Source organism: Marmota monax, unplaced genomic scaffold (assembly GCF_021218885.2).
Source record: "Marmota monax isolate L192 unplaced genomic scaffold, Marmota_monax_Labrador192_F-V1.1 WCK01_AAM20220418_F8-fsc00039, whole genome shotgun sequence".
Taxonomy (NCBI): Eukaryota; Metazoa; Chordata; class Mammalia; order Rodentia; family Sciuridae; genus Marmota; species Marmota monax.
In genome coordinates, this window is record NW_026693602.1 from 1,541,844 (window position 1) to 1,686,022 (window position 144,179).

The window sequence follows — 144,179 nt, forward strand, 5'->3', positions numbered from 1 at the left end:
AACAAGCAGAGTGCAGGTCTTTGAACTACAAGACCAGTGTTCTCCCAGTACCTCACATTTGGACCCCACGGTCATAACCAGAGGCAACACACCTTCCTGTGGGCAGCTGTAACAACTTCCTTTACCTACTGTGCTAGTTAGCTTTCTGTCCCTGTGACAAAATACCTGAGATAAGCAACATAGGTTATGATTTAGATCTGGCATGTTCCCAAATGGCTCTTGTGTTAAAGGTTTCATCTCCAGTGCAGCAATGTTCAGAGGTAGGGCTCTGGGAAATTGATTGGTTCATAAGGGCTCTGATCATATCTGTGGATTAATCCATGATTAGATTCATCATAATTTTATGGCATTATTGGGAGGTGGTGGGGGCTAGTTGGAAGAAGTAGGTCACTAGAGGCATATCCCTGGTGCCTCTCTCTCCCCTGGACCTCTTTCTCTCTCTCTGCTTTCTGACTGACATGCTGACGTGAGGTAAACAGCTCTCCTCCGTCATTCCCTTCCACCATAATGTTCTGCCTCACCTCATTCCCAAAGCAGTGGAGCCAGCTGGCTGTGCACTAAAGCCTCTGAAAGCATGAGCCAAAGTAAATTTTTCCTCTTCTAAGTTGTTTTCCTTGGGATATTTGTCACAGCAACAAAAAGTTGACTAACACAATGCATAAGGAGGAATGATTTATTTTGGCTCAGGGATTCAGAGGTCTTCGTCCATGGTCACTTGGCACTGTTACATTTAGGCCTGTGGAAACACACTACGTGTTGAAAGAAACCTGCTTTGTGCAGTCAGGAAGCAAAGACAGAGGGGGTAGGAACCCAGCATCACCTTCAAGGATACAACTCCAATGACCTAATACCTTTCACTAGGTCTTACCCCCTAAAAGTTCCACCACCTCCAAGAGCACCACAGGCTGGTGACCAAGGTTTTAGCACTTGATCTTTGAGGGATAGCTAAAATTCAAACCAGAACATTCAACCCCTAGCCACCAAAGGCTCATATTCACCTCACAATGGAAAATTCATTCAGTCCATTACCAAGAACCCCCGAAAATTGTAATTGTTCTAGAATTGCTGAAAAGTCCAAGACCAGGGTCTTCTCTGAGACTCAGGGTAAATTCTTGGCAATAAACTCCTGTAAGAATTTAAAAACAAGTTATATACTTCCAAGATATCATAGCATTGGGTAAACATTCCCATTCTAAAGCAAAAGAATAGGAAAATAGCAAGAACAAAACGAAACTGAAACCCAGTGAGCCAAACATTAAATCTTCTAGCTCTCTGTCCAGCATCTGGGACACCTGGTGGAATGATGTGAGCCTTGGTTTACGCAGCTCTGCCCTTTGGACCTTGGAAGCTGCAGCACACACAGCCTCTCTGTTGAGCTGGCTCTGCTTATGGCCTGCAGCTCCCCTTGGCAGATATTTCAAGTTCCTGGCATCTCTAATTTCCTGGGGTCTTTACTGCAGCATCAGCTCCACTGTCATAATTTTGCTTATCACCCTATCAAGGGCTTCCTGTAGGGAATTCAACCCTGCCTCAAACTGCAAAAACCAGTTACCCAAGCTTTCCTTTGACATCTCAGTGGAACTTCCACCACCACACAACTCTCGAGATCTGCATGCCTGCAAAATCAGCATCAGAGGGAAATTGCTCTGTCTTCCACCAGCTTCTGCAGTGGCCAGACTTACTTGTACCATGGCTGCAGCAGCCTCTGAGCATCTAGAAAGCTAAACACAGAGATGAATTCCAAACACTTCCTTCATTGGTTCTCCCTGCGTGAGCTGGGTATCATGGGTTCTCTTTTCAAACAAAGTCTTTGAGCTGTGATGAGTCGGATCTTGCTAATTCCTGATCTGCCCCCAGTCATCTTTCCTACCATCCTGGTTCAATGTATTTAGCTTCTTTTGAATTGCACTAATCTCTTTAGCAACCATACCTTCCTTGGCCATAAGTTTACACAAGTTCTTCTTATGTCCAAACTGCAAGTTTTCTAATTTTTCCACTATTCCTCTTTGCTCCTGATACATACAGTAAATTCAGCTAAAAGCAACCAACAATACCCATATCACTGCCTAAATGCTGTGCTACCTTGAAATCTCCCCTGACAGATAAATTAGTCCATTACATTTTTTTTTTTTTTGGTACCAGGGATTGAACCCAGAGGTGCTTAACCACTGAGCCTCAGCCCCAGCCCTTTTTTATTTTTTATTTTGAAACCTGGTATCACTAAGTTGTTGCTGAGGCTGGCTTTGAACTTGCAAACCTCCTGCCTAAGACTCCTGAAGTGCTGGAACTACCAGCATGTGCCACACTCAGCAGTCCATCACTTTTAAACTCAGTCTCACACAACACACAGTTGTCTTAGGGAATGGACAACATGGTTCTACCTAAAGATTGTCGTCTTCAGCCCAGTTCTGAGTAGAGTTCCCGTTTCCATCTGAGACCTCATGAGCACAGCTTTTACTGCTCTCATTCCTCTCAGCATTCTGATGTTCTGCATTCTCACCACAATCACCCATTAAGCTATTTACAGCATTCTAGGACTTCTCTTGCTTGCTTCTCTAATTTTTTCCAAAGTTCCTCCCACAAAACTAATTCCAGATGCTTCTGAAACACATCATCCCGTATAGTCATTTTAATGACTCACTTCTCAGTACAAATTTTCTGTGTTAGTCAGCTTATCATTATTGTGACAAATTACCTGAGAAAAGCAACTTAAAAGAAGGAAAAATTTATTTGAGCTCATGGTTTCGGGGGTTTCAATCCATGGTCACTTAGCCCTGTTTCCTTGGGTCCTGAGATGAGGTAGTACATTATAGTGGAGGGCATGTCACAGATGAAACTCATCACCTCATTGTCAACAAGGAGCAAAGAGAGGAAGAGGAAGGGACTGTGATTCCAATATTCAGTCAAGGGCACACCCCCCATGACCTAACTCCCTCCAACTAAACCCCAGCTCCTAAAACTTCCACCATTTCCAATAGTCCCATAGCTGGGTACCAAGCCTTCAACATATGAGCTTTTAAGGGACATTTAAGATCCAAACCATAACACTGAACAAATAAATTTTAGCATATTTCCTCGGTTTAGAATTCAGTTTCTTAAAATTTTGCTTTGATTGCAAAGTATGTAAGAAATCTAATTCAAACAGACGCACCGTTGTAAATGATAGCTGTTTTTAAAATAGCTTTTCTTGCAACTTCAGAAAAACACCAATTAAACAAGGATAACAGGAAAATCACTTTCTAATAACTGCACAAAAAAGAGTTAACCTGGCAACACAAACTATTGCATCGACAGTCTCTGATACGTTAAGTACAGAATTCAATTCCATGTGCCTGTTATTTTTATGGCAGAGTTTAAGTAGCGCATGTGTGTGTGTGTGAGTGTGTGTGTGTGTGTGTGTGTGTGTTTCTAGCATCCATTAAAAACATATTAGTTCATGAGGTAATTAAACTGGCAAAGAAAAATATGCACTGATTGTACTTTGTCTGAAACTGCAGAATCAAAAGTCTCATTAGGCAGGAACATCATTTGGCCATGTTAAACATCCAGAGGAATAATAAACATCCCTGGCAATGGCGCCTCAGACCTCAGATTCCAAGGACGGGTAACCATGCCAGACATAAAACATGGAGACACCTTAGACTGTGTCACAATACAGAGAAACAGGAACCAAGCTGTTACCCAAGGATTACTACTCATTGATTTAGCTATTTTAAGATTTAAAAAAATATATATTCCAAAATCAGATTATTTTGTTAGAATTGATCTACCAAATTTTCACCATTTTTTCCTAATGCTCCTGTGGGCTTTTTTAATAGAACATTCTCTAGTTCTGCCAAGTCTGAAAATGGTATCCATTTCTTTCTCAGACTACAGTTTGCAAACTTAGCTTGCAAATGCAAATAACTAACTACGTAATTAACCAAACACACCTTAATTTACAGCATCTGACATTTTTAGGCACATTTGTGAAAGAAACAGTATTGAATGCTATAAATGTCTTTATAACAAATAAACTAATAAAAATGTTACTCAAGATAATGTGCGCACTATGAAAACTCACAGAAGATTTAAGATATGCTTAAAGCATCTACCCAAAACTTGCTTTTACAGTCACTATAAATGAATAATAAACAGGTTACTTCACTAAAAATAAACTCATTCAACTATAACCACAGAGAGCAGCTGGGAAGGAATGCTCAGCTCTCACTACACCTGTTTTGTATTATTAAAATTCACATTTTGCAAACAAAACTAAAGCAATCTAGACTTCTTAAAATGCTTAATTGTTTGAACTACTATACAATTTTGTCTCATAACTCAAAAGTATAACATTTTAAACTTAAAAACCTGAATTTTAATCTCCATCTCATGATGGTTGTATGTGCTCAAATGAAATGAATAGTCAAAAGCTTAATAAACTTTACATGCTGCTGCATATTCAAATCTGTTTACAAGACTTCTGTTGCAAGAAGTCCCCAAGTGAGTAAACAAAATCTTCAAAATACAAGCTGTGTTCCTCTACCTATTATATAGAAAATAAGGTCAAATCTAGAAAGATCTATACACAAAATAACAGATAATTATGTAAAACAGGATAACTGAATATAAACTATGGAAAATTTTGATCTTAAAAAATCTTATTAGACACCTATATGTGTTGGGCCCCAGGGGAACACATAAAATTTTAAAGCCAATTCTTGCCCAAGCAAGACAACAACAGACGTTAGATTGCCTAGATGCCTAGACACCAGGAACTTCCTGGGTATCATTCCATTTCTCACTCTGCGTGTTCTGTCCTGGAACCTTCTTCCTGCCTGTGGTCTTTCTTTTTCTTTTAGTTGTGTCTTCCCCTCCAATTATCCATCTCTGTTTTCCTTTTCCTCTCTTTTTGTTCCCCTAAAATGTGCTAATTTTTCCCACACATCCTCCACAATAGAATGATAAAGCTCTGAGCAGACAGAGGTCCAAGTAGATGGCTTATATACTCCATTGAAGACGAATCCATGTGCCACACCCCTGTGGAGCCCATTCTGGCTGACTGGATACCTGCTTGGCTTCTTTGCTACCCCTACTATGGAATCAGTACACACAGCTCTATGCAAATGGTCATTTCTGATGATTCCTATTTAAAATAAAATTGAACATGTATGAAGTTCCTTTCTCCCTGTACCGTGTTACAACATACACCCGAGTGTGCTAAATACTACCTTAATTCCTTAAAAAAGAACCATCCTCCAAAAACTCTCATATCTTGGAAAGAAAAAGTTACACTGTGAAACAATATTGTGTCCTTCAGATATGAAAACCACAACTGAATGTAAAGCATACACTTTATGTTAACTCAATAGAGACTGATACGTAATCTCTCTCCTTTTGTTTCTTTCACCCAGAGGCTTAATTAATATGTGCTATCTGTGTAACCCTGTAAGTAGTTGAAATTCGAGCCCCTTCAAATTCTCAAAAGACAGAACAAACATATCCATCAATCTTGGAAACCCTCCAAATTCCCAGTGTCACTTGATTTTAATGACTCAAAATTAATTTCTTTCCTAAACCAAGTTTGTTTGTTTGTTTGTTTTAGGTTTTGGTCTTTTTGTTTATTTTTTTGTTTTGTTTTATGTTTTTTTTTTTCTAGTGCTGGAAATTGAACCCAGAGAAGCTCTTCCACTGAGCAACATGCAGCCCTTTTAAAAAGTTTTAAATTTTGAGATAGGTTTTCACTATGTTGCCCAGGCTGGCCTCAAATTCACAATCCTCTAGCCTCAGCCTCCCAAGTAATTGGGATTACAGACATGCACCATAGCACCTGGCCTAAGACAAGTTTTCAAAGTAACTCCAGAGCACCCACACCTATCCTTTATGGAGGTGGGGAAGATGTCTGCTTGTGCTTGCCCCTCTTCCCAAAAGGAGCCCTATCTATGGATCTTAAGGAAGCTGCCTTCACCATGCCCAATATTCTTATCCCTGCACCAGAAGAAGGAATGTACACACATACCCACATGCAAATTTAATCCCATTTGATCATCCTACTACTCTTAGCATCTTCTTTGGAAAAATACTTTTGTCATGGCAATTATAAATTAATTTTAACACATGATTAAATGAGTTCCCTTTGGAAACCTTAGTAGAAAAATGTTTGATAAACCTTGTTCAAGTTTACTGAATGTATTGTAAGTGCTCTTGAAATAAATTCACCATTCGAATTAATCAGAGTTCTCCAGAGAAACAGAACAAAGAGATTTCATTCATTTTAAAAGATGGAGGCTGAGAAGTCCCATGATCTACTGTCTGCCAGCTAGAGATGCAGGAAAGCTGGTGTATAACTCAGTCTGAGTCTGAAACCCTGAGAACTAGCAGCCCCAAAGGCAGGGCAAGATTGATGTCCCAGCTCAAGCAATCAGGCAGGAAGGGAAAGAGGTGACTTCCTCCTTCCTCCACCCTTTTTTTCTATTCATTCCTTCCACAGAGGGTATGATATCCACCTCCATCAGGGAGAAAATCTATCAATTCAACGGCTGACTTCATTCCATGCAGAAAGACACTCATAGCCACACCCACAAGTACTGTTTATTGAATCTGGGTACCCATGGTGAAGTCAACACAGAAAATTAACCATCGTGTGGTTTTTAAAATATTCTGAACATCATGGTTAAAATTTCTTTGCAGTTACTCCAGATGACATTTCAAAGTCAACAGATCAACTACCACAGCAACATTCTAGGACACCTCCTCACCATTATCCCTGGAATAATTTATATGGAAAAATTACACTTGCTTTTAGTCCAACTCAGTGAGAACACATATATCTATAACCTGAGAATTGTCAATGTCAACTTGGAATTGCTTAATAATTTGATTCTGTATAAGGAAATCATGGTAAAAATAAATGTGACTACAAGCCATACTAATGATAATTCTTATTGTCATTATTTCTGGAATGAGCCTAATAATAAATGATAAATTGCTCTCATATATGAAGGCTTCAGAGTTGATTTCCTACCTGACCACTGAAACAGGAATTTATAACAAGCATAGGCTTGACTCTACAGATAAACAAATCAGCCAATTATTAGGTAGAATTCAAATTAGATTTTTTTTCTCCTTCAATTTGCCTGGCAAAAGTTTTCCTACCATGTTAGAATTCTTTATATAACTATTTCAGAATATTGTCACATGCACAGTTTTTGCATTTATATTTGCATGTGAATTTTCTTTTGGGTATATATTTATGAATTATCGATAGTCAGTTTTGCTAACTATGTGAAATAAACTGGGAAAATTTCCCATTAAAAAAAAAAAAGAATATTGTCACATGCCCAGCCAGGGATCAGGGAAAGCTCGAGCTGCCACTTGGGAAAGTCTGGAGAAAGGGGCAGATTGAACACCCAAACAAAAAGGATTAGTCTCAAACCTTAAAATCTAATGGAGTTTTCTCCATCAAGTTCAGACTTGCTGGGGACCCATGACCCCTTTTTTCTTTTTTATGTTGTCCTTTCAGAATGAAAAATATCTACTCTATGCCTTTCCACCATTACATTTTGGAAAAAGGTAACTTGTCTGGTTCCGCAGGTGCAGAGCTGGAAAGAAATTTGGCCCAGAGTGAATCATAGTCTAAGTCTTATCCACCATAGATTTAAGTGATTTAGGGAAGATATTTCACACTTAGAGTTGATTTTGCATCTGTTTAAGACTTGGGGTGAATGTATACTGCATGTGAAGAGGATGACTTTTGAGGAGCCAGTGCAAGAGTGTCATAGATTAAATTCTGTATCCCCAAAATTCATCTATTGAATGAAGTCCTGATCCCGAGTTTTTCAGAATGTGACCTTACTGATAAAAAGAGTCTTTATAGAGGGAGTCAAGCTAACATGGTATCACCAATGTAGGCCCTAAATCAACATGAGTGATGTCCTTAGGAAAAGGAGAAATTTGGCCACAGAGATGCACATGGTGGGAAGACAAAGTGAAGAGGCAGAGAGAAGAGACCACCATCTACAAACCAGGGAGACAGCCCTCAGAAGGAACCAGCCCTGCTAAGACCTTGACTTTGGACTTCAAGCCTCCAGAACTGTGAGACAATAAATTTCTATTGTTTAACCATCCAGTCTTGGCATTGTTACAGGAAGTTGTAAGCTAACACCACATCATTTAAAAATGACAATTCAAGCAAAGCACAGTGGCACACATCTGTAATCCCAGCAGCTCTGGAGGCTGAGGCAGGAGGACCGTGAGTTCAAAGCCAGTCTCAGCAAAAGTGAGGCCCTAAACAACTCAGTGAAACCCTGTCTCTAAATAATATATGAAATGGGGCTGGGAATGTGGCTCAGTGTTCAAGTGTCTCTGAGTTCAATTCCCAGTACCCCACCTCAAAAAAAAAAAAAAAAAAAAAATGACAGTTTAATACTAAAATGTTGGTATTTTCCAGCTCTATTGAGATATAATTGACAAAATCATATATACTTAAGATGAACAACATGATGTTTTGATGTACAGACTGTGGGAGACCAACCTTACATGTGACTGAGTCATACTCCCCGGCTGGGTGCTGAGGCGCTCAATCACAGAAATGTGGCAGAGCTTTCCCCAGCCTTCTTGGGTTTGAGGTTCAGTGCATGGGTGTGTCTTGCTACAGCCCCATGGGTGAAGCTACACTCACCTGTTCTTTGTAATATAGCCCCTTGCCCTGTTTAGGATAGAATATTCCATGGAAGTGCCTTGTGTGTGTCCCCTTCTCTTACTGTGCCTTTGGGTGTGGCCTGCCCAGGTGTCAGTCAACCTGCTGACAGTGGACATCATGGAGGTACTCAGCCCCCTGAAACCTGACCCCTTGCCTCATTTGAATAGCTTCTCCTCAATAAAAGGGGTCAGTGTGTGCTCTCGCTCTCTCTTCATTCAGACCCTTAAGGTCAGAGAAGCCATCACAGAGACCCCAAAGAAAAAGGTATTTGTGTCTCTTGTGTGGTTATTTTGCACAGCCCAGTCAGCCCAGTTTACCTGGAGTGACCCCTGAGCCTTTTAGTCTTGAGAATAGAAACCCGGCAACAGACATTATAAAGTGATCATCACAGTCAAACTAATTACCACTCCCATCATCTCACTTAGCTAACATGTGTGGTGAAAATATTTAAAATCTATTTTCTTAGCAAATTTACAGTATACAAGATTATTAACAACATGCTGTACATTAGATCTCCAGAACTTATTCATCCTGCATAACTGACTCTTTGTATCCTTTAACTAACATCTTCCAAAAATATGCTAATACTTAAACCATAACATTTATGTGATATTTAAACATCTATTCAACAGCTATCAATCATATTTTTCAGTAAGATATTGCAGAAATTTTCATTTTCTTAGAAAACATATTTAATGAAGGTAGAATCATATACTCATGTTTTCCTAATTCATATTATGCACTTTTATTTTTTATCAAAAATGGAAAAAAATCAAAGTAGAATACTCTGAATGGATATGCAAAACAAAAAATAATTGAGAAGATATTGTACTTTTCTATTTGACAAATATACAAACAAGTCATTTTCAGAATTTAGTTGAACTCAATTTCAGAGCTAAAGTCATGACTGGAATATGCAACGAGTCCAATAAAAATAATTCTTAATCAGATAAAATTTTTACACAAGAAAATAGAACCTAACAGCCAGGTTTCCATTTGAGTGACTCAAATCGGATTCATGGAAACTTCAAATACCAAGCAAAATTGTGTCATTTAAAAGTCATTCTGAGTTCCGATTCAACTAAGAGTTCTCCAAAAATACAATGACAATTACACAAAATATCACTATTCATCACAAGAGTTTTTACTGCCAATACTTGTAACAATATTACAAGAAATAAACATTGTTCCTACACTTACAATAAGTAGAACAAAGCATTTCAGGTGGGTTAAAAAAACTCTCAACCTATTAATTTTGATTCTGGCTTACATTTGTTCCTAGTGCCTCTCTTTGAAATAATAAAAAAAAAGTTACTTCTTTTATATGTTGTATGATTTAAAGTAAGATGATCAATTATCATGTCATAAATTAGTTCTGAAGAATCCCTTTCATTCTCCCAAGGTCTTATTGCAACCAGGAATGAGGGAGCTTGAATCGACTCTTTGTATTGGTGCAGAGCAGCAAAAAAAATCTTCTCCATCTGCCTTCCACCCACTTCCCTGTTCTTGCTGCCTGTCATTTTCCCTGAGCAGTAAGAGCCTGAAGAGATGCTCTGGAAATCAGGGATCAGGCACCCAACAGCCTCAAGGATGACTCTCTCTTCCCGATGCCAGTTGATCTCTCAGAAGGACAGGCAAAGCATTGATTTCCCTTCTCCCTCTCCTTTTCCACACCACCTAGTCCCAAAACACTCTGACAGCATCGGTGTACCTTGATTAAACCACTTCTTTAAAGGGAACAGTTACAATTTCATTGGGAAATTTTTAGGTACATACTGTGTAGTTACTCTCATCTTCTGTTTGCCCCATTGGATGGAGCCTGCCCTTAATAATGTCCTGTCACATACACAGGCACAGAGAACAAGGGTGTCATCCTGCAGTGCATGGAGAACCTGGTCTAGATCTACACAAAGACACGGCCCTGGGATACAGTGAGTGAAGTGCAGCTGTAGCCATTGCATTCTTCAGACTGGGAGAAACTAATCAGAAACAGGAGCCCCCTTGGTTATGTGTGTAATGGGGACAAAGCAGATAGGCTGTGTGACTTGGCTACCTTCCCTGCATGCTGCAGTCCTGACAATAACCTACACAGCTCATAGATGCCATTGTAAGGTTTCACTTTGTTTTGTGTTTTACTCATATCCTCCCTGGAGCACATTCTTCAATGTTTAAGAGTCCATGGGGGGGGGGGGGGCAAGGCCAATTACAGCAAAGCCTCCAAGTGTAGCTTAAGCCAATTCAAGGTGATCATCCTCTGATAATCAGGGTATAAGAACTTAGCCTTCCTCCAGCTGGTAGAGAAAAAAATGACTTCAGCGATGATCAGGTTGATTAGCTGGTCGTGGCTGCTTTCGCTTGGGGAAGTAAGAATTGCTGTTGTAGGTGTCCTCATTCCTGAGGCAGGAACGGAACGTTTCCCACCTGTTCTGTCACTTTCCAGAAAGCTGAATATGACTTTGCTAAAAATGGATCATCACTCTGCCAAAGCACATGCAGAATATTTGGACACATAGTCTCTTTTTTATTACCTCCTGAATGTCATTTATTCTGTGAACTTCAGGGCAAAGCCAATTATTTAAGAAATGGGACAAAACAGAAAGTCCCCCTGGAGTGTCAAGGGCATGGAGGAGTCCTTCCCTGTAGGTTACACTTTTAGTGATAGTGGGATTAATTTTCAAGGTAAAATTTTTCTACTTATCCCCTGTAAATCTCAATTTAGTACTTATCAATTTTCTACTTATCTCCTGTAAATCTCAATTTTCCATCTATAATTATAATAGTAACTTACATTTATTGAGTGCTGACTGTATGCCAGGCATTATTCAAAGTCTTTTATGTGTAGTAATCCATTCAATTCTTATAACAGCTACATAGAGTGTAGCTCTATTATTGCATATAAATTACGAATAAGACTCATAACCACCTTGCAGGGATTTTTCAAGGATCACTTGATGTAGAGCTTATGAAAACCCTGGGCACAGAGCATAGTTTATAGTTCTTTTCCTTCCTGCTTTCTGTTACACTTGTAATGCAGCTCAGGCTTAAAAGATAAATTTGGGGTGGTGAGATTTAGAAGGGCAATATGGATAAATAAACTGCTCCATGGAAAGAAGAGATCGATAATATAAATTTTGGCTAAAATCAAATTTGCATTCTCTAACCAGAGCTGACAGCAATCTTAAAGAACTGGCATATTCTAAGGATGAAAGGAAGTTAAGCTTCACCTGCATCAATCCCTTCACTTAGCACCTAGACTGCATGATGTCAGTGACTATTTATTATGCTCTTGCATCTATCTGTTCATTCAGTCAACACATATTTATTACATTCCTGCTACATGTATGCTACATGCCAGTCATTAGCATAAGTTCTGGGCATTAATGGTGAGCATTGCATATTCTCTTCTCTCAGAAAAAAACTCAAGACCAGCCCAGAAGTTTTCAGACCAGTGAATGAATGGATATGAAGTTAAACAGAAATTTAGTAACATGCCTCAGGGACCACATGGAAAAGTCTTCCTGAAGAAGTGGGACTTAACTGGAACATAGGAGGAAAACCAGAAGGGTGCACCAATATGGACCAGAGAAGAGGGTATCATAGTGTTTTGCTACATGTAGGTTAATAACCCGAGAAAGAGTTTTGTTGGTGTGTCTCAGATAGAAACCAGATGGGAGTGTCCTCAGAGGCAAGTGAATAAATGGATACATTATGGGGGTGGGGGAACCTTTGAAGACATTAGATGGTGATGAAGGGGAGAGGGAATTATGCCGGAAAAGGCAAACCAGAAGACCAAAATATAAATATAGCAATTTAGTCTTAGCTGCTACCTCAAATTTTGTCTTTAATGGAAACAGTACATGAAGAAGCTGCTGCCCCAAAGTGAGTGGTGCTGGTTTCAAAAACAAAAACTACACTTACACAGGAAAATTCACTTGGCAAAATTTAATATATGCAGACTAACAAGTGTTCTTTTGTAAAAACTCATCCTTGGGCAAAGCAGTAGCTTTATGAAATAGCAATGCCTCTTTCCTTTGTAATAGAATTTTATCTGTATTTCAATTAAAAATATTTTAAAATAATATTTTCTGCACACACTGAACTAGGTTAAACATACATTATTTCAAATATACTAGCTCTTAAAATTCTGTTATGTGAACAAATTTGTGTGCTAAAGAAATGTACTAGCATTCTACTTTAGTGGATTATATAGAGCACAGCATTTCACTGGATGATTAAATTTAATATTTAAGAGAAAATTAACTCTTTCAAGGTACTAGCACATTATTCTTACTTGGAGAATTGGCAGCAGCTGCTGCTGCTACTACTATTAAAGCTACTAAAGTGAATAAAACAGGCATCTGCAACATTGTTTTAAAAAGGAATAAAATTTAGGGGGGATTTGTATTCCTCTTGAAACCATTTTTATCAGTACAATTTTGTATGCCTCCATTTTTACTGTGACCAAAAAGTAGCCCTGGTTCATATTAATTGCATGAGAAAATACATTACCTAATATTTTTTTTGTAAAGGAAAAGAGTGTTCTGCACAGTGACCAGACTCTTCTAATACTTAAAAAATTAAGATGAATCTGTACCTAACAAGACACCCACAGAGGGTCTGAGAGTCCGATTATGGGTGTTAAATGGATTGATTCATAGAGATGAATGCAAGTGTCTGTGGTATTTTCTCTGCTACTGTTTCTCTTGATATCTTCCCTTCTGGCTACTGTATATTTTTTTATACAAAGAAAGGAATTAGGAAACAATACGTCTAATAAACTCACAGTCTCTGTTGATCAGAGATGGAAGCCACATGCTGAAAAAAAATGGACAAAAATTGACCTGTACACTGGATTGCTTTATGTGAGACCCACTGATTAGAAACAGATTACAAGCTATTCAAGTTTGCCAGCCTGAAGGTTGTTCCCTTTTCCCAAAAGCTGAGTAGGAAAAAAAAAAATGGCAGGGTTGTTTTGGAAGCAGGGAATCACAAAATCTGGAATAAACTGCTTCATCGGACAGCTAGAAAATCCTATTTGCAAAATAGCTCCCGCCAGCTTTTTTGAGGTCCAAAGTGAGACTCAATTTTGGCAAGAAAATGCACTCCTGTCAGCGATAAGGAAGAGGAATGGTGTCTCTCCGCTCTTTCAGAAACACCATTCCCGAATGAATGGACCACGCCACAAGAGCGGTGTCTCCCACGCGTAGGACTGACCCGGCTACAGTCTCTCTCGGTTTCTCTCCGACCCCTGAGGGACAATCCCTTTGTGGCACTCACTGAAGAGAGTATCCGGACCAGCTGGTCCGACGCAGGCAGTCTGGGGCTGCACCCTGGCCGGTCACCCTTCTCTGCGCGAAGGTCTGTAAGGTAGCGGGTAAAGCCACCCGGAGCGGAGGACAGAGCGCCTGCACCCTCTCTAGGTCTCCCGCGCTGGGGAATATCTGGGCGGTCCCTGGCGCCAGCAGAGGAGAGACTTGGGACCCGGGCTGAGCAGGAGGTGGACAGATCCCCTTCCCCAGCTACTACCTGCCGCAGCCAAAAGGCAGCCGCTGGCTCTTGCTGGATTCGCGCGTCCGCACCTGACCTGACGGCAGCCACCGCCTCCGCCTCCTGCACCTGCGGCTAAGTGGAACCCCTCTTTGGATAGGGCACCCTCCAGGCATCCAAAAGCCAGGGTCTCATCTCTGGCTATGGCTGGAGATTCTCGGACCCCCTCTGGGACGCCCCCACAGCTTGTCGTGGCGCTCTCTTGCCTGCTCCTGAGTTGTGGAGCGCTGCAGAGACAGGCATCCCCTCCGGACAACGAGACGCAACCGGTGTTCTACCTGCCTGCCTGGGGAGCACTTAATGGGAGCAACCAGGAGGGCCCCAGTGTCCTGATTGCCAACCCCGGGCTCCGGGTGCCCCTGGGCCGCTCGCTTTGGCTCGATCCACACCGAGACCTGGAGATCCAGGTGCAGCCGGGAGATCGGTGCGAGGTAATAGTGCTGGACGTCCTGCCACCGTTCCAAGGCTCGCTCTCTCCTCGCCGCTTCCCCTGTGCTTTTGGGGCTCGCCAGGTCCAGTACACTCACTTCGGCTCGCGCAGCCCCAGACGCGCCCGGGTGCGGCTGCAGCTGCACTACGACGCCGGTACTTACGCGCTGGTGCTGCCCTTCACGCTGGCTGTGGACGTGGTCTTCTCCCAGCTGGAGCTGGTGACGCGCAACAGGCCTTTGACGGTGTTCAAACTGCGGGGCTGGAGTCAGACCATTGACAGGAGAGTGCTGGACTTTGCCTCCCCCAAGTCTGGAGTCCCGGCCACCCGCAGGTGCCGGCTCACCCCGCTTCCTCACGAGGGTGACCCATTGCCCAGGTACGGGCGCTTGGTGGATGCCACCGGAGATCCGCTCCCCAGGGGCAAGCCGATAGACTGTGAGGCGTTCGTCCTGGCTGGAGTGCGCTACCAGCACACCCCCACCACCTCCTGGCCCAATCGGGACTATGTGCCCATGATGGTGGAGCTGCTAGGACGAGAGGGCCCAGGTGCTGGCTCAGCGGATGTGCTGATCCGTGAGCACTTTCATCTTCTAGTGAGGATCCGGAAGGGAGCGGAGAACACGGCGCCCAGGCCCAGCTTAGCGGCCCTGATGATGGTGGAAGTTGATCAGTTGGTGCTAACAGCCCTGACACCGGATGCCCTGGCAGCAGAGGACATTGAGTCAGACCCTGATGACCTGGTCTTCCACATTCTCAATGCCCCCACAGCCCCACCAGGGCACCCAAACCAGCAGGGCTACGTGGTCAGCACTGACGACCCCCTGGGCCTTCCAGTCTCCTTCTTCACTCAGCAGGAGCTGAGGGAGCTGAAAATCGCCTACCAGCCCTCTACAGAGAGCTCTGACCGGGAGCGCATCTTCCAGCTGGAGCTGGAGGTGGTGGATGAAGATGGCGCTACCTCAGACCCTTTTGGCTTCATCGTGGTAGTGAAGCCCATCAATGCCCTGGCCCCAGTGACTAGCTATAACAGGGGATTGCTGCTTTTTGAAGGTCAGTCAAAGTCCCTGTCCAGTAACCACAACCTTCAGATTAGTGATAGAGATAACCTGGAAGAGGTGAAATTGACTGCAGTCAGAGGCTTGAGACATGGACAGCTGGTGATACTTGGGGCACCTGCAGGATACAAGTATTTCACACCGGTGGACCTGGCAATGGGGCGAGTGGTGTACCAGCATGATGGCAGCAACACCTACAGTGACAACATAATCTTCCGGATGGAGGATGGGCACCACCAGGTGGAATTCCTCTTCCCCCTCACCATCTTACCTGTGGATGATGAGCCCCCAGTGGTCAGTGCCAACACAGGACTCTCACTGACCAAACAGCAGGTGGTCCAAATCTCCCCCTTTGTCCTAAGTGCCAAGGATATTGATTCTGAAGATTCAACCATCCGCTTTGTGCTGCACGACCATCCCCTGGAGGGAGAAGAGGAAGAGAGAGAATGGGATCTAGCCTCTGGTTCCTCAAGTCAGTACCTTGGGGAGATGTTGCTGCAGCAGGCTGAACCACCTCTGACCCCTCTAGACGACTGGTACTATGTGGAAGAAGAAGGACTTTATGAGAAGGTTGTGACTGAGTGGCTGCAGAAAGACATAACAGAAGGGAAGCTCTTCTTCCGCCATCTTGGACCACACAGCCCTCAATCTGCAATGGTACGGCTGCCTTTCCATGTGCAGGATGACCACGACCCACCCAATCTATCCAAGCAGCACTTCTTCACCATAAATGCCCTGCCAATGGATATGCTAAGTCCAGAGCTATATCCAGGAACTACCTTGAAAATGACTGTACACGAATACCAGCTCACACACTTTCAGAAGAAATTCCTCCAATACATTGACCAGAACTTAGATGATCAGAAACTTTGGTACACCTTACTTACACCCCCAACTGATACAGATAGCAACCACCACGTCCAGACTGGAGAAATTGTGCTTGCTGATTCACCAGACATTCCCATCATGCACTTCACCCAGGCCCAGGTAAATCACCACAAGATTGCTTACCGGCCCCCACAGGAGAAGCTGGGTACTGCACCTCGAGTTGTGCAGTTTACCTACCAGGTAGAAGATGCTGCAGGCAATAGTGTACCAGGCACATTCACATTGTTCCTGCAGCCTTTGGACAACCAGCCTCCAGAAGTCATCAACAGAGGCTTTGTTATCTTAGAGGGAGAGAGCTTTATCCTCAGCAGTAATGAGCTGGATATTATAGATCCTGACACAGACATTGACCAAATTGTCTTCACACTAGTCTGCAGTCCCCAACATGGACATTTGCAGTATTGTAAAAAACATATGGTCCCAGGGGAATCTTTCATGAGAGCTGATATCATTAATGGGAGTGTCTCTTACCAGCATAGCAAAGACTCGAGTACCAGTGATATCTTCCATCTGGAGGTAAGTGACGGGGTACACAGCATACCCATCACTGTCCAGATTTCTGTACATCCCACTGTTAACAAAAGTCCCAGGATCTCAATCCCAGGTAGTCCATTTTTGGATATTTCCATAGATGTACTGGAGAATAGTGCCACAGAAATCACCACAGGTGTTATTCATGTCAGAAAAGACATGAACAACTCAATGCTGTCTTTCATTGTGGAGAATGGTCCCAAATTGGGCATTATTCTGGTGAATGGTTTGCCCACAGAACAATTCACTCTAGAGAACCTCATCAGTGGGGCAGTAGCCTATGTCCACACTGGAGGTGAAGTTGGTTTCCGTAAGCAGCTTGATGTCTTCAGCCTCCTCCTCTCCAAGGATTCTTATCACTCATTAGTGGGGGACAGCATAGTTGAGAGGGTGCAGGTTCAAGTGACTGTGCTTCCAGTGGACAATGTGGCCCCCAAGATCTTGGTGGGGGAGTCCTTCATTGCCTATGAAGGTGGGAAGGTCCCCTTAACTTTGCAACATCTCAAGATTGCAGATGTGGACACACCCCATGATAAAATCCTGTGCATAATAACTGGTCAGCCAGCCTCTGGCTACCTGGAAAACATTGCACCAGCTCCTGGTTCAGATGTGTCACGGGTTGGTAGCCCCATCAGTGCCTTCTCCATCAGGGATGTCCAAGTGGGGCATATCAATTATGTACAGAGTATCCACAAGGGGGTCGAGCCACAAGCAGACAAATTAACCTTGTATTGCTCTGATGGCATCAACTTCTCCCCAAAAGTCTTCCTCCCTGTGATCATCTTACCCACCAATGATGAGCAGCCTGAACTTTTTACCCAAGAGTTTGTGGTATTAGAGGGGATGAGCTTAGTCATAGACACCCTACTGCTCAATGGAGCAGATGCTGACCTACCACCAAACAAGCTCCACTTTCAACTCACAGCCCTCCCTCGGCATGGACAAATCATACAGCAGCTGGCCACAGGTAACCAGCCTGTCTACAGCTTCACATTACAGGAGATCCAGGAGGCCTCCACCATTGTGTATGAGCATGATGACTCAGAGACCACCGAGGACAGTTTTGAGGTCTGGCTGAGTGATGGCAAGCATACCACCCATAAGAAGGTCCCCATTGTGGTGATCCTGGTGAATGATGAAACCCCACAGCTGACCATCAACAGGGGTCTGGGAGTGGAGCCTGGACACTCTAAGGTCATCACAAAGCAGGTCCTCAAGGCCACAGATCTTGACTCAGATGATAAGAGCCTCAGTTTTGTCCTCCATTCTGGACCACGACAAGGACTTCTGCAACGACTAAGAAGGCCCAAAGGAGAAGTGAGGAACAACCTCACTCTGGGGATGAACTTTACCCAGGATGAAATTAACAGAGGCCTCATCTGTTATACTCACACCAGCCAAGAAGAGGTTGTTGACCTTTTCAAGTTTGATGTGACTGATGGGGTTAACCTTCTGATAGACCGCTACTTCTATGTCACCATTGGCAGCTTAAACAGGGTCTTCCCTGAGGTGGTCAGCAAAGGAGTCACTTTACGGGAAGGTGGCAGAGTGACTCTTACCACTGAAGTGCTTAACACCAGTGACATCCACAGCCCTGATGAACAACTTCACTTTAGCATTACCGTGGCTCCTAGCCTGGGTCACTTGGAAAGCTCTAACCATCCTGGGGAACCCATTGTCTCTTTTACTCAGTTACAATTGACTGACAACAAAATATCTTATGTCCACGCTTCCACTGATGGGATAAAGACAGATAGTTTTGAGTTGAGAGTGACTGATGGACGCAACCCTGTGTTCAGAACCTTCAGGATCTTCATCAAGGATATGGACAGTAAGAAACCTATCTTGACCATCTATAAACTAACACTCCATAGAGGAGACAGGAAGCTGATCACCCCGTTTGAGTTAACAGTGGAAGACGAAGATACCCCAGATGATCTTCTTCTCTTTACCATCATCCAGGTCCCCACCCACGGCAGGGTTTTGTATAATGGTAGCCATCCTGTGACCACTTTTACCAAGAGAGACCTGAACGAGAATCTGATTAGCTACTGGCATGATGGCAGTGTAAACCCTGAAGACAGTTTCTCCTTGACTGTGACGGATGGCACTCACACTGATTTCTGTGTCTTTCCAGACACTGCCCTGGAGACACACAAACCCCAGGTAATGAGGATTCAGATAAGCTCCGGCAACAGCAGCCTCCCCCAGATTGCCATTAACAGGGGAGCCCCAGCCTTGAAACGCCTTCACACTGGGCACATGGGCTTCCTCCTTACCAGCAAGTCTCTAAAGGCGGAAGATCAGGACAGTCCCCACAGACTCCTGAAATATAAAGTGACCAGAGGACCAAAGAATGGCTTCCTCATCAATACTGGCCTTGGACACAAGAGCACTCGTGTGTTTACACAAGGTTAGTCACATTCTTCCCTGATTCTTCTGTCTGTCTCCTTCGGTGCATCAGATCTCTCAGCACTGTGTAAAACTGTTCTGACCTCAGCTCATTTGCAGTAAGACTTTGGTTCTAATAAAACACAGTGGGATGCAAAATTATTCTGAAAAAAAAGGCAACAAAGCTTGTAATTATACCTTAAAATTATGAAACACAGGAGAAGGCATTAGCTTCCGAAATATTGTAAGATAAAGCTGCATTCATTTCAATAATATCAGAATGGTTTTGAATGTTAAGAAGACATATTGAGAAATCCTTTGCATCATTTATTAGTAAGTTCAGATTTTTTTGTCTGCTATCTGGAGTTTGGATATAAATCATCATACTGCATTTTTAGTGTACTAAATGTAATTTCTGCCTCTTAAAAACAAAGAATAGAATCAAGTCCCTCTGCTTTTCTAGGTGATGTGACACCTGGTGTCTTTTGGATATTCTTTGTGTTGTCCTACATCTTCTTTAGGTACCCCTGTGCATAAAGATGCATAAAATTTCCCAAGTATAATGCATTTAAGCCTGGATTCAGTATCAGTAAATTTATGGAAGGTGTTTAAAACACAATTTGGTTACATTTGCAGAATTGCTTCTAAAGCAAATGAAATCATGTATGGTTCCCTAAGAATCGTTCTCATAAATAAATTCCCCCTAATAAAATATGAATAATTGGAGCTGTGGTTTTGGCTCAGGGGTAGAGCGCTCAACTAGCATGTGTGAGGCACTGGGTTTGATCCTTAGAACCACATAAAAATAAAAATAAATAAAAATAAAGGTATTGTATCCAACTACAACTAAAAAATTTTTTCTAAATATCAATAGTTACCAATATGAAAAAATACAACTACTGATCCAAGGAATATGTTTTTTAAAAATTCAAGAAAATCAATAATATGAAAAAAAACACGATTTTATTCTCATTTTCTGTTTTCTTTGAATATAACTGTTACTCTTATTTCAATTCATTTTGACAAATAGTTAATGCGTATCCACCATGATGCCAAGCTCTATATTCATGCTGAAAACTTAAAACCCAACAGACCTGACTTTCCATTGAGCCAGGATGCTATAAAGCATGCCAACTATAATGTCCTCCTTTTTGACATTATGCCAAAGATCATACACATAGTAGGTCTTTAAAAATTCTAAAGCTTTGTTTTTGTCATTGTAACTTTAAGAAACAGATTCATGTTCATTTCATTGTTACTTCAAATTTTATTTATTGTAATATTTATTTCCATACCCTGCTGAAACACTGAAGTTGTTAAAATCCCCATTTTCTGTTGTGCTAGTGTGACTTAGTGTGATGTTTGCTCTGTCTTCAAGCTGACATTAATGAGATGCATGTCTACTACATCTTGAACGAGGGCAGCAAGGCAGCAGAGGACATCTTCTACTTCTCTGTTGAAGACAATGGTAAGTCAACAGTATAACCTTAAAAGAGACCCATCATGAATTTGAAATCAAGGCAAGGTTAAAAAAAAAAAAAAAACTATGTCTTTTATATAGGCAAAACAGCCAACAATGTCATACCTCATATCAACAAAGGAATTCTTTTGGTTTTATTTGTGGTCTTGTGCTCAATGCTTCTTGAAAAATCAATGTTTCAGAGGAGAAAGCAATGAGGAATTTGATGAAGGAAATGTGAAGAATGTTTCCTGGTAGCTGTCCTGAATTATGTGTGACATCCTAAAGGCAACTGAATCCTATCTTCAGGGGACTCTGAGAAACAGCTACTGGTTTCTATCATTTTGAAATAAATTAGAAAATCTACCTTTAGATTTCATTCAGATTTCAGCTGCAGGAATGAATCTTAGGGTTCCCTGACCTTAGAATCGTAATCTTGGGTGGGATAAAAAATGTGTTTATTGGCATAGAGGAGAATATGCAAAAAAGCTGCCTGTTTCTGCTGTACTGTGTCTGTCCACTGTATCTTGAAAGTCACATAATGGGTAGCAACTGGTTAACAAAAAGTTCTTTCTTTCAACAGCTAAGGATAGGATAATTATGTGGTCAGAAGAAAAATCATTTTTCAGTATGACAGGATAACAGCAGAAATTATGTCCATGTGCTGCTCACCACTCAATAACCTCTTTCAGTATAAATCATTACCCAGTCCCTGCCAGCAAGTAACAAGTGTTTTCTGCCTAAATCATGTAATCAGTCAAGAACTGATTTATTGCAAATAACCCTATGTGAGAAGCCAGATGGTATGCTGCATTTGAATCCTAACTTGCTCTATGCGACCTTGAATGAGTTACTTTGACCTCTTTGTCATTCATTCCCCATCTATAAAATGATGGTCTTCATGCCTAATTCAAGGGGTTCACTAAGAGGATCAAGTGAGATAATTTTATTAATGGCACAAAGCAGGAAACCCTGATCTCCCTCTCCATCTTCTCACTTAAACTTGAAAACAAATCTTTCTTCCCTTCCCCAATTTCTCAAGAATCAGAGTTCTAAAATGATGAATTTATGCATTTAAAATTGAGTCAAAAGGAAATAAGAATATTTTATAGTGAATATTTTCCTTTCTGTTTTTGAGGATGACACCTTCAAAAATTCTGACGCTGCTTTGTGTGCAGTGCCAAGAGCAAGAATGATCTGTGATGATATTGTATGTGAGTTGTGTACATTTTTTTAGTGTTTTCTAGGAGGCTGATTGTGTGTGTGTTTGTGTGTGTAAAGTGACTTTTAATCCCTACGATATTGTGATGTGAATTGGAATCTTATTTTCACATAAAGGCACTGAGGTTGAATAACTTGTCTGAAGTCATACAGGTAATAAGCAAATGAGCTGGAATCAAATCCAGGTATTGCCAGTTCCAAAGCTGGGACTCTTCATTATTAATGCTACAATACCACTGCTTCAGGAATCTGAAATCTTGGAAAGTCAGAGAACATGTCAAAGGTGGCACTTTCTAACCCAACAAAGAAGCACTTGATAAATAAAAATGATAATAATGATCAAGAACAGACTCAAAAATATTTGAGGATCCATCTGTTAATAGTTGGTCTTAAAACCAAATTAAATTTGCACAACCATGAGTTAATTAAATATGTGTGCATTCATTTATTTGGGGGATTTTAAAATTTCCTCTTAATGCTATGCACTAAGATCCATGTCTTAAAACAGCTTCCACCAACTGATGAAAAACTCCCTTTAAACATTTTTTATCTGATATTTTCAAGTGTTTATGAATTCATCTCTTAACAGTAGCCAACTTAACCTTTTTATTCCTTTTAAGATATCCCCACTTTTAGATGATGATTCCCTAAATGGAATGTTTCATGAAAATTACAATTTGACCTATTAAAATTTTCTTTCCTGAAAGTACATAGCAGTAACAGAAGGTACATCCCAGTCATTTAAGCTATTTTAGCTGGACAGACTTCTAGGGATGAATTTTTCACAATTAGATGGAAGTAGAATGTGGTGGTATTATTGTTGTTGTTTTCAGTACCAATATTCAAACTCTGAAGAGGTTATGAACTTTCTTCACGCCTATCCATCAGGCTTATGTCTCGGGTGAGCTCAGGGATCCTACAGGTGAGGGTCCTGGCAAGATGATCCTAGAGCTGCAATTTTACCAAAACCCCAAGCTTGATACTCCAAAGGCTTCCAGTTCATGGGTCCTGAAGCCAGGCAGCCTGCATTCAAATCCCAGCTTCACCCCCACAGTAGTGGCTTAGCTTTGAGAAAATGTCTGTGCTTAGTGGTCTGTGAACTGGAATCCTAAGCTTTCCGTGGAATTATCAGAGGGTTCTGTTAGTTTCCCATTGCTGAAGTATAACAAGTATCACAAATGCAGAGGCTTAAAACAAAATCTGGCGTCTTTCTGTTCTGGAGACTGGAAAAGCAAAATGGTTCTCGCTGTACTAAAACCAAGGTTTGGGTGAGGCTGCATTTCTTTGTGGAGGAGCCTTTCCTTGCCCTTTCCAGCCTCTGGAGGCTGCACCCTCCCCTATCCCCAGGGCCAGCTTGCTCATGCTGCATGACTCTGGCACCCACTGACTGTCTCTTTCACTTCTCTGTAGACCTGTGATTCCATTGGGCCCGCTCTGATAATCCAGAATAATTCCCCATCTTGAAATCTTTGAATCACGTCTACAAAGTCCTTCTTGGTATGTAAGGTGACATTCACAGATTCCAGGGATTATGATGTGGATATTTTTAGGGGCACATTATTCTGCCTACCACAAGTGCTAACAGAATCAACACACACAAGACACTTAGAAGAGTGTCCAGAACACAGCAATCACTCAATAAATACCATCTTAAGCATTTTCAGCTGGGTTATATGAGGCTAGCATGAATCAGTTGCTCAATGAACTTGTGCTCTCTCCTTTCCTCTCACATGCTGTGAACATAACTATCCTCATTTGGAGAGTTTAGCAATTTAAATGGAAGATTTTGCCAATGTGACTGATTTATTTGTAGGTTCCATCAATTTGTGCAGTGTTAAGTAATCCAGACTCAGGCTATTCCAATGTAAACTCTCAGTCTTCTTTTTAACTTTGGAGGCAGATTTCATTACATTCAAGGTTACCATAAAAGCCACACGCAGAACGGGGAATACATTTTAGATTTCTAAAGCTCTGAACTGTGCCAATTAAATCTACTGTCAGGTTCGTTAATCTTCCTCTCTCTAGGTCATCATGCTCAAAGATTCATAGATTTGAATTGAAATTTTGCCTATCTCTACTATACCTACACCAAATGGGTCTTTTCCACTTACCATATAATATTATCTTAAACCTGTACAGCACTTAATATTTCTATAAAGTGTTTTACAGTGTTCCATTAGTTTTATCCCATTTGATCTCTTACTACAACCTCCAAGATAGGGATAGGAGTTATTATCTCAAATTTTAAGATTAAGAAATTAAAATGATAGACATGAAGGAATGACCTAAAGGGACAAAGTAATTCTTTTTAATAAGCCTCAGTGAATAGTTAAATACAAGTAAGATAATATTAATTTTTGATGTACTACAGATATTTAACTTTCTTTGTAAGACTTGAAACAGATTTTTTAAAAATTTTCTCTTACATTATTCAGTCTCTAAAGCCAATTCAATTAATGCTATGCATTTTGATATTTGAATCTCACCTGATACTTGCCTCATGGTCCATATGAATATCAATTTTCTGTTCAGGAGAAAAGTATGAAAATACAATAATAAGACCCAAAGAAGTGTTAGGACTGACCATAAATCCAGTGAGTATGCCCATATAGTTAAGTGTCACACTTATTTAGAATTTTTAACTCTCTAGAACACATCTGGGAATTCAAAGGCAAGACAGAAATATCTCTCAGTAATCAAATTATCAGATCCATGGCCTAACATTTTCACACTTGACCCAAAGAAGCCCTACCTTGGAGTCTGTCTACTATTATTTTCCTGATAGTTTTAATTTTAAATTAAAAACAGTGGTAGAAAAGCATTTAAGTTATACCAGCCAGATTATGTGTATGTATGAATATGTAACAAATCCCATTGTTATGTGCAACTATAATGCACCAATTTTAAAATGTGGGGAAAGATTAAAAAGGAAAAGAAAAAGTATATAAGTTAAAAACAAAGAGAATTCTGGAGATGAATAGAAATGAGCAGATACAGCTTTAAAGAAGAATGAAATGGTGGCATTTACGGGTCAATGGATGGAGATGGAGAATATTGTGCTAAGTAAGCCAATCCCAAAAAACCAAAGGCCAAATATTTTCTCTGATAAATGGATGCTGATCCATAGTGGGGGGAGGGGCGAGGGAAGAATGGAGGAACTCTACTCTGGATTGGGCAGAAGAAAAGGAGGGGAGGGGAGAGGGCGTGGGGAGAGAGTGGAATGAGATGGACATCATTGCCCCATGTACCGGTAGGATTGCACAAATGGTGTGACTCCACATCATGTACAAGTGCAATCAGAGAAACGAAAAGATGTGCCCCACTTGTGTAAAAAATGAAATTAAATTTAAAAAAAAAGAAATGAGCAGATAAAAAATTAAAATGCATTAGAATCCAAGAGACAGTGTAATTAGTGGTGGGACAAAGTGCTCACATGTATTTCCCTAGCTCCTTTTAACAGGGGGGAAGGTGTAACTTTATTAAGATTCTAAAACATTCTTTGGGCCTTTGAAGATGATATCATAGTAAATCCGTGTGTGCAAATGTGGAAAGAGGTTTTCAGAATGTTACTAAATGAAGAAAACCATGTAGAAAGCATTGTGTAAAGGTGTAAGGAGATTACATGAAAGTGTATATATATATATATATATATATATATATATATATGCATAGAAAAAGGTCTATAGCATCTATATAACAAGATAGTAAAATTGACTTATAATGTCAATGATGGCTTATAAGTTGTTTGTATTACTTTTTAAAAAATTCTTGTGTAAATGCTTTACAATAGCCACTCTTATTATTAGAAAAAAGCAATTTCCGTTTAAGAAAAAAGGAGGGCTCAAATACTTCATAACCAACTTGGTTCAATAATATTGATTACTATGACTAACCACATTCTCCTGACTTGTATGAACCTCAGAAATGTCTCCCATTAATGATGTAATGGATTCCTTAACCTAAACACAGGCAAATCAGGATAGATTCTTTTCAGGCAGAAAGGATCAACAATTATACTTATTGCTGACACTTTCCTTCATAAAATAAAACATGGGGTTCTATTGTCACTATAATTTAGTTTTCTTAATCATGTAATTCCATGTATGAAAATAATCAGCTTGAGCATGCAGTAACCTAAGAAAGTGATACAAGAGAAAAAAAAAATCTCATTTCCAAAAGTCACTAATGAAAAGGGAAAATAGTTTTGAAAGAAAAAGAAACATTGTGAATGATGTTCTTTTAATATTCTTTATTAGTAAATCAGTACATATTATGCCTAGATTGCCTGGTTGTGTTATCTTCTGCCTTTGTCTTCTACTTTCTAAATATCCTGACTACCATATACATGAATTCAAGAACCATGGTGCTGCTTGAAAACAGAGCTTATTGCTTGAAAAACTCAAATTTATTCTTATTTTGAATTACGTAGGCAGGATGTTAAATAATCACTTCAGGGATGAATTTAAAATTAAACTTTGCAGGCCAGGCACAGTGGTGCATGCCTGTAATCCCTCGGGAGGCTGAGACAGGAGGATCACAAGTTCAAAGCCAGACTCAGCAATGGCAAGGTACTAAGCAACTCAGTAGGATCCTGTCTCTAAATAAAATACAAAATAGGGCTGGGGATATAGCTCAGTGGTCGAGTGCCCCTGAGTTCAATCCCTGGTACCAAAAAAAATGAAAAAAAAAATTAAACTTTGCAACTGCAAGATTAAGTCCTAAATTCCATGTACATATACATGTGACAAGTAAATAATTATAAATAAGTAAATATGTGTGAGTGTGCACATACATATATGTGTGTATATTAATATTTAGGTATGTGTATACATACAGTTCTCTTAAAAATAGGGAAAAGGGCTGGGGATGTGGCTCAGGCAGTAGGGCGCTCGCCTGGCATGCGTGCGGCCCAGGTTCGATCCTCAGCACCACATACAAACAAAGATGTTGTGTCCACCAAGAACTAAAAAATAAATATTAAAAATTCTCTCTCTCGCTCTCTCTCTCTCTCTCTCTCTAAAAAAAAAAAATAGGGAAAAAATGAACTTACTTGGAATGACTAGTTAACATATATCAGTCTTCCTGATAATAAGGTAAAATACTGTCAAATTGAGGCTCAGTACTTTCTGAACACTTATCTCAGATGCTATACCTTGCTTCTTGGTTATACCTTACTTCCATGATACATTGTGACGTGGGTGTTAGCCACCACCTTATAGAGAGAAACCAATATTGATGAGGTTGAATGAAATGGTTATTATTCATGTGATCGGCACTTAATCCAGGAAGTAATGTGGAAGGATAAGAAAATTATAAAATCTTAATCCTTCTGAAATTAGGTCAATATTTAAAGTATCCTTAAATGTGTTGATCTACTACTAGCTCAAAAGTGGCATGCTTCTCTGGAATTCAAAAAGATAATTTAAAGCAAAAACTACAGGCATGCTGACGTTTGTATGTAGTACCTGCACAAATTCAAGTCCTTGGGTAACGTTTTTTGGGGCAACAAACTGAACCAGGAAGGTAATTGGGTACATTCACTGGTGTTACATAAAACTTCCCATGAAATTAATGAAGAACTGAAAGAATAGAATCATAATCTGTATAAGAGAATTCACCATCATGCACCCCAGTCCCAGTCCCTAATGTAGTTAGTTTTTCTATTTCATTAGCCTCTCAGCCTTAGACTAGCTTTTTTCCTTAAAAAAAAAAAAAAAAAAAAAATGAAGCCATTCCTGAGTTCTTGCCCCAATAGGCAAGTCACACAGATGCCACTGAATGATGCCACTGCCACTTCTAAAAACTGAAAACCACTGTTTCCAATTAGTGTGGATGACTCACCCTCAGCCTTGATTGTCTGGCTTCGCTGGAAATGGTGTTTTTAATGAGAAAACTATTTGCACATTGCATTCCGGCTGAGCTTCCACTCAGTCCGCTGCTGGGCATTTTGCTTGTCATTCTTAATCAAGACAGACACTGTGTTGTCCCCATGCATGACAATGATTCAGGCTCTGTTAAAGTAATTTATAAAAAGTTGGAATGATACATGTATCCATCTACATATTTTCCCTCGGCCTATATTTATGAGAAGGTAGTAGAGAAATTGAATATGTGTAAGATGCCCAGAGTGGATATCAAGCCCCGGTCTCATCCACAGCAGATAATATAGTAAGATATGCACACCCAGTGCTTCAGGCTGGTCAGATTTCCAGAGGCCCATGCACTAGCAATAGTGCAAAACGGGGAAGCCAGTCAGAGTGGTGTCAGCCACTGGAGGAAGCTCAAGACAGGGAAGGCCTGATCAAGTGGTCAAGGACACAGCACTTTGTTAAATAGGCTTGTTATTAAGTACCACATGCAAGTAAGTAGTTGCTTTTGCTTCTGAAAATTGTTTGGAAAGTGAATTCAAGCATGGACTGTCATGCAGTGTGGCATGAGCAGTGGGCAGTGGAAAACTCACGGCCTCCAGATTCTTTTTTTTTTTTCTTCTCCTTCTTTTTATTTGGTACCATGGATTTAACCCAGGGGTGCTTAACCACTGAGCCACATCCCCAGTCCTTTTTAAATCTTTTTTAAAATTTAGAGACAGGATCTTGCTGAGATGTTTAAGGGCCTCACTAAATTGCTGAGTCTGGCCTCGAACTCATGGATCCTCCTGCCTCAACCTCCCAATCTGCTTCCTCTGCTTTTAATTCCTTTGGTCTGGCTTGTAGAAGTAGCCGTGCACGTTCATCACATTTATCCTGTCCCTTGGTTCTTCATTCTCTTTCCCACGACACACTCCACTGTGACTTTATTTACCTTCTGAATGCCTACTTAGGTCTTATTCTTTCATTCTGCAGAATAGTTGTTAGAAAATATAAAATCCCTTGATGTATTTATTAAAAATATCTCTATAAAGATAAGAGTTCTACTCTTAAAGCAGTCTCCATGTCATATACTAAACTACTTTTATTATATCTAGCCATAAATGTGCTGAGGAAGGTGTGCCATTATATTATTTCTAGAAGTAAAAATTCTTTGAGTCAGAATGACTTGTCATGATGTTTGCTTTAGAAAAGCTAAGTCCATAAGAAAAACTCTACAGAAAAGAAATCCTACTGAAGGGAAGAAAATGGAATTCCCTTTGAGACTGGTTATGTGAAATGTTCATTCTCACAGTGAGTTTGCAGGAGCCAGACACCCTCTGTCTTCCCTTCATCCGGGAAGGTGCTCTGTGTAGCACTGGCTGTATTACAGCTGGAAGGAGCCTGGCATGGGACAGCCAAATGAGTTAATCAACCAAAAAAGTTATGACATTGAAAATGGCCCACGGTCTCTGAATATGTACCAGTTGGCCAGAAATCAGGAGGAAAGAAAATGAGTTTCTTAAGATGATGACTTTTTAGTCTTTTTAAGCGACTGGATAGAAGTACAGGAGTTAAACCATTATTTGGGGGAAGACTGGCAATAGGTTTCCCATTTCCTTGTTTAAAGGTAGTTTGATTTAATAGCAATATTAAATATGTAAGTGCCACCCACTACTAGAGTGTCAGTTGCCAAAATTATTCATGGAGATGAATTACAGAGAATAAAGGCAAATCAGTTCCCCGCTAAGTCTTTATTTTCAGTACAATGAATCTGAAGATCTTAATCCAAGAGATCTGTAGATAGAATTGAGGAAGGTGGTGAACCCGGATGAAATAAAGAATATTTTTATTAATCTCCACTTCAAATGTAGCATTTCCCCTAATTATATATAAACATAGGGAACAATAAGTGACAGTACTACCAGGAGCACCTTTGACTTTGCAACCAGTAGAAATATCAAATTACAGGCACCACAGAGATGTCAAAATATCCATTCTCTTCATCATTACTTTGAAATTTTGGTAAGTACTCCATGATAAATTTATTTTTTAAAAGTTTGCAATATAATTCAAATACCATACCATTCATCTATTTAAGTTATAAAATTTTATATTTTTAGTATGTTAAGTCATTAAATTGTATAATTGGCAGTAACCCTATATAACATAAATTTTCCCATTTCAATCATTTTTATACAATGTATATAACCATCTAGGTGTATCTCTTTTCAAAACTTTTCATCACCCCAAACAGAAATTCCGTAGTAGTATGAAGAGTGGTAACTCCTGGGCTAGGGATGTAGCTGGCTGGTAGAGCTTTTGCCTAGCATATGTGATGCCCCAGGTTCCATCCCCAGAATCACAAAATAAACATAAACACAAACAGTACCTCCCTGCTCCTTCTCTCCTGGTAACCTCTAATATACTTTATGCCTCTATAAATTTTCCTCCCTAGATATGTATACAGATGGACTCATGGCAACACATGTCCTTTTCATCTGACCTAATTCACTTTGCACAGTGTCTTCAAGGTTTTTTATTTTGTAGCATGTGTCAGTACTTCATTTATTTCTGTGGTTAAACAATATTCCTTCCTAGGTACACGCTATATTGTGTTGATCCATTTATCTCTTGGTAGACATGTGGGTCATTTCCACGTTTCTGGCTACTGCGAATGATGTTATCATGCACATTAGTGTACAAATATCTTCACATCCTTGCATCCAATTCCTTTGGGAATATACCTAAGAGTGGAATTGCTGGATCTCATTTGGTAATTCTGTCTAGCTTTTCTGAGGAACTGCCAAACTGATTTCCATGACAGTCACAGAAATTCCTTTTGAAAGATTCTGAAACCTGTGTTATCATTGTTTTTGTTTGTTTGGTTGGTTGATTGATTGTTTGATTGTTGTTGTTGTTGTTGTTGTTTTTGTGTGTGTGTGTGTGTTTTTTACATAATCCTGTGCATTTTCTTTAGCATTTAGAAACATGCTTCCAACAAGGGGACCATAGGCTTTCCCAGGCTGCCAAAGGGCTCCATCCCACACAAAAGATCCAGAACCTCTGCACATTATTTTCTCGTTCATCTAAGTCAAAATAATTTAGATCTGAAAAACTCTATCAGTATTTACAGTCTGAAATTAAAAGGGGCAATCACTATAAATATAGAAATTTGGCATAATCTTGAAAGTTCAGAATAAGTAAGCTATGCTAATCACAGAGCCAGCAGGCAGCAGAGCTGGGCCTGTCCCTTAGGGCTCCTGATCCCCAGGCCTATACATACCCACTAGGCCCGTCTCTTGATAAATCATGACAGCTGTGATGATCATGAAGGAGGTTTTCATTCATCACTGGAGCAGCAATCGCTATGGAAGCACTTTTCTGTTGTACAGTGGTTAGCAGTTCATAAAGGGTTTCCACGTTCATCATTTAACCAGTGCCTCGTCACTATGAACTGAGCAGGAATTAGCATCTGTATTTTGTAAAGGTGTTCAAAAGGGTTGTACGATTTGCCCAAAGCCACAGAGCTAGAAATGACTGGATCTGGAATGAGAAAGAACTTCATGCCCAACCTTGTCCAAGCTGAACTCATTATTCTCTGTCACTTTGTCACCCAGTGCCCTTGCCAGGAACCTGGGGGCCACTTTTGACTTCCTCTTTTTCCTTCTTTAAACTCAAAATCTGTTGATTCCAATTCCTGTAATTAAAATAAAACCCATCCTCTTCTCTCACCTCTTTCTATTTTATACTTCATCTCCCCTTTTCTAACTTTGCCTCTGTCAGCAATCTATTCTTCATACTGCAGAAAAAATTACGTGAACCAAGTATAATGAGTGCTACAGTCTGAATGTTTGTACCTCTCGGAAATTCAGATGTTTAAATCCTGACCCCTAAGGTGATGGTGTTGGGAAGGGGCCTTCAAGAGGTGATTAGTTTATAAGGACAGAGCCCTCGCTAATGGGATTAGTGCCCTTATAAAAGGGGCCAGACAGAGACCCCTCACACCTTGCACAATATGAGGACATAGAGAGAAGTCACCACCCATGAACCAGGAAATCGGTCTTCACCAGACACCAAATATGCCAGTGCCTTGATCTTGGACTTCCCAGTCTACAGAACTGTGAGGGATAAATTCCTGTTGTTTCTAAGCCCATGTTTATGATATTTTGTTATAGCAGCATGGACAGACTGAGAATGTCTAAACCTTTCTACTGGTCCTTCAGTGCCCTCAGGTGAAGTCTGCTGACAGCATTTGTAACATCACTGATGTTCTGAAGCCTGCTCACTCCCTCAGCTCATGCCAGGCCTCTGCTCCTGATCTATGCAGTCAGAGTGAATTCAAGCAGTTCCCCTAATTTCCTGTGCTCTTTCTCCCTTTATTCCTCTGCACTCATCTTTTTCTTTTGCTTCTGTTTGGCTAACTCCTACTCGTTCAGGTTGTGTCCACTTTGAGATATTAGAAATAATGCTATTAAGAATATTCATGCTCAGATTTTTGTGTAGAGGTTAGTTTTGCATGGATTTGTTTCTCTTGGGGATACCCTTGGAGTGGAAGGCTTCCTCTCAATTTTAAGATCCCAGGACTTCTTGATATCTACTGTCATGGCTGCCCTGGGCAACCTTTCATTCCAGTGAGAAGAATTTAATAAGAGTCAATTGATAGAAAATCAATCGGATTTCTTTTGAAAACACATTTAGACTTGAGCCTTTTTTTAAGTTTATAACTATAATGAGGTGAGAAATTGTTAGTGCTGTGCATTGGATGGGTTTCCTAGGAAACTTCATAGCTTCATTACCAAGTCTTCTAAGGAATATTGGTCATTTCATATAGGGGTTTATCCATGAGATGGTGACTGTAGGAAGACTCAGCAAATCTGACACATATTCCCTAAAAAGAGTTTTACTTTCATGTTAATACAAATGCTTATATTATGAAACAGAATACAGAATTCACAGGGAATTTTTAAGGTATCTCTGAAACTTCAAAGCTCTCAGCCTCTGGCTGTGCTTCAAGCCCCTAGGACTTGCCCCTCCTTAGGACAAGTTCACTCTCACTTGCCCTTAGCAGTATTTCAATTTAGGGTTGGAGAAGCTCTGGTGGAATGAATCTTTTTTCACATGGATTTGATATGAATTCCAAATAATTTAAGTGCTATTTCCTAAATGGAGTGCTATGGAATTAGCAGGTGCATAGGTGTTATACTAAAAGAAAAAAGAATGTTGTGTTTATGCAACTTTGAGAAATATTTGGTCTCTCAGAGTTTCTTTAATTTGAAATTTGTGGGTTTTTTAACTTAGAATTTCTCAGACACCAGAGTTCTCTCCTCCACTGCTCAAAAAATGAAAGATCTAGAATTATCTTCTACAATCTTCAAGCTGTGACCTCTGTCCGTGGGTACTTAGGCATATATAGCGTTTTGGCAAAATTGCACTTTTAATCTCCAAAGTTAAATTGTGAAGTGATCAAAACAATCTATTAGGAATCATCCTAATGATAGTTTTAGAGACTGAGAAGAGATTTCAGTTTTAGAGGACTGAGAAGAGATTCCTGAGAGGGCTGTCTCTGGGGGCAAAACACTCCTGTTTTGTTAACCACTGAATACAGTGGCATAGGCCTGCAGTGGTTTTTCCTCTCACTTTCTCAAGTGTAGCTGAGTTGGCTGGGCAATGTTGTGTCCCTGACTGTTTAATCTGAGTTGTTTTCTGATAAAATGGCTTCTTTCTGCAGATATATTTTCTGTGATTAATTACGCATGAATAGGTGATATTTTTCTATGTAATTTCACCTTTGATTTTTTTTTTTGTTCTTTTGTTTTTTGAGAGAGAGAGAGGGAGAGAGAAATTTTTTATTATTTATTTTTCAGTTCTCGGTGGACACAACATCTTTATTTTATTTTTATGTGGTGCGAGGATCGAACCCAGCGCCCCGCGCATGCCAGGCAAGCGGGTTACCACTTGAGCCACATCCCCAGCCCAACCTTTGGTGTTTTTAATTGACTATTCTCTGCAACCTCCGTTTTTCCCTCCTGTGAGCTCATTTGTAGGAAAAAGGACTCCTAGGCAGGACACTGTGCAAGTGGAGACATTTGGAAGGGAACCCTAGCTGTCAGATTTCTACTGGGGCTTCAGGTCCTTTCCACAACCTTGCTCCCACCACACCCCACCCCTCCTCGCTGACCTCTCCAGCTCTGTGAGGCTCCTCCGGTCAGCCACTTGTCCTCCATGCCCACACTGAGTTCTTCACTTGCTATCAGCTCTTTAACTTGTTTTCTTTCTAGACTCAGTGTTCCCTCACTTCCCAGTAGGATGACATAATAGAAAACACACACACACACACACAGGTTTGGAAACCCAGTTAGGGGTCATTGTATGGCAAGGGGAGTCTTTTATCTCTTTGGCAGGAATTCTAATTGCCAAGGAAAATGGAGACACTGGAGTTTAGTGGGCCATTGCTTCATTCACAGAAGTTTAGGAAGGAATTTGGTGTGTGTGTGTGTGTGTGTGTGTGTGTGCGTGTGTGTCCTGTTAGAGCAAAAAGTGTAGCTAGGAGATGTAGCTCCTACTGTAGCTAGGAGACGGTATGAGTCAGCCTTTCGTAGAGAAGCCCTGAATGAGGAGACCATCAGAGTAAATCAGGGTCACCCTTTCTCAGACTGAACAAATAGAAGGAGTTTTCAAGAGTGAAGAAGCAACTGTAGAGAACACTAACGTGGTCATGCACCCCTAGGGAAGCCTTCTGCTTTCACTGATTCCTCACCAAAGGCCCAGGGCACTGGGTCCCTCTGCTCTGAAGGTGGGCTTCAGACCCGCAGTCACCCTGATGGGCTCATGCATACAAATAGCGTCAAGCTCTCACTCAAGAAATGATTCTCCTCTCTTCCTCAGTGATACAGGTCCCTCCAAAGTCATGCCACTTTTCTTTGTCCAGTGAAATATATGGGAGTGAAGTGATTCCTTACCATTTTAATTAGAAACAGGGGAAGAATATATCGAGAAACCTCTTCGCAGGTGCTACTTATTAAATAATCATTCTTATGTTTTAAATTTTTAAAGGAGAGTACGTACAAATACTAAATACTAGTCTTCTAGAAACTGGCAAGAGCTCACGTAGACACAGAGACAAAGAAGGTAATGCAGATATGTGGAAAGGGTAAAGATAAAACAGGAAGAAAGGCCCCGCCGGGGTAGGTCTCCCTCCTGATCCATCCTGATCCACACTGGAGCAGCCTTCTGTAGGCTGACTACAATCACATGCTTTTATACATAACAACAGGAGGGGTGTGATAGCCAGCTTTGCATCACTGTGGCCAAAATACCTGACAAGAACAACTTCAGAGGAGAAAAAGTTCATTTTGGCACACAGTGTCAGAAGTTCAGTCCATGGTGGCCCAACTCCATTGCTTTAGGTCCAAGATGCAGCAGAACATCATGGCGGAAGGGTGTGGTAGAAGAGCTCTGCTCATCTTACGGGAGCTAGGAAGCAGAAAGAGGTGTCGTGGGTGGGGGACGAGGCCACAGGGAAGATGTACTCTTCCAGGACATTCGCCCGGTGACCCACCTCCTCCAGCCACGTCCTACCTACCTACATTTACCACCCAGTCAGTCCATCCAAACCAGGATGGACTGGTTAGGTTACCGCCCCCCCATAATCCAGTGATTTTTCCTCAGAATATTCCTGCATTACCAGGAGTTTTGGGGGACACCTCTTATCCAAACCATAACAAGGAGAATAAGCCTGAGGGAAAGACATGGACCAAGGGCCTGGATGATTATTTTGTGTGATTTTCCCAGTCACATTTCTTTCCCTACCTGAATGTTCCTCATAACTGTATAATTATATGCTGTGTCAAATAATGCAGCAGCATAATTCATAAAATAGTATAGAGAATCTAGTCTTTAAAAACTCTTTTCATTCTAGTAAAATATATTTTAAATCATTCTGAAGCTACTTGTTTACTGTGGCTGAAGGCAGTATCCAGGTTCAGGATACCACTGAACGTGATTCAGCTGGGACCTATTCTGCCATCTCTTATTTTTGCCACTAAGAGCATCATTCAAAATGATGCCTAAGAGACCCAGTCTGTTTTCCCTAAGCATCTGGGAGATTTATGGATTTGATAGTGGATTGCTTTAGTGGATCCCACTGGGATCATTTATAGCTTGTGCTTTTTTAAAAGGCTCTTTTTTTTTTCTAGAGAAAAGAATGTTTTACCCAAGAGTTTGTAAATTGAGTAGAAGCTTTTCATTTATCTAGCCATTGTTGATTTGTGGTCTGGCAGGAAGGAATTGTTGGCAAATGGAATGCTTCCCCTGGAAAGAATAGCTCAGTTTATAGTCTTAGCCTGATAAGTGCTTGCCAAGAACTAGGCTAATGACATCTGTTGAATCCCTGGCTTGACCACTTTTATAGTGTATGGACTAACAATGGATCATTGCTGCAGAATTTTCCCAACCTTTTCTCCCTAATTATTATTTTTATCAAACCTCAAACTAGATGTCATCTCTCCACTTGGGCAGTTCTAAGGTTTGGCTGAACCCACTTACAATAGTTAGTGAACCCCCCTTGGTTCCCAAATCTGACCTGTGATCAACAGAATTTTATTTTATGCCTCCCAAGGTTTCTCTTATCTTCTTTGTTTCATGTGGATCTTCATGTGGATCTCCTTTTCCTAACATGTGTCAATCAGATGGCTCTTAGAATCTTGAGCCTTTAAGTACACTATGCATATAAGCAGAGATAGGGATGTGACATTTATCTCTATGCTCTTAAGAGAATAAATGATTCAGGCTTTTATATCCAGTACTTCAGAGCCACTAGTCACTGACATCAACACGAACACACTGGGAGCATATTCTGTGTTAGACACCCATAAGGAAGTGTCAAGACTTAGTTCATTGAGGGATCCCGCCTTCCTAAGATATACAGACTAGTATGGCTTTCCAGAAAATATGCATCTGTGAAATTCTCTCTTTTCTGATGTCAGTCAAATACACACTTACCTGACCAGGGTGACATGAGCAATTTATAGAAGACTTTTTAAAAAGCAGACTGTACACAGCCACATCAATGTTTATAGCAGCACAATTCACAATAGCTAAATTGTGGAACCAACCTAGATGAATTTCAGCAGATGAGTGGATAAAGAAAATTGGTATACATACACAATGAAATATTATTCAGCATTAAAAGAGAATAAAATCATGGCATTTGCACATAAATGGATGGAGTTGGAGAATATAATGCTAAGTGAAATCAGCTAATCCCAAAAAACAAATGCTGAATGTTTTCTCTGATTTAAGGATGCTGATTCACAATGGGAGGGTGGGCATGGGAGGATTAGATGAACTCTAGATAGGGCAAAGGGGAGAGAAGGGAGGAGAGGGGGTATGGGGGTAGAAAAGATGGTAGAATGAGATGGACATTATTACTCTAAGTACACGTATGAAGACACGAATGGTGTGACTCTACTTTGTGTACAACCAGAGATATGAAAAAATGTACTCTATATGTGTACTATGAATTGTAATGCATTCTGCTGTCATATATAACAAATTAAAACTTATTTTAAAAAGCAGACTGTGAAAAAACTTAAATATTATATGCAATAGAAATTATATACGTCTAATTTTTAAAAGATTTCTTTAGAATAATACCCAAAAATCAGTTCACAGCCTGAAGGTCCACACAGTTTTGTAGAAGCAACTCTAAACTAAGAATCCAAGAGCCTGGCTACAGGAATTCCCTGTTGCGAACTAGAATAATCTTCATCTTCATGCTATGATATTCCTAGAAAATTTTAACCCTTATTCACTTGTGAAGCAACATATTTACAAACTGTACATAGATTAAATTATTAGCGGTGCTCATTCCATATTTCAATCTATATTGAGGTCAGGTTTTCTCCAGGAAGCATTCAGTCACTCAACAGGCATTTCTGAGCCCCTGTTAACTGCTGGCACTGTGCTACATGCTCCAAGATGAAAAGACATGTGCAGGCTGCTCCAAATCTAGAAAGAAAATAACATGCAAACAATGAACCACAGGTTCCTGAGAGCTGCTGCCAAAGAGGTCAAGGATGCATAGAGTTTGAGAGCTTTGGAACAGCACCTTGAACTTGACAAACTGCACATACCTTGGTATAGCCGGCTTATCAGCTCCAAAGGCTGAAAAAGGAGATAGGAGATGATGGAGAGGTAGAAAAGGATCCAGATCATGGACTTTGCATATCTTTGGATATAGTTACTAGTTCTGTAATCACAAATGAGGCAGTTACTGACCTTCAGATACTTTTGTCAAATGTCAAGTGTACCCACTCTCATTTTTGAGTGGTGCTAAGGATTGGATTTTCGCATGAGATAATGAATGTGAAGGGACCCTATGACAATGTGCATCCAGGGTTTAGGTGGCACCTCTAGATGTGCCATTACACTTCTGTACCCAGACAGTTCGTGTGCCTTCTGGAGAACCCAGCTCCTCAAACGTGCTAGGCCTCTAGAGAGCTAGGAATTCACATTTAATTTCTTAAATCATATGGATGTAGGCTGAGTAATATTGTTTGCCCACGCTGGGAAATAAGTTAACTTATTTTTTCTTGGAAATAGCGCTGTGTACTAAGAAAATAACATGCAAACAATGAACCACAGGATCCCGAGAGCTGCTACCAAAGAGGTCATGTAAAGAGGGCAGAGACAAGCCATTGCTCAAGGAAGCTTCCTTGAATGGCTGTGTTCAAATTGTGCCTTCCCAAGAAGTAAGTGCACCCACGGTTGCCTCTAGGTAGTGTCACCGAGGCTTTAACCCAGGTCTCCTCCTTCTGAGTCCAATCGTCTTCCAGTCACCTCTCTATATGTGAAGATGAACCATGTGAAATTGCTGACATTCAACCATTTTTTTAATTTGAAAAGAAAAAAATTCCTCTGATTCATTTCAATAGGACTCACCAATCTGCCCAGCTTTCTCCCTAAATCCTGATCTCCTTCCATGATCTCTGCCAATAGAGAAGCCTTCTTATCCCACTCAGAGCCTTACAAACTTCAGTTTAGGGAAATCCAAAATTTTCCAAAACTTCCACATCTAGCATCACTTTTGATCCTTTTAACAATCTTAATACAGAAGGGGAGAATCCCAAGAAAAAAAGGTAGCACCAAATTAAGATTTTGGAAGTGAATGTAAATAACTTCAAACAGTAATCAGCAGAGTGGCTATGGAATCGATGATACTAAGGATAGGCGATGCACCTGGACTTGGCACTTACCCAAGCAGAACTGGTTCTCGGTGAGCCTGATGGGCACGCTCAGCTCCCTCTCAGTCTAGCAGGCAGTGCTGTGTCCCTGTCTTCTTACCAGTGATATTTCATGATGGTCATGGAAAAAAAAATTATTTTGCTAATTGACTAAGGACACAACAAGCCCTGGTGTCCCTGGCTCCAAAGTAGAAGGATCAAACATAGTCTTAACTTCCAATAGGGAAGAAAAAGAAAACAGAGTGAGATAAAAATGAAGAAAAGGAATCTAATTCCGTATATAAAATACCCAGTCACTTTCTCTGGACCAACCTAGACTACATCCAAAAATGAGTGTGATTATTTTGATTTCCAAATAGAAAGTTGTAAATATATGAAAAAATGTCCAACATGTTTAGCAATTAGAGAAATGCAAATTAAAACCACACTGAGATTCATCTCATCCCAATCAGAATGGCAATTATCAAGAGTACAAGTAACAATAAATGTTGATGAGGATTTGAAGGAAGAGGTATACTCATACATTGCTGGTGGGACTGCAAATTGGTTCAAACACTCTGGAAAGCAATATGGGAGATTCCTTAGAAACTTGGAATGGGACCACTATATGACCCAGCTATCCCATCCCTTGGTATATACTCAAAAGGCTTAAAATCAGCATACTATAGTGACACAGCCACATCAGAGTTTATAGCAGCTCAATTCACAACAGCTAAGCTAGATGCCCTTCAACACATGAATAGATAAAGAAAATGTGTTACATATACACAATGGAATACTACTCAGCCTTAAAGAAGAATGAGATTATGGCATTTGCTGGTAAAAAGATGGAACTGGAGACTATCATGCTAAGTGAAATAAGCCAGTCCCAGAAAAAAAAAAGGCCAAATGTTTTCTGATATGCAGATGCTAACACACAATAAGGGGAGTGGGGAAGGGAAAAATAGAAGTTAATTGGATTAGACAAAGTGGAATGAAGGGAAGGGGGTGTGGATCTAAATAGGAAATACAGTGGAATAAAAAGGACATAACTTTTCTGTGTTCATATATGAATGCACGACCAGTCTTACTCCAAATCATGTACAACCACAAGAATGAAAGTTATACTCCATGTATGTATAATATGTCAAAATACATTCTACTGTCATATATACCTAAAAAGAACAATTTTAAAAGTTGTTTTAGTTTATCATATAGCATAGTATATACATTCTCTGGAAGGAAGAGTTTGTCTCTGTGTCCTCCTTAAATCCTGAGATGGAAGAAGGCACAGTGTTTCCCCTGCTTCCAGTTAATCCATGTGAAGCCCCAGCTCCCAAACAGACATGGCTCATGTATTAGTCAGGTTTCTCCACAGGAGTAAAAACAATAGAATATGTATGTAAATCTACTTTGGCTTCCACAATCAGAATCTGAATAACCCCACAGTGGACGTCTACAGTCTGGAGAGCTGGGAAAATCAGTAGCTGCTCAGTCCAAGAAGTTGAAACCTCAGAACAGGAGCGTGCCATCACATAGCCCAGATAGAAGGCTGAAGGCATGGATGCCCCCTGGAGAGTGGCTGGTACAAGTCCATGTCCAAAAGCTGAGGTCTGGCATCCTTGTGTGATGGCAAAGCAAAAACCTACCTGCTCAAGAAGAATCGGGCATGTCCACATGCACGCTATTCCCCTTCCTCTGTCTTGGTCCCCAGCCTACTGGATGGTGCCACTTACATTTAGGCAGGGACATCCCCTCTCAGTCGCTGACCCACGTTTCATTCATCTCTGGAAACACCCCCCCCCACACACACACACACACACAGAAATATGCTTTACCAATTTTATAGGCATCTCTCAATTCTGTCAAGTTGAGGACCAAGAGTAACCACTGTTCATATGGCTACAAGAGGGGGACAGTTCTACTTGCCAGCGAATGGAAAACTTCTGCCACAACAGTCTTACAAAGTATTTGATTTTTCTAAGGTTCTGCTTTGAGGACTCTTTGGGTTTTGTTTCATGTTAAAAGCAGCCTGCGATGCCCCTCGAAACAAAAAGCGCAAAAGAATCCAAGAAAATCTGTGTTCTTCATTGCTTCTCACTGCTCCTACTCTGCTCATATTGAAGAACTCTATTTTAAGAAGGAGAAAAGGGCACAGAAAACTTGAATTGTTATGTATCCCAGTAGCATGTTGATTTTTATTCTTTTTTTATATTTATATATATATAATTATATATTTTTATATATATTTATTCTTATTTATATATTTTTATTTATATATATTTATATAATTTATATTTATATATAATATATATTTATTTTTATTTTTTTTTTAATTTTTTATTGTTGGCTGTTCAAAACATTACATAGTTCTTGATATATCATATTTCACAATTTGATTCAAGTGGGTTATGAGCTCCCATTTTTACCCCATATACAGATTGCAGAATCACATCAGTTACACATCCATTGATTTACATATTGCCATACTAGTGTCTGTTGTATTCTGCTGCCTTTCCTATCCTCTACTATCCCCCCTCCCCTCCCCTCCCCTCCCCTCTATAATATATATTTATATATAAATATATTATTATAGAGAGAGAGACATATTTTTTTAGTTGTAGATTAACCCAGTAACTTTATTTATTTTTATATGGTGCTGAGGATCAAACCCAGTGCCTCATACATGCAAGGCAAGCACTGCACCACTGAGCTACAACCCTAGCTGGATTTTTATACTCTAAATTAGAGAGCCAAACATATCAAGATCATCTGGGACAACTCCAAAAAGAATATACCAAACACCCCTTTTACCAAATTAGAGCTGGGAAGCTTTGTCCCCTGACACCCCCTGTTGTCCCACCCACCCACTGACCATGTGAGCACAAAGAACCCTCCCTCCTCAACCACCTGCTCCCACATTTCCACAGGCGGCAGGAGTGGATTCGGGAGCCTAGTCTGAGGGTAGCATCTTGTAGCTTAGGATAGAACCAGAGAAATGACAACAGATATCTATCTCTCTGTTATTTTTTAGTTTGTGTACTAGGTTTTTTATTTTTTTATTTTTTCTTCTCTTCTGAAAAACCTGATGTATGGTTGCATGAAATAGGTTATTGTTCAAAAATACAGTGCCCTTGTCTGTAATGATGCAGACTCCAGAGGGCCACCTCTCCTGCCCAGCCCTGGGACACGGGTAGTTGCACCCTGAAGCACCAAGTGGAAAGAATCACGCAGGCCCACAGCAGAGTTGAGTCAAAGTCAGAGAAATAAGAACGCACAATCAGCTGGAACTGTATCCTTCTCAGAAAGGAAATAGGGCATATTTCACCCAACAGCGTATGTTTTTGAAATTGCTAGGGGAAAAAAATGGAGACCTAGCAGATATGCAATTGGGCTTTTCTCTTACTTGATTGGTAAGTCCTTCTATCTCAAGTTACTTTTACTCCCTCAATTTATAGCTCTACTGAGAAGAAATAAGACCATTGTATTTATAATCTGTTGACATGCAACTGGAGCTGCAAATGTTGAAACCAATTCAGAGTAACATATTTTCTTACAATGAGGCCTTGTTGCAGTTTCTTCCAAATGACGCTGATATTCACTATGTGACAATAGTTAATTATAGACATTATTTCCAAATACACAGTGAATTGCTACTTTTGGATTTCAAATACATTTTTAAACTATACTATGGTGGGAGCTGAAGAAGTTAAATGCCTATGACAATGAAACTATTTGAAAATGTCATAGCATATTAGAAAACATAAAGACCTATAATGTTAGCCTGTCATTTTAATCATCAAACACTTAAGATCAAATAGCCTATCCTTTTCAACCAAATTTTTTCAAGCTCAAGGACAAAAAAACATTTAACATTTGACAATGATTACCATTTTATCATTTGGTATTCGATTTTATCTGTTTGGAGTCAGCATTTATTAAATGAATTTTTAAATTTTTTATTAGTGATATGTAGCCCCCTTTTTAATTTTAAAACTATTGCATTTTTAAAAGAAGAGATTATTTCCAAAACTAGAATTAGTAAATAAACAACATCAAAATTAAATCTCAAATATAATTTTTTTGGAGTTTTTGAGATATAATATTTGTACATCTTTATGGGGTATGGCAAGGGTATGATGCATGTATACAGTGTGAAATTGAATACAATATTTAGCTAAAATATTTCACATATTTTCTTACTCTTTATGAATTTGAGGGGAAATTGTAGAAATTTAAATGTCAGTGTACCCTTATTGAGAATTATAGAAATCAGGAAATGATCAAAGTATGATTTCACAAATTATATGGTCTATTGCCATACAAAGAAAATTTTTCTTAGGTCCACAAAGCTTAAAGAGGAGGAATAATGTGAACAAACCTTACAGAGAATCCACTTAGTAAATGAGGTATGTTAATCATATAGTGAGTCCCAAAATTATTAACTTAGTTGCTCAGTTAGGAAGGAAACCAGCTTCTACAGAAAGGAAATTAAATGAAGTTTGAGGAATAGGTATTATTTCCAACTGTATGTGAGTAGATGTTTATAGAATTCAAATATATCTTAAACTGTACTATGATAAGAGTGGTAGAAATAAACACAACAATGAAGCTATTTGAAAATGCCATGTGATATTAGAAATCATAAGTCTAATGTCATATTTTCATTTGAATTATTAAGCACTTAAGAGGAAATAGTCTGTTCAATTAATTTTATTTTGTACTGGGGATTGAACCCAGAGACACTTTACTACTGAACTACATCCTCAGTCCTTTATATTTTTATTTTGACATAGGGTCTCACTATGCTGAGGGTCTTCATCAGTTTCCAAGGCTGGCCTCAAACTTGTGATCTTGCCTCAGCCTCCCAAGTCACTGGGGTTACAGGAACGTTTCACCACCGCTGCCTCAACTGAATTTTTTTTTTTAATTTAAATGTGTGACTCTGTTTTAGTCAACTTTTGTATTGTCTTAACTAAAAGACCTGACAAGAACAATCAGAGGAGGAAAAGTTTATTTAGGTCTCACAGTTTCAGAAGTCTCAGTCCATAGATGCTGACTTCATTGCTCTGGGTTCAAGGTGACAATCATGGCAGAAGGGCATGGTGGAGGAAAGCAGCTGCTCAGGACATGGGAACAAGGAAGCAGAGAGAGTGCCACTCACCAGGGACAAAATATAAACCCCAAAGGTACACCCCTGGTAACCTACCTCCTCTATCCCCTGCCCGGCTATAGTTACTGCCCAGTTAATCTGTATCAATGCACTGATTAGGTTGAAGTTCTCATAACCCAATCATTTTGCTTCTAAACGTTTTTGCATTGTCTTACACATGAACTGTCAACGGTTCCCCAATGACAGAGGAGGCTCCTCAATGTTAGAGGACAATACCAGTATTGGTAAATGAGGCTGTATCATAATTAGTCCAAAATTTATGTGTGTGTTTTTTAACCTTTGCTTGTCCCCCTATTATTCCACACAGCCAAGTATCTGATGAATTTTTCCACTTATTACTATCATTTCAAAAACAAATCTAAAATCAAACTCCCAAGTTGCCTTCTCTCCTGAGTTCTCTCTGTCTGCTGGTATTACATCTTTATTGCAAGGATCCAACATGAGCTGCTCACTGAGCTCTCCGAATCATCCCCAACAGCCCTTATCCCTTGTTCTCATCCAGTCGTCCCCACATCCTGTCCATTTGTCCTTCATTTATCTCTAACCCTCTACTGTCACTGCCCAATGCTTAAGCTCATACTGTCTTGTGAAGACTGTCCACATCCTCTCTGAAGAAACTACACCCACCATGTCTTTTGGTCCACACCTCTTAGCAAAACCCATAGCGCTGGGCCTGATATATTGTTTGATTGCACAGTCATTATTTATAAGTTGTGTAAATGAGCAAATAAGTGGTTTTCTGTACCTAATCAATTTATGCATTCAAAAATATTGATTTGTACTTACTTTCCCCTGCTTCCCCATTAAAATGTGTTTATTGACATCAATATCACCTTAATGTTCCCGGTTTCTTGTTTTAATCATTTGCAACTTCACTATCCAATGTAGCCTTTGCCACTCTGTGAGGAAGGTATTATCACTGTTGTCATTATTGTTAGTGTCCCTATTTGGCAGTCAAGGAATCTAAAACCCAAAGGTACTTTGAGGCTTTCTTGAGTTAATATAGCTAATTAATGGCAGGTGGCCATTTGATTTTATTTCCAAAATCCCTGCTATTCCTATCCCATTTAGCTTCCATTTGTTATCTGTATATTTTACTTTGGAGATCTGAATATAGAAGAATTATTAGAGACAACAACGCAAAGGAACTTCCAATTTTTCACCCGGTTTCTGGGTTCTCTTGTAAAGATAGATGCAATTTGTGTTATCTGGTTTTTTGGGGAGTGGGGGATAACTGGGACTAAACCCAGGGGCACTCAACCACTGGGCCACATTCCCAGGCTTATTTTGCATTTTATTTAGGGACAGGTCTCAGTGAGTTGTTTATCACCTTGCTTTTGCTGAGGCTGACTTTGAACTCACAATTCTCCTGCCTCAGCCTCCTGGGCTGCTGGGATTACAGGTGTGCGCCACCACACCCAGCAATTTGTGTTATCTTGAATCTACAGGCCTTCTTCTCTGAGAACTACCCTTCTCCATACCCTGACACTGTAGCCAAGACCACAGTTAACTGCACCTCAGCCAAGCAGAGCCAAGCTTGACCACTGAACTGCCAAGATGTTAAACTTTTTTAGCTGGTTACATGAACCAGAAATAATCAAACTCACAATGAATGCGACCATCTGCATGGAGACATGGAGAAGGCAGGCTCCTCTTCAGAGATTGCAGAATGTAGCAAATGCCCACCAAGCAGTCTTAACTAGAAACCATGTGGCTCTAGCGGGCTGAGATTTAGGGCAGTCTTTTACAGCCTAATGATAGTATGTTCCTAAGCCCAGTTTCTTGAAAAATCCAGCTCTACTTACCCCCTCCCCAAATCTTCTATTTTGTGTGTGTGCCTTCCTATTCCTTTACAACCTCAACTAAGAGAAAAACAAGTTCACTGGTGTATGAATCAGGTTTCTTAGCTGCAAGTCTACTGTAGCTATTTAGGCTAAGAAATAATTCACAATGGAGTAGAAGTGAGCTTCAGTAGCATCTCTAGGTCAGAGAGACATTGATAGACTATGCAGAAGAAAGGATGCCAGCTGCCTCGGCCAATAGGCACAGTTTGCGCTCTTGTTCCTAGACACTTGACCTCTACCACCAACACCTCTGGAAGACAGAGACCTTCACTGCAACCCTCTCCAGAATATGAGGTCCAGGCAGCTCCGAATCCTCACATTGCCCCCTTCTGAACCATCATCTCAAGCTACTGGCAAAGTGTGTGTTATGTGCTTATGCCCCACCCTAAAGAAGGCGGCAAGATGACACTCTCTGACCTCTTCCTAGCGGACGTGGGATTCATCCACAACAAATTGTCCAAACATAGACAGGGAGCTCCAAGGCTGATGGGTAACAGAAAATAAAATCGTGCTAACTACATGGCTGTATTGAACACTAAGGGTCTGAAAATGATACTCTTTCTAAATGCTGATTGACTGGCAAAGAATGAAAAAGGCACCAGAGGACACGGCTCCAGTAGATGCTGGTTGTGACAGAATGTGGATTAGTTTTAAAATGTGGACATATTGATTTTGTAATTGCTCTTCCCTCTGTTTAGAATATTCTTCCCATTTATTTATTGATTCATTTACTTTGGTACCGGGGATTGAACCCACAGGTGCTTAACCATTGAGCCACATCCCCAGCCCCTTTTTATATTTTATTTAGAGTTAGGGTCTCACTGAGCTTCTTAGGGCCTCTCTAAGTTGCTGAAGCTGACTTTGGACTCACAATCCTCCAGCCTCAGCCTCCCCAGTCACTGGGATTGCACACATGAGCCACCACCAGCTCTTCCCCCTAATTTCTAATAAAAAAAAATCACCCCTCTAGGAAAACCTCACCTGCCTACTCTATATAATTGTCCCTCGGATTCTCCCAGCCATTCTTTATCCACCTAACGTACTTTTCTTCATATTGCTCATCACTACCATCACGTCACATGCTGTTTGCTTATTTACTCTCTCAGGAAAGTAAGCCCGTGAACAAGGATCCTGTTGCACTTCTTGCTGTGTCTTAGACACTTGAAACAGTGAACAGCATAATAAACATGGAGTAATTGGATGAATCACCGAATTGATCAATTGTAATTTTTCATCAATCCTTCAAAAACCTTGAATGTAACTTAGGTCTATGAAGGAATTCTAGACTTCATGAAAACACTTTCTTTCTATAATTTTCAAACCAAGAAACTGAAAGAACCTTTAGAATGTGTTTACATGATCAGGATTGCTCTTATTTTGGTGAATGGGTTTAAGTATTTTGATGGTGAGAAACTCCTCCACTTTCGGAGAAATACATTTTCTATGCATGATTTGAAGATTTAGATGCAGGATAGGAAAGAAATATAGTCAGTAATTGACTTTTAAATACTGCACTCCTCATGGATCACAGGTTGTTCTTTTCTTCAAGAACATGATGATTATATTAACTAAATCGTTTACTGAGCATCAATAGGGAAATATTAAACTTATTCATTACTCTGAATAACCAATATATGTTTCCTTTGTTTCACATAGAATTTAAGAAGTCCAAAGATGGGCTGAAGGGTTTTCATAAATCCCCTGGAATTGCAAGTAAAATTGGTAAATATATGGGTTTTGGTAGAGAAATGTACTACTATATGCCCCCCAAAAAATCTTTAAACCCCAAAAGTTTTAGACTATCCTAGGTATAAATAAATGACCACAGGTAACTGAGCAGAAGATAAAATGTTTACAGCCAAACAGCAATAAGAAATTTTGTAAAAAAAAAAAAAAAAAAAAGTCAGAAGTACAAGGAAGCAACAGTAGATGGAAGCTCGATTCTTCCTGAAAGGTTCTTGATTGCTGCTGTGAGATTCTGAGGCTATCACACTCTGCCTCCTTCACTCTTCCAAAGTGGACTCTGCCAGTGATTCTCAAGGGAGTTTCCAGAAGCCTTCGGTATCCGACTGGGGTAGTACCATTGATCCCTCTTGTTCTGAGGCTTCAGCCTCTTGACCTATACAGCTACTAGTTCCTCCAGCTCTCCAGCCTGCAGATGGCCTTTATGGGCTATCCAGCTTCTGGTCATGTAAGCCAATCTAATAAATCTCCCTTTTTATTAAAAAAAAAAAAAAAAGAAATTTTGTTGCCTGGTACAGTGGCCCATGCCTGTAATCCCAGTGGCTCGGGAAGCTGAGGAAGGAGGATTGAGAGTTCAAAGTCAACCTCAGTAACTTAGTGAGGCCCTAAGCAACTCAGTGAGACCCTGTCTCAAAATAAAATAAAAAAGGGCTGGGGATGTGGCTCAGTGGGTAAGTGCCCCTGGGCTCAATCCCTGGTTAAAAAAAAAAAATTGTTGTTGTTGCACTTGTAACACCTAGTTCTGATTGTCCTTAAATGTTTCAAAGTCCTTTGCCTAGGATAGAAAGTTGGAAGAGTTATTTGGTGACAGAAAACAAGAGCATTCAATGTGAATCATGAGGCATGGATCATCACTCATAAGAGATCTTAGAAGAAAAAATGTATGTTAGTTGATGTTGGCTTTGAATAAAGAATTTTTCCATTTACTTCATTGATTCAAACTTCATGACAAAGTTTGAAACCTTTGCTCAGAAATTTTAAATAGCTTTCTAAAGCCGTTAAATAATTTTTAAAATTACTACCTTCAGATTTTACTCTAAGACTCATGACTACCTATTCTAAGTCTGTGCCACAAATTATAGTTCTTTCAGGTGACAACTGTTCAATCAAATAATATTCTAAGCTTATTTTGGTTTTGTTCCTGTAACTTGCCAGGTGTTTCAGAAAATCAGACAATCTGCAGCTTCCCAGTAACTGATCCAGCGATACACAAAATGAGGTCCATTTTTAAAACATATTTGGAAAGGAAACTATTTGTGTTGGAAAACAGTCAAAGAAAGGCGTGAGGGATAGCTGTGAATCCCTTCTGAAGGATTTTTCATGCTTTATCTCATTTTACTACAGAACACTGCATTACAAGTAGCTGAGAAGGTACCAGGCATTATATGACCCCAGACTCTGCTACCCACAGGGCTGCCCTCTTCTCCTTCCACATTAAGAAGGCCTCTACCTCTCATCCACAAAGGAAATGCCACCCATTTCTCCAAGTCCACCCCAGCCCAGGGAGCCTTTCCTCATTTCCCTTCATCTATTTCTATCCATAATCGTATTGGCCTTGTGTTACCATTTAATGGCTTCATATGAGCATGTCTTATTTTCTGGTTGGATTGGAGAAGAAAAGGGCAGTACCCTTGATGAGGAAATAAACATATAGATATTATCATTACTATATTGAATGACTTTTACTTAAAGACAGCATTACAATAACACAACCTTTCTGAATGTTGAGTTATTTCATGGGTAAATTGGCATTTGCAATGGTAGATCCTTTAGAATTTAAGTATTATGTACTAAACCAGTCCCAGGATCAAATAATATTGTCTTTGACCCAAGTTCACATTTAATTCAAATATAATAATGTCTTTAACGCAGTGCAAGGAGTGGGTATTTAAGATCAATAAGTCCAGCCATGATGGTGCATGCCTATAATCCTAGCTAATTAGGAGGCTGGGGAAGGAGGATCACAAGTCTGAAGCCAACTTCAGCAACTTAGCAAGACCCTGAATCAAAATAAAATTTTTAAAAAATGGCAGGGGATGCAGTTCAGTGATAGAGTGCCCCTGGGTTCAATCCTGGGCATTGGGAAGAAAAAAAATCAATCTGTAGGATATGACCCATACACCAGAGGGCCATTAATCTCTTTTGGGGTTGTTTTATAGAAAGAGGGAAAGAGAAAATACCTTTAAAAAACTTTTTATCACTGTTCAGTTCTTTTGACTTTTCAAAACCAGCTGTTTTGGTTTTTTTTGTTTTGTTTTGTTTTTTCTGTAATCTCCCAATGCATCTATTTACTACATGTTAGCCACCAGTATTTTTAGGCCAAAACTGGACCGAGTTGTTTCCTAGATATTTGCAGCTGTATTTCTGGGGTTGATTTTATTTAGCAAAATTAATGACTATAGTCTTGAAATATACAGGGACGAACTTCACCTCTGGGATTCATCTAGAACTAGAAACGACTTCTGCCCAGTCTCTTCCTCCTAGCATGCTTGGTTTAAAGAACCTTCCTTTTAAATATTTTCACGCATAGACTATTACTTATTTAGTCCAGACTATGTTTATATTTTTCATCTCTTTCCAAGTAAATTGATAAGAGTGCCTAGTTGCAATCACAGGCTTGCGGAAGCATTGATATACTAAGATGTCAGGTTACAAGACTGAAGCCCTCACACCTGAAGGTGGGAACACATTCACATTTTCTTATCTTACTCAAGAGCTAGGTATATTAAAATTAAAGCAAAGCAAATGATCACTGTACTAGGTATGGGGCAGACAAAATGTAGGTGAACAGCAAACGAATATGAAATGTAATAAGAAACTGCCTTAAAATTGAAAATATTACAATAAAAGTAGAGGCTGTTCCTACGATACCTGAATTTAAAAAAAAAAAAAAAAAGAGAGAGAGAGGAATAAGTTGGCCAAACAGCTACAGAATATAGAACTCTGTGGTACCAACTGGGTTCCTTTTGCTTTGTGAAGCTGCTACTCTACAAAAGAATTTTACAGTTTGGGTCTAGTCACATTTTATGTTTATTTGTATTTGATAAGACCTGAGTGTTACAAGCTGTTCTTCCCCAACTGACAATTACCATGTTCTGTTCTAAATTCATCCATTGATAGCTTTTGCTTTCAAGTTATCTATTTTCACTGACAAAATTTGAGAATCTTGTTCACAATCACAAATGATGATTCCAGGGTGGAATTTAATGCTTTTATTTCTTTTTTTAATTTTAAAAACTTACAGCAGTTAAAAACACCCCAGTTGTTGTGGTTTAGTGAACTTGTTTTGCTCTATTGAGAAAAGAATGAAAATTGGCATTTTAAAGTATATTTCTCGAAGCTTAAACACAATTTTCAAAAGTTATTTTTATTGTATTTTGCTTCTCATACAGTCAAATATTCAGCTTTGTATTCATGGTTTCTGGTATTTTTTGAAACATCAAAATAAATTTGTTCCAAGAAGAAGAAGGAGGAGGAGGAGGAGGAGGAGGAGGAGAAAAAAGACAGCCTAATCTAAATAAATTCTGTGTTGTTTCAAAGTTATCATGGAAACTAACTACAGATGTTGAACACCTAATGTGTGCCGGGCACTTTGTAGAACAGCTTCTCTGATCCTCACAACAGCTCAATAGAGCACATCATGTTGTTATCATACTTGTGGATGAGGAAACTGAAGTTTCATAATGTGTCCGTGATTGTGATCACATGGCTAGTATGTGGCAGAGCCAGAATTTGAACATGGGTCCATTTGACTCGAGAATTTGTGCTTTTGATCAGATTTGCAAATAGCTGTGTCAAGAGTACAGAATGGTTCTGTCTCTCACTGTGCATGCTCTCTTCATTGTTTTTTTTTTTCTTTTTTAACTACACCACAACAGTGGAAAGCATTACAATTCTTATTACACATATAGGGCACAATTTTTCATGTCTCTGTATATAAAGTATGTTCATGCCAATTTACGCCTTTTTTAATATTTATTTTTCAGTTTTCGGTGGACACAACATCTTTATTTTATTTTGTGTGGTGCTGAGGATCGAACCCAGTGCTGTGCGCATGCCAGGGGACCACGTTACTGCTTGAGCCAAATCCCCAGCCCCAATTTATGCCTTTATACAGTGTACTTTGTTGCTTTTTTTTTTTGCATTACTATTCTTTTTTTTTCTACATCTTCATACATGTATTTTGTATAATGATGAGGGTCTCCTTCCACCATCCATGCTATTCCCCTTCTCCCTCCCTTTCCCTCCCACCCTTATTCCCCATCTAGAGGTAATTTCCTTCCTTGTTCTCCCTCCCAACCTCATTTTGAGTCACCCCCCTATATCAGAGAAGACAATCAGCATTTGTTTTGGGGTTTGGCCAACTTCACTTAGCATAATCTTCATTGTTTTTTATTCAGACAGTCCAATCTGTAACAGATTCTGCCCAGTTTCCTTCTGCAGTATTTGAGGAGCATGGATTGTAGGAGTAGAAGCTCAGAGTCAAAAACAGAGCCCTGCACTCTGAATCTGGGCTTGGCTGGCCTAGCCATTAACAAGGGTGGACCTGGTCAAGTCACTTCATCATCCTGAAACTGTCTGATTATAAAATGAGACTAATATTTACCCTATCTGTAATATGATTGTAAAAATAAAGATTAATAAATAAAAAAATAAAGAGCACATGAAACAATTTAGAAAAAGACCCAAAAGTAAACACAACCTATTATTTTGACTCAAGATTTCAAAATCCCAGGATTATATCCATGCAGAATCAAAATGGTCTCAAACTGTCAATATTTTTAAAATAACAATAGAATTTCTGATATTTATTTTGTCATATTTTTTCTGTATTTATCAGAATATCCAAACTAGTATCAATGATATCATTTTTAAGAGATAGAAGACAAAGAGTAAACATATGAAAGTACGCATTTCTCCTGGGGTTATGAATCAGTATGTCCCTGGCATGCCCAATAAGCATCATCTGTAGTGAATCCAATTATAATTGTAGCTGTAGGTCTTTTTAGCATTAATCCAATGGTGGTAGCAGGAGGAAGAGTCTTTCCTTTCTCTTCTTTCCACCTTTCTGATCATCATCATATCATGAAAAAATAAATCCTGTAGACATCATGTTAAATAAAAATAAGAGTACCAATCTGGTCATTAGAATTCACAGTCCCAGGCAGTAAATAGACCTGAGAACTGTTTTGTGTGGGACTTTCCCTGTAGCTGTGGGCCGGACCTGCGATATGGAAGGAGAGCTGAGGCCAGCTTCACCCTTTCCATGGTCATGTTCCCCTAGTTAACTAGCAAAGGGTGGCCGCAGAGAGAGCAAGAGAAAGAGCAAAGGAATGAGGGGAACAGCATAGCTGGTGTGAGGAGTGCTGTTGCCCCCCAATATCAGGGCCTCCTGGGTGACCGCTGTTAAAGGGGGCTTTTACTTTATTTGGTGCTTCATGGGTTCCTTGAAGATTCCTGTCTCCTTGCCTGTAGCTTCTTGTCTCTTTCTGCTCTGTGGTTCATGGAATCTGGCAGACAGGTCCCAGCATCCTTCCTGCTGAGAAGCCTTGGCCTCCCTGTCTGGCCCCACTGGGTGGTGACCCACCTTGATCCACCTGCTTGTCCCACCCCTATGCTGCTGAATTACACCAGTGCAGCCCCCTCACTCTCTCTCCACGGCCAAGGCCACTTCAGCTCTCTAGAGAATGAGTCGTTCACTTGGGTCTCCACCTACAGTTCTGGTACTGGTCAGTAAAACTTTCCTTGATATTCCTACAGAAGGTCATGGAGCGCTCTCTGAGAGGGTCATTGAAACCCACTCCCTCTACACTGGATGTGGACCCTGTAAGCACCAGCCCACACCCTCTCCCTCTTGAGTGATCAGTGAGATCCCCACCCTGGAGCCCACCTTTCCTAAAGTATTCTCTTCACCAAGCCTCCTTTCTTGTCCACACACCTTCCCCTTTGGCTGTTTGATCTAAGGGGTTCAGGAGTTCTGGAACTGGTTAGTAAAGCTTTCCTCGATAAACGTTTCATATGATGCTCTGTCCCCGAGTCATTTGGTTTTGGACACCTCTCATGGGCCCATCAGTGGAAACTGAGTTATAGAGAGACTCATTTCAACATCATTTTAGAAGTGAGGATTTGCAGCCGCCGCTCCCCAGCTGGGGATGAACTGCCCTTTCTTCCAACCCACACATAGTGCACCCCAAATAAAGGGGCCAGGTTGACCTTCCACAAAGAGGCATGGTGTGGACAAGAAGAAATCACAGCCTTAAATCCTTGTCTGCTGCCTCTAGGGTAGTTTTAAAACATTTAAGTATCTGAGTTCAAGGCCCCATGCTAGGTCCTGAAAGTGATAAGTCAACATATGTGAGCGCTGCCTTCAGGGAACTCTAGACGAATGTGTGAGCACGTGGATGCCCCCCAATGCAAAGAAGCACACACCAGAGAAGAGGAAGAAATGGGGAAGGAGAGGAGGAGACAGGAAGAGAACAGGGAGGCAGGAAGAAAGGATGAAGGTCATACAACTTGCATTTAAAGCTGTCAAGCTGTGGTTCTTTGGAGCCCTGGTGCATAAGTTGCTTTAAGAAAAGAGACACTAGCTCCCTTCACATCCAGCAGGGCTAATAGGATTTCGGATGATCCCCTTGATGTTCTCTAGAAACCCAAAGAATCTTAGTCTCTCTTTCAAAAAATAAAATGTTTTGAAACCCATGGCTTTGGTAGCAAAATACATACCCTGATCATTAATTTTACCAAATACTGCCACTGAATTCCCCATTACACCTGTCAACTACAGGAGGAAATAAACTGACAAACCAGCCTTTCCACCTACACTGGGCTTGGATTTCTTTGGAGAAAGAGTACTACATTGTGGATGAAGACTCCGTGTTTTTAAAAGTGACCCTCCGGCGCAGAGGCTACCTTGAAGGAACATCCTTTGTCAGTAAGTTACTTGGGATTGGCTGTTGGCAAATGGTCAGGGAACGATGAAATGCAGGCTTAAAAATAATTAGAAGAGAATAGATTGAAAGAGGATCGATAACCATCTTGGGGAAACCCTTAGCAAACTATATGTAAAAATTGTTCACTGTGAACTACAGGCTCAGATAATATCAATTTTTTTATCCTCTTCAATTTTCCTCTTTCTGGCAGTGTATATTCCACCCCCCCCCATCTCTCTTTTTGTTTCTTTTGGTACCAGGGATTGAACCCAGGGGCACTTAACCACTGAGCCACATCCCCAGCCCTTTTTATCTTTTGAGACAGGGTCTCACTAAGTTGCTTAGGGCCTTGCTAAATTGCTGAGGCTGGCCTCGAACTTGCAATCCTCCTACCTTAGCCTCTCCAGCCACTGGGATTACAGGAATGTGCAACCACACTCGGCTACATTCTCTTTTATAACTCAGTAGGATTCCAGGAAAATTAAGACATTGCCTAGCCATCTCACAATCCCCAAGTCACTCAATTTCTTTTAACATATCTTTAAGCATATAAGGCATTATTATGCTTAGCTCTAGCTATTTCTTTTGAAGAATTGTTAATAGTACGTGATGCATTACTGGTGTTTGTTTTATTTCTTATGATTATGTATAATTATTTTAGCCCTGCTATAAGATTATAACTTCTGTGAGGATGTACAGTTTCGAAACTTTTTGTTTTACAAGGACCTAGTACAGAAAAATATCTCTTTGGCCACACACACACACACACACACACACACACATATATAATGCCATGCCTGCATAATGAATTTAATTACCATCATTAATAATTAATAATAATCATTCTAATAATGCATTATATTTTGTAGCATCTTTACCTGCCAGAACTTTCAGAAATCATTTGCCTTCAGTTTCATATCTATTAAGGAGGCAAATAGGGGTGTGTTGCCTTCATTTTACAAATGAGCATTCTGGGCCTCCCAGACAAACAGGACTCAAACCAGCCAATGTATCAAAACTGTTGGAGAGAAGCCAGGAGGAAGTAAGCTAAAAGAAAATGGGCTCCCAAGGGTCATCCTCAGGCCCAAGGCTTCTGTACTAGGACTGTTCTCTTAGAAAGAGGTCTGCCCCAGCCTCAGGCCAAGTCCCAGGTTTCTTCACGGACTCTTGGTGGAACTGCCACCCAGAACTTCAGCTCAGATCTGCCTCCTCCAAAGCTGTTTGTCTCAAGGTCTTCTTGTGAGTGTGGGCTAATATCATCCTAGCTCAGTAAAGGAAAAAAAAAAAATAAGTTGATAGAACCATTTGAACTTTTGCAAACTAACTAAAACCCTCAGAAGAACTTCCAGTCTGGCTAACCAAGCACCTCTGCCAGGCTCTGTCCCCTTGCCGTGCACATAGATCTTTGTTGCACTAACCATCCCCAGGCATGTTTAATGGGTCTGTCTTCCCTGTAAATTTCCAGCTCCATATGGTCAGGAACTCCATTTTAATTATGCCCCTTCCCCCACAACGTAGGGTATATGACTGTCAGCCATCATTTGCTGTGGCACGAGCTATAGTCAGCCTTCTGTTCTTGACAATATGGCCTAGAACCACATCCACACCACAGATGTGAACCTCCAAAGCATCTCACCCAGATGCTCCTGGAAGTCCTCCCAAGAGTCCCATCCCACCCCAGGCCAGGGCCAGTGGCAAAGAACAGAATCTAAATGAAAAAAAGAAATAACCATGGAGTTTGGCTTCCTTTGTTGCCGCTAACTCTTTTGCAATGATCCAAAGAGCTTTCAGTTTCTTTATGTGTCGATTATCCACAATAAGATATATGATATAACATGTGCATAATACATGATAATAATTCTAAATGCATCTAGCATGGTTCCTGACTTTAATTTGGTAGCTACAGTTTATTGAGCACAAAAATAATACTATTATTATTCTATGGCATTGTCAAACAGAATTGGAACCACCTGGTCATCTGCTTATCTCCCCATATCTAGATAACATCTAGAGTAGTGGCTGTGCCTAATTCTGGGTGACATCCTCAGCCCTGTGCACACAGCCAGTGCTCAACAACTATATTAAGTAAACAACCACATGCCTGCTTCGTTCCTGTAGCAACGCCAATTTCTCTACGTAAGCTTCAGCTTGAGGACATCAATCATCTTCCTTATTTTCAACATGTGGCCAAAAGAGATTCTTCCCAAATTGGACATTTACTCTTGGTTACCAGACTATATGAATACACACTTCCTTTAGCAGTTTTGCAAAGACGATACTAGCTGTCCTGCCTTAGAAATTATTTTCACACTTTACACCTTTGGATATCTTTTTCCAGGTTTTGGATTATTGGAGAATCAGACAAAGTGCTGTTAATCTCACTTTGTCATTTTTCACCATAGCTAGTATCAGTTCATGTTTGACTTCACACATTCAAACAAATGCAGACCCTAAACCTGACAATGATACATAAAGTATTCCTGCTTCATTAAAACTTCACTAGGATGTTAAAGTTAAAATAAAACAATGCTAGAATGCTGTTCAAACCTTCTGTTCTGAGGCAAGTATTTATTCAGTCTCGATGGGGTAGCACCTTTCATCTTCATATCTAATATGGGACATTTTAACACAATTTTGTTGTTGTTTATTCTCTTTGGGTACTCATTAGTTCCTATTTCTTAATTCAGAATATATATATATATTCTTTTTTTAAATTGAGTTCCAACTATGTGCCAGGTTCTGTCCCAGGAATTCATAAGTGAATAAAACCACCAAAGATCCCCACCTCCATAGTGCTCAATTCAAGTATCTTCTATTTAGACCATGAGCTTTCCGGTAGATGGGGTGGTATCTTATTCATCTCCGAATCCCCAGCACCCAAAAGAGTTGGTCACATCAGAGGCCCTACTATACAGAAGCTGAAATAAATAAGCTCATCACTGTGTTCTCTCTTCTTTGTTACTCCTTCCTCCTTCTTTCCCCTCAATTTGGTTCACTTCCACTTACTTAAATCCTTTTAGCCAAGAAGCATCATTTATAAGTGTCTTTTGGAGCATTAAAAGAAGCCATATCTGGTGGTCTGTGCCTGTAGTCCCCGAAATTTGGGAGGCTGAGGCAGAAGGTTTGCAAGTTCAAGGCCAGCCTAGGCAACTTAGTGAGACCTTGTCTCATAATAAAACTTGTAAAGAGCTGGGGCTGCAGCTCACTGGTGGAGCACTTGCCTATTATGAAGGAGGCCTTGAGCTCAATGCCAAGTACCACGAAAGGAAAAAAGAACAAAAAAGAAGCAATGTCTGTGTTATCTACTTTCATTAACAATAGAAACCACTTTGAAAGGAGAATATTCCTTTAGTCCCTTGACTTTATATTTATGGTTTCCTGATTTTTATTCAGGCATTGGAACCAAAGATGAAACTGCAAAGAAAGATAAAGATTTTAAAGCAAAGACCCATCAACAGGTGCAGTTCAACCCAGGACAGACTACAGCCACATGGAAGGTGAGAATTATACCCGACAATGAGTACGAGGCCTCAGAAACTTTCCAGATCATTCTGTCAGAGCCCGGCATGGCTGCACTGGAGTTTCCAGAAATGGCAACAGTTGAAATTGTGGACCCTGAAGACGGTATGTGACATTGATTGATGTGTTCTACTAGTCAGTCTGGGCTTGTGGGTCCACGTCCTGCCTTCATGTCTTCCTCAGTCTGTTATCCTGTGGATGCATTCATATTCATTTATGATTTAATATGAGGTGAATCGCTTCAAGGCAGTAATCGCTTTCAGGAATTTTTTTCTTTTTTTGGACCAGAAATTGAACTCAGGGGCAATTAACCACTAAGTCACACCCCCAGCCCTTTTTTGTATTTTATTTAGAGACAGGGTCTCACTGAGTTGCTTAGGGCCTCACTAAGTTGCTGAGGCTGGCTTTGAACTCACAACCCTCCTGAGCCACTGGGAATACAGGCATGCACCACTGCTCCCAGCAGGATGTTTTTTAAAAGAAGATGAAAATAGAATCTTTACCAGGACTCCTTTAACATTCATAGGATCCTTTCTGCAAGCTTCCAGCATACCACTGGCCCGAGAGGGTTAGTCCACAGGGCTTATTCCAGGCCTCTTTTCCACAGGCTCATTTTTTCCCTGCAGCCTCTGCAGTCCACTCAGCGGCTCAAGTGGAAACTTAGATCTCCATTGTCCTCGATGTGGCTGCTGGGTACCTGCCAACCCATTAACTTTTACATGTGTTCCACAAAGTTCTGTTAAAATTGTACATCATATTCTTGAATTCATCAGCCAATTTTATATATTCATTCATTCAGCTAATATCCAGAGAAATTAAACAACAAAACAACAAAAAAAAAAACCTCTAACTAGTAATTATACTATTTGCTGTCCCACTTTGGCCAAGTAGATGATTCCCTAATGGGGGCTTTTAATATTCATCTTTGAAGTAATATTCAGACATATTTATTATCATAGTAGTCAAAAAAATCAAAGTGCACCTGGAAGTGCAGAACTTACAACCAGGAAGCTGGCCTTGTACTCCACAGGGCTCTGGGAGAAATTCCCTGTATTAACATGCTCCTAACCACATCAGCGAATGTTAGCATAATAGAACGTCTACTTCAGAGGGGTGGAAAACTTCCCAGAGCAAATAAGTCTAGGAACTATTTCAATCCTCCTCACTCTTGAAAAATCCTAATTCACATTAGCTTATTAAGGATTCTGAGATACTCTCTTGCAAACAAATCTGTTTAATTTTGTCTAACCTGGTTTCCCCAAACTGCACTATGGATGTTTTGTTGTCGTTTTGTTTTTGTCCTCTCCAAGGAATATTCTTTAAATTCTCTGAGTTCTACTTTAATTGAAACACAATTTGAAAAAAAAAACATCATTCTCTATGCTCTGCACGCACTTGGGCCAATACCAAAGAAAACACAGCCCCCACCACCCTGTGAACAAGTGTCGGGTCGGTGTTGTTTTTAACGATGCTTAGAAGCATGAATCAATTGTGAGCCAAATATAAGACAGATGGGGAAAGAAAGGATGTGGAGCATTCACCATGGCCCAAAGTATTAAGGTTCATGGAGGAGACAGGGTTTGAGGAGAGGCTTGAAAAGCAAGTGGGCTTGATTACCACAGTGGGTAGGAGCAGGTTTTCCAGATTGAAAAAGCAGAATGTGACTGAAGAACTCAGTCCTCTGCCCATCGGTTTTGTCACATGACATCATAACTTTAACTTGGTTGAGCTCCTTCATGATGCCAACTTTTGATATTGAGAGATGTAGAGGAAGTGGGCCATGTCAGGGGGTATTAAACGGAGGAAAGAAAATCACAACTGGCTTTTCTTCCCCTGTAACTCAAGACCTGTGTTCTCCTAAAAGCTGATAGCAGTACGGTTAAAACTAATTTGGGGAAGAAAGTAAAGAGGAAAAAAATGTAATACATGATAAGTAGATAATTTAGCCCTGAATTCTAGATTAGTATTATTTCCAAAAGAAGGAAGGATGATCTCCTACAACATTTTTCCTTCTTGCTCACGTTGCCAAGGGGAAAAAAATCTAGCTACATACTTGATATGGGGAAAAGACCTGAGGCAATTAAATGTGGTATGATCCAGATACCTACTTCAGTTCTCCACTGGACACTGTGGATCCAACCTTCTTTAAGTTCTTGGTTTTTAAAACAAACAGAAATTTTTAATGTTTTTTAGTTATAGATCTAGTTGTAGATGGACACAATAACTTTATTTATTTATTATTTATTTTTTAATGTGGTGCTGAGGATCAAACCCAGTGCCTCACCCATGCACGGCAAGCATTCTACCACTGAGCTACAGCCCCAGCCCACAAACAGATATTTTTAATTGCACAGTGCATGCTTAATGAATGCCTTGGAAACATTAAAAATCTCAGAGAAGAATAGTGTAATCATTCTGTCAGGGAGACATGACCAGTACTCATATTGATATTTCATGACAGTTTTAATGGTATGTCAAGGTATGTGTACACACACAGCCCCACACACAATGCACAACTCAGTGAATTATTTTAAAAATTGAGGACAAGACCTGTAACTTATTTTTCTCTGCATACTAAGTGGCCCATACAGTGTCTTATCCACAGTGTCTGTTCATTAAATGTTAAATAAGTTATTTACAGAATACTGCAGAAAGGTATTTTTCTTCCTTAATGAATTAGATTACCTGATTGTTAAAAACATATTTTTAAGTGAGCCATAAAAGTAAAGCAAAGGCAACAATATTAGATCTCTATTTAAGAGATCTAAAATTCTACCTAAAAATAAATAAGAATTGCAACAGGATTTTCCTTTCATTTTAAAAGGCCTCTGAAAAACATTTTTAGCAAAAAAAAAAAAACAAAACATTTTTAGCCTTTTAGAAGGAGTCCTGTATTCCAATTTCACTGCTGTTCTAGGGGAATAATACTTCCCACTCTCACAATAGTTAATATTGTTGATCATGTTGGAAAATGCAGGAGTCAAAGACTACGTGTATTTCTGCTCAGATGTGTTAAAATATTATCAACCCAATTTAAACCCTGTTGAAATATCTTCTGTCATCTTTTCTAGAATCAACAGTCTATATTCCTGAGGCAGAATATAAAATACAGGAGAGCACTGGGGAGCTCCTGATTCCCGTGAGAAGGTCTGGAGATGCAAGCCAGGAACTAAGGGTCATTTGCTCAACTCATCAAGGTAGGAGGCTGGGGGGCGGGGGGGGGGATCCTGGAGGCAGGAAGTAGGTTATTAGAATGAGACTGTGGTGGCCCTGGAGTTGTGCAGGTGGCGATGAAGCAGAGGGCACTCATCATCTAGGGCTGCGGCTAACCTCCCTTGCTGACCCAGCACAGGAGTCCTGGCTGCTCTGAGCTGGTCTCAGATGAATTGTCTTTCAAAATTGAGATGAAAACTACTTTTTCTACTATCTCACAAAATTTTGTGAGAGTGAAATGAGACGCTGTATATGAAAACTGTTTACATATGATGGTGAAAATATAAATAAGAATAATTTGTATTTATAATAGTCTGAATTGCCTGTGGGCAACACTGTAAAAGAGTCTTCATATACTATTCAGTCTCTTCTCTTCCCTTCCCATTTTACATCTACAAATGCATGCTTACAACCTTGGGACCAGGTGTCCTCCCATCCCCAAATAAGCTTCCATTCTTTCTGACTTCTATATAGTCAGAATTTAGCCACCAAAACCCTACTCCCTTAAGCTCTTAGTCTCTAACTTATTAGTAACTGCAATAAAGAAAAATTGTGGAAATAAATGAATACCACCCAAATGAGAACAAGAAAGGTGTTTTTAGTCTACTTTTTCCCTGCTGTGATTAAAAGATCTGACCAGAATAATTTTAGGGAAGGAAAAGTTTATTTAGGGGCTCACGGTTTCGGAGGTTTCAATTCATGGACAGCTGGCTCCATTCCTCTGGGCTCAAGATGAGGCTGAACATCATGGAGTAAGAGTGTGGCAGAGGCAAATGGCTCACATGATGATCAGGAAGCAGAAAGAGAGATGCCACTCACCAGATACAAATATAGACCCCAAAGCCACACCCCAATGACCCCGCTCCTCCAGCCACACCCCACCTGCCTTCAGTTACCACTCAGGTGATTAATCCCATCAGGTGATTAATTCACTGATTAGGTTAAGGCTCTCTCATAACCCAATTATTTCTTCTCTGAATCTTCTTGCACTGTCTCACATGTGAGCTTTTGGGGGACACCTCACATCTAAACCATAAAAAAGGGCTATTTATTCAGAGCTTGCTAGAACAAGATGAGTCAGCCACTGTCACTTGCATTTGGCAGAGACTCAAAGGCACAAGAATGAGAAGTTTTTATAGCAGAAAAAATAGAGGGTATCAGGCAAGCCCTGACTGGCAGCTGTTGACACAGGGGAAGGCAGGCTCAGAAGAAGCAGGGCTTCCTACATGATTTGTAAGAACATACCTGGCTTTCTTCTGTTAGGCCTGTTAGGAGAGGAACAAAAATCATGGAGGCTGACAGTTATTAGGGCCTGACTATTTGGGGCTGATTGCTATCAACTTTGGCTTGGCTTCTGGGATCATCGCTGCAGACTGTGTGTGGGTGTCTGCCTTTATCAACAGTATAGCTCTTGTCTGCTCATATATTCAGTCTCGAGGTTGATGCTCTTACTTACTGAAAAAGCAATATGGGAGAAATCATTCTTGTAGCTCTTCTTTCTCCCCCACACTTTTTTTTAATACTAACCCCCCATGTCATGGTCTGAAAGTACTAATGATGGATATTTCCATCAAATAGCAAGTACAGGTTATGTCTGGGCACACAGAAATTTTAGTGGTAGGGCCTTGAGAGCCTATCAAAGCTGAGCAAAAAAAAGAAAAGAAAAAAGAAACAAGAAACAAAAATCTTTGTTTCCTTTTTCAATTACCTATAGCCATGTGTGGTAGCTGTGCATTATTAGTAACATGCAAAGCATGAGCTTGCTCTCCATTCAATCATTAATACAGCTCAAGCATATTTTATTCATGACATAATTGTTAAACATTTATTTAACAAGATTTCCAAAGAGGCTTAAATCACCAAATTGTACTTCCATCCTCTGAGAGGGTGAAGTACCTACCCACAGGCTGGAGGTAAAGACAATGTCACAGTGACAGGCAATATGAGAAGATTCACAATTATCAGTCTCTCATAATTCCACAAAACGTGTCAGGGTACTACCATACACACCGTGGTGAGTTCTCCAGGAAGGGCCCCTGACCCTGTTAAATCCTTGGTTTTTCACTGCAAGTTTGACCTGGGGAATCCCAGGTCAAAGCTCAGGTGTCAGACAATGTGACTTGGGTGCCTGTTGTGCACAGAGTTTTCTGGGAATGTCACCTTTGCCCCTAGAAACCTGATGGCAAATTGGGTCCTACAGAGGAATCCCATGAGAAGCTAAATGTGGGTGTGGCCCTGCCATGTGGTCAGGGGATGGGAGGAGGAAGCCACTGTCCAAGTGGACACCAGCAGTTCAGCAATCTCCCGTGATCCACCAAATAGGCTGTTTACCACCTCATTTCTCCCATTCACATCTGGGAGACCCTCTGGTTGTAGATAGAGACTGTGTCATGGTATCAAGCTGCCCAGCTTGAAGCCCAGAGAGAAGAAAGTGTTTTCTACAACAGCTGGGTGCATTCTCCCTGGGATCCCTGGGCCGCCAGCTGGGGAAGGAAGGAGCCTACAGGGAGTACTTCACCCCACCTCCTTTCTTCTTCTTCACTTTTCAATTCCCAAATGGAGTAAAATCAGGTTAAAACTGAGAATTGCTAAAATGTACATGATGCTGGCAGTACATGGACTTTTTCTCTGAGTCGTGCTAAGAAGGAGATGGGAAGCAGGTTATTCAGAGAGGGTTCCAAGCATATCCAGGCAAAAAACATGCCCTCTTCTGCCTTTTTAAAAAACACGTGATATGTTGATTTATTTGGTTATGAGTATGCTTTTAGATAATAGAAGTCATGCCTTGCATCTCATAGGGTCCTAGGGAACCATTTTCTTTTTTCTGAAGTACAAACAATGTCATTTAAAAGTTCCTTTTCTGTAGGTCTGCTGGAGATAAACTCAGTTTTCTATTTATTACAGTACAACTTTATCTCAACCCATCTTTGAACTTCTAGGACGGTAGTAATCTTCTCCCAGTGTTTTGAACTCATTACTCCACTCTGTTCTGGCTTCCAATGTTGCTATTAAGAAGTTGTTCAGGGGCTGGGGATATAGCTCAGTTGGTAGAGTGCTTGCCTAGCATGCACAAGGCCCTGGGTTCAATCCCTAGCGCGTGCGTACACACACACACACACACACACACACACAACAAAGAAGTAGTCCTTAGTCTAAAAGTCATCTTTGTAGCAAGGACATTTTTACATGTTTAAGATCTCCTCACCTGTATGTGATCAAAAGCTGTGGAAGTTCTGTGGAGCTTCTCTTGAAGAAGTTTTTTTCTGAGAAGGATGTGATTGCTTCTTCCAGAATTGACAGGGCAACACTCAGAAACCCTCCTGCAGCCCCAGGTCCCCAGGAAACATCAACCACTCCACAACAGCTCCTTGAGATACCCAGATGAGGCCCAGGCACCCCCTGCTATGCTGGTGTCCCACATGCTCAAGGGAGGAGACCAGTTTACCATTGAGAGACCCTCTAGATTATCTAGATTATCAGGCTCAGGTTTTGGGACATTGGGTTTTTTTTGTTTTTGCTGTTGGCCCTAGGTGATTTTCCTTGCTTCCTGGGAATACAGAAAAGCCAGTATAATTATTTCTAGTTGTTTTGTTGTGTGAGAGTATTGCAGGGTATTCACTGGCCAAAGGCTGGGAACAGAAGTCACAGAGTCTTCTGGATGGAAGCCCCAATGCTGTGCAGCCCGCCTCTCCAAGCTGCCCTCCTCACCCCTTATTCCTCCGCTTCCCTCCAATCACAGAAGAATTTTATCTCCACTCTGGGGATTTTTAAATTCACTACTGATAAAATAGAAATTTTTAAAAACTTAAATAAATGCCAGTACTCTGTGTTCTTGACCATAGAATGTAACTTATCAAATGATTTCCCAAAATAAATTTTCTGGACTCCTAGGAGGAAGGGGTCATATATTGACAAAGAGATTTAATCATTTTATTTAATTTTATAAAGGCATTATTGACTACTATGTGAGCCTAGTGTATGTCTGCTTTGGGTATTTATCTTGAGGAGCTAAGCATGCTGCTTCTGACAGGCATCTTTTTTTATGTCACCTGCTTGATGACGAGGCACAGTAAGAACGTATATTCTCCAACATAAAGTCCTCCTGTGTAAACATCTAACTCTTTTAAAAAATATTCCAAATGATTACTATTAATCATAGGTTGTAAGACTTAAAACCTTTTTTCCTCTGTGTGTGTGTGTGTGTGTGTGTGTGTGTGTGTGTCCTGGAGTGACTCACCCCACCTGCCTTCCTATGTTGCTGGCACTTGTCCCCATTCCCTTCGTAGTGGGAAAGTGCCTACCTCTGTCACTTAGTCATAATGCTCACCTTTGCCATCCCAAGAACCAGCCTCTCCTGGCTGAGGAGCTCAGAGAACTCTTGGAGGCACAGGTTTTTGGGGGAGATAGAAAGAATAAGGTTTCAAGGCCCCAGAACCACATTGAAAATTAGCCAACCGACCACCCAGTGAGAGTCCCCTTGAGCCAGACATTAATCACAGTTTCTGCCCTGGTCCTAGTAAACAGGTTTTATTTTCTTCAGTTCTCCAGATTAAAACTTTTTATATGTTCCCACACTAATAAAACAATCAATAGGTGACTTTCTGATTCTTCTAAAATCTGGTTTGGTTTTTTTAAAATCGTTCTGAAACATTTTGTAAGCTGGTGCCCCTTTGAAAAAAGCCTCTGATGTCATTTTGGAGACAACTTTTTAGCAAGCTGTCCATAACTTTCCTTAATAAAAAGCATACAGCCATAGATACCAACTCATATTCGTGTTTAGAAGACATCAGGCACTGACAGTGTCTTGCATTTGCCCACGTACCATACCACAAACAAGAAAGGCCCTTACAAGACCAGAGTATCCTTTCCAGAATCTTCCTGCCACATTCCCATTGCTTTTTATTAAGGAAAGTTATGGTGGGAAATATTTAGATTTTTCAAATATCACTTATCTAAAATATTGTACTAACTCACTTCAATTACTGTGGCTGATTTTCACTCTTTTAGCTCTAAAACTGTGTTGCTGTTAATAATACAGAAATGCACTAAATCCTAGAAATCCCACTCCTGAGTCCTTACTACAGAGAAATGAAATCATATACCCACTCCAAGACCAATACTAGAATATTCATAGCGGCGCTGTTCCAAACAGCTAAGAATGAGAAAGAACCCATTATCAGCTCATAGATGAGTCAACAAACCGTAGGAAGAGGAGTCCACAGTAAAAGAGAAGGAAGTCATGATACATGAGAGAGTCTCAAAGTGAGGTGCTAAATGAAAGAATCTGGCCACAAAAGACTACAGAAGTACTGTGTGTTACACTTGTATGACATTCTCATAAAGGGAAATAAATCTTGGGGCTAGCAGTAGAGGGCTCTCCTAGCACATGCGAAGCACTGGGTTCGATCCTCAGCACCACATAACAATAAATAAAATAAAGGCATTGTGTCCAATTACAACTAAAAAAATATTTTTTAAAAAAAGTAATAAATAAATAAATAAACCTAGGGTGACACAAAGCAGATCTGTGGTTTTTGAGGGCTGGGAGGCAGGGAGGGAGATGGACTATAGAGGCTACAAGTCAACTTTTATGGGTAGATAAAAATGTCCCACATTATTATTTTGGTGGTGATCTTATGTACTTATCAAAACTCATCAAGGGGGCTGGGGTTGTAGGTCAGTGGGAGAGCACTTGCCTAGCACATGTGCAGCACTGGGTTCAATCCTCAGCACTTCATAAAAATAAAGGAAGACACTGTGTCCATTTACAACTTGTACATGGTGTATTGACATTGATGAATCTTAATATAAGTAAGTTGTTATAATAAAACTTAAAGTATAGTGGACCTAAACTGAAATCCCCCAATCAGTCCTGCATGCCTAGTAAACTAACAAGTAGCTTTGTGTCTATGTTATGGTGTCATACAAGGAACTCTAGTCAGAGTGAAAAATTAGATTATGTTCCTAGTCCTCACAGCTATGTCTTGGACAGTGCAGGGGCAGAAGAAATTCTGTAGCATTATCATGCTATGGATTTTCTAGTTTTATTTCTCTGCCCTTTAGTTTTTCCATCTATAACATGAGAGATTTGAGCTGAGCCAGCTCTGACAGCCTACAATCCTTCAGTTCATTTAGCCCTTAATCTTAAACCAACCATACTCAATACACCCTATTGAAAGAGCAGTAAATCTGGATCATGCCAAAATACCAGAGTCTATTCTGAAAGCTTTCTAATCACAACTTTAATATTGGTGCCTGGAAGAGATGTGTGCCTTGTAATTCAGAGAGCTATCATCTAGAAATAGTTTGAGGAACCAATAAGGAATCCCCATTTGGAATTCTCCTCACCTTCCCTGCTCCTTCTGACATTCCTGTAGGGTCTGCCACAGGCATGATTCCGTCCATGGCCTTATCTTTCTCTGACTACATCTCACTACCAGAAGACCACACCAGCATCCTCCTCTTTGACAAAGATGAGACGGAGAAGAGCTGCCGGGTTCTCATCATCGACGACTCCCTCTATGAAGAGGAAGAATCCTTCAGTGTTTCACTGAGCCTGCCTGTGGGAGGGCAGCTGGGATCCAAATTCCCCACCACCAAGGTGATCATCCTGGCTGATGCTGAGGATGGTAAGTCCGTTTCCCGCTTCCCAACTCTTGGCCGTAGCTGTCTCTTGCTCATGTATTCTTTCAGCAGTTAAAAGGGAAATCTAACTTTATTTATCTTTTAAAGGAATGTTTGATGTTCTTCTTTCTCCAAAAGTGGTATCTTTTCAAATCGATAGACATCACCAATATCTACAGAAAAATAGCAACACGGGAAGATTAAATATTTGTGTATGACTTTATTTTTAAGAGGAAAAAAAAGAGTGAATACAGGCCAAGAAGGTGACCCAAGACTTAGAAGGAAGCCAAGAAGTGGACCTGAGTCAAGAATCTATGTTCCCAACCAAGACAGCCCCACAAAGGCCCTCACTTGAGCAGCACAGGGATCTTCTCTGACAACAGTGCATGAGAGTCTTCACATGGCACAGGGTTTATTTGTGCTATGAAGGAGCTCCATGTGTAGGCATCTGGACCCTCTCTTCCCAGGGCTCTCTGGCAGGAAGTTTGGCTCCTGTCCCTGGGGAGCCCAGCTGAAATTCAGCCAGAGAAGAGAGGAGCTCCTCATTCCTCAACACCAGCCCTTCCCTCCCTGATGTGATAAGAAGTATCAAGCCCAGTATTATCACCTTAAGTTTCCATTGTTATTTCTATAGGGAGCATTTTTGAAAGTAAATGGTACTCAAGATGGCCAAGATGAGACTATTTTATGATTTATCTCAGATTAGTTGCTTCATCTCTTAACCAAGCCTCTGCCTGGATTTGAAAGGCTGTGGGGTACTGTGCTCAGATCTAGTCAGGATTAAACCAGCCTGCTACCAGAGATCCAAAACTAATGTGAGTGCTTTTTCTATAGTCCCACACCTCCCATAAAACTGAGAGCTATGCCCAGAGAAACAGTCTCTTAACATTTTTTTCCTCTTAAAAATGACAAATTTATCATGTATTATAGGACAATTCCTGCTTGAATTTTTTTAAAACAACCATAGAACAGAGGTAAATATGAGTGAGGTTAAAAATAATTTTTTGTGTTCTATTTGGTCTGCCAGTCCGTGACCTGTGAAGGTCAGAGGTCCAAAACTGCATTTTGACAGCCAGCCTAGAGACAAGATACAGACCCCTAGGAGATGGATGTGTGAGGACAAATGCCAAATTATAAATTACAGTGAACAACCAAAGTCAAAGAGAACTAAAAATCAGAGTCCTTCATTCTCTCTTTAAAGAAGGCTCTACCTGGATAGCCACTGTATAAACAGATGATTGAGTAACAGGTGTGAGGTATTAGCAGTGCTATCTGACCAAGATAGCCATCTCTGCTGGGGCAAATAACTGCCCAATGTCCAAGATTTGTTAGTAAAGATAAACATATAGCAATACAGAATAAAGTACTATTATAATTTTGTAATGGTAGTGGGTAAATCATTTCTAAGTCTAGAATAAAGATTAAGAGACTGAAATATTAAAAGTAATTACAACTAGAAATACAATAATGAATATAATTTTCATAGACATAAATTATGACATCCATTTCATAAAGTATGGGGAAAAGTCAAAGTGTAGAGTTTTTGCATGCAATTGAAATTAAATTGTTACCAGCTTAAGACAAACTGTGATAATCATAAAATATCTTATGCGAATCTCATGGTAACCATAAAAATACTACCTATAGAAGTTAAGAGAGAGAGAAAGGAATCAAAGCATACCCATGCAAAAAAACAAAAGGGAATACATTAAAAGACAAAACGAAGGAAAAAAGAACAAGAAGACAAATAGAAAACAATTAATGACAGGCAGGGGACAGGGGTATAGTTCAGCGGTAGTGCACTTACCTAGGATTCTGAGGCCCTAAGTTCAATTCCCAGCACAACAGCAGCAACAAAATCTGCTAGACAATATTACATTTTTTCCTATCAATAATTACTTTAAATGCAAATGGATTAAATTCCTTAATTAGAAGACAGTGGCTGGCTGGTGTGGTGGTACACACCTATAATCCCAGAAGCTCGGAGGCTGAGGCAGGAGGATGGCAAGTTCAAAGCCAGCCTCAGGGTGAGGCCCTAAGCAACACAGTGAGACCCTGTCTATAAATAAAATACAAAACAGGGCTGGGGATGTGGCTCAGTGGTCGAGTGCCCCTGAGTTCAATCCCCAGTATGCCCCTCCCGCCACCCCCCAAAAAAACAGTGACTGAAGGACTCACATAACCTGAAAGTAATGGAAGGCAACAGATAGTCCATACAAATGGTAATGAAAAAAATGGCAGTGGAGGCTGTACTTAAATAAGGCAAAATTAAAACCCCTTAGTTAGAAACTGACCCAACAGACAAGAAGGGCATTATATGATGATAAAAGGATCATTTCACCAGGTAGTTATAATAATTATATATGCACTCACCATCAGAGAACAGAAATGTATTAAGAGAAAATTGAAAGAACTGAAAGGGAAAATAGCCATACAATAGTAGTGGGAGACATCAACACTCTACTGTCAATAAAGAGGAAACAACCAGAGAGAAACCAACAGGGAACCCAAGCAACACTACAAACCAAATGGACCAAGCATTCCACCCAACAGCAGTAATAGTGAAACCCATGCAGAATATTCTCCCGGAAAGAGTAGATTCAGTTAAAGAGTAGACATCACAAGTTTTAGCAAATTTTAGGAGGTTGAAAACATGCCAAATATCTTTTCCCACCACAGAGGAAAGAAACTAGAAATCAAAACCAGAAAGAAAATTGGAACCTGGTGCAAGGGTGCACACCTTTAATTCCAGCAACTCTGGAGGCTGAGGCAGGAGGATCATGGGTTCAAAACCCATGATTAGCAACTTATCAAGGAGCTGAGTAACTTATCAAGACCCTGTCTCTGAATAAAAAATAAAAAGGACTAAGAATGGGGCTCATTCATTAAGCTTACCTAGGTTCAATCTCTTATACCAAAAATAAAAAAATAAAATTGTAAAATTCATAAATATGTGGAAATTTAAAAGTTCACTCTTGAAAACCCCAATGGAGCAAAGAAAAAAAAATCAAACAGAAATTGAAAAATACTTTGAGACAAATGGGAGCAAAATACAACATACCGAAACTTATAGGATATAGCAAAAGCAATGCCAAGAGGGAAGTTTACAGCCAAAAATACTTGCCACTAAAAAAAGAAAGATCCCAAACTACTTTGCATCTCAAAGAATGAGAAAAAAAGAGAAAAAACTAAGTTGAAAGTTTACAAAATGATAGAAACAAAGATCAAGCAGAAACAAATGTAATTGAAAGGAGAAAAACAATAGAAAAAAAATTAATGAAAAAATTGATTCTTTGAAAAGATAAAAAAGTGACAACCCCTTATCTAGACTAAGATAAAAAGAGAAAACTCAAACACGTAAATCAGAAATGAAAGAGTAGCTGTTATGGCTGATGCCATGGAAATAAATATCATAAGATACTATGACACCAACAAATTAATTATAGTTCAATAAACTGGGTAACCTAGAAGAAATGGATAAATTCCTAGAAACATAATAACACACCAAGACCAAATCATGAAAAAATAGAGTGTCTAAGCAGACCTATAACTAGTAAGAGACTGAATCATTAATTAAGCTTCCTAACAAAGAAAAGCCCAGAACCAGATAGCTTCACTGATGAATTCTACCAAACATTTAAAGAATTACTGTCAACGCTTCTCAAACTCTTCCAAAAAATTCAAAAGGATGGAACATTTCCAAATTCATTTATGAAGCCAGCAATACCCTGATTACAAAGCCAAAGACACTGCAAGAGAAAACAACTAGGACAAATATCCCTGATGAACATAGATGCTAACATTATCAACAAAATGCTAACAAGCTGAATTCAACAGCCAAGAAGGACCAGACATTATGTCCAAGTGGAATTGATCCCTGGAATGCAAGGATGGTTCAACACTGAAAATCAATTAAAAGGATACACTTCATTAACAGAATGAAGAAGAAAAGTCTTGACTGTCTCAATAGATGCAAAAACAAAAGTTCATTGTATAAAATTCATCACTAATTCATGATTAAGAAAAAAATCCTTAGCAAATAATAGAGGGAAATTACCTCAATGTGAAAAAGAGCATATATGAAATGCCCACAGCTAATATCATATTCAACAGTGAAAAAGTGAAAGATTTTCCTGTAAGATCAGGAAGAAGACAAGGGTGCAACCCCTCTACTTCTACTCAAGATCATCCTGGAAGTCCTAAGCAGAGAAATTAGGCAATAAAAAATAAATAAATAAAAGTCATCCAAATTAGAAATAACAAAGAAAAATCACCCCTGGATCTTCCATAAAGAAAACTCCAAACAAACAAAACAAAAGAAGAAAGAGGAGATAAAAAGAGAATAGGAAAAGTTGTTAGGACTAATAAATGTAAAATGGCAGTCTACCTATTAATATACAAAAATCAATAGTATTGCTTTATGCCAACAATGAATTATCTAAAAAGGGAATTAGAAAAACAACTTTAACATGAATAAATACTTGGGAATAAACTTAGGAATTGAAAGACTAGCACATAGAAAATTACAGTCATGAAAGAAATTTAAAAAGATAAAAACACATGGAAAGATATTACAGACTAATTAAAATGCCCATACTGCCGGATATGGTGGCACATGCTTGTAATCCCAGTGATTTAGGAGGCTGAGGCAGGAGGATTGCATGTTCAAGGCCAGCCTTAACAACTTAGTGATACCCTGTCTCAAAATTTAAAAATAAAAAATAAAAAATGCCCATACTAGGCAATCTACAGATCCCATGCAAACCCTATCAAAATCTCAATGGTGTTTTAACAGAAATAGAAAAAACAATTAAAAGATTCATGGATCCACAAAAGACCACAAATGGCCAAAACAATTGAGAAAAAGAGCAAAGCTATCATGCTTTCTGATTTCAAAATGCTTCACAAAGCCACAGTGGTCAAATAGTACAGTACTGGCATAAAAACAGACAGTGTTGATCAAACAGGCCTTTGTGCAGAGTTTTCACTGGGCTCTACAGTTCACACCATGCGGCTGACCGTGTCCTAAGGTGCATCTTGATTCTTTTGCTGCTGATCGCCACTGTCCACTCGCACACTGCTATCTTCCTAGATGTGCGTGCTGTATTGACACCCGGGCTGCTCATTTTTCTAAAATTCTCTGCTCTCTACTCTCTTTGTTTCTCTGCTTCCCCACACTGCCTCCCCACCCACCCAGCCATGTCTCCAATTATTTTTTGTTTGCTTATTTGTCTATTTCTTTTCTGGAGGGCTCCTGTCTATCAACCTGTCTCCCTAAGGGTTGATGTCCCCCACCATGATTCCCATTGGATGATGTTACTTTCTTATATGAAATTTCGCCCTCAACTTTTGAGCTTAGCCCTCCCAGATCTCATCTCCAGCCCTAGCTAGATTCTTGAATTCTAGATTGACACATGATAGTGTTTCTGCTATCCATTTAGAGATTCCATAGGCAACTGAGACTCCACATCTGTAACTGAACTCATCATCCTTCCTTCTCTACTCCCACTCAACATCATTTCTCCTCCTTTATTCTCAACTGAGTTCCTATGGTGCCTCCCTTGCCCACTTTCCACATTTTAAGCTTGTAGGGCATCCTATACCCAATCACTGGGTGTTGCTCAAGTCACTTCTGCCACCCTCCTCTCCCCCTCCATCATAATACTGCTTAGTTCAAACTTGGGGGTGCTCAATAGATGTTTGTTGAACTGAACTAAAAGAAAGATTGAGGGTGCTGTGCCACATGCCTGTAATCCCTGTGGCTCAGGAGGCTGAGGCAGGAGGATTGCCAAGTTTAAAGTTGGCCTCAGCAACGGCGAGGTGCTAAGCAACTCAGTGAGACCCTGTCTTTAAATAAAATACAAAATAGGGCTGGGGATGTGGCTCAGGTCAAGTGTCCCTGAGTTCAATACCTGGTACTAAAAAAAAAAAAAAAGAAAAGAAAAGAAAGAAAGATTGAATTTGACTTCACCTCAAACAGTATGTTAAAGATTCAAAATTGATTCATATGCAATTTCTTTCTTTTCTAAGAATCCAGAACCTGTTCCAATAAGTAGCTCTAGAATTTTTCCAAAGACTAAGTTTACCAGTCTGTTTCTAGAATCTGTATTCTAGATGAGGAACTGAAAAAGCATTTTGGCTTCCACCTTGTGATACTCATCCTGTTTGTGGTGGTTTCTCAAAGTTGACAGAGTGTTTCTGTCACCTCTTCTACAAGCCTTGGCATTAAATTTCTGTGACTATGGACACTAAACTCCTTTTAAATCATGGCCATATGTCTTTTGAGACCTTCACTTTGCACCTTGTCATATTGTTTTTCCCTGTTTCTCTTTTTTAAAATATTCTCTTTTCAGTGAGATATACCTCTGGCTGTAGAAGTGTAGAATTCACTGAACACAGGTGTGATATTCAGACTTTCAATCAGACTTTCCTAATTGCCTGTCCTGAGGAATCATTGCTAGTGTCTCAAATAAGGACTATCTGAAAACCATGCTAGGAACTGTTTTCTCCAATCTGACAAATCTCCTAATACAAATTAACATGGGGCATCTCAGAGGAGCTTAATGATTTTTTTTCCAAATGACAATATCCTCCTCTCACATATTATATTTTATTATTCAGAGAGGCTTGAGGGCTGGGAATGTGGCTCCGTGGTAGAGCACTTGCCTAGCATGTCTGAAACCCTAGTACCACAAAAATAAGGAGGTGGAGGTGAATTCTTACTTCTGCCCCCTTCAAACAGTGTCATAACTGATCCAAATTTTTTCTTATCTTTCTTGCTCCTTGCCCTTCCTCACAACCACACAGTATAATTTCTCTGTCAAAAGCAGGTTACACTGGGTCTGTAGCTCACTTGGTAGAGCACTTGCCTAGCATGTGTGAGGCACTGGGTTCTATTCTCAGCACCACATATAAATAAATGAATAAAATAAAGGTCCATCAACATCTAAAAAAATTTTTTTTCAAAAGCAGGTTACTTTGTCCAAATTTTAAAACAACTTTGTAATAAATTTAAAATATTTTATAAATTAGTTAAAATTATCTATTCTCCAGTGAATTCTTGAATGCTGAGAATATGCTGGCCACCGTGTCACTAAGTATACAGGGATGTGGGATGTGGCCCCTGAACTTGGGAAGTCCATAGGCCTTAATAAGAACACAAAACACCACGATAGAATGTGGCTTCAACAGTTTCCTTTTCCAAGAGTTGCTAAATCAAGAAAGGAGACTAATTGGGACGTCATGCGTGTCACCTGCAAAAAAAAAAAAAAAAAAAAAATGTCATGTGCATGGAGAACAGGTGGACTGGAGATGGAGTCTGGCTCTGCCTGAAACATCGCTGTGTGGGAGATAAGCTAGTTAGCTGCTGTCACAAATGAGCAAACAAAAGGGACTGTATTGGGATTAAGCAGTATTCCTAGAATTTATCAAGGCAAAGGAAGCAGGAAGGTGCCATCAATCGCTTGGGCTTATCTGAAGTCTTGGCCAAAAGTGCCATCTAGAGGGCTGAATGGTCCTCAGCAGAGGTGGTGCCAAATGCACAGGAGTTGAGAAAGGATTAAATAACCAGTCAAAATATTGACATTTCATCTGTGTCTAGAGACCACAGAAGAGATATCCAACTATGGGAGGGACAGGTCTCCAAAGAACCCACACAAAAAAAGCCCATGGAAAACAGAATCAGCTTTTCTTCCATCTTCCAAGACTAGAGAGTATTGATCACCATGAAGATACCCATCAAGAAAAGAACTTTCCTGCTATCCTGCCTCTCCCATCCCAACCCTGGAGACACCAGAAACATCATTGGCAAGAATGGGGAGATGAAGTGGAAGGTTCTTATATGAAAAAAAAAAAAAAGAGAGAGATGACCTTAGCACCTTTGCCAAATGCAAATGGCAAATGGAACCCATTACCACAGTGGTAAAATTACGCCAAATGTTAAAGAGGTATGGGGTAAAGAATGCTTAGTTTCCTGAAAGAGTTAGATGTGGCTTCCCTGGGACAGGTAACTCTAACAAATTCTTAAAGCATGAGTCAGCATTTGCCAAATTGTCACACTCTAGCTCAGACAACATCACCAGCAAAGATGGAGGCTCCAAGCACCTGCTACACTGGATGCATTGTGAGCTGTTTGCAGCAACTGGGAAACAGGGCACAGTGTGGGGCAAAGTTGCAGATGATTCCAGAAAAAAAAAAAAAGGACTCAATTCAGATTATGAGAGGTCTTGCATGTTATAGTAAAATTTTTCTCAGCATTTACAAACTATTAAAATACATCCTAAGCAAATTAAATCTGATTTTTACCCTCCAAATGTTTAAGTCAAATATGCTTCTTTGTGAAATATATTTGTGAAGGTGTCATCTCTGTAACTTTGATTTTCCATTTTCCAATTTCAGAGTCATTCCTCTTAGGGGAAGCTGCTTCTCAATGTTTTTTCTTTAGCAGCGGCGGGTTAGAGGGGACGCGTGTTTTGTTTTGGTTTGGTTTTTGGCCTCCAGATGTCATAATTCAAACAAAAACATTTATTTCAAAATATTTTTTAGGACAGCATATGTCTAGTATAACAGCTAAGCCTTGTAATCTTTAAATGGGCAAGTTTGTAGGCTACTTTTTAGAACAGAATGAATCAGGCATATTTGCATATTTGCTTGGCCAAACCTCAACACTCATTGTCAAATGCTCCTGCCTTTTGGAAGATACACGTTTGCCCAAGCCGTGACCTGCTCTGGCCTCCTTCAGCTTTCTTTCCAGAGAGCCACTTCCCTGCATCTATGGGGAAAAAGCATCTGGCATCTCTGCTAACAGGATCCTGCCTCCCCTCGATTAGTGTCTGTCCCTGTGATCACCAAATGCCTTGGGAAAATGCACAGCAGCAGTCCCCAAATTCAGAACCCTGCCTCAACATCAAGAACAGTTTCTACAGAAGAAAAGACTCCGTAACTCCCCACCATCTTTTCCGAGTCACTGACTTGTCCGAGTTAGAGTCAATTGGCCAATTTCCCCTCCTTTTTCAAAGAGAGCTCTTAAAACAGAAAAAAAAAAAAATGAATAGGGTTCCAACTGATTTTATCTCCAGGTACTTCCTGGAGTCAAAGTCATGGCATGTTGCTCTTTGACATGGCTTCTGGGAAGTTTCTGGGGTTTTTCTCCCTGAGCTAAATATTGACAGGACCTGTAGGATCTGTCAAGTCTTGCTCTTGTGATCAATACCCAGGCTCACGCCAGGCCAAAGAAGAGGGTTCTCCTGGGAGGTGGAAGCATTCTTTGTCCTTTGTGCCTCTGCAGAGCCTAACCTGCACTTTGGGGATGCAGAGTATCATGTTGATGAACGTGCTGGCTACGTGGAGGTGTGTGTCAGGAGAGCAGGTGCCGATCTTTCCCAGGCATCATCTGTCACCATAAGCTCAAGGAAGACTGAGCAGAAGTCAGCAGAAGGTAAGAGGCCATTGAATGGATACAATATTATAATATGCGTTTTCAGTAGGGTCCAGCCTAGCCTTTCTTGACGGGCATCTCCTACCTGAACACAGAGATCACATGCGTATGTAACAATTTCTGCTGTCTATAAAATATATAGAATATTCAAACATCGTCATTTATGATTCATTCATTACCCACTTGCTTCTAATAAGTTCAGATTAATTTTCTAAAGTTCAGAATATTTGTAGGTAGTTAAGCAGTTCATAAAGAATATTTCAGATGATGGCACCCCCAGAATAGCTGAGCAAGTCCCAACTCCTGGAGGAATCCAGTCACATCTGAGGAAAAGGCAGCTCCATCTATGCTGCACTTACATATTCACATTTGCAGCTGGACCTTTTGGTCTCCTGGGACATGGACAGCGAGCATAGCTCTTGTGTATCCAAAAACCTCTGAGAATATTTTAAAATAAAAGCAAAGAAAAAGCAAAACTCCTGTAAATAATACCCAGTAATCTAAAAAGCTGCACTAACTGATGAGGCATACGAAGAGTAAAATGCACATTTATGAATTAAAAATGTAAAGCCAGTTTCATCATGCATCCAGAAATGTTAAAGTAAATAAACATGGCCATTTTACTTACACTTGGAAGAATTCACACATTAGAACTCTAGCGAATTGCTCGTCTGGCATGTGTGCGGCCTGGGTTCGATCCTCAGCACCACATACCAACAAAGATGTTGTGTCCGCCGAAAACTGAAAAATAAATATTAAAAATTCTCTCTCTCTCTCTCTCTCTCTCTCTCTCTCTCTTAAAAAAAAAAAAGAACTCTAGCGAATTATCTCAGGACATTGTACATGAAACCAGTAATGATTCTTACCAGTTTCTTTTTCTCTTGATTTCTTTCTCTTTCTTTTAATCTTCATAGAGGGTCATTCTTACTTTAGGTATATACATGGAACCAAAAACAAATAGACCAATTGATTCATTGGACTTTTTCCATTTAAATTTGTTTACAGGAGGTGTTAATTTTGATCACGTGATTAAGGTGGTATCATCCAGGTTTTCCCACTATAAAGTTATTTGTTTTCTTTTCAATTAATAAGCATTTTATGCACAGTTAACTTGAGACCATATAAATATTATCTTCCTCAAATTATTAATACATTCATATTCCTTGGGGGTTTCTAGTTTCGGTTCAGCGCTTATCACTGTTGGTATCATAACAGGTGATGACTTTTCAAAAAGTAGCAAAGAAGCTATATGGTCAGGGGCAGGAGCTTGCAAAAGTGATTAACAACCCAGAATATGGCAGGCACAAGCTCTAGGGCTGAGTAAAACTGAGCAGAAAGTTACGCAGTTAAACCAGATGTCTGGAAAAGGTGAATGAGTGAAAACGCATCAAAATAAAATTCATAAGGTTAGCTTCCAGGTTAAAAATTTAAAAAGGAAACCCTTTCATTTCTAATTGAAGCATCCCTCAGAGAGCTTTTATTATATTCAGTGGATTCTTTGTGAAAGTGATTGGAAAATGACGTGCCACTCACTGATTGGAAAATGATGTGCAAGTCAAGGATAGCACATGGATATAGGATGAAGAACTACATATATGGCATTTGGCAGGATATGAAAATTTGCCCATTCTAGGGATTGAGCCCACAATATGATTTTGAGTGGGTGCTGAGGACAAAGGCAAATGCTGCAGAGTTGATGAGCCATCTCATTTTTCTCTGAAAAATACAACAATGAATCCTAGAGTCTCACCAGTGCCTTTTCCTTGCCCCTAGCTGGAGTTGATTATATTGGTGTCATCCAAAGACTGGACTTTGCCCCAGGAGTACACATGCAGACATTCCGAGTGACCATCCTCAATGACTTGGGACAGCCCGTCTTGGAGGGTCCAGAGAGGTTTGAATTACTTCTCCAGGTGCCTACTGGTGCAGTGCTTGGAGAACCCAATAAAACCACCGTTATCATCAATGACAGCATTGCTGACTAAAGAAGAGTGCCTGTAGTTTCTTTGACCAAGAGGCTTCCTGAGAAATATAAGCAGCCAAAACATGTGTCCTCACCACAGAATAAAGCTCCACTGTCACTAGAGCTTTGCAACTCTGGGATAGTAGTGCTGTTGTAGTGCCATTGGTGTTATAGTTTTGGTGATATGTGCAAAAATAGTTTATGCAACTGCATGGAGATGAAAATATGTATATACAAAGAATGGATTGAGCCCACAATAAGTGAGACTGTGCTTTTGTTGTCCTATTTCTATTTTCTTTTACTTTGTTTCTAAGACCAGTAAAACCATTTATTGTCAATTAAATCAAAACCGAGTACCAAAGATTGACCTCTCTTTACTGATTGAGGCTGAAAATGAAATACTTCATTTATGAACATACACACACATGATCATTATCATCATCATTCTGTTTTGAATTTTCTGGGTTATTGGATGGGAGTGCAGATATCTGAAATTTGCAGACAAGTTCCTCTTGGCCATTTGTTCAATTTCCCTCCACAGCCCTTCATCAGAGCCACTTTGGTAGGGATGTCATTTCATCAACAAGCCTTGCTTTTGCACCCCTTTGTAAAAAGGGTAATAAACAGTAAGGTGATAAAAATATAAGTATCCGAGAGGAGAAAAAAGAAAGTTTAAAGATTTGCATAGTTCTCAAACTGCCCAATTAGTTCTTAACTAATTTTGGAATGACAATATTTATAGTCTTTAATGTACCTCACACACATCACATAAATCATTTCAAGTTATTACGAAGCCACATCTTTGTATCCTATTGCTATTTTTGAGGTATTTATTGTGCATAACTTGTAAAAATGTGTTTCAGACATTAACCTATTTCCAAGCCAACCTGGTGTTCAACAGAAACCATTCAAGAAGTCTTTCTCCCAAACATGGAGGAGGGGTAAAAAGGCTCTTACTGTAGGCAACCTGCACAGATGGGCGGAGATGTCCTTGTTCACCATCAGCCTGGGCTTGGCTTCAGTGCTTGACTTCATTTCTCCCATCCAGAGAAAACATTTTTCTAAGCTACTTTGTAACTCTTAACTTTGCTCCTCCTTCTGTGAAATGAGAAATTTGGATTCAACTTCTAAGATCCCTTCCGGTTTTGTCTGATTCTTGTCTGAAGGAAGACAAATTCACCAAAAGAATATAATCCTCCCTCATCATACAATTTGCCCAATTACTGGGGTCAAAAATCTTATAAACTCAATTAAATTTAACAACCATGTATTGGACTTCTTCTAAGATTAGAAAGATACAGACCCTTCACAAATGTTAGGGAAAAGCTATATACAAAATATACATGGGCCAGGATAACTCTCAGATATATCCCTAAGCCTCACAATGCCCTGAGTCAGCCCTGCCAAGGCCTAGACTTTGGCCCAGGGACTTGGACTTCTGGAGACCTCCAAAACTATGAAAGATAGACTATCGTGATAAGTCATCAAGTTTGGGACAGTTTGTTACAGCAGCCACAGGAAGTTAGTACCCAATGAGAGATCTGCAGAATTTGCTGATGTTGGCAAAGTAAACTAGAAAGTACAAAAAATAAGACACTCGGTGTTTGACTGTGAGGTAATGTTTGTGGAAGCAGTTGAGACCCTATCTTGAAGACCTGACTCAGTCCATTTGAGACTGCTGCTGCTTCCAAGCAACATCAACACATGCACTATGTCTAAAAGCCATGGGAATCCCAGCCTGGACCATGCAAACCTGTATTTAGAAAGAAGTTGTAGGCAGTCCTGTCCCTAAGCTACTCATCATCCACATATTAAGGAATGTAATTGACAGGCATTGCTCTACTCTTAACAGTTCTGACACCAAATGTGTTGGTTTTCTCCCACACCAACAACAAATCCTCCACCTCTCTAGACACCTGCTGGGTGTCCTACAACATCTTCCCAGAGTTATGTGAGACCCCACAGGGCTCTGCAGTCCCGCAAAACTTCTCCCACCTCAGTCACCAGACATAAGCTCCAGACCTCTGATACTTCTGCCAGCTTGGCTACAAGTCACAAGCTCTTACAATCCCTTTCTCAGGTGTGATAGTTTGATAATTTGCTCACAAAACTCAGGAAAATACGTAGTATTTTGCTATTACTGGTTTATAATAAAGAGTTCACATGAACAGCCAGATGAAGAGGCACATAGGGCAAGGTCCAGAAGGGTCCCAAGCACAGGAGCTTCTGTGCCCTGGAGTTTGGGATGTGCCACCCTCCTTTGCCCATGGTCGGTCACCAAGCCAGTTTTTATGGAGTGGTAGATCACTCACCTATCACATGAGTTCTTGGGTTCCATCTCCAGCACTGCAAGGAAAACCAACAAACCCTCAAATGTCAGTAAGAGGGGAATACCATGGTCTCCAGGAGCAGTGCTTAATTCGTGCTGAAATTTTCTAGGCTTTTTGAAACAAGGGGCAGAACTTCTATCATGTTTAATGAATATTGTGTGTTCTTGTTAACTGGGCTCTGGAAAGACTGCTGTTGTCTGCAATCTGCCCTTCCCCAGCACGCAGGCACCTTTGTCTTCCTAGGGTCTGACCTTCCTGGGGTCACCTTCATGCTAAGCCTCTATAGGAGAGACCCGCCCACCTTCCAATTCCAGCACAGCACTGGAGTTGCGTCTAAGGTTTCACAGCAAATTGTTTTGAGGACAAAATTGGGTTTGGAATGAAAAAGAAGTTTCTATCATCAAGTGCTTTTTATTCAAATTCTGTTTTCAGTGACTAAAGAAAAGCTTATCATCTCATGAATCAAAGTAGGAATTCACAATAGCTTAAGGTGAAGAAATAATCTCTATTTAGCTCCACTTCTTTCCCCAATTTATGAAACAACCTATATACATAAAAACACCCTTGGGTTATTTATACCCTCAAAGACAATGTGCTTGAGAAAGAAAAATATATGCTTAATTATTGACTTTGCAAGTGTATTAATAGCCTTTTTGCTAATGTGGTGATTATCTTGTTTAAACAATAAAGCCTTCAGCATTGTCTCTCTTATTACTGAAGACGGATGATATACAATATTAAGCATTGGCATCGGACCAGTAAGACCCGTACATCTTGAATGCTAGAGAATTAATCACCTCCTCAGTTCAAAATTTAGAGGCTGGGAGTGTGGCTCAGCGGCAGTGCACTTGCCCAGCCTGTGAGGCCCAGGGTTCCATTCCTAGCAACAAAAACAACAAAAATGTAGGTGACTCTCAATGTGGGATATTCCTATGTATACAGAAGATGGGCACATTCCCAAATACAATCCAGAAAATAAGGAATATGGCTGTTTGGCCAACTCACCCTCACTACTCTACAGGTCCAAAATCCCAATAATTCTTGTTCATGTTCACTCTATTGCCAGTAGCCTACTACCTTAGGGACATAGAGGGGAATTACAACCAAAGAATATTGTTGCTACTAGCAAACAACATGGCTGGTCAAGGAGGTATGTTGAACACATTTATGAAATTGATTTAATGCTAATTTTTTAAATCAAAAGTTTAAGTGTTTAAGTCAGGGAGAAGTAAATTGAGACTATTCTTTTATAGTACTAGAGTTTAAAAACTAATATCAAACACCTCATACCACCTGTAGGATAAAGCTCAATGAAAGACTCAAATCAGAAAATTTGGCAATGTGAATTTTGATGCTTGGTGAGCCTCAGACCAAAAGGATTTCCTGTGGTAAAACAGCCACAGATCTAATGGTTTCAGCTTGTCCTCTGCTGCCCTTTCAGGCACATGTCCTATAATGCATTTTAACAATAGCCTCCAATTTTCCCACCGTTCACTTCTCATGTTTTGTGATCTTCCTCAAAGCAGATCTTTTCTTTTTCAAGGGAGGCAACTGGAAGAGAGTACTATATCCACACAATTACAGTCACTGCTTGTTGAGGGTTTAGAAAGAGAAGCCTATTCTGTCATCAGTCCACTGTATTCTTAGTTTTGGGCACAATCTTAAAAACATAAGGGCCAACAGGAGTGCCAACTCTATCTCCAGATGTAGGTGATTAAAAAAAAAAAAAAAAAAAAAAAACTTACAAGAGCCAGAGGCACTAATCAATCTCCAGTACCTCAAAATTGGGCAGGGAGACATTAATGTTCAACACATCATTTCTAAGCAATCTAAAAAAGCTGTCCTGGGTCCTCATGTGTTCCCAGTGGGCAGAGCTCATGAGCAAACAGGACTACAAGTTCTAGGTATGGATCTTCATAGTTGCCCAGGTGGAAGGGAAGATTTGGTGTCTTATTCTTGGGCTATATACTGTATTACTGGCTTTCTTCCTATTTATACAGTTTGGAACTCAAGACAAAAAAAAAAAAAAATCAACATTAATAGCACCCAGACTGTAACCTTTCTACAGTAATGAAAATTACCTACAGATATTGAATAGCCTGCCCATGCCCAATGCATCAATATGGGAACATAAACTTCTGACTTCGATAGATCATGTCTTAAATGTGAGATATACAGCAGGATGTGTCCTGAGAATTACTTGTACATATTTTGACTTAAAAACTGTCCTTCCTGGCTAGGGACAGAGGTACATGTAACCCTAGCTACAAGGGAGACTGAGGCAGGAGGGAATCACAAGTTCAAGGCCAACCTGGGCAACTTTAGCAAGATCCCATCTCAGTATAAAAAATAAAAAGGGCTGGGTAGATGTAGCTAAGTAGTAATGTGCCCTTGCTTTCAATCCTCAGTAAGACAAAAAAAAGTATCCCTCTGTGAAAGAAACAAACATCCAAAGTCATTGTGTCAGCAAGTTAATTCTTTAACCACCATTTGTCATTTCTGTAATAAAGTGGCTTACAATTCAACAGTCCCTTGCACCGACTACCAAATGTTGCTCGGCCATCATTTCATCACTTACTTGCACAGCATCATTTTATGATACACTGATTTGTAAATTTGAGCAACTGGATGATGAAAAGTTTTGTACCACTTATTCCACTTTTAAAAAGGAAAACAATAACCAACAGATAAATTGAGATGTTCTGATTCATTACTACTTGGACAGCTTAAATTGCTGGGCCCTGCCCACAGAAAATCTGATTCAGGAATCTGAGTATGGACTGAAGAGGTTTTTTGGTTTGTTCTTTGATGCTAGGGACTGAACCAGGGCCTCTTACATGCTAATTATGTCCCCTCAGGAGCTCTATCACTGACCTATACCACCAGCCCCAAGAGAATCTTTTTTAGCAAGCTCCCAATTATTGCCACTGTTGCTGGTCTTACGACACACTGGAGAAACGAATCTTTGATATAATTAAGATATTATGACTTAAAAGCTAGTATATAAAAAGAGACCCTGGTAAATCTGCATAAATTCAAGAAAACGCATTCTGAAATATTCATCCTACATTTAAAAAAAATCCAGGTTGGGGTGGGGGCACAGGGGGAATAGCTCAGTGGAAAAGTACAAAAGGCCCTAGGTTCAGGCAATAGCCACCCCAAGATCCGTATTAACTTGATCACCATGTTAATTTTGAAAATGTCTGGTTTCAGTTTGCTTTGGCAAGATATCTTAAAACAAAGCTTTTTAAATTTTTAAAATATTATTTTAGTTTTAGGCAGACTCAATATTTTTATTTGGTGCTGAAGATAGCACCCAGGGCCTCATGCATGCTAGGTGAACACTCTACCACTGAGCCATAACTCCAGCCCCAAGCTTTTAAAATTTTATTGCTCATATTGAACACCTTTGAGGTGATAAAAGACTGATTCTAATTCAGATCTGGCACGAGGCCCAAAGTTCTACATTTCTAACAAACTCCCAGGTAAAGGTTTTACGGCATATCCCTGGTAGGCCCAGAGGATTACTGTGACCTCAATTTTCAAAACACACTACACTTAGTGACTTTTTCTAGTAAAACTTATAATGTTGAGTTAATGCCCAAGTTGTAAGCTACAAAGGTGGTTTTAAGGGAAAGCATACATGAAGATAGTAGAGCGCTACCCAACCACTGCGTCTGTCAAGGTTTACCTAGGTGACTACATGAGGCCCAGGCAGTTTAGGTCCAAATATACTGAAATACAAGTTGTATAAAGCACTGCTTCTTTCTTTAAAATGGTCATAGAAAAAAAACTTGTTTTACTATTTCTGAAACAAGTGCATTATTTTGAGTTCAACCTCTTCATATTTTTTCAACTCCTACAACTTAAATCTGCCTACTGAATTCATTCACCCACAGAAATACTTCATAAGAAAAAGTGTCAAGTATTAAGGACTGTAGGCTTTTCAGCATGGGAGTTAATGAACATTATCTGAACTAAGGACTCACAGATCTCTAAAGGGAAAAACAAAATTGACATGGCTTTTTAAAATACTGTATAAATTATGGAATCCAACACCATACAATAGGATTCTATTTAAGAAAATTTGAAACCTACCAACAAATTAGTAGATTAATTGGTTGTGTGTCAAATACTTATATTGAGCCACTTATTCCTTTTTGCTATTACTTTTTACCTCTTAACTAGATACTAGAATTCCATAAATACATTTAACTAGACACTTTAGAATCTTGTAAGAGAAAAAAACAAGATTTAGATGTCCATGAATACAACTATTAATTATGACTGGTTAGTACAGAATTCCTAATAATTTTAATTCATCATAACAAACGCACATAAGCATTGCTGTAACATTATGCACATTCGAATTAACTATATTAAGTGGCTTAAATTAAAAATAAAGCTTGTTATTGCAACATTTTCCATTCTTTTTAAGATTAACATTTATATTGGGAGTAGAAAATAACAATTGCATTTTATTTAGTAACAGACATTACCTTCCCAACAGAAATTACATACACAGCCTTACTCATTAAGTAAATGAAATATTCTAGATAATAGATTGCTGTAACACATCACTATGTCAACACTGGCTCTTCTGGGTTTACTTCAGGCACCATCCTACCAGTATGGGATGGGCTTGTTTTCCAATGTTCAGTCTATCTTCACCGTTAGTTCTTTAAGACAGAGGGGTAATTTGAACTTAGTTACCATTTTTCCTTCCCTTAAATAGCAAATAAAAATATGATTTGATTTAATTCTAGATGAACATGCAACAGTGGTATCTACATTCACTGATGAAATAATTATCGCCTCTATTGGCAAAACTGCAATGCTAAATACAGGCATTATTAGTTTTCATGCTTTTCCCAAGTCCATTTTTCTTCATATTAATTTATTTTATATTTGAGTCTGCAAGCTCTCAAGGACTAGTACTGTATTTAATTCAGTCTATATTTCCACTCTTTTAACTCCTCCCAATTTTTCTTTCTCTGAAAAACATGACTTTAGTGACCTCTATAGTTTTCTTTCAGCCTTGCATTTTTTCCCCCAATTATTTTTTTCTAAAATGAGGTCACAACTCTTATTTAAGAATCCAATGTTGTTTAGAAGTCAATTTAGTTTGGGGAACATGTAATAAATCCAAACTACTCTATAATTTACCATAAAAACTGTTTTGTTTGATATTAGCATCAGCAATCCCATATTTCACAAAATTATGCAGTATGAGTAATACTAATCAGAATTTTCAATTATATATGAACAGATGAAAATATCTAATAGAAATATGAGAGGAAGCAATCTAAGTATAGGGAAAGAGAGAATGTCCTAAGGAAAAAAAAGTGGAAAATTAAGTGAGAAAAAAACACTTTTAATGGAAAGAAAAGACCACTTTGAGGATTATAAAAGTTATATTTATTCACGATGCTACATTTATTGCATTCCCTTAGAAAAATGGAGAACTGTTTATGTACCCAATTTGCACATATAAAACTTTATACAAATTATGTGTAGCACATAAAGGCCTCTGGTACAGCTAAAATCCTGACACTACCATTTGGGTATTCCTGCTTCAGGGTCTCCAGTTTATCAAGTCTGTTCCATAGAAAATAAAAACTGGAATTATACTCAGTCTTGCTGCTAACCCTTAGAAATTATTTTAAAATATAATAAAATAAAATTTTCATTTACTCTAAAACTCAAAAAATACTATAAACTGGGAGTGAATACACTTTGTTACCAATTTTAACAACATGACAAATTCACACCTTATTGTAGTTGGGTCTTTCTAAATTAAAAAAAAAAAAAATCACCTTAGTTCTGACATTATCTTTCTAAATTGTGGCTGTTTCAGAAGGTTATTTGTCAAAATATTTACCAAATACTTAAAAAATAATAATAATAATAATATTCCTTTTACAAAATGGTACAACACCTTAAGGAACCAGAAAATACTAAATGTCTTTGGCTATACAACCTAAAAGGCCATTCTTCCAACAGAATAGGGCATATTCGCTTCAGAACCAACCATAAAACCAGAAAGCATAACAGAAATATGCATAGAAATTAATAATAATTTGACTTGCCTTTTTCCCCATTCTATAATAAGCAAGGAGAATGCAATTTACATAATCTTTCCAGATGAAACTCAATAGCACTACAAAGAAAATACCCAAATTTCTGCAAAGGCAAAGTGAATTAAAACAATTACACAACCAAGTGAAGACTGAAGGGACAAATGTTATTTGCAATTTTTTTTTTACTTGTTTGCTTGTTTTAAAGCCTTACAAGTGTACAAATCATAGCGGATAAACAAAAAAATCACAATCTTCACAAATGGAGCTATAATAGAAAAATAAATCAAATGAAACATTTATTAATAAATGAAGCCTATTTTATTACTTCAAGTGTTAACGATAAAAAAATTTCAGCACAGCTGTTGCATTTAAAAAAGTGAAACTACATACTATATTTCTAGCTCAGTAAACAGATGAACCTGATGTCTTTGAATGACATAACAATTGAGCATTGTACAGTACATCTTATGAAGACCCGTAAATTAAAGAACTACTGGTTTAAAGTTAGTGATTATGAAACAAATATGCATTCATAGTTTCAGTTTCTTTTTTCTTCCTCGGCCATCAGGTGCTCCGTCCATTTTACGTTTCTGTGTCTACAAACAAACAGAAGGATTATTTTTCATGGCAAGACTAATACCAACATGAAATAATCTGCAGACATATGATGGCACTTTAGTTATAACTGCTACATAGTAACAGTTAAGTACAAGAATTTTTCCCCCCAGACTATTTAAATCTTTCAAAACAAACTATCAAGTCCCCAAATAATCATATTATTATTAAGTAGCAATATAATTTTTTTCCCTTTATAATGCTTACCTTAACATTGCTAAGACCTCACTAGGACAATAAACCAAAAGTTAAAAGCTAAAGCAAAGGTTGTGATGTCATTGTTTTCCTAATATTTCTTAAATTATTCTAAAATTATGACCTGTATTCCCAAAACGACTGTGCACTCTGGGCATCCAGGAGACATACCTTTGCATTTCTTCAGGAGCCCCTAAATAAGATAACATGATTTTCCCTACACAGTATAGTGAAGTTTCATTTATACTTTCAAAGAATTTAACTATTATTTTAAGAAACAAAACACTAAAAAATGAGAAAACTAACACATTAATGATAGTCAAGTAATATTCAAATATTTTAAAATAATGAACTTTACATGGTCTGTATACCTTCACATATTCACGAATACTTACTGAAGGCTTTGGTCCTCTTTTCTTTTTCTCTGCCTTCTCCTTTTCTTCTAGTTCCATGTTTTCTCTTTCAATTAGAGTAATTAAGGTATTACACCTCCTTTGGAGTTCCTGAGTTATAAACATAATTACACGATAAGCTTATATTTTCCATCTATAAGTTGTCCTAATTTCAATTTTTAAACTAAGGTTATGTCTTAGTAGGATAATATAAAATCACTCATAAAAAACTGACAGTTTAAACAAAAACAAGCAAAAGAAATTTATTTTCATGTAGAGTCCATGCTGAGGATTTAAAAAAGATATGTGATGTTTTTACATCATACTGGTGAATACTCTTCACAAATCCTTCCTACATTTAGGAACTGAAGCAGTGAAAATGAACATCTCAGAATATATGCAAATATATGCAATACTGTTAACTTTACTATGACTGAGAACTCCATGCTATTTATACCACAAAATTTTTAAAAATCAATAATGAATAATCGGAAGGTGAAAATCAGCTGGAACGTTAACATATGCATAATCTTTCCCTTCAAAGCATTATCAGAGCCTGGTGTGGTGGCGCACACCTATAATTCCAGAGGCTCAGTAGGCTGAGGCAAGAGGATTATGAGTTCAAAGCAAGCCTCAGCAAAAGCGAAGTGCTGAGCAACTCAGTGAGACCATGTCTCTAAATAAAATACAAAAATAGGCTGTGAATGTGGCTCAGTGGTCAAGTGCCCCTGAGTTTAATCCCTGGTACCTCCCTGCCCCCGCAAAAAAAAAAAAAAAAGAAAGGAAAAAAAAGGGCATTATTAGAATTAAAGTAGTAAAAGTAGCTCATACTACCTTTCCCAATTTTGAAAAAATGACCATGGAAGCCTTATGAGTTCTACCTCTCTGTCTAGCAATCTATACATCCTCCAGAAAGGGTTTTTTTTTTTTTTTAGAAAATTTTTAATATTTATTTTTTAGTTTTCGGCGGACACACATCTTTGTATGTGGTGCTGAGGATCGAACCCGGGCCCCACGCATGCCAAGCGAGCGCGCTACCGCTTGAGCCACATCCCCAGCCCCAGAAAGGGTTTTAAGTCTAATGGAGAAGTAGTAAACAACACTACAGGAAACCTAAATCCATTTGAATCAATGGTAACAACTCCATTACTTACAGAGCAAAAGTAACTCTGTTCCTGTAATAAATTAAACTTTTACATAGACAACCACAATACAATAATTTAAATACTATATAGAAGACACCATACAAAGCTTAGAAATATGTGCAGTAACATAGAATTAGAAGGCAATAACATTAAAATTGTTTCCTTTAACAGTTATATCAATGTATTACAAATATGTGTATAAATCCTCTGGGCTTCTAGACAAGAACTACGTATGCCTCAATTATTTATCACCAAGGGGCTATATATATCATGACTGTTGTGAGCTTTAATATGAGACATGCTAGAAAGTAATGCAGTTTTTAGACCATAGTATTATATGGTATGTGACACTCTGTCTCTCATTACAGACCCTATACAATCATTATTCCTAATTAATCATCAAACTGTTTCTACTTAAAGACACTGAAGGGCTTCCACCTAATTACATGTTTATATAGTGGTTTTTTTTTCCCCTTCAAAGTAGATCCATGTTAATTACAACATTACCCTAATTTGGGTATCACAAAATAGTAGCCCTTCTTGTTACCCTGTGAAAATTTTTTTCCATTGATCAAATATGAAAACAATGAACACTACCCAGTGCCATGTAGAGTGGCAATATACCTCAAATACTCTGAGAAATCCTACTACATATTTAGAGTTTGCTTCTCCTAGCATGTCTCAAACCTATTTTTACATTTTCATCATCTTGAAAAACACTAGTTAAGGTTAAAAGTTCAAAGGTGATGAAACAATGGAAGAAAAGGATCAATCCACCAAACCTAAACTTTTCTGAATTCTAATTTTAGGTTGTTAGAAATGGAGAACATTGGTCAGATACAGCCAGGCACTGGAAATAAAAACAAAACTGAGCATTAAATCAGTACTAAAAAATAGTGCCTTACTACATTCAGTCATTTAAAAATAACCCAGATTCAGTATTTTGATGTACAAATGCCTGCATGCAAAAAGTCTTTCTACAGAAATATGTCCACTTTCAAAATCAAAGATATCACATTCAGAAGTTGAAACTGATGGCAACATTGCCTCCCACTCCGTACCAGATTAACATTACTATCAAAAATTAGTTCTATCATATATTACAATGTTAAAAAAATGCATATTAAAGAATTAGACCAATAAACATTTTATGATACTAGATTTTTAAAATGTGGATGTGATTAGTTTTCTAAGAAAATGGTTTAACTTCTGACACTACCAAAAAATTACGACAAAAATCTATATCAACAAATTTTAAGTTACCTTAAAAGGACATTCAGTCTAAACTCTGCTACACTACACAAAAACCCTGAGCACTCACCATTGCAGTTCTGGACTTCAGAAACCAATCAAATCTGAACTGAGGAGAATTGCGAATACACTGTCGCAATTCATCATAAACATTTTCCTTGTCAAACCCAAGCTTATGAAGCATACAAATGAGAAAACGATCCTCTTCTTCTGTATAGTTTTTTCCTTTGTTAGTACCATATGATATTCTCAGCTGATGAAAAGGTGCTTTGTACCGTCCAATCTATAAAAGATATTATATATAAAATACAAATCCTACATAATTTTATTTCAAATTCAGCTTTACTCTAATTAGCTTGAAATATTATATCTCAAATCAAAATTTTCTATCCAGAGAACCTCAAATGCATTATATAACCTGTGTTCTCAAGCCTTTATAGTCCTTATTATTATTACAAAGAGAAATACAGACTCAAGACTTCCTTACACTACTTAAGAAGGAGTCAATCTTGGCACCTTTGACCCAGATTAAGTCAGTCTAATACTACTCAGGTAAATTACAATAACATCTATAATGTTTGAATGCTTTACTTTGAGGAAATTTTAAATGTTAAACCTTCACTGCTTTTCCTTTTAAAAAGTTACTTTAACTTTCCTATATTACAGATAGTACAATTTTTATTAACATAAAAAGTACCTTTGTATCAAGTGCTTTTTTGATACTTATTCTTCTCTGAATTCTTGCCTCTCCCCTTTCAATCTGAGCCATAATCTTTTCTATGTCCTGGAGCTCATTGCATCTTTCCCAGAACACAGCTTTAAAAGAATAAAAGTTGGTCAGATGGGATGAGTGCAGGAAGCATACATGTTAACATGTTGTAATTTATTTGCAAAGGACTAAGAAACATTCCCAATTATCCCACACTTAATACTAGAAAGCAAGTCACTTATAATTTCTCAATTTCCTTAAATGAAAGAGATAAATGGATGATTTAAATTACCTACCAACTCTTTAAACTTCCACTCATCTAAAATTCTAAGCATTCTCAGCACAGCATAACTACACATATTCAATCTGACATTTCCAACTGACCTCAAAAAACAAAAGCATACTAATACTTGAGAACTGAAAGAAAAATAATAAATTGAAAATTAAAGCACACTAAAAAAAAATTTTTAAAGCACAATTATTTTGTGTCTATTTTAGCTTTCTTGGCTATAGTTTTAGCTATAGTTAAAAAAAGAAAACAAAACAAAACAAAAAACCAGACAATTATTTTAGGGAGGGAGACATTTTTTGTTTCAAAAAGCAGAAAGTCAGGCTAGGGTTGTGGCTCCGTGGTAGAGTACTTACCTAGCACATGTGAGTCACTGGGTTTGAGCCTCAGCACCACATAAAAATAAATAAAATAAAGGTGTCCTTCTGCAACTAAGAATATGTATTTCTCTCTCTACATTTATATATACATATGTGTATGTGTGTGTGTATATGTTCATATTCTTTAAAAAAGCACAAAACAAGGCACTAAAATGGAAACTTTAGCTGATCAAAACTATTCAGAATAAAAATTCAGAATAAGAAAATAAGAAACTTCAAACACCTCTTGCAAGACTTATAAAATATGTATTAAAATAATAAAAGAATTACCAGAGTATTCAATGACTTCTTCTGGAGTTTTTCCTTCTACTTCTCTTGCTATATTTTCAATATCATCACGACCCCACTTCTCATTAGCTTTGATAAACTGATTAAAATCTCTCTTATTCCAATTGGTAAATCCCTACATAGTAAAAGAAACAAAATATTTCATTATAGCACATTAAACATGGGAAAAATGCTATTATACTTTACCTACCCTTCCAAATACTACACAAAATGTTTCTAATTGCTTAGATACCCAAGCAATAACTCAAAGTTGGAGACAGTAAAATATGCTGTATGAAAGGGGAAATTTTTGCTGTTGTAGTTTGCCCAAAGGAGTAAATAACATAAGGTAAAGGAAAGCTTTAGTTAAAGAGCACTCTGAAAGACCTTGAATGAATCCCATGTTTTAAAAGCAGCAAGCAGAATTTTATAATTGAGAATAACTTGGTAGCAATGTGGAAGATTCACAGGAAAGATGGGAACACTGAAAATAAGGTGTTCAAAATTACACACACTCTACCAAGTGCAAATCTATAATCTTCTTGACTACCTCAACTAATGACAATTAAAATGTAGCATTTATCCATGTTTTACCATGTTCAACTATTCTATCTCTGTATAAGAAGAAATATACTTTGTATGCCAACACGATCTCACAGGATATTTTATAAAATTAACAATTACTAACTTTTGAATCGATTGAAGACTATACCTGTGTCAGAAGCTTCTCTTTTTCCTCTAACTCTTCATCATTAAGGGGTTCAGCTTCATCAATTTTAAGTTGCTCTTCTTTCTGTGCCTGTGCTGCATTAGGAAGGTCAGGACTTCGAGGTACCTAAAAGATATTTTCCCATGCCATCAAACAATATATTTTAAAGAGCATGTGATGAATTACATTCTTAATCAACTAAACTACATTTCACAAATTCCAATCTAATCCAAGAGAAAACATACTAATACCCTGCATTTATTATATTAAAAATAAAGATTAGTCATCAAAGTTTTTTCCTTTCCTTTTAATGAAGAACAATTCAAACATTATGTGCTAGGCATATACAGCTAGGATACATACATAATATTCTTTTCTACTAGGCTCAAAATAGTTAAACAAACAATAGTTAATGTTCATATATTTTTTGGTTTCAGGGTGGAAGAGGACACAAAATGGAGAACTGCAATTACCTTGTACCCAATAGTTTTTCTGTAATACAGAATTTCTTTTTCCAGTAATTCAAACAAACGTGGGGGAAAGAACTGGAAATCCTGAACATTGGGTTGTTTTGGAGGTCGAGGAGCCTAAAAAAAAAAAAAGAAAGAAAGAAAAATAAATCATAACAGCCAATTCTCCAAGCAACTCAGTATATCTTTCAATAAAACTGAACTGACATTAATCAAATTTTAAACACACAACTTAAAAATTAATTTTAACAAGTGTTAATTGAAATCTGAAGAGGATATTCTATAAAAAGCATACAAAGTATAATATTCAATCTTATTTTATTACAAGAATGTTAAAAAATAATAATTTATATTTTCAGATTTTAAGATACTTTGATGCTATGTCAACTCACTTTAGGTGCTTTAGGTTCACTAACGCGAAGAGCTTCCCTGAAATAGGCATCAACAGCATAGTTGGCTTTTCTTTCGCGTTTGGGTGGTTCAATCCACTCTGTGAATGCAATCTAGTATGTGGGAAACAATTAAAATCATCAACTTGCATTATTAGTGTAACAAATTATTATTGAGTGATGTTTATGAATTAAAAGATACTGAAAAAAAAAATCCTGCACTTTGACGAGGGTAGGAACTATGATGTTTTGCTGAATACCATGTAATTAACACAGGACAATGTCTAGTAAACAGCACAGGTGTTCAGAAGTATTTCTTGCCCAAATGAATAATTCTGTTGGATGTGAGAGAAAATGCTGCAGAATGTTTGCTATGACCCAAATTAGGAGGAAAATGGAGAAACACATTTAACCTAGGAAAACTTCTAGGGATATATGTGCCCAAATGTTAATAAGGAAAACTCTAGATATGCTCTAGGTAGAATTATATTTTCTTTTCTATAGGTATTTTCTAATTTCTACATTAATCAAGTATTACTTATGAAATTAAGAAATTATTCCTTTTCATATTACCAAGCAAGTCTGTTTAAAAAAATCAGCTGTGACTTTTTTGACATTATTTTCATTTTCAAATATCCCAAACACTATATTCTCTTGTTGCAAGAACATACTTCACTATAACCATATACAAAAACATTTCAGCACTTACAAATGTAAAATTTTCCATAATGAAAAAAATTTAGATACATTTACATACATCTAATTAAAAAACTACTGTTTGAGACACAATTACAAGGTATTACATCTAGCACTTAAAAATTCACGTTTCCAGGAAAACAAAGCTTCATTACTAAATCTTTTTTTTTTAATTAATTTTTTGTTGCTGTTGATGGACCTTTGTTTTATTTATTTACATGTGGTGCTGAGAATCAAACCCAGTTCTGCACATATGCCAGGCAAATGCTCTACCACTGAGCCACAACCCAAGCCCCACTAAATCTCTTTCTAAAATACCTTTTGTTTTTCTCTGTAGTCTTCTCCTTCAAAGTTATAAACACTTGATTCTGTATCCATTGTAAAGTTTCTAAGAGAGCTTTCACCCATCTTGGAGAGTTTTTCATTCATCTCTGCAGTCTAGACAAAAGAAACATCAGAATGAGAAAGGAAAAAAGCACTAGACATGCAGTCAAAATGAAAAGGACTTCACCGTACACAAAAGCTGCTTTTTACAGTAATACAATAATAATAAAAATTATCTATAAATTCACAGAACAGTCCCTCAAATAGTTTTGGTCTGTAACACTCATTAAAAGCATTATCATTTAATCTGCATCTCACCTTCTTTGCACCTCTTTCTAAAATTCCATCAATATCTTCATCAGTGATCTCACTTTCTTTTGAGGCAAATACATGCGTTGCCCCATGTCGAATCATTTGAAGCATCTCATCTTTCCCAATTTTGTTCAGATTCTGATCCACGAGCCTCCCTGAGATAAAAGTTTGTATTGTATAAGGTTAGCCAAACAGACTTTATTTTACTGGAAACTTGAAATTCTAAATGTTAGATGTAATAAACTTGTACTTTTGTCTCAAACATCAATCATTTCTGTTTACTGGTAATTCACATCTGATCATTTTCCTATTAAACTCAATGCCAACTTTTCAGCTTTGAAATGTTTCTAAAGCTTATGACTTATGTAATGTCACCTACTATATATTATCTCAATGATAATCTCTTTTGTGGAATAGATACACTACTTGAAAATCAAAATTACTGGGGAAGAAAAAACTCACAAATTTAAATATAAGTGAGCATTATAAAGAAAAAAGTTTCAGATGAGCAAAAAAAGATATCAATGCAAATCCCTTAAGTCAAGTTTTTCTCAGAAAAGTGAAATACAAAAAAAACCTTCATGAAATCAAACTTTATGTAAAAACTGAAATATGTAACATCAGTTTCTAAAAACTTCTCTCTGAAGAATTCAAAACTCCTGAAAATTTATTTTGATCAGAGATGAAATTTAGCATTAATAAAGACCTTCAACTGGTAAATATTGGCCAATCTGAGTAGCTCGTGTTTTCAAAAAATATAGGCATCAATATTGTGTCTTCCTTAAAAATGCTAATCTAGAATGGGAATTTTGAGTTTCATTTAATCAATCCAAAATAAAATTCCATTTTTACCCTCTAATCTACTCAGTGTCTCACTCCCTCCCACTAAATGTAGAACCTGAAAGTTAGAAAACACCAATTTTATTCATCAATGTATTTTTGGCAAAGAATAGTGCCTGCCATACAAAGGATACTCAATAAGTAGTTTTTTAGTCTTATAAAAATAAGACTCTCTGATTTTAATTTTTACTTCTTCGGTATCTCCCCAAGTAAGCAACAGTGTTTACAAAGCATAATCACTCTGCTCTATTTAATAAGTATTATGCTGAATATTAGCTATTTTATATACACATTCTATTTAATTCTTGAAAATTCTAAGCAAGGGACTGGGGCTATAGCTCAGTGGTAGAGCTCTTGCCTTGCAAGAGTGAGGCACTGGGTTCGATCCTCAGCACCACATAAAAAATAAAGAAAGAAAGATACTGTGTCCACCTATAACTAAAAAAATAATTTAAAAAAATCCTAAGCAATAGTTATTTTTATTCTCATTTAGTAGATTAAGAAACTGGCTCAGGTAATAGAAAAAAAAAGCTAACTAGCAGATCAATATTCAGATCTCAACTTTCTTGAGCCCCAACCCATCTTCTTAATAACAAAACTAAGGTTTAATCTTTGGAATTCAATCTATCTCTACTGGGTGCTAGCTTGACTCAACAGATGAGATTTCTCCTTTAAAAAAAACAGTCGTACAATCAATCACTCATTCTATCAATCCAACTTGTAAATTTTTAAAGTTCTAGGGCCCACCTTGTTGAATAACAATTGAATCCAGTCTGAGTTTCATCTCAGCCCTTTCTACTATTCTTTCTTCTACAGTATTATCAGTTATAAAACGGAACACTCTGACAGTCTTGGTTTGTCCAATTCTATGTGCTCGGTCCTAAGTGAAAAAACATGTTATTTTGAATATACTTAAAAAGTCATATAAATAATATATGAAAGTACATATTGATAAAATATTCTTAAATAGAAGATACTTTCTAACTTTCTATTAAAGATGTGACATGAAAAAAATAAATTTCACCAAAATTTATTATCTTTAAATATTACTAAATTTATAAATATAATAGAGAAATTTGCACATTTGAAAATTACTTTGAATACAATTTTCTGTTTATCATCTAGTAAATCTACACACCACATTCCCACAAAGCATTTCTTATTTGTAATAATTATCAAATCTTCCCCAGTTATCAGATTTAATAAAGTTGGCTTAAGGGTCACCAGTATCACAGACTGAGTCATTAGCATTATCAAACAAAAATCTGTAAATCTTCATATTAATCTACAGATCATAATGCTGAGCATAATAATAATTTGCTGATCCAGCCAGACACTCCCATATACAAGCATGAAATTTAAGCATGTAAAGTAAGAGAACAGCGAGGTGTTCACCAAAGTAGTTAAGTTATGCTACATTTCAGTTTTGGCCAATCACTGTGGGAGCACTTTCAGGTCTGACCCACTAAACATTTCCAGGGCAATCCTTTACTCTTCCCTATTCTGCTATCAGGGTACAGAAGATACAGCAGATGACTCCTACATCCCAAGTTAGGACAGAGCCGTAAGATGAATATACCCTTAGATGGTATTCAAAACACCCTCACTAAACCATTGGATCAGAGAAAAATCAAATTTACTGGGTTAAGACACTGACATTGGAAGAATTAGCTTGCCTAACTATGAAATCTATTAAGCACAGAATGTTTGTTTTCTCTTACCATAGCCTGAAGATCTACTTGGGGATTCCAATCTGAATCATATAAAATTACTACATCAGCAGTTGCAAGATTGATGCCAAGACCACCAGCACGCGTACTTAACATGAAAACAAACTTTGAGCTATTTGGTTCATTGTATGCATTGATTGAATCCTATGGATATAAAATAAAGTCAGGATCAGAAAATTGTATTATCTGATGTTTTTATCTCTCCTTCCCAGAATTTCACTCACTTGTCTCTCATCATGGGGTGTCTGCCCATCCAACCTGCAGTACTCATAATTTCTCCACATACAATAATCTTCCAAAATGTCCAATACTCTGGTCATTTGACTGAAGATTAGTACTCGTGACCCTGTTAGAAAATATAACAGCCTGCTATTAAAGGCTTCAATAGTAGAAAAATCTATTCCAAAAGCTAAACAAAACTAACATATTACACCTTAATTTCAAGTTATCTACTTGGTTTCAGGTAAAAAATGACATGATTAACTATTCAAATCATTAATTTCTTACCTCTTTTCCATCATGACACAAACAAAAAGGATAATATTTGGGTAATGCACTAAGGCAATCAAAAAGGCTATCTATCTCCAGTTTGGGATATCTTGCCAACCCAAAGCCTGAGAGAATCATTAGCTTGTTACCTCACAGATATTTAAAATAATCTTCCACTAATCAACAACAATTCTTCCATTCACAAAGCCTCCCATATTCCACAGTGGACACCAAATATCCCTGGTCTCATTCTAGTTTCAATCAAAGGACCATAAACTTATGCCTCTTATCTACACTTAAATCCTTCCACTTATCCACCATGTCTCAAATTATGTGCTGCCTATCATCTCTGCACAATCTTCAGCAGAATGAAGGAACACAAAGGGACCACTTTGAAAAAATAATGATTATGAAATAATTTTGTTTTCAGAAGCTAAGACTTATAATCTTCTACCATCACACATTCTAGGAACCCAAATGTATAATGATCTTCAATAGTCATTATCTTCCCTGCGGAGTTTAATATAGCTCACATCAATACCTGAGAACTCCTACCAAACTCCTGCCACTCCTCCCAAACAATTTAATAATTACTTTGTTTTCAAGGAAAATATTTTAGAAACATATTCCACACAAAGGTGTAAGAAGGAAAAAGAAAAAAGTAACTATTCACAAACTCTTATGTTTGTGATAGTCAATATCACAGAGATTCATCATCACACAGGAGATTCGTCAACTAGTTCGATTATCTTTCCCACCAAAATCATGAAGAGAAAAACCAAAGAAATTTGAAAAATGACTGTACATCTGATATTACACAATCATTAAATTTTTAAAAATGTGACATTGCTCATCTTTAATGAACATCCTTAAGAGCTACATAATGAATAATTTACAAAATACTATAATGCCTGGGATTTGCTTCAAATAATCTATAAAGAGTAGGTACATCATAGATAAAACAAGTTTTACATAGGTGTTAACTGCTAAAGCTGGCTTCACACCAAGTTCTCCATATTCATGTAATTTCAATATACCAATACAAATACCAGAGATACACATCTATTTTTGTATTTACAAAATCAGCATACTACAGATAAAAATGTTGAGTCTATGTAAACTATATTTGATTAAATTTTTAAAACCAAATAATTGAAAAACAATACTATGACCATGACACCATTATCTAACAAAGGATCTGGGATCTGTGTAGGGGTGGAAGGAGAATTTCTAATACTTTAAGATTAAAAAGCTGAAATTTCTAGGAAAGTATATATAAAATGGAAACTCAACTGGGCATGGTGGCTCAGGAGGCTGAGGCAGGAGGATCAGGAGTTCAAAGCCAGCCTCAGCAACTTGATAAGGCCCTAAGCAACTCAGGGACACCCTGTCTCTATATTAAAAAGGGCTGGGGATATGGCTCAGTGACTAAGTGTCTCTGGATTCCATCCCCATTACCCCTGCCCCCCCAAAAGAAACACACCCAAATCCAGGAATTGTTTCTGCCTCTACTACTTTATTACCTGCTAAGAGACTTAAGGCCTACTAGGAAGTGAGGGGAACCTCAGATAATAATGGACAGAAAATTTTAGAAAAGTGTCAGAGCTGTCATTTCAAAAGTATATTGTTCCCTTTGTTTTAACACTAGCGTTTTAAGTTTCCATTATTTCTCAATTTGATGCAAGTAACAATACCTTGTTCTTTTAATTTAGGAAGCAACTTGTCTAATACCACCATTTTGCCACTATTGGTAACTAGATGCATATCTGTTGTATAAGGTGGACCAGGTTCAGCTCCATCAAAGAGATACGGATGATTGCAGCATTTCCTCAACTGCATCAGGATGTTCAATAACCTCATCTTGTCCATCTTCCCTGCTGAGTTTAGTATGTCTATATCCTTCATTAATATCCGAGTATACCTATTGAAAAGAAAAGTATTTTTAAGGACTCAAATATTCCCTGACTAAACCCTGCCACTTTACATACTCCCATTCCCCAACTCAACTCTGAAATACCTGTAAGAAACAAGCCATCAACTTCTAAGGTATGGTTTAGAATCTATCATCTGTAATCTTTTTTCTGCTTTTTCTTTATAGCCCATAGTGTGCTACTGTCTATACTTATGCATTGGACCTTGAGGACATCATTATTTTAAAAATACAAAATAGTCTCCTTGGATGGGATTAAACATAGCAGTATAATACAACATTTTTGAGTAATTATAATTTTGAAACATAATTTTAGTTTCTAGTCTTGCAACAGAAAGTACCATTACTCATTTATAGTTATGCACTACATAATGATGTTTCAGTGAGCACAGGCAGCAGTCCCATGAAATTACATCATCTAGTAAGTTCAAAGCTTTGGGCAAGTACACTCTATATGATATGTACAAAACAAAATCACGTAAACCACATTTCTCAGAACTTGTCTTGACATTAAGTGATGCACAACTGCCTCACATACCATGTAGCTAGTACAGCATTTGAGCAGAACCCTAATCTGAGAAGGAAGAAACATGAGAGGTAAGGCAGGAGGATGAAAATGAGATGAATACAATGTGATTTAAACATCTGCTTAAACACATAGGGAGAGGGAGATATGAGATCTATCAATCTACAGCCACAGGCTAAGGCAAATTATTAAAAAAGCCATGAATGCATACACAGAATTTCAGTTTACTGAAAGAATAAGTAAACACTGAAGTTTCAGTGAAACTTTGAATCCCTTGAGCAAAATAACTTAAGCAACCTAAGGAATCTATGTTTAACCTCCATCCTGGAGCATAAAAACTACTCAAGGCAAAGTTCATCATCATTCTGATTGATACAAAGTTCACTCATGTTTAACTAAAAAAAATACTTGCCTTTTGTTTGTACTGACTCATGTCTTAGTTCTATAGGATATATACAAGACAAGCCTAATATCTTCACTACTTTGTAATAGCCTTTCAAAAGTTTTGAGGACACTGAGGATAGCTCACTTTCTAACAGTGGACCTCTCTTTCTTACAGAGCATGCTCAGATCTCTATATATCCCTTTAGCCTTTTTGCTACTCCAATATTTTGCAAATATGTTATCGAATACATTTGAAATATGGTAAGACTAGTAAAGAGGGCAGCTCTTATTTCCCTCCTCTGAACACAACTTATATTAACATATGCTAAAGGAAGACTATCTTTTTCTATAGCCATTTCACACTGTTGAATTCATGTTGTATGTTCTTATAATAAAGATTTCATACATCTATAAAACCTTAAAAAATGAGGAAAAATATTTTTTTTAAATTAACTAAGGTCTTCAACTTTTAATACTGCCCTATACAAATACGTAAAAATAGATATCAGGCATCATCATCATCATTTCTCAAAAGGACATTTTATTCTGCCTAAAATAAAACTTTGGTTCAGAATAGTGTTTTAAATACATGGAGTCTTATGGGATAAAAGAAAGCACGTAAGTTTTATATGTCTATAATCTACAATTTCACCAGAGGCTAGCTAGCACAAATCCATGATCCAATTACTTATTAACCACCAAGTTAACCAACTCTATGTCTCCCATTTGCACCACCCTACTCTCCTCTTAAAAACCAAAGTAGAGGATTAGGGTTGTGGCTCAGAGGTACAGTGCTTGCCTACCATGTGTGAGACACTGGGTTCAATTTTCAGCACCGAATATAAATACATAAATAAAAATAAAGGTCCTCAACAATTAAAAAAAAAATCCCAAAGTAAAGGGTTTTCAATGTATTGTTGTTTAAGTCCCAAATAAGTCTCAGTTCATAAAAAATGAATTTATTATGTTTCATCGTGATTCTCTCAACTATACTTCAAAGATTTTATATGATATATATGCTGAGAAACCTCTTTTCAAGATGAGTTCAATCCAGCAAACAAATTCCATGAAGGCACAAATTAGTAAAACAAAATACTATATAAATGAAATTTTGAGAATAGTGATATCAAGTATCTTAGAAAACATACCATTCCCTTTGCATTTTGCTGAGACCCACATAGATTTTTACTTCCTTCTTGGGAGGCAAACTCTTTTCAACATCAGCCTTAATCCGACGAAGGAGGAATGGACGCAAAACCTTAGAAAAAGCAAAGAAACAGAGATGACCTTACCTATAATACTAGTATTTTTTCAAAATCTTAAAATCACCTATTAAAAAGATGGTGGAAGGAGATGGACATCAATACCCTAGGTACATGTAAGACTGCACATAGGGTGTGACACTACATCATGATGCTACAACCAGAGAAATGAAAAGTTCTGCTGCAATTGTGTACAATGAATCAAAATGCATTTTGCTGTCATATGTACCTAGTTAAAATAAATTTAAAAGAACAAAAATCACCTATTAAATATAGACTAATGTCTTTACCAACATTTAGTCTGCTCGAATATCAAATGATTCTTAGGACTTTTCCATTCAAACTATATATAATTTATCACTACTAAGTTCCTGAAGGGTAATAATAGAATTTTGTTATTTAACCAACATACAATTACACTCATAAAACACTGAAAACAGTAGTACATTTTAAAGATGTTGTTTTCTACAGTGACTGCCTTCCAGGTTTAAAACTAGTTACTTGTATCTTTTTCTGCAGCCACTTCACACTGCTGATTTTATGCTGTACCTTCTATTTAGGAAAAAAAAAAATAGGAAGTACAGATTTCATACGTTCATAAAACTTTTTAAAAATAAAGAAAAATATTTTTAAAATTAACAAGGTCTTAAACTTTTTAATTTTGCCCTTATACAGTGCTTAAAACTTGGGAGGTCCACACTCAATTCTTTATGAATAGCTTTTAAATTTATTATCCTAATCTATGGAAGCAACCTATATGCAGGGTATACAAATCATGAGTGTACAGTTCAATTAATTTTCATCAAGTAAATATATTAGAAAGGTCAGGTCACAGGGGAAAGGGCGCAGAGCATGACTGTGCCTTCCAGGGGACATTGGCAATGTTTAGGGACACTTTTTCATTGTTACATCTACAGGCATACTATTACTGGCATCTAATAAGGAGGAGACATGTCAAGGGTGTTACTAGGCATACTAAAATACACAAGGCAACCTTCTCTCCCCTACCCCTCCAATTCCCCATCCCCAAAGAATTATTCACACCAAAATGTGAAAACAAGTTCAAAGGTGACAGGTCACAAGGGGCTTTCCACAACATGTTTACAAGGTCCTGCTTTCTCCTGCTCACCAGGTATGTTTCTTTATCTCAGATTTGTTAAGAGGAAATTTCTTTACCTACCAACTTTCACTTGTGCATTGTCCTAGAAAGGAACAAAGCTACACATCAAAACAAAAACCACAATACCAGCTCTGCTCACACAATGCAATATTAGTTGACTTATATATTGTCACTAGAATTCCAAACAACAGATGGATCATCAGACTTTTCAGAAGTAACTTATTAGATTCTATAGAATTTAAATGGGACTAAGCTTTAAAAGTAGTTTATATTGGTCATTAAGTAATGCTTTTTCCCTCATTATACCTTTTTTTAACTGCAATTACTTTTTCCCTTCATTAAGTTAAAATCCCATCCTAGGTTCCAACACTAAGCCACTACACATCACTCCATATCCCCATTATAAGATCAAATAAGATCCAAACAGATCTGATTCTATAGCTATTATGCTTTTGTTAACTAGAATATAATCTAATTTTAATCTTTATCATTTCTTCTCATTAAAAATACGGTTAACACTACTCCAAAATACTTACCATATGAAGCCTCTCAACTAGTTTTTGATCCCCAAGACAGTTGTTTGTGTCAAACCAGGAATCAAAGTCCTAGATTAACAAATAAAACATATCTTAAGGTTAGAGACAGTATGAACAACAAACTTCCAATAATCCCAGATAAAACAATAATTTCTAGAATTAGTATAATATTTGAGTTGTGATCTACTAAAACCATTAAGTTCAAGTCCATATTTTTTTCTTTTTTCTTGGTACTGGGAATTGAACCCAGAGGCGCTTTACCACTAAGTCCCGTCCCCAGGCCTTTTAAAAATATTTTGAGACAGGATAAAGAGGAAATTTCTTATTGGCATCTAATTTGCTTTAGGGCCTTGCTAAGTCACTGAGGCTGGGTTTGAACTTGCAATCTTCTTGCCTCAGCCTCCCAAGCTGCAAGGATTACAGGTGTGCACCTATGCACCTAGCTGCTACCATCATTTCTTAATGACTTACGATAAATATTATGACTTAAAGATAAATATTAAGTTCTGCTTATTAGAATATCACATAACAAAGGTTAGGCAGATTTTGTCATATTTGAAAGTCATGTCTGAGCCTTAAAACATAAGCAATATGAGATACACAAATTCACCTGGGAATGCTTAAAGCAGCACCCTGAAAATACAAGCAGTCAACCCAGACAAAATCATTGAAACAAAGTCAGACCAACATGACTATCAACTAGGATAGTCATGCCAATGGCAACCTATGCCAATGCACACAAAGAAAACAATGATTTGAAATGAGACTAAAACCAAAAGGCTCAAAAATAAATTCTAAGAATGCACAGACAATTAATAGGTTAACACCAGGTTTAACTACATAAAAGAATGAGAAATTAATGACTGCCTCAAATAGCACTAAAAGGCAGGCCAATTCTACTATAAAAATACATAAGTATTAAACAAAATTATTAACCAGAAAACAATTAGAAATACTTACATCAGCTGAATTAAAGACATCAGGCAACAAAAAATTAAGAAGTGACCAGAGCTCATGCAAGTTGTTCTGAAGAGGTGTTCCAGTGAGTAATAGTCGATTTGTAGTCTTGAATTCCCTCACTATTTCTGATAACTGAAAGAACCAATCCCATCATCAGAATATTTGTAATATGGATTAAATTCTCAGACACAATGTTCAGAATATCAAATTACCTTGGATTTTTCATTTTTGATCCTGTGAGCTTCATCTATAACTAAGTATCTCCAGTTAAATTTTTTGAATACAGACTTCTCTTTAATAAGCATTTCATAAGATGTTACACAAACATCCCATTCTCCTGGTAACAAAACATCTCTGACAAAAGCAGCCTGTGTAGCAAAATTAAAAAATAACAATGTTCAGAAATCAATTATACATTAAACTTCTGGATGACAAGTAATCTAATCCATAAAAGGGAGTGGGAATATTAAAAAGGGATAGAGTTGCTATATCATGTAAACATTCAGAACTAGCTTTCCTACCACTGAAATAATCAGTCATCATTTAGATTTCAGAATCATTAGGTTTAAAAAAAAGACAAGACTGATGAATACAAACTTCAAAAGGTCTTCGTTCTACAATTCCACTAAGTCCTGGAATACTTAGGAGACAAGTTTTTAATATGAAGAAAGGAAGACTGAAGGACTGTTGTTTGCAGTAAACATGTTCATTCCCCTCTTCAGATTCATAAATGTATTAACACATTGCTATTTTTACTCTCATTTCAAAAGTAAGAAAACTGAAGCAAAGAATGGTTAAGTAAGTCCCAAACAAAAAGGAATCTGGTAACTTAACATAACCCTTTGGTTACCTATAAGGGAAAAAAAAAAGCAATTCACACTCATCACTGAGATAAAGGAAGGGAAAACAAAGTAAGCACAAAGTCATTTAATGCAGTATGAGTAAGTTTCCAAATCTGACCTTTACATTCTTCATGGTGTCATTATTTCCACGTCTTCTTCCCAAAAAGATGTTATTTATTAATCAACATTGTAACTTATTCAATAGATATCAAAATAGCTGGCTCAACTCATCTTTAAAAACTACTGTTCTCTCTATATATAGACTATTATCACTATACACTAACCTAAAAATCTGGTTCCTTAAATTTCCAATTGCCTCTCACATTCAAAATCGTTTTTAAAAACAAAATACTGCTGAAGGGCACAGGTTTTGATTTTATACAATCACCCCCCAAAATGTGAGGAAAACCATATTCTTAGTCTCTATATATTTCTGAAGACCCTTTCTCTTTTATCCTTCCTCCAGCAATTCCTGACCCCAAGCCTGAATTCAAACTCCTTTAATATGAAAAATGTAATGAAATACTAAAATCTTACTCTTTGTTCTTTATCTCCTATCAAACAAACAGACCGAAGTGTTGGTACCCATCTCTTGAATTCACTCATCCAGTTGTGTAATGTAGACTTAGGAACCAAAACCATATGAGGACCAGGAATGTTTCTATAATGTTTCATGTAGCCAAGAAGAGAAATTGTTTGAAGAGTCTTTCCCAGGCCCTGAAAGAGTTCAGAGTAATCATAAAACAATAAAAAAAACAAACGCAGTGTTCCATATTTATACTGCCCAACATATACAGAACATTTAAAAGAAATGCTATGTGTTTATGATAGCTAACATATAACAAAAACTTAATATCTGAAAGCTCACAGTGTTATATCACATAATTTTCACAAGTCTATGACAGAGGTATTATTATCACCCCAGTGAGGCTCAGAAAATGTGATTCTCCCCAGGTCACGTAGCACAGTTAGAACCAAAACACCTTTCCTTTGACACTATACTTTCTTCAACCAATTAAGTATTTTAGCCCTACGGTAATAAGGAATCTTTTTAAAACCTTTATTATATAATTAATAGTAGTAAACAAGAGATAAAATCTTTTATGAAACAAAACTGTACAAGCTGCCATTCTAGAAAACAAAATTAATATTTACAGGTGATAAACATTTAATGACCTCAGTTTGTTTTTCATAAAAATGGAGGGAAATGGTTATACAACGGTACTACAAAAGTTTTTTTAAAAGTTTCGAAAAATGTGTTATTTTTAAATCTACTTTCATAGATAATTCCTCACAAGTGAAGACTTCACTAATGCAATTATAAAATAGTCTGAAGGAAAATTAGTTACTAAAAATTCCAGACTGCCATCAACAAAACATGCTGTATATCTTAAACTTCTATAAAATAAGTTACAAAACATGCCTTCAATCAAAACTACCAATCACATACCATTTCATCTGCAAGGATACCATTGATGCCATTTTCATACAAAGAAATAAGCCAATTCAGTCCTCGGACCTGATAATCTCTCAATTTACCCCATTTTACATCTGAGAACAAGAGAAAACCCATGGTTACATTTTAAAGGCAGGAAATACAAAGTAGCCCCCTTCATCTGATACCCAGAGCTTTAACTATGGCTTACATTTGCCTACTGACTTTGCTTTCTTTTCTAGGATATTTTTACATGAATTCTGCAAATCCCAAATCATTAGAGGTAGCTGTTGGAGACTGCAATGGAGTAGGAGCACGAATGATGTGAAAGATAACCAAGTCCTAATAACATGATTGGGCATTAGAGTATTCATCCAAATCATTCAATTTCTGTTATTCATATATTGGTCCTAGACTCTTTAACCTCTTTCTCTTTCTAACCTTACCAAAAACATTTGTAATCGAACGCTTTCATCTTTCATAAAGATCAGACACAGGTTCTCTGGAGATTTTATTTTCCTCCTAGTAAAAATGAGATGATAGGAAATTCCTTTTCCTTCACCATTTCTCCTAAGCTACTTTCCCAATACATCTTAGACTAATAATACTCTTTCAGGGTATACACATTACTTATTTTGCCTGCCAAGTCAAATCACTGCTTAAGGATGAAAAATAACCAGTGCTAGTTACAATGTAACAATGTGAGACAAAAATAATCCAAAATTTCCTTTCCCCCATGACATACATCTGGCTCTGGCCTCACTTCATTGGGATAGAAATAGACACCAGGTGCTCAGTAAGTAAAAAAAAAAAGGAAGCCTGAAAGTGTACACCTTAAACCAATTGCTGAATTTCTAACTAGATAAGTCCAGCTGAAGTTCAATTAGATAAGAGTTCACGTAAATAAAGCAGCATTAGAGGAGGTTTGGAGGGGTGGGGGGTGGGGGGGATGCTAGGCTTCAAGAGAATGTGTAAGTCTCTAATGCCAACAGACAAGAAAAAAAAGACTATACAAACCTATTTAAATAATCTTCTTTTAGAAAACCACTGAAAACAAATATATGTCAAACAAATTAAAGCTACTATAACAGCATGAGTAAGCAAAATTCTTCATGAATTTTGTTTTCTTTTTACAAATTAGTTTTCTTATCCAGATCAGGTAAAAGGCAAAATCATACCTACTTTTACATGTATCTTAGAAAAATAATAAACTCAATGGCATTTTATACACCTCTGAAATACAATATCACATTATATAACACATTACTACCTCCATTTAAAAAAAAATCTGAAACTTATTCACAACCAATAAATATATAAGATTATGAAAAAAGTCCCTGTACAAATTATAGCCAAGACAAATCCAAAACATTAACCGAAGGATGTCTCAAAATGAGATCTTTCAAAAATCAAGTAATTTAAGTATGTTTAACATACATGATGGAGAATCTTCAAATCGAGTGCAAACATTGGTTGCTTTGGAGCTTTCTGTTAACAGTTCTTCATCCTCCTCTTGCTCTGTTCTACGATGTCGGTAGCTATCAAATGAAAATAAAATCAAATGATTTGAGTTTTGGCTTTAACTACCAACTACAATTCAACAAAGTAAGTCAAGTGGCTGGCCTCAAGAATCCACAGTATTTTTTAATTTAAAAAAAAAATTTAAAAAAAATAAAATGAAGGACAAAACAATTGCTTCCACCTCTTAACAGGATGAACTGCAAAGAAACTGTGGCTATATTTAAATTATAACTGTTTAGGGAATATCTTTTCACTGATTGTATAAATACTGCATTTGAATATTTTACAACCTTGGTTACATCAGTTTATGTTATCAATTTATAGAAGTAGTTTTTTATATTTTTTGGTACAGATACAACCAATGTCACTTTTGGTTATTTTTTATTTTTTATTTTTTTTAAAGAGAGAGTGAGAGAGAGAGGGGGAGAGAGAGAGAATTTTTAATATTTATTTTTTAGTTTTCGGCGGACACAACATCTTTGTTTGTATGTGGTGCTGAGGATCGAACCCGGGCCGCACACATGCCAGGCGAGCGTGCTACCACTTGAGCCACATCCCCAGCCCCACTTTTGGTTATTAAAACTCTGTGCGGGTGTGAAATCAGAACAAGCTTCCAAATCCTCCTGATTTTCTCTTCATTGTGAGGTTCCGCTAATCTGTGAGATTATATGAATTCCTAAAACATCAGATACCCATATTTATGCTTCAGAAGAAAAATTAGTCCCATGGCAAATCTCAAAATTTGGGGGAGAGGTGTTACTGCCATTTCCTAGTTGCTGTGTCTCAAATCTTATAGCCTAAAAAAAAAAAAATCAATTTTGACATCTCTATTTAGAAAAGAACTCACATAGAATAAAATAGGCATGGTTATGGAATTTTTGTGCTTTCCTTTTTTCCTTATTATTAAAGTACAATGAACTCACAAAAAATAAAAAAATAATAATTTTTCATAGGCATCTAAATTAACCTAGAAAGTGAACAGTAAAAGGGCTGGGGATATAGCTCAGTTGGTAGAGTGCTTGCCTCGCATGCACAAGGCCCTGAGTTCAATGCCCAGCACCACACACACAAACACACACACACACACACAAGTGAATAGTAAAAAGTTACTAGTAAATATAAATCTAAAATGTTTTACAGTTATCTAAAATATACAAAAGCTGTTATTAAAATAACATATATTAACTACAACTTCATAAGCTCAAATTGCTTCACCTCTATAGAGCTGAAGTGAATAAAACCACTTTCTTCCCAATTATGAAGCTTCCAACTTCAAGACCTTTTTACTTTCAGTAAATATCTTGATCTAATTTAGAAAGCAGATTATGGCCCTACCGAGACCTCTAAATCATCTTCCCCAATAACACTATTTAATGATGAATAAATCAAATTGAATAACATTATATATTTTCAGGGGGGGCTACCTTTATCTTTTAGGTTAGTGATAGAAGGGTTTCTATAATAATATTAATATCCCATAAAAGTATTTGTTATAGTAGTTCCCATTTCCAGTATATGACACTAATATATTTAAGTAGACATAAACTTCAATTCTAAAGCAATTTAAATACATCTGATATACAAAGTTGACTTTTAAAAAGTTTCAAATATTAAAATAGCACTTTAGACACAACAGACAAGGTATAAGACATACTGAAAAATCAGAATACCTCAAATAAAATGAAGAAATTTTGCTTGCATGGTAATTCTGTGAATTTAACATTGACAAGTTTTTAATTTCTTCTTTTAGATAATCTGATGTATTACAATTACTGACCACATTTTTTTCAAATTGGAAACTGCAGCCATTCCAGGGAGTCAAGATGCCCTAAATCTATTAATTATTACTAAACATCCTAAGTTATCCAACCAACACAAAAATTCTGAATCTGATAAATTTAACATGTATACATATTTTCAATCACCACCAAACGATGGCATACAACTTGACACTTCAATTTTTAGAGGAAGACAACTGTTTAACAAAAATGCTAAACAAACTTCTGTGGCATACATCATTACAATATTCCACACACCAGCACAAACTTCACATAAAAGTAATACTCTCAAGGCGTGTATATAGTTTTGGAGATAAGCATAAGCAGTTCAGATCCAAGTTCAAGCCTGGATTATTCTAAGTACTTCTATGTGATGCTAAATAAGATACTTAACTTATGCATTTGTACCCTCTGTAAGAAACAACATTAATATCTGACTTCCCTATTCAATATTACTGCTGCAATCCATAAACTATATAATGCTATAAAAAATAAGACACTACGCAGGATTTTAAAATACTTACACATTTACGGCTACATCCTACCAAGCAATGGGGCCAAATACACAATTGTATTAACTTTTTTTTTTAAATAAAGTAGATTTATGCTTCTAATGAAAACCATCGATAATAAACAAGGTTGAATTATGAAGTATAAACTATTACTCACTCGCCAACTGAGAGCAAGTTCTGTTTCTCATCCTTTTTTATTCGTGGGCGCCCTGGTTTCATCTTCAAAGGTGAGGTTGGAGTCTTCTGAGCAGCAGGCTGAATGAAATGTGCAAACAACTCGGTTTGCTTTAATAAATATTCAAATCTATTTGCACGATCAGTTTGCTGCAAAAAAGTTTAAGACACATTTCATCAAAACTTTGGAAATCAGTTTCAACAAGCCTCCATATTAAGAATTCAGGAATAAAAAGAACAAACTACTGACACATGCAACATGAGTCTTAAAATTTGCACTTTGTCAAGGGAAGACAAAACACAAGTCTACAGTATATGATTCCACTTACAGTGTATGAAATACTAACTACAGACACAAAGCAGATGAAAAGTGGCAAGAGGTTGGGGCAGGAACTGCCTACAGAGGGACAGAAGCTTTTAACAGGATGGAAACTATTCTACATCATGACTGTAGTGTTATTTATGTGACTGCATATACTTGCCAAAACTCAAAATCATTTTATGTAAGTCATACTTTAAAATAGTTGACTAAAAAATATATTTTTAAAGACGTTAAAAGGCATTGTGCATTACAAGTGAATTTATTCAAAAGTTGGAGAAAAGGCACTGGTCATTCATCAGTTAGGCTGGTGTCAAATTTTAAAAAGATATCAGGCTTAAAAACCATGAAATATTCATTAACTTAATGTAGTTCAACACTATTCCTGCCTTTCATTATCTGCTATCTGCTCCTTTGAATGTTTCCTATTACCACACCAAAAGAATGAAAATATGTATAAACCAAAAAAAGGGTAAGTAAGATCCTTGAGAAGTTTTCATTAAAAAAAAAAAATTATAAAATCTCAAGACGTTAGGCAACCAGACTTTAGACAGGATAGTTTGTTTAAACAAAGAGAAACTAGACAAGTTCAACAGATAAACCAGTTACCCAACAATGCTGCCATAAAAATGTTTAAAATGTCAGTTTTAGAGATTTACAAAAAGACCCACCAAAGCAAACACTGAAGGTATCCAAACACCATTTATGTTATAAAAACCACATGCTTTAAAAGGGAAAACGGTTATCTTAAAAATCACACTAGTGTAAAAACTGAAGCTAAATTTGCCATCAGGAAGTGGTAAAAGGGCTTCAGTGGGTCATAGTAACAGTCATAGAAGCAACCTGATATGCACAATTCGAACAGGCTGTCAACATGCTCCTCCCTGGCAACATCCTATAAATGATGTGCCTTAGTTTATGCTTTTCAAGATTACAAACCATTTCAAGTACAGAACTAAGATAAGTAGATATTTATTTTCAGGTTATATATATCAAAATATATAACCTCTGAAAATAAATCCACAGGTTAAATTCTAGACATGCAAGGTAAAAGCTATTGTATAGTATTCAAAATTTATCAAGTCACTATTATTGTTCCGATTATTAGGGGGAAAACTAGGCACCTTGCTGCTTAAGGGAATTAACAGGCTAAAATGAAAATAATTTTAAGATCCTAAAAGGTTAAAAGTGATAAAAAGGAAAAAAAAAAAAAAAAACCCAATTGATCCTAAAATGCAGCAACTATTAACACAGTAAAATTAGGGAATTGAATGAACTCAATGAAGATTATATTGAACAACCATGGACCAGCTTTTTTCTGAGACAGGAAAAAACAAGGCATCAGAGACTATATATATGTTTGAAAATACACAGTAAATAGGATAAGTGTGATTTTGTGTGTGTGTGTGTGTGTAGGAAGCCTGAAAATTAGGGTTAGCAGAAATAAAGTAGAAAGATACATCCAAAAACTTAGGGGGAAAGGAGGGTAGAGCCAAGTCAAGTTTTAGGTACTAAAAGCCCAAGAATAAAAACCATAAATCTGCAGGGCGTGGTGGCGCACACCTGTAATCCCAGTGGCTCAGGAGGCTGAGGCAGGAGGACTGAGTTCAAAGCCAGCCTCAGTAACTTAGTGAGGCCCTAAGCAACTCAGTGAGACCCTGTCTCTAAATAAAATATAAAAAAGGGCTAGGGATATGGCTCAGAGGTTAAGCACCTCTGGGTTCTACCCCCAGTACCTCCTCCGCAAAAACAAAAATAAATTTATTCTGTCTTTGGAAGTAGTGCTCAGAATCCCAGATTCAAGAATGAAGAGTAAATAATGGGGACTTACCCATGCTATGGTTAAGAACTAGCAGATGACATGGGAGTTTGTTTAGAAGAAAACTATTCAAAGGAAGATCATGTCACAAAATGAAATGAAGCTTGGAAACTGAAAAACTTAAGAGGCAAAAAAAAAAAAAAAAAGTGCATGCATGCAAAATAAAAGAATATTGAGCTAGGATGAGAGGGAAAAATAAAAAAGAAAGATTTATGACAGTAAACAAGTAAGAAAACAAAAAGTAGGAGGTATTGTCACAGGCATCTTGGATATATATTGAGAAACTTTCATTCACTGAAATAACATTAAATATGTGTGTAAAGTAAAGATTGTGAATTCAATTCTGCATATTCTCAAATTAGAGGTCCCAATGTGATTTAAAAGTAAATGCCCAACAAGCAATAAGAGGTATCTGGGCTCAAAATAAAAGATTTGAAAGTATTCCATTTAAAGACAGCAAGTGAAATCCAGTAGTAATAATCAATCTGTCCAGGAAGAAATGTTCAGAATGTAACAAAGGACAAAGGCACAATCAAATAGGGTATCAAGGGAGTAAAAGGTGTCTCAAGGTAAGTAAAGATTTTTTGGGGGGTGGTCAACAATGTCAAACATAAGCGAGATCAAGAACAATGAAACTAAAGCCAACAAACTTTAAATTAGATTCACTAATACAATGTTAGTGTCAGAATCTAAATTGTAAAGGGTAAAAGGGGTATTTACTTTAAAAGCACATTATTTGTTTTAAAGTGTACTTATTTTTAAAGGCAGGCTATATGTATATTTTTTCTTTAAGTTGGGCAGCAAAACAGTAGCTATTTGGATATACAAAATGTTATAGAAATCATATAAAATCATATGTAACGCTGCACATAAAAAGTTGTTTCCTAAAACATATGGGATGTGAACTTTGTCTTTAAAAAGTGTGTCATGTTTTCTTTTTGTAAAAATCCCAGCCATGGCCTAGGCAGGTAGTTCAGTGGTAGAGCACTGAGTATGTGCAAGGCTCTGGGTTCCACCTCCAATATAAAAATGGGGATGAATATACACAGAATAACTACTTCTCTGGTCTTCACCTCATTTCTTCTTCTTCTTTTTTTTAAGTTTAATCTTTATTTTATTTATTTGTTTTTATATGGTGCTAGGGATAGAACCCAGTGCCCCACACATACAAGGCAAACACTCTACCACTGAGCTACAATCCTGGCCCCTCACCTCACTTTTGATGCTGAAAATCTCAAGGTGTTAGCATAATTAGACAATTACATCATGTTCACTAATTCACAGAATATCAGATTTGGTTTATGTAGGCAAATAAAAATAGAAATTATAGTACTCCAGGTTACATACTTCATTGAAACATCTGTGCTCTAAATATAAAAGTTAAACATGGATATTTAGTATATTTAATCATCTAACAAAAAGTTTCTTTACATACTCTATACAAAGCCAGAACATACCATTTTTTCTTCATAGGTCGGATCTGGTTCTTGAATTTCTTTTTGCTTTCCAGGAGATGCATCATCGAATACTTCCTAACAGAAAGGAAAAATCATGGAATTGTTCTTCAGAATAGTCAATTCACCATTATACACTGATTTCAGCCCAAAGCACATTTCAAATAATATACTCCTTACCAAACTCCCTACACACTTAAATGGCTGTCATCTAAGCTGAAAGGAAACCTGATAAGGATAAAATAAAATACTATGGGGATAATAATCTGTTTAACCCAATTTTGTAAGCTGTCTGGCTGCTGCCAAGATTGAAACAAAATATTACCATCAACATCATCCTCAAATAAAATTACTTATCAATGCAAGTCATATGCGCAAATCTACACTCCTTTATATTTTAGTTGTAGATGAAAACAATACCTTTATTCATTCATTTTTATGTGATACCGGGGGTTGAACCTTGCTAAGCGCCTCACACATGCTAGGCATGCCCTCTACCACCGAGCCACAATCTCACCTCTTTTTTCTAATAAAACTATGAAACCAAATTAAAATAGTATAAAACATGAAAAGAGTTCCCCTTTTTATCATAAAATTGCATCTATCTAACTGTGCTTTTACACAAATGTACACATGGAAGGGAGCGTTAGTCACTCTAATTTCCATCATCTGGAATATTACAAAAAAGGTATCCTGAAGCCTAATTTGAATACTCTTTAACTACAGTGTGATTACTAACTTAGTATTAAATGTTATCCTTACAAATGATTATCCTAGCATTCAAATGCCACAAAAAAATTAGCACCAATTTTTACACTACAAAATTCCATGCAATTGAGCTGGGGTTGTGGCTCAGTGGTAGAGTGCTTTGCCTAGTGTGTGTGAGGCACTGGGTTGGATTCTCAGCACCATATATCAATAAATAAAATAAAGGTCCATTGACAACTAATATATATATAAACACAAACATATATATATATTTTTTTTTTTTCAAGTTCCACTCAACCATTTAAAAAAATTAGCAGCTGGTAAAAGCATACTTTTTATTAATAATGTCCAAATCTGTGCATGTCAATACATACTATTATAAAGCTATAAATGATCACAAAGTATAGGAGACAAGAGCTGTTGGAATTTAGAAGAGCCAAAATGACCTAAATTCAAGTCTAATTTCATTGCTAAGGCTTTTAAGCATCAGTGTGCCCTTATATCATCATAACTCTCTGGTCTTTGTAGATAAAAGTGACAAACTAACATCTACTTCAATTAACAAAATTCCTGCTAGAATACTACCAAAGGTATACCCAAAGAAAATCAAAGTGCTTTCCACAATTGTCATTCTTTGTTCTACAATAATTTTTAAAAAATTGAATTTCAGCCCTCTTAAGGGCACACAATTATTGGCACATAGCATGTCTATCTATGTCTGGTCAATGAGGTTGAATAAATAAGGTGAACACTATCAAAAACATAACAACTAAAAAAAATGGAACTGTTCCTTGACGTATTACTGGGAAAAAAGCAAGAAGAAAAATTAACTGAATACATGGGAAAGCCAACAATTGTTTTATGGGAAAAAGAGATTTGTCAGAAAAAAAATCACCTTAAATTCTACTTTCAAACAAGAAAAAGGCATTTAGAATATCTTTTTTCCAAATGCATAACTAGACTAAGGTCCTTCAGTCATGAAAAACATTCTGAATCTCAAACGATTCTGAATTTAGCTAAAGCAGCAGCAAAAACTGACTGGTACGTTTATTTTAAAAGACAAAAAAAATCACTATGAAACGTAGAGAGAAAAAAATAAAAAAGATAAAAATTAAAGTTACTGATATTCCTAACATAATGGTAAAAGTAACTAAGTCATTCTTCCATAACTGAAACTGCCAAGCATCTTAAGTACATGACAAAGCAACATGTGTGGGAAAAGACTCACTTTTGGAATCAGACCTGAGTTCTAGCAAAGGTTCTACTGATCAGCAGATTGGATTTCCTCACCTGGCCAATGAAAATACTACTGATTTCAGGCGTTATCACTCAAATTTAAACTTCAATTCAATTTTAACTTTAAAATGTGAACTCAAAAAGTCAAAATATTTATTTAAATTGCTCTCCTTTTTGATATTTAAATAAGGCCTCTGGTAAGACATTTGTTATCCCAAATTTGAACAGAAGTCCCTTTGGAAACCTGAGGATAACTAAGTACATCTCTTTGTAGGGGAACTACATATTTAATCACCCAATTGCTTTCAGTGTCAAAGGTTTCCAAACCCCTTACGCCTTGGGGCTGAAATTCAAGTTAAGCCATCCGATGATAATACAAGAGAACCATTTAAAACTTTAAAGGGAAAATAAAAGAACACTGAACACATTTTACTGTGAAACAAATCTTAATCACTGAAAACTGCAGAGTATTAGCATGTATTCCACTGAAACCTACCCTCATCACTTAAAGTTCTTTCTGTTTCTTTACCCCACCCTAGCTGTCCCCCCCTCAAAAAAAAAAAAAAACTATCACTTCAATGGTAAACTCCATTATCATTTCTTTATTGTGTTAATTTTGACTTAAGGCTCATTTTAAAAGCAGTATTACTTTAATTCTGCCTTAGTATGGAAAACCCCAGAAATCTTTGGGCTGGAGCTACAAAATATCTCCAAATAGGTCCAAGGCCAAGAATAAATATTGGAAACAATCACTTTGTTCCCAGACATCCCAAAGCCTAGAGGCATACCCATGAGACCCGCCTGGCAGGTCCCCCATCTTTCCACATTCGCACACACTCAAAACCATGGTACTGTCACCACCCCCTAGCCAACCCAGGCCCCAAAAGGCTCAACAGCGATTGCTTAAGTTTTTTTCTTAAAGAGGCCAAAACCCCAAAAGCGGAAATGCCCGGTACAGAAAGCCAACCATCTGCCCTGATTCTGTAATACATTCATCCACCCATCCAGACCCCCAAATTAGATGGGGACTCAAGACGGCTGCTGCTGCTGCAGCCAGGCTCGCTTCCCTCCCGGTGCAACAGTGCCTGGGAGGGGCCTCCGCTCCCTTCACAGAAGCAGCTGCGCCCCGCTTATCCCCACTGCGCATTTGGCCATCTAGCTCTCGCCATTGTTTCTGCCCAGAACAGACAGATACCGCCTCCGCAAGGACCGGAACGAAGAAAGGAGGCCCAAGTCCTCGGATGAGCCGCTTTTAGTTGCCGCCCCAACCCACCCGCCTGCGTATCCCACTCCTAAAGGGCATCTCCCCCGCCCTCCCCCGAAGTTTGGTAGAAACTAAAACCTAGATTCGAGGAGAGAGGGAATTATGGAGGTGGAAGGAATAGGTTTCCCCCAGACACAGTAATCAAGAACATCTGCTTAATAAGAGCGTTCGAAGATTTGGCAAGATTCGCAAAAGAAACACAATTTAAACGTAAAGCACCATTTACTCATTTGGATCGGCTGCACTGGGTTAACGCAAGGGCGCAGGAGTCGGAACCCCACTCCGGATCACACGGTGCCCAAAGACTCGCCACGACTCTGCGCGCGATCCCCGGCACCACGGCGAGGGAACCAGCTCTCCTCCCCTCTGCGCCCTCTCCCGCGCCACGAGCCGCCCTCACCTCCATCTCGGCGTCCGCGGGGCCGGCGCCGGCCGCAGAGGGAGCCGCCTGGGCCGCGCCGCCCTCGGGGCCGCCTTTGTTGCTGCTGCTGCTGCTCCCGCTGCTGGCGGCAGAGGTTGCGGACTTGGAAGGCGCGCTCTCGGGAGGCGGGGGTGGCGGAGGCTCGGCCGCGGACGACATGATGTTCTGTCTGCGTCACCCGCTGCTGCCAGAGGCCTGGCCGGCAGGGATGGAGGAGGCGGCCTAGGCGCGGGTGGCTACGTCGCAACGGACTGATGGAGCAGCAAGAGGCCCACCCGGAACCTCGCCCGCGCCGCGACTCCGCGACGGGCCTGAGCCGGGCCCAGCAGCTTCCCTTTCCTAGGCGACCTCTTCCGCGGGGCTCTGGGTTCGACCGGCGCTTACCTCACGGCGGGAATCACGTCGACGAGGGTGGGCGGGGCCAACCAGGTCACTGAGGTCAGAGAGGGCGGGCTGACTTAGAGGAAGGCGGAGGGCTCGGGGAGAGGGAAAGGAAAGCGAAAGAGAGACTGAGGCTGGGAACTCGCTTCACCTCCTCCTCTTCTTCCTCTGATAGATATCATCTACCTCGCTAGCATCCCAGACAACTACCTACGCCACCGACTTTCAACCCTCGCGAGATTGCTAGTTAGCTCATTGGCTGATCCCAAGCGCGCATGCGCATTCTCTTCATATTTGGCCACGCCCCCTTCGGCCCTCTAGCGGGCTCTAGAGCGAAGGGTAGGAGGGGCCTCGAGGGAGCGCTCAGAGACGTAGGTTGTGCGTCGGAACCTTGGCGTGACGCGAGCGTCGTAGTAGGCGCTTTCTTAACGGTTTGCTGTCTGCCGGGGCGGCGTCTTAGGGGCTAGTCTGGGGTACTCGGAACTAGTTGACACCTTTACTAAGTTCTGCCCTTCCTAAATTTAGAGGCTTCTGTTGGCCTTCCCACTTCCGCCGCCTTCACCATAAGGCGTGACGTTTTGGTTATCCCAAGTGACGTCTCGCTTTTTTTGTTGTGTAAGAAAAAAAAAATCCGTTTAAAGAGAGAACGCGTGTGTCTGTTTGTTTTAAGTCTGTGCATGTAAATCTACGGCAAATCATTTCTAAATACCTTCTGCCCCTTAGGTACAAAGTAATATGATGTTTCCAATGAATTTATCTGCTGGAAGTTGAGCAGATAAGCTAATGTGCACACTACCCAGTAAGGGAGAAACATGCATATCAACAGATGAGAAAGACAGGTGATAGGATGTATCTTTTTTTTTCAAGTATCAAACATAAAAGTGCACATTCTTCTCCAGAAAATGTTAGCAATTCAGGTGTAGTGGAACATGCATGTAGTCCCAAGGAATGAAAGGCCAAGGCAGGAGGATGGGAAATGCCAGGCCAGCCTCAGCAATTTAGCCTGTCTCAAAAAGGTCTGGGGATGTAGCTCAATGGTGAAGCTGTCCGTGGGTTCAAGCCCCAGCCACACACACACCACATATTGTGTTGTGTTTGATAACAAATCTGCGTATTACAGTAGACAGTCCGCACACCCTTCTCTACTCATCAGGTCTTTTTGTCTTATCCTCTCCATGTCCAGTATTATATCAATATTTATTGAATAAAAAAGACATTTTCAAAAGTTGAGGGTTGAGCCAACTTAGTTATGTTAAATTTCAAACAGAAGAAATTTCCTTTGAATATATAGACTGCAAAATTTTTAAGTAATTGAATTCTTTGATCAGACTTGAGATTTGGAAGCTGGTGTGGTGACCCTGTTGTCCCAGCTACTGGGAAGGCTGAGGCAGGAACATCACAAATTGAAAGCCAGTCCCAGCAATTTAGCAAGGAACTCCTTCCCAAAGTAAAAAAAAATAAAAAGGACCACAGTTGGAGCTCAGTGGCAGAGTGCCCCTAGGTTAAATCCCTAGTATCACAAGGAAGAAAAGTATGAATAATGAAGATAAGGAGAAATGCACCCCCCACCCCGTTAGAAATGCTGTTTCTGAGATTGTTTACAAATGCCTATGTATAACATATAGAAATAAATAAGTTTATAAATATCTTCATATAATAAATAAATAACCATCTTCATATGTACTTGCAAAAACCTGACAAAAATGCTTGAGATTCCAACATATAATCCTAAAACTATTGCCCAACCATAAAATCAACTATTAACCTCTAACAACCATTAATACAGAAAAAAGTTTATTATGAAGTGTTACCTGAAAAAGAATTTTAGCAATTCGAAAATGTGTAAAAGTTTCCAATTATATTTATATAAAAGTATTGAAAATGAATGTTGTTGGTATGTATATCCTACTTTTGGTCTCCATTTCTTTTTCTGAAATAAATTTTCATATTGTATTGGGAAAACTTTTGAAAATTTTTCCAGCTTTATTGAGATATAATTGACAAAAAATATATAGACTTCAGGGTATAACTCAATGGCAGAGCACTCTTGCCTCACATACAAGAGACCATGAGTAAAATCCCCAGCACTGCAAAAGATAAAATTATATATATTTAAGGTGCATAATATGATGTTTTGATACACGGATATACTGTGAAATGATTACCTCCACCAAGCTAATTAATGTCCCTCACCTCTCATCGGTACCTTTCATGGGGTGGAAGGATGAATATTTAAGATCTACTCCTAGCAAATTTCAAATACACAGTATTTATTATTAACTACACTAACAATACTGTAAGGTACTTGCTTAGCATCTGGACGGCCAACTTAAGTGACCACCTCTATTTTAAGAAAAAGTTTCGCTTACCCGCCCAAGGGCATTTCTGAGAAAGGCTCACCATTCCCTCCTACCAACACAACCTTTCACCACCTGCGTTAGGACCCACCAGGCTCAAGTCCCTGAGCCTGCCCCTCAAAAGTCTAGGAACCCGAGGCTGTATTGCCTTTATGATGGCCTTTATTTGTCAGCTCTGACAAATAAACTCTTGTGCATATCTCTGCCTGGTCTCCATCTTTCATTTCTTGCTCACCTGTCTCCCCAGTTCCTCACTTTCCTTTCAAATACTGTACATAAGATTCTCAGAATTTATTTCATCCTGAATAATTAAAACTTGGTAGCCTTTAAACATCTTCTTGTTTTAAGAAAATTTGTCTTTTATTTAAAAAAAAAAGCTTAACAAAAAAAAAAGTGTGGAAGAGTAAAAGGGTAGTGTCTAGGGTGTCACCTGACATATACACACTCATAAATAACTATTTAAAAAATATTAAATATTTACATTGTTAAGTAGAATATAACATTTAGTATTCAGCGTATTTCCTTACTCTTTACAGTTTTAGAAGAAGTCTTGGACTGATTTGTAAACCCTAAAATTATACATAAGTACATAAATGAAAGGACTTGACTGTGATAACTATTTAAGGAAAGAAATAAATAGCAAGAAAAACAGTGCAAATAAATAAATACTGCCCGCCAAATTGCAGTTACCTTTTAAACATGTTTGTCTGTATGTATTTCTCATATGAAAGGTGTATAAGGAGAATTATTGAGGAAAGAATCATAGAAGCTAAAAGGGTAAAACAATGTTCACATTTTAGCCTAACATAAGGGACAGAAAAAAAGATTTGGAGAAGGGTCTAGAATGAGAGAGGGGTAAGGGGAGCTGCAGAAAAACAAATAAAAACCAGGATGACTTCAAACTGAGTTCTTAGGGACATTAGCTGTGTTAATGAGGTAGATGGCAGTACTTACCTGGTGGAAAAATCAAAAAGGCCTGTTTTGCTTCAAAAGCTAAAAAGCTAAAACTATTTAGCTTTTCTCAAATTGATAGCAGAATGTAAAATTAGTGTAGTTCATAAGCAAATAGACTGGGAATTTAGGCAAGCCTAGATTCATGCAGGCACTAGAAATTAGTTGTGTAAATATGGGTAAGTTTCAATGTCTTTGAAATTGGTTTCATATCTTTTTATTATCACACTGAAATAATATTCTTATAATTAACATTCTTATAGTTATGTAAATATTTTTATTATATAATTATACTGAGATTAATACTTATAATGATGTCATACGAATTAAATGAGATAATAGTGCATGTCAGTTGCTTAATATAATGTTCAATGGGGAGCTCTGGGTTCAAGTGTTACCTATTTTTAATTGAAGAATCACAAGGCTAAGAGTCAGAGTCTAGTTGGAAGAAGGGTCTGGTTTTTTAAGAAGGCAGAAGGTAAGATGAATTGTGACAAGAAAACACCAGAGGGATTAGTGCTTTAACCATGATCCTAGCGACAGAATGCTGCATTTTAAAATCATGTTAGTGTTCTATCTCAAATCCATAGATACACATTGTTAACATCTGAAGTTCCTCTCTAGACTTAGTGTGCAAGAACTGTACCAAAACAGTGGACCGAAGAAACAATGCCAGAGGACAAAAGATGTCAAAGAACCAGGGCTCTCTTATGACACTGAATGGTAACAGATAGGAATTAAGATTTGACAAAGGACAAAAGTAGGAATGCTGCACCTTTCTTCATTGCAAACTCGTTTTATTTTATGAAAACCTAAGAAAATAAGTTAGAGAAACATTAACCACACTCTTAATAAATAAGTAAGATTTAAATACAGTCCCTTCATATTTGGCCATTAATCCACAGCAGTGGGTGACTATATCTGTTAGATGCACGTAACACTGCTTTAAAGTTGTTTTAGTTCTTCTCAAAGTTGTTTTAGTTCTCTCTGCATTTTCTTCTTCTTAATTAGATTAAATATAGGTAAAATACTCCTAAGAACCCAAATATTATGGCCTTAATTTTTTTTTAATTAGTTGCTAATGGATCTTTACTTTATTTGTTTACATGTGGGGCTGAGAATCCAATGCAACATACTAGGCAAATGCTCTACCACTCAGCTACAGCCCCAGCCCATGGCCTTAAATTTTAACTACTATTCTTGAAGCATTTTTTGGAAGAATTAACTATAGTTAAAGCTATAGTAAAGAAATTTGGGTTTCATTTCCTCAAAAGGTTGGAAGTAAAAAAATGTAGAAAGATATACCACAAAAACAATTAAAATAGCACAGGTATGGCTATATCATTATCAGGTAAAATAGACTTTAGAGTGAAGAAAATGGCCAAAGAAGAAAATCGTGTAATGAGAAAATCATCAGTCCGCCAGGAAGATATAGCAATTCTAAATGCATAAACATGATGCAATCAAACTTAAAATCAATATTCAAAAGTTAGAAGGAATATGTCCAGATGAAATGGCATGCTTCTAAATAGTCCACAGGTCAAAGAAGAAGTCTCAAGAGAATTCAGACTAACACATTGAATGGAATGAAAATACAATACATCAAAATTTGTGGAACACAGTTAATATGCTGCTTAAACAGGAAATAGCACCAAATCTTACATTTTAAAAAAGCCTTAAATCTAAGCTTCCACCTCAAAAACCTAGGGGAAAAAAAGAGCAAAAATAAACACAAAGTAAGTAGAAGGAAGGAAAGAATAAATGCAAGAGTAGAAATCAATGAAATTAAAAATAGAGAAAATAAAATGTAACAAAGAACTAGCTATTCGAAATAAAATAAATTGACAAACCTCTAAAAAGACAGAAAAGAAGACATAAATCACCATTATCAGTAATGAAATAGGACCCATCACTATAGATCCTGAGAACATCAAAAGAATAATAAAGGAATGTTGCAAACATAAATTTAGCAACTTAATATACTACTTCCTTGAAAAATACAAGCTACTATAACTCAGACAATATTAGATTATGTGATTAGCATTATAATTACATAATGTAACTTTAAAAACTCCCCAACAGAAATATCCAAGCATAGATAACTCAATGGAGAATTCCAACAAATATTTAAAGAAACATTAATGTCAATTCTACACAATCTCCTACAATATATAGAACAGAAAAGTATATTTCCCAGTTCATTTTATGAAGTTAACATAATTCTGATACCAAATGAAAGACAATACAAAAAAAAAAAGAATGAAATAAAATGGCAGACCAATATCACCAATGATTATAGGTGTAGAAATCCTTAATAAAATATTAGCAGATGAGCAACCTGCTGAATGAAATAATTATAGAAAACCTTCCAGAAATAAAAAAGGAAACGGATATACAAATTGTAGATGCATACAGGACACCGAGCATACAAAATCACAGTAGACCAACGCCAAGACACATTGTTATGAAGATATCCAATATACAGAACAAAGAGAAAATATTAAAAGCTACAAGAGAAAGGAGGCAGATTACATTCAGGGGTAAACCAATAAGGTTAACAACGGATTTTTCATCACAGACGCTGAAAGCGAGAAGATCCTGGAACAACGTATTTCAAACACTGAAAGACCATGAATGCCAACCAAGAATTTTGTATCCAGCAAAATTAAGCTTCAGGTACGACAATGAAATAAAAATCTTTCATGATAAACAAAAGTTAAAAGAATTTGCAGCCAGAAAACCAGCATTGCAAAGCATCTTGAGCAAAACACTACACGAGGAAGAAATGAAAAACAATAACCAAAACCAACAGTAGGAAGTGCCTAAGTAAAGACAGAGGGTGGGGGGAAAGCTAATCATGGAGAAACAAATTAAATTTTAAAAAAAGATAAATAATCAAACATGGCTGGAAGCACAAACCATATATCAATAGTAACTCTAAACGTTAATGGCTTAAAACTCTCCAATAAAGCTACATAGGCTGGTAACATGGATTTAAAAAACAAATCCAACAATATGCTGCCTCCAGGAGACACATCTGATTGGAAAAGACATACACAGGCTGAATGTGAAAGGTTGGGAAAAAATATACCACGCACATGGTCCTCGTAAGCAAACAGGGGTGGCCATCCTCATATCGAATAAAATCGACTTCAAGACTAAGTTAATCAAAAGGGATAAGGAAGGACATTATATACTGTTACAAGGAACCATTCACCAACAAGACATAACAATTATCAATATTTATGCACCAAATAATGGTGCTGCGACGTTCATAAAACAAACTCTCCTCAAGTTCAAAAATCAAATAGACCACAACACAATAATTATGGGTGACTTCAACACACCTCTCTCACCATTGGACAGATCCTCCAAACAAAAGTTGAATAAAGAAACTATAGAACTCAATATCACAATCAATAACCTAGACTTAACTGACATATATAGAATATATCAACCATCATCAAGTGGATATAGCTTTTTCTCAGCAGCACATGGATCCTTCTTAAAAATAGACCATATATTATGCCATAGGGCAACCCTCAGTAAATATACAGGGGTGGAGATAATACCATGCATTTTATCTGATCGTAATGGAATGAAACTGGAAATCAATGATAAAAGAAGGAAGGAAAAATCGTACATCACATGGAAAATGAACAATATGTTACTGAATGATCAATGGGTTACAGAAGACATAAAGGAGGAAATCAAAAAAATCTTAGAGATAAATGAAAATACAGACACAACATATCGGAATCTAGGGGACACAATGAAAGCAGTTTTAAGAGGGAAATTCATCGCCTGGAGGTCATTCCTCAAAAAAAGAAAAAACCAACAAATAAATGAGCTCACACTTCATCTCAAAGCCCTAGAAAAGGAAGAGCAAAACAACAGCAAATGTAGCAGAAGGCAAGAAATAATTAAAATCAGAGCGGAAATCAACGAAATGGAAACAAAAGGAACTATTGAAAAAATTGACAAAACTAAAAGTTGGTTCTTTGAAAAAATAAATAAGATCAACAGACCCTTAGCCATGCTAACGAAGAGAAGAAGAGAGAGAACTCAAATTACAAACATGTGGGATGAAAAAGGCAACATCACAACAGATACTACAGAAATACAGAAGATAATTAGGAATTATTTTGAAAACCTATATTCCAATAAAATAGAAGATAGTGAAGATATCAATAAATTTCTTAAGTCATATGATTTGCCCAGACTGAGTCAGGAGGATACACACAATTTGAACAGACCAATATCAATGGATGAAACAGAAGAAGCAATCAAAAGACTACCAACCAAGAAAAGCCCAGGACCGGATAGGTATACAGCGGAGTTTTACAAAACCTTTAAAGAAGAATTAATACCAATACTTTTCAAGTTATTTCAGGAAATAGAAAAAGAGGGAGCTCTTCCAAATTCATTCTATGAGGCCAACATCACCCTGATTCTGAAACCAGACAAAGACACCTCAAAGAAAGAAAACAACAGACCAATATCTCTAATGAACCTAGATGCAAAAATCCTCAATAAAATTCTAGCGAATCGAATACAAAAACACATCAAAAAAATTGTACACCATGATCAAGTAGGATTCATCCCTGGGATGCAAGGATGGTTCAATATACGGAAATCAATAAATGTTATTCACCACATCAATAGACTTAAAGATAAGAACCATATGATCATCTCGATAGACGCAGAAAAAGCATTCGACAAAGTACAGCATCCCTTTATGTTCAAAACATTAGAAAAACTAGGGATAACAGGAACTTACCTCAACATTGTAAAAGCTATCTATGCTAAGCCTCAGGCTAGCATCATTCTGAATGGAGAAAAACTGAAGGCATTCCCTCTAAAATCTGGAACAAGACAGAGATGCCCTCTATCACCACTTCTATTCAATATAGTTCTCAAAACACTGGCCAGAGCAATTAGACAGACGAAAGAAATTAAAGGCATAAAAATAGGAAAAGAAGAACTTAAATTATCACTATTTTCAGATGACATGATTCTAAACCTAGAAGACCCAAAAGGGTCTACAAAAAAACTACTAGAACTAATAAATGAATTCAGCAAAGTGGCAGGATATAAAATCAACATGCATAAATCAAAGGCGTTTCTGTATATCAGCGACAAAACTTTTGAAATGGAAATGAGGAAAAACACCCCATTCACAATATCCTCAAAAAAAAATAAAATACTTGGGAATCAACCTAACAAAAGAGGTGAAAGATTTATACAATGAAAACTACAGAACCCTAAAGAGAGAAATAGAAGAAGATCTTAGAAGATGGAAAAATATACCCTGTTCATGGATAGGCAGAACTAACATCATCAAAATGGCGATATTACCAAAAGTTCTCTATAGGTTTAATGCAATGCCAATCAAAATCCCAACGGCATTTCTTGTAGAAATAGATAAAGCAAGCATGAAATTCATATGGAAAAATAAAAGACCCAGAATAGCAAAAGCAACTCTAAGTAGGAAGTGTGAATCAGGCGGCATAGCGATACAAGATTTCAAACTATACTACAGAGCAATAGTAACAAAAACAGCATGGTACTGGTACCAAAACAGGTGGGTGGACCAATGGTACAGAATAGAGGACATTTATACATGTGGCATGTGGCATTTATACACAATGGAATACTACGCAGCACTAAAAAATGACAAAATCATGGAATTTGCAGGGAAATGGATAGCATTAGAGCAGATTATGCTAAGTGAAGCTAGCCAATCCCTAAAAAACAAATGCCAAATGTCTTCTTTGATATAATGAGAGCAACTAAGAACAGAGCAGGGAGGAAGAGCAGGAGGAAAAGATTAACATTAAACAGAGACATGAGGTGGGAGGGAAAGGGAGAGAGAAGGGAAATTGCATGGAAATGGAAGGAGACCCTCATTGTTATACAAAATTACATATAAGAGGTTGTGAGGGGAATGGGAAAAAACAAGGAGAGAAATGAATTACAGTAGATGGGGTAGAGAGAGAAGATGGGAGGGGGGATAGTAGAGGATAGGAAAGGTAGCAGAATACAACAGTTACTAATATGGCATTATGTAAAAATGTGGATGTGTAACTGATGTGATTCTGCAATCTGTATTTGGGGTAAAAATGGGAGTTCATAACCCACTTGAATCTAATGTATGAAATATGATATGTCAAGAGCTCTGTAATGTTTTGAACAAGCAGTAAAAAAAAAAAACAAGGAGTATTGTGACAAATTAACAAGGATAAAAAAAATATTAGCAGATACAATTAAGCAATATAAAAATAAACTTAAGCACCCTGGCCAGATAATATTTAATCCATAAATATAAGGCTGGTTTAGTATCTGATAATTGGTCAATATTATTGACCATATTAACAAGTTAGAGAAAAAAGTCATATGATTATATCAATTGATGTATCAAAAAAAAAAGTATTTGACAAAAGCTCTATAACTATTCCTGATAAATATTCTTGGACAAAAAAAAAAAAAAAAACAGAATAGGAACTTACTCTACTTAAAGATCATCTACAAAATACCTACAGCTAGCCAGTCATGATGGTTCATGCCTATAATCCCAGTTACTCAGGAGGCTGAGACAGGTGGATCACAAATTCAAGGCTAGCCTAGATAACTTGATGAGACCCTTTCTCAAAATGAAAAGTCTTGGCATTTAGCTTAGAGGTAGGGTATTTGTCTACATGTGTGAGTCCTTAGGTTCGAACCTCAGTACCACCAAAAAAAAAAAAAAAAAAAGATAAAACTTACATCTAACATGATGTTTAATGAGGTAATATTTTCCCTTTAATAACACAAATTGGTGAGGCTATCTGCTCACATCATACATATTCAGCACAGTCCCTGAAAGAAATAGCAAAACTATCCTTATTTGCATATGATGTAATCATCTCCATAGGAAAATCTCAGTAAATCTACAAAAATTCCCATACCTACAAATAAGATCTGCAAAGTTTTATTATATAAGAAAAATGAACAAAAATCAATTGTATGGACTGTAGATGTAGCTCAGTGGTAAAGCACTGGCCTAGCATGTGTGAGGCCCTAGGTTCAAGGCTCAGTGCGCACGCGCACGCACACACACACACACACACACACTCAATTGTATTTCCATATACTACCAATGAATACATGACCTCAGAAATTAAATTATCATATCAGTCAGAATTGTTTTACAAAATTAAATACTGCTTGGTAAGATGGCACATGCTTAAACTCAGAAGGCTGCATCAGGAAGATCACTTGAGCCCAGAAGTTTGGGGCCAACCTGAACTACATAGTCAGTCTCCAAAAAAAAAAAAAAAAAAAAAATATATATATATATATATATATATATATATATATATATATAACTTGAATGCTGAAAACTACACAATACTAGTGAAAGAAATCAAAGACAATCTAAATAAAAGGAGAGACATACCATGTTCATAGATTGGAAGGTCCAACATAGTAAACAAGTAAATTCTTCCCCAAATTGATATGCAGGTTTAATTCAATTCCAGCAAGATTTCTTAGTTATAGACAAGATTGTTGTAACCTGAAAAGTCAAAGGAACTACAATAGCTTTTAAAATAGGGCAAAATAATAATAATAGAGTAGGAGGAGCTTACCCAATTTCAACACTCATTATATAGCTACAGTAATTAAGAGAGTTCAATATTGGTGAAGTAATACATAGATCACAGATATCCAATGGAACATAATAAAAAAAAACCCAGGTAGACTCATGCAAATATATTCCTTTGATTTTTGACAAATGTGCAAAAGTAATTCAACAGAGAAAGAACCATTTTCAACAAATTGTTAAGGAGAAATGGCATGTCCACAGTCAGGAAAAAGATGAAAATAAAGACAAAGAAGAAGCTTGCTATAAGTCTCAAACCTAGTATAAAAGTAACTCAAAATTAATAATAATCTGGGCATGGTGACACACATCTACTATCCAAGCAACTCGGGATGTTTAGTCAGACAGATTGCAAATTTGAGACCCTGTCTTAAAATAAGAAAACAAAAAGACTGGAAAGTATCTCAGTGGTAGAGAACTCCCTGAGTTTAATCTCCTGTACCATCAAAAAAATTTTAATAATAGACTTCATTAATAAATAGACTTCAGTAAAACTGATAATGGTAAAACTTTTACAAAAAAATAACATGGAAGAAAATTCTCAGGACATAACACTAGACAAAAGGTTCTTTTTTATTTTAACCACCTTACTGAAATGTAACAAATAAAGTTGCATATCTTTCAGCTACCCAATATGATCTTTTGATGTACATATAAATTGTGAAATGATTACCAAAATCAAGCTTGGTAACACATCCATTACCTCACATACTCACCTTTGTGTGTGTATGGTTTGTTTTGGTTTTGGTTTTTTGTTTGTTTGTTTGTTTTTGAGAATATTTAAGATCTACTGTCCTAGCAAATTTCATGTATACAATACTGTATTATCAACTGCAGTAACCATGCTATAGTTTAGATCTCCAGAAATTGATCAATTTGAATAATACAAACTTTCTACCATTTTTCTTTATTTTTTATTTTTAAAAAATTTTTATTTATATATGACAGTCGAATGAATTACAATTCTTATTACACATATACAGCACAATTTTTCATATCTCTGGTTGTATACAAAGTATATTCTCACCAATTCGTGTCTTTATACATGTACTTTGGATAATAATGATCACTTTCTACCTTTTAAACATCTCATTTCTCTCACTCCACAACCTCTGAAACCACAATTCTACACTCAACTTCTATAAATTTGACTTTTTAGGTGTCCATATGTAAGTGGGGTCATAATGTATTGGTCTCTCTGTACTTGGCTCTTTCATTTAGATAATGTCCTCCAGGTTCATCCATTGATGTTGCGAATAATCAATTCTCAACCTTGTGTTTGTGTGAGTATGAGCATGGGCATGAGTACATGTCTGTGTGCATTTATGAGATTTTCTATATCCATTCATCCATTGATGGACACTTAGATTGAGTCTATGTTTTATCTATGAATAATGCTATAATCAACAAGGAAATATAGATCACTCTCCTAGGCCCTGATTTCATTTCTTTTGAATATCAACCCAGAAGTGGAATTTGGGGATCATATGGTAATTTCTAATTTTAATTTAATTTTTTTGAGGAACATCCATACTGTTTCCCATGATTTCTGGTATGGATTGGGTAAGTATCCACCAAAGGCTCATGGGTTAAAGTCTATGCCAGCTTATGGCACCACTGGGAGGTGGTGGAACCTTTTAAGAGATGGGATCTCATGGGAGGACATTATTAGGTCACTGGGGGTTCCCTTTAAGGTTGGAATAATAGTTCTTTCCTCTCCTTTTTTTCACCAGCTGCTGTAAGATAAGCAGTTTCCTCTGCCACATGCTCCCACCATGATGTACTGTCTTGCAGCAGGCAATGGGCCAACTGAACATGAGCTGAAATGTTCAAAAATGTTAGCCAAAATAACCTTTCCTCTTTTAAGTTGATTTATCTTAGACACTTGTTAAAGCAACAGAAACCTAACACAATTGCTGTAGTAATTTACATTCCCCATCAACATTTTACGAGGATTCCCTTAATTGCCTGTTCTTGCCAAAACTTACCTTTTGTCTTTTTGGTAATGGCCTTTCAAATAGGTATAAGATGATATCTCATTGCTATTCTGACTTGCGTTTCTTTAATGACTATTTATGTTGAGTATGTGTTTATATGCCTGATGATACCTGATGATAATTTGTGTGCCTTCTTTGAGAAATGTTTTTTCAAGGTCTTTGCTTATTGCTTTGGATTATTAGTTTTCTTGCTATTCAATTGTTTGAATTCCTTACATATTTTGAATAGTGTGTGTGTGTGTGTGTGTGTGTACTAGTAGTAGTAGTAGTAGTAGTAGTAGTAGTAGTAGTAATAGTAATAGAAACCAAACCCAGGGCCTCACACTCACTTGTCAAGTGCTATACCACTGAGCTATGTACCCAGATCTGAGCTTGTTACATATTTAGGACATCAATCCCTAATCAGATATACAGTTGACAAATATTTTTCTCGTTTCATAGGCTGTCTCATTACTCTGTTAATTGTTTCCTTTGCTGGACAAAACTTTTTAGTCTGATGCGATACTATTTACCTATTGTTTTCTGTGCTTTTCGGACGGGGGGTCTTATAAAATAAAACCATTGTCCAGATAATGTGAGAAGCTTTTCCTCTGTTTTTTTCCTGGTACTTTCATGTTTCAGATTTTTCATTTAGTATTAGTCCACTTTGAGTTGATATTTGTCTGTGGTGTGAGATAAAGTTCTAATTTCATTCTTATGCATGTGAATATCTTATTTTCCCAACATCATTTATTAAAGATCCTCTCCTTTTCTCATCATGAGTTCTTGGTATTTGATTAAAGATCAGTTGACTGGGCATGTGTGGATTCATTTCTGGGTTCTGTATTGTGTTATATTATCTGATATGTCTGTCTTTATACCAGTACCATACTGTATTGATAACGATAGTTTGGAGCATATTTTGAAATCAGGTAATGTGTGAGTCAGCTTTTTGTTGCTATAACAAAGATATCTAATAAGAACAGCTTAGAGAAGGAAAAGTTTATTGTGGTCCACAGTTTCAGCCATCTTAATATGTGCTCATCTGATTCCATTGCCTTGGGCTCTAAATGAGACAGAACATCATGGTGTGGCAAAGGAAAGCTGCTCAGCACATGGCATATGGCCAGGAAGTGTGTATATATATACACACACACATCTATATATATGTACACATATAAACATATATAGAAAGAGCTGGGGTCCAAGCCTTCAACACATAAGGCTTCGGGGGACATTCCAGATCCAGTAACAAACACCTCCTTTGTCCGTGGTTTTGCTTGAGAGAGAGAGAGAGAGGAGAAAAGATAGTTCAAGGGTATGCCCTGAGTGACCTACTTTCTCAAGAAAGAACCCTACCTACAGTTACCACACATTAGTCCATTCCAATTAATCCATCAAGTGGATTAACCCACCAATGATGTCATAGCTCTAATCCTTGCTTAAAAACCCTACCTCTGAAACTTTCTGCTTTGAAAACATGAGGTTTTCAGGGGATATTTCTAGATCCTAATCATAAAAGGTAGTATAACATCTAACTCTTTTCTTCTTGCTTCTTGTTTTGGTTATTTGGTGGGAGGGTATTTGTGTGTGTGTGTGGCTCCACATATATTTTAGGATTTTTTTTCTATTTGTATGAATAATTCCATTGGAATTGTGGCAGAGATTAAACTGAATCTGTATATTGCTTTGGGTTGTGTGGACATTTTTAGCAGTAGCAAGTCTTCTAATCCATGCATGTGAACTATCTTTCTGTTTATTGGTATCTTATTTAATTCTTTCATCAGTGTTTTATAGTTTCCAGTGTACAGATCTTTCATCTCTTTGGTAAAATCCCTCTTTCATTTATACATAAAGCTTTGCCCAGTGTAGTACTCTTGGCTGTCAGCTTTGCTCTTTTAGAGTTTTGAATGTCTTACTCCACTCTCTTTTTCCTTCATGGTCTCTGCTGAGAAGTTATGGAGTTTCCCTTGTATGTGACAAAATGTTTTTTACTTTATGCTTTCGAAATTCTCTTGTCTTTAACTTTTGAGAATTTTATTACAATGTGTTTCAGTGAAAATCTCTTTATATTTAATTTGACATCTTTGGACTTTATCATTTTTTTTTTGTGGGGTGAGGTAACAGGGATTTAAATCCAGGGGCACTTAACCACTGAGCCACATACCCAGCCCTTTTTTATGTTTTATTTTGAGATTGGGTCTCACTGAGTTGACAAGGGCCTCCCTAAGTTGCTAAGGCTCGTTTTGAACTTGTGATCCTCCTGCTGCAGCCTACTGGGATTACAAGTGTGTACCACCATTTCTTTAAATTGACTTTCTATCCCTTTGATATTTGTCCCATGGTTTCAGAGGTTTTAGGCCATAGTTGGGTTGCTTTTAGGCCTGTGGTGGTGCAGAGCATCATGGCGGGGAGTGTGTGGTACAGCACAGTTTCTCAGCTCACAGCAGCCAGAAACAGAAGACAGAGAAAGAGAGAGGGGATAAAGTCCCAATACATCCCAAGGTCATACCCCTAGTGATCTACTTCCTCTAAGTAGGACCACCTCCTAACAGCTGGACAAGCTGGGGTTCAAGCATTCAACACATAAGGCTTCAGGGGACATTCCAGATCCAGTAACAAACACCTCCTTTGTCCGTGGTCTTGCTTTCCACAGCTTTCAGTTTCCTGAATTCAACTTCAGTCCAAAAATATTAAATGGAAAATTCCAGAAATAAACAATTCATAAATTTTAAATTGCTTGCTATTCTGCGTAGCTTGGTAAAATTCTGCACTGCCCCACTCCATCCCAGTTGGGATGTGAATCGTCCTTTTTCCCTTTGTATCCATGTTGTAAATTCTACCCACTTATTATTAGTCACAGTTGTCAGGCTAACTGCTGCTATGCTGCAGTGCTTGAGTTCAATTAACCCTTGTTTTACTCAATGATGGCCCCAAAGCACAAGGGTAGACATGTTGGCAATTTGGATATGGCAAGAAAAACCTGTAAAGTGTTTAAGTGAAAAAATGAACATTGTCGACTTCTTAAGGAAAGAAAACATCATATGTTGAGGTTGCTGAGATGTGTAGTTAAAATAAACCTTCCATCTATCAAATTGTGAAGAAAAAAAAAAGAAATTCATGATAGTTTTGCTGTCATATCTCAAACTGCAAAAGTTATGGCCATAGTGTGAAAAATAGTAATTAAGACAAAAAAGGCATTAAATTTATGGGTGGAAGACATGAGGAGAATTGTGATGCAATTAATAACAACACCTGGTGACCTAGACCCATCCTAGTGCAAATGGCACTAGCAGAACTGAGAAGCCGCTCTCAAATTTCCCCAGGAATGACTCCCGTAAAAACTCAGCTGACTGTTAACAATAGATAGAAACAAAAGTCAGTTTGACTGCTTCATCTTAAATACTTAGCAAAGACAGGTAAAACCAAAACACAGCCATTCCTGGACATTTAAAATAATAATAATAATAATAATAATAATGATAATAATAATAATATTTTAAGGTGTACACTTTATGTTAGCCTCCCAAAATAAGTAAGACTGGAGGCTACAAAAAGGATTCTCAGACAGAAATGCCTGATAACTATCAAAAAGAATGCCAGAGTAGTTTTTAGTTTAAGGCCTACAGCTATTTCTAATCTACACAGGTAGGCTTGGTGTTTGCTAGTATGGTTATCCAGCCCTGAGTAACAAGATTAAAGGTTTCTATATTAGACACAGAGGTCATACTAGAAAAAAGATTTTGCAAGATCAGATGACATTAAATTATTAAACTGTGCCGCGTCCGGCTAACGGAGCCGAGTCCGGCGAGGGACGGCGGGGTTAAAAATACACAGGACACCAAGGTTCTTCATCCAGGAGGGAGCGTGTGCGCGCTTTATTGCCAAATTTGTTCCCCTTATATATCTTTTTAACAGCTGCGGGAAATTACTCAAAAGTGAGGAGGGGAGAGTAATAACTGCGTCCTTGGGTTACCATCACGTCACCGTCCCCTATCAGGAGGCTCGAACAGGTCAAGATGTTCCCGAGAGACACATATGCTCCAGGCAGATAAACAGGGAACTGCAAGCCCGAGTCATGGCCTTGTGAGCTGGCCACATTGACATGCATAACAAAGAACTGGGGGTTGAGTCCCCAGGGGCCAGGGCGGGCCTACTATCAGCAAAACTGTATCTTAAGAAAAAGGACATCTATAACCCTAAAAGTTAAATGTTGTGTTTACATCCCTGACAATTCTGGCTATGTGACAAATATCCTTAAAGATTTACATGCTCAGATAGAAGCCATGTCCTCATCAACTTTGTCATGGGAACAATATCTTAGCTCCTGGTTCTCTGGTACTTCCTGGCAGAAAACATTGTTAGTCTCTTGTCTTTGGCATCATACTCATTGGCATATTCCTGTGCTGTGGCATTTATTGCTGCATCAATCTGGTTCCAGTACTAATGAATTCTTGTTTCTCTTATAGACCACCCATCACTCAAATGGCCCTCCAGCCTGTTACTTCTCAATTGGACTTCTACCATGGACCACTCGATAGACCCGATTTTTTTTTTAAATTTTTTATTGTTGGCTGTTCAAAACATTACATAGTTCTTGATATATCATATTTCACACTTTGATTCAAGTGGGTTATGAGCTACCATTTTTACCCCATGTACAGATTGCAGAATCACATCAGTTACACATCCATTGATTTACATATTGCCATACTAGTGTCTGTTGTGTTCTGCTGCCTTTTCTATCCTCTACTATCCCCCCTCCCCTCCCCTCCCCTCCCCTCTTCTCTCTCTGCCCCCTCTACTGACATTCATTTGTCCCCCTTGTATTATTTTTCCCTTTCCCCTCACTTCCTCTTGTATGTACTTTTGTATAACTCTGAGGGTCTCCTTCCATTTCCATGCAATTTCCCTTCTCTCTCCCTTTCCCTCCCACCTCTCATCCCTGTTTAATGTTAATCTTCTTCTCACGCTCTTCGACCCTACTCTGTTCTTAGTTACTCTCCTTATATCAAAGAAGACATTTGGCATTTGTTTTTTAGGGATTGGCTAGCTTCACTTAGCATAATCTGCTCTAATGCCATCCATTTCCCTGTAAATTCTATGATTTTGTCATTTTTTAATGCAGAGTAATACTCCATTGTGTATAAATGCCACATTTTTTTTATCCATTCATCTATTGAAGGGCATCTAGGTTGGTTCCACAGTCTTGCTATTGTGAATTGTGCTGCTATGAACATGGATGTAGCAGTGTCCCTGTAGCATGCTCTTTTTAGGTCTTTAGGGAATAGACCGAGAAGGGGAATAGCTGGGTCAAATGGTGGCTCCATTCCCAGCTTTCCAAGAAATCTCCATACTGCTTTCCAAATTGGCTGCACCAATTTGCAGTCCCACCAGCAATGTACAAGTGTACCCTTTTCCCCACATCCTCGCCAGCACTTGTTGTTGTTTGACTTCCTAATGGCTGCCAATCTTACTGGAGTGAGATGGTATCTTAGGGTGGTTTTGATTTGCATTTCAAAGGGGACTCCAAACTGCTTGCCCAACATCGTCCCCTTTCAGCCTGAAGAAGCCAGAACAATCTTCACCCCCTTTCCTTACATCAGTAAGGAGTTCCCAAAATTAGAGGGGGGAATGAAGCCAGATTTAAAGTTAAGTAGTCAGTGTAGTTAGGTAAATCGGGTCTAATATCAAGTGAGATCTAAAATGGAGGCCATGAGAATAAATTCCCGAAAAAGTTGAGCAACTCTTGAAATGTTAATGAAGTCCTGAGAAAAGCCCTAGCCCCAAAGTCCATCGCAAAGAAATATTAATGAACAGCCCCAGCAGATTTAAAGATAGCCCATCCCAAAGAAGTGTTAATGAAGTCCTTCCTGTCCAGATTACTTCTTTGGCCCACCTGTGTCCCAACCCTTTGGGCCTTCCCACCTACATTCCATCCCCAAAAACTATAAAATGGAGAGACAACCGCACTTCCATGGATTCCATCTCTTGGGTCCCCTTCTTCCTCCGGGAGAAGTCTTTTCTGCTGTCCTTTAATAAACTTCTAATTTCTACTCTGAAAAAAACAACAACAACACCTGGTGCCAGAAAGCATTGAGCCTGTATGAAGACTTCAGCAGGGATCCCCTGAGATGAGTGACACCAAGCCATTTACTGCAAAGAAGGGACAATTACACGAATTCACGACCAAGCTTTCAATGAGGAACATCTTGAAGCTGGTGTATCTGCTGATGAGGCTGCTGCCACCACATTTTCAAAAGAGTTGAACAAGTCTGACTAAAGAGACAGATCATCAGAGGGTCGATAGCAGAACAACACTGTCACAATGCCCCATCTTTCAGCCCTCTCCACTCAGCATGTGGGTCTCATCATCTCATGATGACAAGAAGGGTGAGTACAACACAGTGAGAGTTCAGGAAAAGAGGGCCCATGTCCACGTATCTTTTATAGTAGTACATTGTCATAATTGCTTTATTTTATTAGTTATTTTTATTAATCTTGTACTGTTCCTAATTTATGAATTCAAGTTTATCATAGGCAAGTATATACAGAACACACTCACACACACATACACAGGGTTTGGTACTATCTGTGATCATCTATCAGGGGTCTTGGAATGTATCCCCCAGGGATAAGGAGGGACCACTGTAAATCCACACTGAAATGGATCTTCCCCACCTAATCTGCTTAGACTCACACACTTATTACTGCTAGAAATATCCTCACAGACAAACCCCAAAATAATGCTTTACCAGATTTCTAGGTATTTTTTTAATCCAATCAAATTAAATCACTATACTTTTATTTTGTCAAAAACTGAAGGGTAGATATTGTGAACTGTATATCATACACTGGCATTTCAGCAGATTAGGAGCTCAGGAATACACATGACAATTTTAGTACAGCCACACACATACAACTGCTCGAAGTAGCAAAATTAAGCACAATCACTCACAGACCCAAAGAAATAGCTTCTTTATAGCATTTAAAATACAAAGCAAAAACATATAAACTGAAAATTGTACTTAGCAACAAATGTGTCCGTTTTGTATCTTACTTATGATGCAGGATTACAATGAATACCTAAAAATTAATTTAGTGTAAGTCCAAGGTTTTAAGTTCCCTAAAGAAATTAGCTTCAAGTTGACTTACATAAAATTAAAATACTGTTGAAAATCAGAATAATGATTCAATTTAACTAAACACAAATTTATAGTTTTTACAATCTTAAACATAAACTGGAAGTAAGGCTAGTTTACATAAATTTTGAAAAAAAAACATTCCCCATCAGAATTAAGGCAAGATCAAATTATACTTAACACTGATAAATCAGAGAAGACACACCTAATTTAATTAAATGAAAAGATATTCAATTAGTTTTCTTTGTCAAAGATATACTTCTGTGAGCTTGGTTTCTTAAAATGTTTCTTGCTAGTTTCAGTAAGAACAATTTTCTTTCCTTTTAGATTCTAGCACGTTTATAGTCTTACAAATTGGGTGTGGTGGCACATGCCTGTAGTCAGGAGGCTGAGGCAAGAGGATCTCAAGTTTGAGGCCAACCTGGACAACATATTAAGGAAGGCCCTAAGCAATTTAGAAAGACCCTGTCTCAAAAACATAAATGAAAAGAACTGGGGATGAGGGTCAATGGTTAAGCACCCAGGTCCAATACCTGGGGAAAAAAAGAAAGGAAGGAAGGAAGAAATAAATAAAGAAAAGTTTTCTGGGAATTTTAGGGTCATTTAATCCACTTAAGGTGTTTTTTTTTTTTTTGTATCAGGGATCGAACCCAGGGGTCTTAACCATGGAGCCACATCTCCAACCCTTTTTATGTTTTATTAGAGATAGGGTCTTGCTGAGTTGCTTAGGGCCTCACTAAATTGCTGAGGCTGGGTTTGAACTTGAGATCCTCCTGCTTCAGCCTCCCAAGTCACTGGGATTACAGGCATATGCTACCACCCCCAGCAAGTTCTTATTTACTTCTATCAATCAATTGGAAAAAGGCCCCTTTAATAATGACTTTATAATCTAATTTATTGAAAATATGCTCAGATGGAAAAATATTACACATTTATGCAATAAAAACAAGTGTCTCTGAATTATAAACATATGTAGACAGAGGGCACTGAGGGTAACTCTAAAATTTCAATCATGGATCCAGAATAAACATAAAAAAAAAAGAACTCTAAGCACAGGGCAAGTTTTCAAGATAAAATTAGCCACATACTATTTACTTTTCTGTTCCCAGACTTTAATTTTTTTTTTCTTCTGTGGTTTTAGAGATGGGGAAGAGAAGGGATTGGAATTAGTGACTCTCCCTGCCCCTTCTTAGTGAAAGATGGAAGGATGTGAAATGACCAGTGGTAAGCACAAACCTCTTTTCCATTTGTTAACTAGGTATCATTACAGATGGGAGCTCAGCTGCCAGGAGCCTGAGGAGGAACAGGCCTGTGGAGCCCACTTGTGCCTCCTCACTGAGGGCTGCAGCTCAAGCGGCTGCGTCTGTCCATGGTCCCAAGCTTAGCACCACACAATTAGAAAGGACATTTAACACAAACTATGTTCCGAGCACAAGAATGAAAAATACAGAGTCAGAAGAGAAATCACTGAAAATTAAGCACATCAACAGGGACATGTCAACTCTGCTCCAAGGCAGAGTAAAGACAAGACTCAGGCATCCTGGCCTCACCCTGGAAGTCAGGCAGCCCCTTATGGAGCCACTATTCAAAGGGCAAGAAACAAGGAGATTCCAGGCCTGCAGTCTCTTTGGCTGAATGGAGCATGTTAATTGAGTATGTACCAAGGAGTCCTCTAGCATTGCTGTCCCTGAATTCTGGGACATCACCTGAGCCAGGTACCACACCAACCCAAGAAAGTTAAAAATATTAATAATCCATTCAGTTCCAAAAGAGAAGTCAAATGCTTAGTGGTTCTAAATTTTGATAAAACTATTCCCCCAAGTTGGGGATATTATTGAATGCTATCTACCTTGGCATAGAAATGAATGTGACTTTGTGTTTCTTCTCTATAATGACCTTGAAATTATCACAGAATTCAAAATTTAGTGTGCTGATTTTAATTACTTACAATAATGCAAATATTTTGGCTAAACATGACCAACTGGTTAACTTCTCATTGTTTGATGGAGAAAAGTAAAAAAAAAATTAAGTATGAAAGTTTGAGGGCATAACTACATGCAGTATAAATATAACATATTTCAGTTGCAATTATAATAAATGTGATTGATATATTGCAAGTTAATCCTTATGAAAACTAAACAATGTTCCAAAAATAGACCTCCCAATTTGTTCTACTTAGTTATTTTACATCAGATTTTTTGTTGTCTTAATACTAATTAATTATATATACTAATTAACTTCATTGGCTTTTAATAATTGAGCTAGTTGAATAATAAGATAATAAATATCTGGATTTAGTAAAGATCCTTTTAAAATTTTGTGACTTAACAAAGTGCCATCTATAATAAAAGACCAATAAACTTACATTGTCCAATAAAAAGAGTTAAATGACAATTCAAGGTCTTGTACTTGCCTTTTTGACTATTCCATTGTTATTTTAGGTTAATTTTATGGTCTTCTATGTAAAGTGTTGCTATGATATGATTGTACCACCGCCGTCCCGATCCCGGTTGAAACTTAATCCCCAGTGCAGTGATGCTGGCAGTGTCATCCGGGAGGTGACCCATTCATGAGGGCAGAGCACTCATGACTTGGAATGTCACGAGTGCTCATGAATGGAATTAATGGTCTTACAAACGCCCTGTTTATAGAGAGATTCTGTCTGCCCCTTCTCTCATTTGAGGACACATAGGAGGTGCCATGAGGAATAAGGCCAGACCCCAGATTTTCTGGCACCTTGATCTTGGAGGTCCCAGCTTCAAGAATTGTGAGCAATAAATTTCTGTTGTTTATAAATTTCCCAGTATTATGGTTTAGATACTAAGTGTCCCCCCAAAGCTCATGTGTGAAATGATGCTAGAAATTTACAGATGAGATGACTGGCTTATGAAAGCTTTAACCTAATCAGTGCATAATTCACCGACAGGGACTAACTGGGTGGTAACTGTAGGCAGAGGGGGAGTGGGTGGAGCAGGTGGGTCCCTGGGGGGCATGACTGTGGCTTATATATTTTGTCCCTAGTGAGAAGAGCTCTCTCTTTCCTGGGCTACTTTTCTCCCCACACCCTTCTGCAATGTTCTGCCTCACCTCAGTCACAGAGCAATGGAGTTGGCCATCTTTGGACTGAAACCTCTGAAACTGTGAGCCCCATGTAAACTTTTCTTCCTCTAAAATTTTTCTTGTTAGGTCTTTTGGTCACAGTAGAGAAAAAGCTAACTAAAACACCAAGTCTGAGGTATTTTGTTACACAGCTTGAACAGACCAAGACAAGTATTTTCTGGTTTTGAATTCTCCAGTGTGTCCTATGGGAAGATAAAAATTTCTTTCCTATTTTAAGGTATAAGATATTGTCTTTAAGTGTGAATAGGAAGCAATACTTAATATGTGCCGGGCATGGTGGTGCACTCCTCTAATCCCAGCAGCTCAGGAGGCTGAGGCAGGAAGATGCGAGTTCAGAGCCAGCCTCAGCAATTTAGCAAGGCCTTAAGCAACTCAGCAAGACACTGTCTCTAAATAAAATATAAAAAAGGGTTGGGATGTGGCTCAGTGGTTAAGCACCTTTGGGTTCAATCCTCAGTACCAAAAAAAAAAAGAAAAAAATAATAATGTAGATGAAATAATTAAAAAAAAAGGTGGTTGAAATAGTGAGACATGCAAAACAGGAAGGCCAAATACATGCTAGCTGTGGGAATGACTGGGAGACTGAGCCATCGATCTTGTTGATAGCATTCTAAATTCTCTTGATTACATTTGCCTGTAAATATTTTTCTCTTTCCATGTCTCCCTAGATACAGAAGCTCCCAGCCAAGTGGTGTTGCTCTAACTGCAAACAACTCTGGGTCTTAAATGTAGTACCACAACCTTTCTTGCTGCAAACAAAGCTAGTCCCTAACAAGTATTATTTTACACATCATGTTTCCAGAGCTGGTTACTACCTGAAATATTGTGCTGTCCTGCCTGTCATTAGAACCCTTATTTTTTCTTATCTTGCTCTGGAGTGGGTGCCCCATTGCCTTACTAGGTGAATATTTCATAAGATAGACAATTCACAGTTCTCTCTGGAAAATAAATACTACTTTGTACTGATGAGGCTTAATTTCACATCACAGATAATTTTGATCAAAATAGGTAAAACTCCAAACAGGAAATACAAAGATATAATTGCAACCGAATTATGACTTCGTGTTAGTTTTCATGT

General features: G+C 38.0%; 2 protein-coding genes across 2 annotated transcripts; one reads left to right on the forward strand and one right to left on the reverse strand.

The window, feature by feature from the left end:
• Window positions 1-14,350: 14,350 nt before the first annotated feature.
• On the forward strand, window positions 14,351-79,875 carry Frem3 (FRAS1 related extracellular matrix 3). Its single transcript, XM_046459523.2, has 8 exons — window positions 14,351-19,546; window positions 20,903-20,992; window positions 54,820-54,966; window positions 58,358-58,588; window positions 61,555-61,680; window positions 68,074-68,325; window positions 77,607-77,756; window positions 79,530-79,875. Exons 1-8 carry the CDS (start codon window positions 14,371-14,373, stop codon window positions 79,739-79,741), a joined length of 6,384 nt encoding a protein of 2,127 aa, XP_046315479.1. The 5' UTR covers window positions 14,351-14,370; the 3' UTR covers window positions 79,742-79,875.
• Window positions 79,876-87,444: 7,569 nt separating this feature from the next.
• Window positions 87,445-120,134, reverse strand: Smarca5 (SWI/SNF related, matrix associated, actin dependent regulator of chromatin, subfamily a, member 5). Its single transcript, XM_046459571.2, has 24 exons — window positions 119,512-120,134; window positions 115,907-115,981; window positions 112,295-112,461; window positions 109,764-109,864; window positions 108,342-108,442; window positions 107,429-107,608; window positions 106,262-106,417; window positions 106,050-106,181; window positions 105,090-105,158; window positions 103,320-103,429; window positions 101,026-101,252; window positions 99,067-99,188; window positions 98,834-98,986; window positions 97,860-97,992; window positions 96,279-96,427; window positions 95,955-96,074; window positions 94,944-95,054; window positions 94,555-94,668; window positions 94,085-94,207; window positions 93,376-93,508; window positions 92,425-92,543; window positions 91,798-92,010; window positions 89,335-89,442; window positions 87,445-88,725 (listed from the first exon to the last, which is right to left on the reverse strand). Exons 1-24 carry the CDS (start codon window positions 119,689-119,691, stop codon window positions 88,660-88,662), a joined length of 3,162 nt encoding a protein of 1,053 aa, XP_046315527.1. The 5' UTR covers window positions 119,692-120,134; the 3' UTR covers window positions 87,445-88,659.
• Window positions 120,135-144,179: the final 24,045 nt, after the last annotated feature.

Bases quoted from the DNA above. Each gene is read 5' to 3' on its own strand.
- Smarca5 (XM_046459571.2), bottom strand. From the start codon at position 119,691: ATGTCGTCCGCGGCCGAGCCTCCGCCACCCCCGCCTCCCGAGAGCGCG. The intron at 94,208-94,554 runs GTAATTGCAGTT...AATATCTTTTAG, and splicing joins GAAAAACTATTGGGTACAAG to GTACCTCGAAGTCCTGACCT. The intron at 89,443-91,797 runs GTGAGTGCTCAG...TTTATAACTCAG, and splicing joins TGAAGTCCAGAACTGCAATG to GAACTCCAAAGGAGGTGTAA.
- Frem3 (XM_046459523.2), top strand. From the start codon at position 14,371: ATGGCTGGAGATTCTCGGACCCCCTCTGGGACGCCCCCACAGCTTGTC. The intron at 54,967-58,357 runs GTAAGTTACTTG...ATTTTTATTCAG, and splicing joins TGAAGGAACATCCTTTGTCA to GCATTGGAACCAAAGATGAA. The intron at 77,757-79,529 runs GTAAGAGGCCAT...CCTTGCCCCTAG, and splicing joins TGAGCAGAAGTCAGCAGAAG to CTGGAGTTGATTATATTGGT.